We start from the raw sequence: 144,179 nt of genomic DNA on the forward strand, positions 1-144,179 counted from the left end.
CACAGTGCCGCCTTAAGTACAAGAATAGAGACTCTTCTTACAGTCGGAGCTTTGAGCATTCCCTGTGAGACCAGTATTAGTTTCCGATACACCACTGCAGTTTCAATGTATTCCTTGCACCTTCACACTGACGATGAAATACAGAAATCGCATCGAAATTATATACAAAACTCATAACGCCGCCTTAATTACAAGAATAGAGACTCTGTTTTTACAGTCGGTGCTTTGATCTTTTCCTGTGGGACCAGTATTAGTTTCCGATACACCACTGCAGGTTCAATGTATCCTTGGACATACACATTGACGATGAAACACTGAAATTCCATCGGAATTAAATACAAATGGCACATTGCCGCCTTAAGTGCAAGGAGAGTGAGACTTCTTAGAGTCTGTGCTTTGATCCTTTAGTGTGAGACCAGTATTAGTTTCCGATACACCACTGCATGTTCAATGTATTCCTTGGACCTACACATTGACGATGAAATACCGAAATCGCATCGGAATTAAATACAAAATGCACAATGCCGCCTTAAGTACAAGAATAGATACTCTTCTTACAGTCTGTGCTTTGGTCTTTTCCTGTGAGACCAGTATTAGTTTCCGATACACCACGGCAGGTTCAATGTATTCCTTGGACATACACATTGACGATGAAACACTGAAATTACATCGGAATTAAATACAAAAGGCAAAATGCCGCCTTAAGTGCAAGCAGAGCGAGACTTATTAGAGTCTGTGCTTTGATCCTTTCCTGTGAGACCAGTATTAGTTTCCGCTACACCACTGCAGGTTCAATGTATTTCTTGGACCTACACATTGACGATGAAACACCGAAATCGCATCGGAATTAAATACAAAAGGCATAACGCTGCCATAATTACAAGAATAGAGACTCACCTTACAGTCGGTGCTTTGATCTTTTCCTGTGAGACCTGTATTAGATTCCGATACACCACTGCTGGTTCAATGTATTCATTGGACCTTCACATTGACGATGAAACACTTAAATTACATAGGAATTAAATACAAAAGGCACAATGCCGCCTTAAGTGCAAGAAGAGTGAGACTTCTTACAGTAGGTGCTTTGATCTTTTCCTATGAGACCATTATTAGTTTCCGATACACCACTGCAGGTTCAATTTATTCCGTTAACATACACATTGACGATTAAACACTGAAATTACATCGGATTTAAGTAGGAATTCACAATGCCGCGTTAAGTGCAAGAAGAGTGAGACTTCTTAGAATCTGAGCTTTGATCCTTTCCTGTGAGACCAGTATTAGTTTCCGATACACCACTGCACGTTCAATGTATTCCTTGCACCTTCACATTGACGATGAAACACTGATATTACTTCGGATTTAAATACAAAAAGCACTATGCCGCCTTAAGTGCAAGAAGAGTGAGACTTCTTAGAGTCTGTGCTTTTATCCTTTCCTATGAGACCAGTATTAGTTTCCGATAACCCACTGCAGGTTCAATGTATTCCGATTACATACACATTGACGATGAAACACTGAAATTACATCGTAAATAAATACAAAAGGCACAATGCCGCCTTAAGTGCAAGAAGAGTGAGACTTCTTAGAGTCTGTGCTTTGATCCTTTCCTGTGAGACCAGTATTAGTTTCCGATACACCACTGCAAGTTCAATGTATTCCTTGGACATACACATTGACGAGAAAACACTGAAATTACTTTGGAATTAAATACAAAAAGCACAATGTCGCCTTAAGTGCAAGAAGAGTGAGACTTCTTAGGGTCTGTGGTTTGATCCTTTCCTGTGAGACCAGTATTAGCTTCCGATACACCCCTGCACGTTCAATGAATTCCTTGGACCGTCACGTTGACGATGAAACACAGAAATCGCATCGGAATTATATACAAAAGGCACAATGCCACCTTAAGTACAAGAATAGAGACTGTTCTCACAGTCGGTGTTTGGCACATTGGACTCGCATTCAGGAGGACGACGGTTCAATCCCGTCTCCGGCCATCCTGATTTAGGTTTTCCGTGATTTCCCTAAATCGTTTCAGGCAAATGCCGGGATGGTGCCTTTGAAAGGGCACGGTCGATTTCCTTCCCAATCCTTCCCTACCCCGAGCTTGCGCTCCGTCTCTAATGACCTCGTTGTCGACGGGACGTTAAACACTAACCACCACCACCACCATCGGTGTTTGATCCTTTCCTGTGAGACCAGTATTAGTTTCCGATACACCACTGCAGGTTCACTGTGTTCCTTGGACATTCACATTAATGATGAAACACTGAAAATACATAGGAATTAAGTACAAAATGCACAATGCCGCCTTATGTGCAAGAAGAGTTTGACTTCTTAGAGTCTGTGCATTGATCCTTTCCTGTGAGACCAGTATTAGTTTCCGATACACCACTGCACGTTCAATATATTCCTTGGACCTTCACACTGACGATGAAACAATGATATTACTTCGAAATTAAATACAAAAGGCACAATGCCGCCCTAAGTGCAAGAAGAGTGAGACTTCTTAGAGTCTGTGCTTTGATCCTTTCCTATGAGACCAGTATTTCTTTCCGATACACCACTGCAGGTTCAATGTATTTCTTTTACATACACATTGACGATGAAACACTGAAATTACATCGGAATTAAATACAAAAGTCACAATGCCGCCTTAATAGTAAGAAGAGTGAGTCTTCTTAGAGTCTGTGCTTTGATCCATTCCTATGAGACCAGTATTAGTTTCCGATACACCATTGCAGGTTCAATGAATTCCTTGGACATTCACATTGACGATGAAACACTGAAATTACATAGGAATTAATTACAAAAGGCACAATGCCGCCTTAAGTGCAAGAAGAGTGAGACTTCTTAGAGTCTGTGCTTTGATCCTTTCGTATGAGACCAGTATTAGTTTCCGATAACCCACTGCAGGTTCAATGTATTCCGATTACATACACATTGACGATGAAACACTAAAATTACATCGGAATTAAATACAAAAGGCACAATGCCGCCTTAAGTGCAAGAAGAGTGTGATTTCTTAGAGTCTGTGCTTTCATGCTTTCCTATGATACCAGTTTTAGTTTCCGATACACCACTGCAGGTTCAATGTATTCCGTTTACATACTCATTGAAGATGTAACACTGAAATTACATCGGAATTAAATACAAAAGGCACAATGCCGCCTTAAGTGTAAGAAGAGTGAGACTTCTAAGAGTCTGTGCTTTGATCCTGTCCTGTGAGACCAGTATTAGTTTACAATACACATCTGCAGGTTCAATGTATTCCTTGGACATACACATTGACGAGAAAACACTGAAATTACATCAGAATTAAATACAAAAGGCACAATGCTGCCTATAGTGCAAGCAGAGTGAGACTTCTTAGAGTCTGGGGTTTGATACTTTCCAGTGAGGCCAGTATTAGTTTCCGATACACCACTGCAGGTTCAAAGTATTCCTTGGCCCTTCACATTGGCGATGAAACACAGAAATCGCATCGGAATTATATACAAAAGGCACAATGCCGCCTTAAGTACAAGAATAGAGACTCTTCTTACTGTCGGTGCTTTGATCGTTACCTGTGAGAGCAGTATTAGTTTCCGATACACAAGTGCAGGTTCAATGTATTCCTTGGACATTCCCATTGACGATGAAACACTGAAATTACATTGGAATTAAATACAGAAGGCATAATACCGCCTTAAGTGCAAGAAGAGTGAGACTTCTTAGAGTCTGTGCTTTGATCCTGTCCTTCTAGACCAGAATTAGTTTCCGATACACCACTGCAGGTACAATGTATTCCGTTTACAAATACATTGACGATGAAACCCTGAAATTACATCGGAATTAAATACAAAAGGCACAATGCCGCCGTAAGTGCAAGAAGAGTGAGACTCCTTAGAGTCTGTGCTTTGATCCTGTCCTGTGAGACCAGTATTAGTTTCCGATACACCACTGCAGATTCAGTCTATTCCTTGGACCATCACATTGACGATGAAACACAGAAATCGCATCGGAATTAAATACAAAAGGCACAATGCGGCATTAAGTACAAGAATAGAGACTCTTATTACAGTCGGTGCTTTGAGAATTCCCTGTGAGACCAGTATTAGTTTCCGATACACCACTGCAGGTTCAATGTATTCCTTGGACCCTCTCATTGACGATGGAACACAGAAATCGCATCGGAATTAAATACAAATGGCACACTGACACCTTAAGTACAAGTATGGAGACTCTTCTTACAGTCGGTGCTTTGATCCATTCCTGTGAGACCTGTATTAGTTTCCGATACACCACTGCAGTTCAATATATTCCTTGGACATTCACATTGACGATGAAACACTGAAATTACATCGGAATTAAATACAAAAGGCACAATGCCGCCTTAAATGCAAAATGAGTGAGACTTCTTAGAGCCTGTGCTTTGATCCTTTCCTATGACACCAGTATTAGTTTCCGATTCACCACTGCAGGTTCAATGTATTCCTTTTACATACACATTGAAGATGAAACACTGAAATTACACCGGAATTAAATACAAAAGGCACGATGCCGCCTTAAGTGCCAGAAGAGTGAGACTTCTTAGGGTCTGTGTTTTGATCCATTCCAGTGAGACCAGTATTAGTTTCCGATACACCACTGCTGGTTCAATGTATTCCTTTTACATACACATTTACGTTGAAAAACTGAAATTACATAGGAATTAAATACAAAAGGCCAAATGCCGCCTTAAGTGCAAGAAGAGTGAGACTTCATAGGGTCTGTGCTTTGATCCTTTCCTGTGAGACCAGTATTAGTTTCCGATACACCACTGCAGGTTGAATGTATTCCTTGGACATTCACATTGTCGATGAAACACAGAAAACGCATAGGGATTAAATACAAATGGCACAACTCCGCCTTATGTACAAGAATAGAGACTCTTCTTAAAGTCGCTGCTTTGATCCTTTCCTGTGACATCAGTATTAGTTTCCGATACACCAATGCAAGTTCAATGTATTCCTTGGACATTCACACTGACGATGAAACACTGAAATTACATCCGAATTAAATTCTAAAGGCACAAACCGCCTTAAATGCAAGAAGAGTGAGACTTCTTAGAGTCTGTGCTTTGATCCTTTCCTATGAGACCAGTTTTAGTTTCCGATATACCACTGAAGATTCAATGTATTCCTTTTACATACACATTGAGGATGAAACACTGAAATTACATCGCAATTGAATACAAAAGGCACAATGCCGCCTTAAGTGCAAGAAGAGTGGGACTTCTTAGAGTCTGTGCTTTGATCCTTTCCTGTGAGACCAGTATTAGTTTCCGATACACCACTGCAGGTTCAATGTATTCCTCGAACCTTCACATTGACGGTGAAACACAGAAATCGCATCGAAATTAAATACAAAAGCAACAATGCCGCGTTAAGTACAAGAATAGAGACTCTTCTTACAGTAGGTGCTTTGATGCTTTCCTATGACACCAGTATTAGATTCCGATACACCACTGCACGTTCAAGGTATTCCTTTTACATACACATTGACGATGAAACACTGAAATTACATCGGAATTAAATTCAAAAGGCACAATGCCGTCTTAAGTGCAAGAAGAGTGAGACTTCTTAGAGTCTGTGCTTTGATCCTTTCCTGTGAGACCAGTACTAGTTTCCGACACACCACTGGAGGATCAATGTATTCTTTGGACCTTCACATTGACGATGAAACACAGAAATCGCATCGGAATAAAATACAAAAGGTATAATGGCTCCTTAAGTACAAGAATAGAGACTCTTCTTACAGTCGGTGCTTTGATCCTTTCCTGTGAGACCAGTATTAATTTCCGATACAACAATGCAGGTTCAATGTATTCCTTGGACATTCACATTGACGATGTATGACTGAAACTACATCGGAATTAAATACAAAAGGCACAATGCCGCCTTAAATGCAATAAGAGTGAGACTTTTCAGAGTCTGTGCTTTCATCCTTTCCTATGACATCAGTATTAGTTACGAATTCACCACTGCAGGTTCAATGTATTCCTTTTACATACACATTGACGATTAAACACTGAAATTACATCGGAATTTAATACTAAAGGCACAATGCCGCCTTAAGTGCAAGAAGAGTAAGACTTCTTAGAGTCTGTGCTCTGATCCTTTCCTATGACACCAGTATTAGTTTCCGATACACCACTGCAGGTTCAATGTATTCCTTGTACCTTCACATTGACGATGAAACACAAGAATCGCATCGGAATTAAATACAAAAGGCACAATGCCGCCTTAAGTACGAGAATACAGACTCTTCTTACAGTCGGTGCTTTGATCCTTTCCTGTGAGACCAGTATTAAATTCCGATACACCACTGCAGATTCAATGTATTCCTTGGACCTTCACATTGACGATGAAACACAGAAATCGCATCGGAATTAAATACAAAAGGCACAATGCCGCCTTAAGTACGAGAATACAGACTCTTCTTACAGTCGGTGCTTTGATCCTTTCCTGTGAGAACAGTATTAGTTTCCGATACACCACTGCAGGTTCAATGTATTCCTTGGACCTTCACATTGACGATGAAACACAGAAATCGCATCGGAATTAAATACAAAAGGCACAATGCCGCCTTAAGTACAAGAATAGAGACCCTTCTAACAGTCGGTGCTTTGATCCATTCCTGTGAGACAAGTATTAGTTTCGGATACACCATTTCAGTTTCAATGTATTCCTTGGACCTTCACATTGACGATGAAACACAGAAATCGCATCGGAATTAAATACAAAAGGCACAATGCCGCCTTAAGTACCAGAATAGAGACTCTTCTTACAGTCGGTTCTTTGATCCCTTCCTGTGAGACCAGTATTAGTTTCCGATACACTACTGCAGGTTCAATGTTTTGCTTTTACATACACATTGACGATGAAACACTGAAGTAACATCGGAAATAAATATAAAAGGCATTATGCCGCCATAAGTGCAAGAAGAGTGAGACTTCTTAGACTCTGTGCTTTGATCCTTTCCTGTGAGACCAGTATTAGTTTCCGATACACCACTGCAGGTTCAATGTATTCCTTGGACCTTCACATTGACGATGAAACACAGAAATCGCATTGGAATTAAATACAAAAGGCACAATGCCGCCTTAAGTACGAGAATAGAGACTCTTCTTACTGTCGGTGCTTTGATCCGTTCCTGTGAGACCAGTACTAGCTTCCGATACACCACTGCATGTTCAATGTATTCCCTGGCCCTTACATTTACGATGAAACACAGAAATCGCATCGGAATTAAATACAAAAGGCACAATGCCGACTTAAGTATAAGAATAGTGACTCTTCTTACAGTCGGTGTTTTGATCCTCTCCTGTGAGACCAGTATTAGATTCCGATACACCTTTTCCGGTTCAATGTATTCCTTGGACCTTCACATTGACGGTGAAACACAGAAATCGCATCGGAACTAAATAGAAAAGGCACAATGCCGCATTAAGTACAAAAATAGAGTCACATCTTACAGTCGGTGCTTTAATCCCTTCCTGTGAGACCAGTATTAGTTTCCGATACACAACTGCAGGTTCAATGTATTCCCTTTACATACACATTGACGATGAAACTCTGAAATTACATCGGAATTTAATACAAAAGGCATAATGCCGCCTTAAGTGCAAGAAAAGTGAGACTTCTTAGAGTCTGTGTTTTGATCCTTTCCTGTGAGACCAGCATCAGTTTCCGATACACCACTGCAGGTTTAATGTATTCCTTGGACCTTCACATTGACGATGAAACACTGAAATCGCATCGGAATTAAATACAAAAGGCACAATGCCGCCTTAAGAACAAGAATAGAGACTCTTCTTACAGTCGGTGCTTTGATCCTTTCCTATGAGGCCAGTATTAGTTTCCGATACACCACTGCAGGTTCAATGTATTCCTTGGACCTTCACATTGACGATGAAACACTGAAATCGCATCGGAATTAAATACGAAAGGCACAATGCCGCCTTAACTACAAGAATAGAGACTCTTCTTACAGTCCGTGCTTTGATCCTTTCCTATGACACCAGTGTTAGTTTCCGACACACCACTGCAGGTGCAATGTATTCCTTGGACCTTCACGTTGACGATGAAACATAGAAATCGCATCGGAATTAAATACAAAAGGCACAATGCCGCCTTAAGTAAAAGAATAGAGACTCTTCTTACAGTCGGTGCTTTGATCCTTTCCTATGAGACCGGTTTTAGTTTCCGATACACCACCGCAGGTTCAATGTGTTCCTTTTACATACACATTGACGATGAAACACTGAATTTACATCGGAATTAAATACAAAAGGCACAATGCCGCCTTAACTGCAAGAAGAGTGAGACTTCTTAGAATCTGTGCTTTGATCCTTAACTGTGAGACAAGTATTAGTTTCCGATACACCACTGCAGGTTCAATGTATTCCATGGACCTTCACATTGACGATGAAACACAGAAATCACATCGAAGATAAATACAACAGGCACAATGATGCCTTAAGTAAAAGAATAGAGACTCTTCTTATAGTCGGTGCTTTGATCCTTTCCTATGACACTTGTATTAGTTTCCGACACACCACTACAGGTTCAATGTTTTTCTTGGACCTTCACATTGATGATAAAACACAGAAATCGCATCGGAATTAAATACAAAAGGCACAATCCCGCCATAAGTACAAGTATAGAGACTCTTCTTACAGTCGGTGCTTTGATCGTTTCCTGTGAGACCAGTATTTGTTTCCGATACACCACTGCAGGTTCAATGTATTCCTTGGACATACACGTTGACGATGAAACAAAGAAATCGCATCGGAATTAAATACGAAAGGCACAATGCCGCCTTAAGTGCAAGAAGAGTGACACCTCTTCGAGTCTGTGCTTTGATCCTTTCCTGTGAGACCAGTATTAGTTTCCGATACACCACTGCAGGTTCAAAGTATTCCTTGGACCTTCACATTGACGATGAAACACTGAAATCACATCGGAGATAAATACAACAGGCACAATGCCGCCTTAAGTGCAGGAAGAGTAAGACTTCTTAGAGTCTGTGCTTTGATCCTTTCCTGTGAGTCCAGTATTAGTTTCCGATACACCACTACAGGTTCAATGTATTCCTTGGACATACACATTGACGATGAAACACAGAAATCGCATCGGAGTGAGATACAAAAAGCACAATGCCGACTTAAGTGCAAGTAGTGTGAGACTTCTTATAGTCTGTGCTTTGATCCTTTCCTGTGAGACCAGTATTAGTTTCCGATACACGACTGCAGGTTCAATGTATTCCTTGGACATACGCATTGACAAGGAAACACTGAAATTACATCGGAATTAAATACAAAAAGCACAATGCAGCTTAAGTGTAAGAAGAGTGAGACTTCTTAGAGTCTGTGGTTTGATCCTCTCCTGTGCGACCAGTATTAGTTTCCGATACACCACTGCAGGTTCAATGTATTCCTTGAACATACACATTGAGTATGAAACACAGAATTCCCATCGCAATTAAATACAAAAGGCACAATGCCGCCTTAAGTACAAGAATAGGGACTCTTCTTACAGTCGATGCTTTGATCCTTTCCTGTGAGACCAGTATTAGTTTCAGATACACCACTGCAGGTTCAGTGTATTATTGGACATTCACATTGACGATGAAACACAGGAATCGCATCGCAATTAAATACAAATGGCACAATGCCGCATTAAGTGCAAGAAGAGTAAGACTTCTTAGAGTCTGTGCTTTGATCCTTTCCTGTGAGACCAGTATTAGTTTCCGATACACGATTGCAAGTTCAATGTATTCCTTGGACCTTCACATTGACGATGAGACACAGAAATCGCGTCGGAATTAAATACAAAAGGCATAATGCTGCATTATGTATAACAATAGAGACTATTCTTGCAGTCGGTGTTTTGAGCATTTCCCGTGAGACCAGTATTAGTTTCCGATACACCACTGCGGGTTCAACGTATTCCTTCGACCTTCACATTGACGATGAAACACTGAAATCGCATCGGAATGAAATACAAAAGGCACAATGCCGCCTTAACTACAAGAATAGAGACTCTTCTTACAGTCGGTGATTTGATCCTTTCCTATGATACCAGTATTAGTTTCCGACACACCACTGCAGGTTCAATGTATTCCTTGGACCTTCACGTTGACGATGAAACACAGATATCGCTTCGGAATGAAATACAAAAGGCACAATGCCGCCTTAGGTAAAAGAATAAAGACTCTTCTTACAGTCGGTGCTTTGATCCTTTCCTATGAGACCAGTTTTAGTTTCCGATACACCACCGCAGGTTCAATGTATTCCTTTTACATACACATTGACGATGAAACACTGAATTTACATAGGAATTAAATACAAAAGGCACAATGCCGCCTTAAATGCAAGAAGAGTGAGACTTCTTAGGGTCTGTGCTTTGATCCTTAACTGTGAGACCAGTATTAGTTTCCGATACACCACTGCAGGTTCAATGTTTTCCTTGGACCTTCACATTGATGATGAAACACAGAAATCGCATCGGATTTAAATACAACAGGCACAATGCCGCCTTATGTACAAGTATAGAGACTCTTCTTACAGTCGGTGTTTTGATCCTTTCCTGTGAGACCAGTATTTGTTTCCGATACACCACTGCAGGTCTAATGTATTCCTTGGACCTTCACATTGACGATGAAACACAGAAAACGCATCGGAACTAAATACAAATGGCACAGTGCCGCCCTAAGTACAAGAATAGGGACTCTTCTTACAGACGGCGCTTTGATCCTTTCCTATGAGACCAGTTTTAGTTTCCGATACACCACTGCAGGTTGAATGTATTCCTTTTACACACACATTGACGATGAAACAGTGAAATTACATCGGAAATAAATACAAAAGGCACAATACCGCCTTAAGTGCAAGAAGAGTGAGACTTCTTAGGGTCTGTGCTTTGATCCTTAACTGTGAGACCAGTATTAGTTTCCGATACACCACTGCAGGTTCAATGTATTCCTTGGACCTTCACATTGATGATGAAACACAGAAATCGCATCGGAATTAAATACAAAAGGCACAATGCCGCCTTAAGTACAAGTATAGGGACTCTTCTTACAGTCGGTGTTTTGATCCTTTCCTGTGAGACCAGCATTTGTTTCCGATACACCACTGCAGGTCTAATGTATTCCTTGGACCTTCACATTGACGATGAAACACAGAAAACGCATCGGAACTAAATACAAATGGCACAGTGCCGCCCTAAGTACAAGAATAGAGACTCTTCTTACAGACGGCGCTTTGATCCTTTCCTATGAGACCAGTTTTAGTTTCCGATACACCACTGCAGGTTGAATGTATTCCATTTACGCACACATTGACGATGAAACAGTGAAATTACATCGGAAATAAATACAAAAGGCACAATACCGCCTTAAGTGCAAGAAGAGTGAGACTTCTTAGAGTCTGTGCTTTGATCCTTTCCTGTGAGACCAGTATTAGTTTCCGATACACCACTGCAGGTTCAATGTGTTCCTTGGATCTTCACATTGACGATGAAACACAGAAATCGCATCGGAATTAAATACAAAATGCACAATGCCGCCTTAAGTGCAAGAATAGAGACTCTTCTTTCATTCGGTGCTTTGATCCTTTCCTGTGAGACCACTATTAGTTACCGATACACCAGTGCAGGTTCAATGTATTCCTTTTACATACACATTGACGATGAAACACTAAATTTACATCGGAACTAAATACAAAAGGCACAATGCCACCTTAAGTGCAAGAGGAGTAAGACTTCTTAGAGTCTGTGCTTTGATCCTTAACTGTGAGACCAGTATTAGTTCCCGATACACCACTGCAGGTTCAATGTATTCCTTGGACATACACGTTGACGATGATACAAAGAAATCGCATCGGAATTAAATACGAAAGGCACAATGCAGCCTTAAGTGCAAGAAGAGTCACACCTCTTAGAGTCTGTGCTTTGATCCTATCCTGTGAGACCAGTATTAGTTTCCGATACACCACTGCAGGTTCAAAGTATTCCTTGGACCTTCACATTGGCGATGAAACACTGAAATCACATCGGAGCTAAATACAACAGGCACAATGCCGCCCTAAGTGCAAGAAGAGTAAGACTTCTTAGAGTCTGTGCTTTGATCCTTTCCTGTGAGTCCAGTAATAGTTTCCGATACACCACTGCAGGTTCAATGTATTCCTTGGACATACACATTGACGATGAAACACAGAAATCGCATCGGAGTGAGATACAAAAAGCACAATGCCGACTTAAGTGCAAGAAGTGTGAGACTTCTTATAGTCTGTGCTTTGATCCTTTCCTGTGAGACCAGTATTAGTTTCCGATAAACGACTGCAGGTTCAATGTATTCCTTGGACATACGCATTGACAAGGAAACACTGAAATTACATCGGAATTAAATACAAAAAGCACAATGCAGCTTAAGTGTAAGAAGAGTGAGACTTCTTAGAGTCTGTGGTTTGATCCTCTCCTGTGCGACCAGTATTAGTTTCCGATACACCACTGCAGGTTCAATGTATTCCTTGAACATACACATTGAGTATGAAACACAGAATTCCCATCGCAATTAAATACAAAAGGCACAATGCCGCCTTAAGTACAAGAATAGGGACTCTTCTTACAGTCGATGCTTTGATCCCTTCCTGTGAGACCAGTATTAGTTTCAGATACACCACTGCAGGTTCAGTGTATTATTGGACATTCACATTGACGATGAAACACAGGAATCGCATCGCAATTAAATACAAATGGCACAATGCCGCATTAAGTGCAAGAAGAGTAAGACTTCTTAGAGTCTGTGCTTTGATCCTTTCCTGTGAGACCAGTATTAGTTTCCGATACACGATTGCAAGTTCAATGTATTCCTTGGACCTTCACATTGACGATGAGACACAGAAATCGCGTCGGAATTAAATACAAAAGGCACAATGCTGCATTATGTATAACAATAGAGACTATTCTTGCAGTCGGTGTTTTGAGCATTTCCCGTGAGACCAGTATTAGTTTCCGATACACCACTGCGGGTTCAACGTATTCCTTCGACCTTCACATTGACGATGAAACACTGAAATCGCATCGGAATGAAATACAAAAGGCACAATGCCGCCTTAACTACAAGAATAGAGACTCTTCTTACAGTCGGTGATTTGATCCTTTCCTATGATACCAGTATTAGTTTCCGACACACCACTGCAGGTTCAATGTATTCCTTGGACCTTCACGTTGACGATGAAACACAGATATCGCTTCGGAATGAAATACAAAAGGCACAATGCCGCCTTAGGTAAAAGAATAAAGCCTCTTCTTACAGTCGGTGCTTTGATCCTTTCCTATGAGACCAGTTTTAGTTTCCGATACACCACCGCAGGTTCAATGTATTCCTTTTACATACACATTGACGATGAAACACTGAATTTACATAGGAATTAAATACAAAAGGCACAATGCCGCCTTAAATGCAAGAAGAGTGAGACTTCTTAGGGTCTGTGCTTTGATCCTTAACTGTGAGACCAGTATTAGTTCCCGATACACCACTGCAGGTTCAATGTATTCCTTGGACCTTCACATTGATGATGAAACACAGAAATCGCATCGGAATTAAATACAACAGGCACAATGCCGCCTTATGTACAAGTATAGAGACTCTTCTTACAGTCGGTGTTTTGATCCTTTCCTGTGAGACCAGTATTTGTTTCCGATACACCACTGCAGGTCTAATGTATTCCTTGGACCTTCACATTGACGATGAAACACAGAAAACGCATCGGAACTAAATACAAATGGCACAGTGCCGCCCTAAGTACAAGAATAGAGACTCTTCTTACAGACGGCGCTTTGATCCTTTCCTATGAGACCAGTTTTAGTTTCCGATACACCACTGCAGGTTGAATGTATTCCTTTTACACACACATTGACGATGAAACAGTGAAATTACATCGGAAATAAATACAAAAGGCACAATACCGCCTTAAGTGCAAGAAGAGTGAGACTTCTTAGGGTCTGTGCTTTGATCCTTAACTGTGAGACCAGTATTAGTTTCCGATACACCACTGCAGGTTCAATGTATTCCTTGGACCTTCACATTGATGATGAAACACAGAAATCGCATCGGAATTAAATACAAAAGGCACAATGCCGCCTTAAGTACAAGTATAGGGACTCTTCTTACAGTCGGTGTTTTGATCCTTTCCTGTGAGACCAGCATTTGTTTCCGATACACCACTGCAGGTCTAATGTATTCCTTGGACCTTCACATTGACGATGAAACACAGAAAACGCATCGGAACTAAATACAAATGGCACAGTGCCGCCCTAAGTACAAGAATAGAGACTCTTCTTACAGACGGCGCTTTGATCCTTTCCTATGAGACCAGTTTTAGTTTCCGATACACCACTGCAGGTTGAATGTATTCCATTTACGCACACATTGACGATGAAACAGAGAAATTACATCGGAAATAAATACAAAAGGCACAATACCGCCTTAAGTGCAAGAAGAGTGAGACTTCTTGGAGTCTGTGCTTTGATCCTTTCCTGTGAGACCAGTATTAGTTTCCGATACACCACTGCAGGTTCAATGTGTTCCTTGGATCTTCACATTGACGATGAAACACAGATATCGCATCGGAATTAAATACAAAATGCACAATGCCGCCTTAAGTGCAAGAATAGAGACTCTTCTTTCATTCGGTGCTTTGATCCTTTCCTGTGAGACCACTATTAGTTACCGATACACCAGTGCAGGTTCAATGTATTCCTTTTACATACACATTGACGATGAAACACTAAATTTACATCGGAACTAAATACAAAAGGCACAATGCCACCTTAAGTGCAAGAGGAGTAAGACTTCTTAGAGTCTGTGCTTTGATCCTTAACTGTGAGACCAGTATTAGTTCCCGATACACCACTGCAGGTTCAATGTATTCCTTGGACATACACGTTGACGATGATACAAAGAAATCGCATCGGAATTAAATACGAAAGGCACAATGCAGCCTTAAGTGCAAGAAGAGTCACACCTCTTAGAGTCTGTGCTTTGATCCTATCCTGTGAGACCAGTATTAGTTTCCGATACACCACTGCAGGTTCAAAGTATTCCTTGGACCTTCACATTGGCGATGAAACACTGAAATCACATCGGAGCTAAATACAACAGGCACAATGCCGCCTTAAGTGCAAGAAGAGTAAGACTTCTTAGAGTCTGTGCTTTGATCCTTTCCTGTGAGTCCAGTAATAGTTTCCGATACACCACTGCAGGTTCAATGTATTCCTTGGACATACACATTGACGATGAAACACAGAAATCGCATCGGAATGAAATACAAAAGGCACAATGCCGCCTTAAGTAAAGGAGTAGAGACTCTTCTTATAGTCGGTGCTTTGATCCTTTCCTATGACACTTGTTTTAGTTTCCGACACACCACTACAGGTTCAATGTTTTCCTTGGACCTTCACATTGATGATGAAACACAGAAATCGCATCGGAATTAAATACAAAAGGCACAATGCCGCCTTAAGTACAAGTATAGAGACTCTTCTTACAGTCGGTGCTTTGATCCTTTCCTGTGAGACCAGTATTTGTTTCCGATACACCACTGCAGGTCCAATGTATTCCTTGGACCTTCACATTGACGATGAAACACAGAAAACGCATCGGAACTAAATACAAATGGCACAGTGCCGCCTTAAGTACAAGAATAGAGACTCTTCTTACAGACGGCGTTTTGATCCTTTCCTATGAGACCAGTTTTAGTTTCCGATACACCACTGCAGGTTGAATATATTCCTTTTACACACACATTGACGATGAAACAGTGAAATTACATCGGAACTAAATACAAATGGCACAGTGCCGCCTTAAGTACAAGAATAGGGACTCTTCTTACAGTCGGTGCTTTGATCCTTTCCTGTGAGACCAGTATTAGTTTCCGATACACCACTGCAGGTTCAATGTATTATTGGACCTTCACATTGACGATGAAACACCGGAATCGCATCGGAATTAAATACAAGAGGCACAATGCCGCATTAAGTGCAAGAAGAGTAAGACTTCTTAGAGTCTGTGCTTTGATCCTTTCCTGTGAGACCAGTATTAGTTTCCGATACACGATTACAGGTTCAATGTATTCCTTGGACCTTCACATTGACGATGAAACACAGAAATTGCGTCGGAATTAAATACAAAAGGCACAATGCTGCCTTAGGTATAACAATAGAGACTATTCTAACAGTCGGTGTCTTGAGCATTCCCTGTGAGACCAGTATTAGTTTCCGATACACCACTGCAGGTTTAATGTATTCCTTTGACCTTCACGTTGACGATGAAACACAGATATCGCATCGGAATTAAATACAAAAGGCACAATGCCGCCTTAAGTAATAGAATAGAGACTCTTCTTACAGTCGGTGTTTTGATCCTTTCCTATGAGACCAGTTTTAGTTTCCGATACACCACCGCAGGTTCAATGTATTCCTTTTACATACACATTGACGATGAAACACTGAATTTACATCGGAATTAATTACAAAAGGCACAATGCCGCCTTAAGTGCAAGAAGAGTGAGACTTCTTAGGGTCTGTGCTTTGATCCTTAACTGTGAGACCAGTATTAGTTTCCGATACACCACTGCAGGTTCAATGTATTCCTTGGAACATCACATTGACGATGAAACACAGAAATCACATCGGAGATAAATACAACCGGCACAATGATGACTTAAGTGCAGGAAGCGTAAGACTTCTTAGTGTCTCTGCTTTGATCCTTTCCTGTGTGGCCAGTATTAGTTTTCGATACACCACTGCAGGTTCAATGTATCCCTTGGACATTCACATTGACGATGAAACACAGAAATCGCAATTAAATACAAAAGGCACAATGCCGCCTTGAGTAAAAGAATAGAGACTCTTCTTACAGTCGGTGCTTTGATCCTTTCCTATGACACTTGTATTAGTTTCCGACACACCACTGCAGGTTCAATGTTTTCCTTGGTATTCACATTGATGATGAAACGCAGAAATCGAATCGGAATTAAATACAAAAGGCACAATGCCGCATTAAGTGCAAGAAGAGTAAGACTTCTTAGAGTCTGTGCTTTGATTCTTTCCTGTGAGCCCATTATTAGTTTCCGATACACCACTGCAGGTTCAATGTAATCCTTGGAACTTCACATTGACGATGAAACACAGAAATCGCGTCGGAATTAAATACAAAAGGCACAATGCCTCCATAAGTACAAGAATAGAGACTCTTCTTACAGTCGGTGATTTGAGCAATCCCTGTGAGACCAGTATTAGTTTCCGATACAAAACTGCGGGTTCACTGTATTCCTTGGACATACACATTGACGATGAAACACTGAAATTACATCGGAATTTGATACAAAAGGCACAATGCATTCTTAAGCGCAAGAAGAGTGAGACTTCTTAGAGTCTGTGCTTTGATCTTTTCCTGTGAGACCAGTATTAGTTTCCGATACACGATTGCAGGTTCAATGTATTCCTTGGACCTTCACATTGACGATGAATCACAGAAATCGCGTCGGAATTAAAATACAAATGCACAATGCTGTCTTAGGTAAAACAATAGGGACTATTCTTACAGTCGGTGTTTTGAGCATTCCTTGTGAGACCAGTATTAGTTTCTGATACACCACTGCAGGTTCAAAGTATTCCTTGGACATAAACATTGACGATGAAACACTGAAATAAGATCGGAATTAAATACAAAACTCACAATGCCGCCTTAAGTGCATAAAGAGTGAGACTTCTTAGAGTCAGTGCTTTGATTTTTTCCTGTGAGACCAATGTTAGTTTCCGATACACAACCGCAGGTTCAATGTATTCCTTGGACCTTCACATTGACGATGAAACACAGAAATCGCGTCACAATTACATGCAAAAGGCACAACACCGCCTTAAGTACAAGAATAGAGACTCTTCTTAGAGTCGGTGTTTTGAGCAATCCCTGTGAGACCAGTATTAGTCTCCGATACACCACTGCAGGTTCAACGTATTCCTTCGACCTTCACATTGACGATGAAACACTGAAATCGCATCGGAATGAAATACAAAAGGCACAAGGCCGCCTTAACTACAAGAATAGAGACTCTTCTTACAGTCGGTGATTTGATCCTTTCCTATGATACCAGTATTAGTTTCCGACACACCACTGCAGGTTCAATGTATTCCTTGGACCTTCACGTTGACGATGAAACACAGATATCGCATCGGAATTAAATACAAAAGGCACAATGCCGCCTTAGGTAAAAGAATAGAGACTCTTCTTACAGTTGGTGCATTGATCCTTTCCTGTGAGACCAGTATTAGTTTCCGATACACCACTGCAGGTTCAGTGTATTATTGGACATTCACATTGACGATGAAACACAGGAATCGCATCGGAATTAAATACAAAAGGCACAATGCCGCATTAAGTGCAAGAAGAGTAAGACTTCTTAGAGTCTGTGCTTTGATCCTTTCCTGTGAGACCAGTATTAGTTTCCGATACACGATTGCAGGTTCAATGTATTCCTTGGACCTTCACATTGACGATGAGACACAGAAATCGCGTCGGAATTAAATACAAAAGGCACAATGCTGCCTTATGTATAACAATAGAGACTATTCTTACAGTCGGTGTTTTGAGCATTCCCCGTGAGACCAGTATTAGTTTCCGATACACCACTGCAGGTTCAACGTATACCTTCGACCTTCACATTGACGATGAAACACTGAAATCGCATCGGAATGAAATACAAAAGGCACAATGCCGCCTTAAGTAAAGGAATAGAGACTCTTCTTATAGTCGGTGCTTTGATCCTTTCCTATGAGACCAGTTTTAGTTTCCGATACACCAAAGCAGGTTCAATGTATTCCTTTTACATACACATTGACGATGAAACACTGAATTTACATAGGAATTAAATACAAAAGGCACAATGCCGCCTTAAATGCAAGAAGAGTGAGACTTCTTAGGGTCTGTGATTTGATCCTTAACTGTGAGACCAGTATTAGTTTCCGATACACCACTGCAGGTTCAATGTATTCCTTGGACCATCACATTGACGATAAAACACAGAAATCACATCGGAGATAAATACAACAGGCACAATGATGCCTTAAGTGCAAGAAGCGTAAGTCTTCTTAGTGTCTCTGCTTTATCCTTTCCTGTGTGACCAGTATTAGTTTTCGATACACCACTGCAGGTTCAATGTATCCCTTGGACATTCACATTGACGATGAAACACAGAAATCGCATCGGAATGAAATACAAAAGGCACAATGCCGCCTTAAGTAAAGGAGTAGAGACTCTTCTTATAGTCGGTGCTTTGATCCTTTCCTATGACACTTGTTTTAGTTTCCGACACACCACTACAGGTTCAATGTTTTCCTTGGACCTTCACATTGATGATGAAACACAGAAATCGCATCGGAATTAAATACAAAAGGCACAATGCCGCCTTAAGTACAAGTATAGAGACTCTTCTTACAGTCGGTGCTTTGATCCTTTCCTGTGAGACCAGTATTTGTTTCCGATACACCACTGCAGGTCCAATGGATTCCTTGGACCTTCACATTGACGATGAAACACAGAAAACGCATCGGAACTAAATACAAATGGCACAGTGCCGCCTTAAGTACAAGAATAGAGACTCTTCTTACAGACGGCGCTTTGATCCTTTCCTATGAGACCAGTTTTAGTTTCCGATACACCACTGCAGGTTGAATATATTCCTTTTACACACACATTGACGATGAAACAGTGAAATTACATCGGAAATAAATACAAAAGGCACAATACCGCCTTAAGTGCAAGATGAGTGAGACTTCTTAGAGTCTGTGCTTTGATCCTTTCCTGTGAGACCAGTATTAGTTTCCGATACACCACTGCAGGTTCAATGTGTTCCTTGGATCTTCACATTGACGATGAAACACAGAAATCGCATCGGAATTAAATACAAAAGGCACAATGCCGCCTTAAGTGCAAGAATAGAGACTCTTCTTTCATTCGGTGCTTTGATCCTTTCCTGTGAGACCAGTATTAGTTACCGATACACCAGTGCAGGTTCAATGTATTCCTTTTACATACACATTGACGATGAAACAGTGAAATTACATCGGAAATAAATACAAAAGGCACAATACCGCCTTAAGTGCAAGAGGAGTAAGACTTCTTAGAGTCTGTGCTTTGATCCTTAACGGTGAGACCAGTATTAGTTCCCGATACACCACTGCAGGTTCAATGTATTCCTTGGACATACACGTTGACGATGAAACAAAGAAATCGCATCAGAATTAAATACGAAAGGCACAATGCAGCCTTAAGTGCAAGAAGAGTCACACCTTTTAGAGTCTGTGCTTTGATCCTATCCTGTGAGACCAGTATTAGTTTCCGATACACCACTGCAGGTTCAAAGTATTCCTTGGACCTTCACATTGACGATGAAACACTGAAATCACATCGGAGATAAATACAACAGGCACAATGCCGCCTTAAGTGCAAGAAGAGTATGACTTCTTAGAGTCTGTGCTTTGATCCTTTCCTGTGAGTTCAGTATTAGTTTCCGATACACCACTGCAGGTTCAATGTATTCCTTGGACATACACATTGACGATGAAACACAGAAATCGCATCGGAGTGAGATACAAAAAGCACAATGCCGACTTAAGTGCAAGAAGTGTGAGACTTCTTATAGTCTGTGCTTTGATCCTTTCCTGTGAGACCAGTATTAGTTTCCGATACACGACTGCAGGTTCAATGTATTCCTTGGACATACGCATTGACAAGGAAACACTGAAATTACATCGGAATTAAATACAAAAAGCACAATGCAGCTTAAGTGTAAGAAGAGTGAGACTTCTTAGAGTCTGTGGTTTGATCCTCTCCTGTGCGACCAGTATTAGTTTCCGATACACCACTGCAGGTTCAATGTATTCCTTGAACATACACATTGAGTATGAAACACAGAAATCCCATCGCAATTAAATACAAAAGGCACAATGCCGCCTTAAGTACAAGAATTGGGACTCTTCTTACAGTCGGTGCTTTGATCCTTTCCTGTGAGACCAGTATTACTTTCCGATACACCACTGCAGGTTCAATGTATTATTGGACCTTCACATTGACGATGAAACACCGGAATCGCATCGGAATTAAATACAAGAGGCACAATGCCGCATTAAGTGCAAGAAGAGTAAGACTTCTTAGAGTCTGTGCTTTGATTCTCTCCTGTGAGACCAGTATTAGTTTCCGATACACGATTACAGGTTCAATGTATTCCTTGGACCTTCACATTGACGATGAAACACAGAAATTGCGTCGGAATTAAATACAAAAGGCACAATGCTGCCTTAGGTATAACAAAGAGACTATTCTTACAGTCGGTGTCTTGAGCATTCCCTGTGAGACCAGTATTAGTTTCCGATACACCACTGCAGGTTTAATGTATTCCTTTGACCTTCACGTTGACGATGAAACACAGATATCGCATCGGAATTAAATACAAAAGGCACAATGCCGCCTTAAGTAAAAGAATAGAGACTCTTCTTACAGTCGGTGCTTTGATCCTTTCCTATGAGACCAGTTTTAGTTTCCGATACACCACCGCAGGTTCAATGTATTCCTTTTACATACACATTGACGATGAAACACTGAATTTACATCGGAATTAATTACAAAAGGCACAATGCCGCCTTAAGTGCAAGAAGAGTCAGACTTCTTAGGGTCTGTGCTTTGATCCTTAGCTGTGAGACCAGTATTAGTTTCCGATACACCACTGCAGGTTCAATGTATTCCTTGGACCATCACATTGACGATTAAACACAGAAATCACATCGGAGATAAATACAACCGGCACAATGATGACTTAAGTGCAAGAAGCGTAAGACTTCTTAGTGTCTCTGCTTTGATCCTTTCCTGTGTGGCCAGTATTAGTTTTCGATACACCACTGCAGGTTCAATGTATCCCTTGGACATTCACATTGACGATGAAACACAGAAATCGCATCGGAATTAAATACAAAAGGCACAATGCCGCCTTGAGTAAAAGAATAGAGACTCTTCTTACAGTCGGTGCTTTGATCCTTTCCTATGACACTTGTATTAGTTTCCGACACACCACTGCAGGTTCAATGTTTTCCTTGGGCCTTCACATTGATGATGAAACACAGAAATCGAATCGGAATTAAATACAAAAGGCACAATGCCGCATTAAGTGCAAGAAGAGTAAGACTTCTTAGAGTCTGTGCTTTGATCCTTTCCTGTGAGCCCAGTATTAGTTTCCGATACACCACTGCAGGTTCAATGTAATCCTTGGAACTTCACATTGACGATGAAACACAGAAATCGCGTCGGAATTAAATACAAAAGGCACAATGCCTCCATAAGTACAAGAATAGAGACTCTTCTTACAGTCGGTGTTTTGAGCAATCCCTGTGAGACCAGTATTAGTTTCCGATGCACCACTGCAGGTTCAATGTATTCCTTGGACCTTCACATTGACGATGAAACACAGAAATCGCATCGGAATTAAATACAAAAGGCACAATGCCGCCTTAAGTACAAGAATAGAGACTGTTCTTACTGTCGGTGCTTTGATCCTTTCCTGCGAGACCAGTATTTGTTTCCGATACACCACTGCAGGTCTAATGTATTCCTTATACCTTCCCATTGACGATGAAACACATAAATTACATCGGAGATAAATGCAACAGGCACAATGCCGCCTTAAGTGCAAGAAGAGTAAGACTTCTTAGAGTCTGTGCTTTGATCCTTTCCTGTTAGACCAGAATTAAATTCCGATACACCACAGCAGGTTCAATGTATGCCTTGGACATACACATTGACGATAAAACACAGATATCGCATCGGAATTAAATACAAAAGGCACAATGCCGCCTTAAGTAAAAGAATAGAGACTCTTCTTACAGTTGGTGCTTTGATCCTTTCCTATGACACTTGTATTAGTTTTCGATACACCTCTGCAGGTTCAATGTATTCCTTGGACCTTCACATTGACGATGAAACACAGAAATCGCATCGGAATTAAATACAAAAGGCACAATGCCGCCTTAAGTACAAGAATAGAGACTCTTCTTACTGTCGGTGCTTTGATCCTTTCCTGCGAGACCAGTATTTGTTTCCGATACACCACTGCAGGTCTAATGTATTCCTTATACCTTCCCATTGACGATGAAACACAGAAATCGCATCGGAATTAAATACAAAAGGAGCAATGCCGCTTTAAGTTCAAGAATAGAGACTCTTCTTACAGTCGGTGATTTAATAATTTTCCTATGAGACCAGTTTTAGTTGCCGATACACCACTGCAGGTTCAATGTATTCCTTTTACATACACATTGACGATGAAACACTGACATTACATCAGAATTAAATACAAAAGGCACAATGCCGCCTTAAGTGCAAGAAGAGTCAGACTTCTTAGAGTCTGTGCTTTGATCCTTTCCTGTGAGACCAGTATTAGTTTCCGATACACCACTGCTGGTTCAATGAATTCCTTGGACCTTCACATTGACTATGAAACTCACAAATCGCATCGGAATAAAATACAAAAGGCACAATGCCGCCTTAAGTACAAGAATATAGACACTTCTTCCAGTCGGTGCTTAGATCCTTTCCAATGAGACCAGTTTTAGTTTCCGATACACCACCGCAGGTTCAATGTATTCCTTTTACACACACATTGACGATGAAACACTGAAATTACATCGGAATTAAATACAAAAGGCACAATACCGACTTAAGTGCAAGAAGAGTGAGACTTCTTAGAGTCTGTGCTTTGATCCTTTCCTGTGAGACCAGCATTAGTTTCCGATACACCACTGCAGGTTCAATATATTCCTTGGACCTTCACATTGACGGTGATACACAGAAATCGCATCGGATTTAAATACGAAAGGCACAATGCCGCCTTAAGTGCAAGAAGAGTGAAACCTCTTAGAGTCTGTGCTCTGATCCTTTCCTGTGTAGACCAGTAATAGTCTCCGATACACCACTGCAGGTTCAATGTACTCCTTGTACCTTCACATTGACGATGAAACACAGAAATCACATCGGAGATAAATGCAACAGGCACAATGCCGCTTTAAGTGCAAGAAGAGTAAGACTTCTTTGAGTCTGTGCTTTGATCCATTCCTGTTAGACCAGTATTAGTTTCCGATACACCACTGCAGGTTCAATATATTCCTTGGACATACACATTGACGATGAAACACTGAAATTACATCGGAATTAAATACAAAGGGGACAATGCCGGATAAGGTGCAAGAAGAGAGAGACTTCTTAGAGTCTGTGCTTTGATCCTTTCCTGTGAGACCAGTATTAGTTTCCGATACACCACTGCAGGTTCAATGTATTCCTTGGACCTTCACACTGACGATGAAACACAGAAATCGCAACGGAATTAAATACAAAAGGCACAGTGCCACTTTAAGTGCAAGAATAGAGTCTCTTCTTACAGTCGGTGCTTTGATCCTTTCCTATGAGGTCAGTATTAGTTTCCGATACACCACTGCAGGTTTAATGTATTCCTTGGATCTTCACATTGACGATGAAACACAGAAATCGCATCGGAATAAAATACAAAAGGCACAATGCCGCCTTATGTACACGAATATAGACTCTTCTTCCAGTCGGTGCTTAGATCCTTTCCAATGAGACCAGTTTTAGTTTCCGATACACCACCGCAGGTTCAATGTATTCCTTTTACATACACATTGACGATGAAACACTGAATTTACATCGGAATGAAATACAAAATTCACAATGCCGCCTTAAGTGCAAGAAGTCTGAGACTTCTTAGGGTCTGTGCTTTTATCCTTAACTGTGAGACCAGTATTAGTTTCCGATACACCACTGCAGTTCAATATATTCCTTGGACATTCGCATTGACGATGAAACACTGAAATTACATCGGAAATAAATACAAAAGGCACACTGCCGCCTTAAATGCAAGATGAGTGAGACTTCTTAGAGTCTGTGCTTTGATCCTTTCCTATGACACCAGTATTAGTTTCCGATTCACCACTGCAGGTTCAATGTATTCCTTTTACATACACATTGAAGATGAAACACTGAAATTACACCGGAATTAAATACAAAAGGCACAATGCCGCCGTAAATGCAAGATGAGTGAGACTTCTTAGAGTCTGTGCTTTGATCCTTTCCTATGACACCAGTATTAGTTTCCGATTCACCACTGCAGGTTCAATGTATTCCTTTTACATACACATTGACGATGAAACACTGAAATTACACCGGAATTAAATACAAAAGGCACAATGCCGCCTTAAGTTCAAGAAGAGTGAGACTTCTTAGAGTCTGTGTTTTGATCCATTCCAGTGAGACCAGTATTAGTTTCCGATACACCACTGCAGGTTCAGTGTATTCCTTGGACCTTCACATTGTCGATGAAACACAGATATCGCAACGGAATTAAATACTAAAGGCACAATGCCGCCTTAAGTACAAGAATAGAGACTCTTCTTACAGTCGGTGCTTTGATCCATTCCTGTGAGACCAGTATTAGTTTCCGATACACCACTGCAGTTTCAATGTATTCCTTGGAGATTCACATTTACGTTGAAACACGGAAGTTACATCGGAATTAAATTCAAAAGGGACAATGCCGCCTTAAATGCAAGAAGAGTGAGACTTCTTAGAGTCTGTGCTTTGACCCTTTCCTATGAGACCAGTTTTAGTTTCCGATACACCACTGCAGGTTCAATGTATTTCTTTTACATACACATTGACGTTGAAAACTGAAATTACATCGGAATTAATTACAAAACGCGAAATGCCGCCTTAAGTGCAAGATGAGTGAGACTTCATAGAGTCTGTGCTTTGATCCTTTCCTGTGAAACCAGTATTAGTTTCCGATACACCACTGCAGATTCAATGTATTCCTTGGACCTTCACATTGACGATGAAACACAGAAATCGCATCGGAATTAAATACAAAAGGCACAATGCCGCCTTAAGTACGAGAATAGAGACTCTTCTTACAGTCGGTGCTCTGATCCTTTCCTGTGAGAACAGTATTAGTTTCCGATACACCACTGCAGATTCAATGTATTCCTTGGACCTTCACATTGACGATGAAATACAGAAATCGCATCGGAATTAAATACAAAAGGCACAATGCCGCCTTAAGTACGAGAATAGAGATTCTTCTTACTGTCGGTGCTTTGATCCGTTCCTGTGAGACCAGTACTAGCTTCCGATACACCACTGCAGGTTCAATGTATTCCCTGGACCTTCACATTGACGATGAAACACAGAAATCGCATCGGAATTAAATACAAAAGGCACAATGCCGCCTTTAGTACAAGAATAGAGACTCTTCTTACAGTCGGTGCTTTGATCCTTTCCTATGACACTTGTATTAGTTTCCGACACACCACTGCAGGTTCAATGTTTTCCTTGGACCTTCAGATTGATGATGAAACACAGAAATCGCATCGGAATTAAATACAAAAGGCACAATGCCGCCTTAAGTACAAGTATAGAGACTCTTCCTACAGTCGGTGCTTTGATCCTTTCCTGTGAGACCAGTATTAGTTTCCGATACAACACTGCAGGTTCAATGTATTCCTTGGACATTCACATTGACGATGAATGACTGAAATTACATCGGAATTAAATACAAAAGGCACAATGCCGCCTTTAGTACAAGAATAGAGACTCTTCTTACAGTCGGTGCTTTGATCCTTTCCTATGACACTTGTATTAGTTTCCGATACACCACTGCAGGTTCAATATATTCCTTGGACCTTCACATTGACGATGAAACACAGAAATCGCATCGAAATTAAAAACAAAAGGCACAATGCCGACTTAAGTACAAGAATAGAGTTTCTTCTTACAGTCGGTGCTTTGATCCTTTCCTGTGAGACCAGTATTAGTTTCCGATACACCACTGCAGATTCAATGTATTCCTTGGACCTTCACATTGACAATGAAACACAGAAATCGCATCGGAATTAAATACAAAAGGCACAATGCCGCCTTAAGTACGAGAATAGAGACTCTTCTTACAGTCGGTGCTATGATCCTTTCCTGTGAGAACAGTATTAGTTTCCGATACACCACTGCAGGTTCAATGTATTCCTTGGACCTTCACATTGACGATGAAACACAGAAATCGCATCGGAATTAAATACAAAAGGCACAATGCCGCCTTAAGTACAAGAATAGAGACTCTTCTAACAGTCGGTGCTTTGATCCATTCCTGTGAGACCAGTATTAGTTTCAGATACACCATTTCAGGTTCAATGTATTCCTTGGACCTTCCCATTGACGATGAAACACAGAAATCGCATCGGAATTAAATACAAAAGGCACAATGCCGCCTTAAGTACAAGAATAGAGACTCTTCTTACAGTCGGTGCTTTGATCCCTTCCTGTGAGACCAGTATTAGTTTCCGATACACTACTGCAGGGTCAATGTTTTCCTTTTACATACACATTGACAATGAAACACTGAAATTACATCGGAATTAAATACAAAAGGCACTATGCCGCCATAAGTGCAAGAAGAGTGTGACTTCTTAGACTCTGTGCTTTGATCCTTTCCTGTGAGACCAGTATTAGTTTCCGATACACCACTGCAGGTTCAATGTATTCCTTGGACCTTCACATTGACGATGAAACACAGATATCGCATTGGAATTAAATACAAAAGGCACAATGCCGCCTTAAGTACGAGAATAGAGACTCTTCTTACTGTCGGTGCTTTGATCCGTTCCTCTGAGACCAGTACTAGCTTCTGATACACCACTGCAGGTTCAATGTATTCCCTGGACCTTCACATTGACGATGAAACACAGAAATCGCATCGGATTTAAATACAAAAGGCACAATGCCGCCTTAAGTGCAAGAATAGTGACTCTTCTTACAGTCGGTGCTTTGATCCTTTCCTGTGTGACCAGTATTAGATTCCGATACACCATTTCCGGTTCAATGTATTCCTTGGACCTTCACATTGACAATGAAACACAGAAATTGCATCGGAATTAAATAGAAAAGGCACAATGCCGCCTTAAGTACAAGAATAGAGTCACTTCTTACAGTCGGTGCTTTGATCCCTACCTGTGAGACCAGTATTAGTTTCCGATACACAACTGCAGGTTCAATGTATTCCTTTTACATACACATTGACGATGAAACACTGAAATTACATCGGAATTAAATACAAAAGGCACAATGCCGCCTTAAGTGCAAGAAGAGTGAGACTTCTTAGAGTCTGTGCTTTCATCCTTTCCTGTGAGACCAGTATTAGTTTCCGATACACCATTGCAGGCTCAATGTATTCCTTGGACCTTCACATTGACGATGAAACACTGAAAATGCATCGGAATTAAATACAAAAGGCACAATGCCGCCTTAAGTACAAGAATAGAGACTCTTCTTACAGTCGGTGCTTTGATCCTTTCCTATGAGTCCAGTTTTAGTTTCCGATACACCACCGCAGGTTCAATGTATTCCTTTTACATACACATTGACGATGAAACACTGAATTTACATCGGAATTAAATACAAAACGCGCAATGCCGCCTTAAGTGCAAGAAGAGTGAGACTTATTAGGGTCTGTGCTTTGATCCTTAACTGTGAGACCAATTTTAGTTTGTGATACACCACTGCAGGTTCAATGTATTCCTTGGACGTTAACATTGACGATGAAACACAGACAACGCATCGGGACTAAATACAAATGGCACAGTGCCGCCTTAAGTACAAGAATAGAGACTCTTCTTACAGACGGTGCTTTGATCCTTTCCTATGGGACCAGTTATAATATCCGATACACCACTGCAGGTTCAATGTATTCCTTTTACACACAGATTGACGATGAAACTCTGAAATTACATCGGAATTAAATACAAAAGGCACAATACCGCCTTAAGTGCAACAAGAGTGAGACTTCTTAGAGTCTGTGCTTTGATCCTTTCCTGTGAGACCAGTATTAGTTTCCGATACACCACTGCAGGTTCAATGTATTATTTGGACCATCACATTGACGATGAAACACAGAAATCGCATCGGAAATAAATAAAAAAGGCACAATGCCGCCTTAAGTGCAAGAATAGAGACTCTTCTTTCATTCGATGCTTTGATCCTTTCCTGTGAGACCAGTATTAGTTACCGATACACCAGTGCAGGTTCAATGTGTTCCATTTACATACACATTGACGATGAAACACTGAATTTACATCGGAATTAAATACAAAAAGCACAATGCAGCTTAAGTGTAAGAAGAGTGAGACTTCTTAGAGTCTGTGGTTTGATCCTCTCCTGTGCGACCAGTATTAGTTTCCGATACACCACTGCAGGTTCAATGTATTCCTTGAACATACACATAGAGGATGAAACACAGAAATCCCATCGCAAATAAATACAAAAGGCACAATGCCGCTCTTAAGTACAAGAATAGGGACTCTTCTTACAATCGGTGCTTTGATCCTTTCCTGTGAGACCAGTATCAGTTTCCGATACACCATTGCAGGTTCAATGTATTATTGGACCTTCACATTGACGATGAAACACAGGAATCGCATCGGAATTAAATACAAAAGCACAATACCGCCTTAAGTGCAAGAAGAGTGAGACTTCTTAGAGTCTGTGCTTTGATCCTTTCCTGTGAGACCAGTATTAGTTTCCGATACACCACTGCAGGTTCAATGTATTCCTTGGACCATCACATTGACGATGAAACACAGAAATCGCATCGGAATTAAATACAAAAGGCACAATGCCGCCTTAAGTGCAAGAATAGAGACTCTTCTTTCATTCGGTGCTTTGATCCTTTCCTGTGAGACCAGTATTAGTTACCGATACACCAGTGCAGGTCAATGTATTCCTTTTACATACACATTGACGATGAAAGACTGAATTTACATCGGAATTAAATACAAAAGGCACAATGCCGCCTTAAGTGCAAGAGGAGTAAGACTTCTTAGAGTCTGTGCTTTGATCCTTAACTGTGAGACCAGTATTAGTTCCCGATACACCACTGCAGGTTCAATGTATTCCTTGGACATACACGTTGACGATGAAACAAAGAAATCGCATCGGAAATAAATACGAAAAGCACAATGCCGCCTTAAGTGCAAGAAGAGTGACACCTCTTAGAGTCTGTGCTTTGATCCTTTCCTGTGAGACCAGTATTAGTTTCCGATACACGACTGCAGGTTCAATGTATTCCTTGGACATACGCATTGACAAGGAAACACTGAAATTACATCGGAATTAAATACAAAAAGCACAATGCAGCTTAAGTGTAAGAAGAGTGAGACTTCTTAGAGTCTGTGGTTTGATCCTCTCCTGTGCGACCAGTATTAGTTTCCGATACACCACTGCAGGTTCAATGTTTTCCTTGAACATACACATTGAGGATGAACCACAGAAATCCCATCGCAATTAAATACAAAAGGCACAATGCCGCCTTTAGTACAAGAATAGAGACTCTTCTTACAGTCGGTGCTTTGATCCTTTCCTATGACACTTGTATTAGTTTCCGACACACCACTGCAGAGATTGATGATGAAACACAGAAATCGCATCGGAATTAAATACAAAAGGCACAATGCCGCCTTAAGTACAAGTATAGAGACTCCTCTTACAGTCGGTGCTTTGATCCTTTCCTGTGAGACCAGTATTAGTTTCCGATACAACACTGCAGGTTCAATGTATTCCTTGGACATTCACATTGACGATGAATGACTGAAATTACATCGGAATTAAATACAAAAGGCACAATGCCGCCTTAAATGCAAGAAGAGTGAGACTTTTTAGAGTCTGTGCTTTCATCCATTTCTATGACACCAGTATTAGTTACGAATTCACCACTGCAGGTTCAATGTATTCCTTTTACATACACAATGACGATTAAACACTAAAATTACATCGGAATTAAATACTAAAGGCACAATGCCGCCTGAAGTGCAAGAAGAGTAAGACTTCTTAGAGTCTGTGCTCTGATCCTTTCCTATGACACCAGTATTAGTTTCCGATACACCACTGCAGGTTCAATGTATTCCTTGGACCTTCACATTGACGATGAAACACAGAAATCGCATCGAAATTAAAAACAAAAGGCACAATGCCGACTTAAGTACAAGAATAGAGTTTCTTCTTACAGTCGGTGCTTTGATCCTTTCCTGTGAGACCAGTATTAGTTTCCGATACACCACTGCATTTTCAATGTATTCCTTGGACCTTCACATTGACGATGAAACATTCCGATACACCACTGCATTTTCAATGTATTCCTTGGACCTTCACATTGACGATGAAACACAGAAATCGCATCGGAATTAAATACAAAAGGCACAATGCCGCCTTAAGTACGAGAATAGAGACTCTTCTTACAGTCGGTGCTTTGATCCTTTCCTGTGAGAACAGTATTAGTTTCCGATACACCACTGCAGGTTCAATGTATTCCTTGGACCTTCACATTGACGATGAAACACAGAAATCGCATCGGAATTAAATACAAAAGGCACAATGCCGCCTTAAGTACAAGAATAGAGACTCTTCTAATAGTCGGTGCTTTGATCCATTCCTGTGAGACCAGTATTAGTTTCGGATACACCATTTCAGGTTCAATGTATTCCTTGGACCTTCACATTGACGATGAAACACAGAAATCGCATCGGAATTAAATACAAAATGCACAATGCCGCCTTAAGTACAAGAATAGTGACTCTTCTTACAGTCGGTGCTTTGATCCTTTCCTGTGTGACCAGTATTAGATTCCGATACACCATTTCCGGTTCAATGTATTCCTTGGACCTTCACATTGACGATGAAACACAGAAATTGCATCGGAATTAAATAGAAAAGGCACAATGCCGCCTTAAGTACAAGAATAGAGTCACTTCTTACAGTCGGTGCTTTGATCCCTTCCTGTGAGACCAATATTAGTTTCCGATACACAACTGCAGGTTCAATGTATTCCTTTTACATACACATTGACGATGAAACACTGAAAATGCATCGGAATTAAATACAAATGGCACAATGCCGCCTTTAGTACAAGAATAGAGACTCTTCTTGCAGTAGGTGCTTTGATCCTTTCCTGTGAGACCAGTATTAGTTTCCGATACACCACTGTAGGTATAATGTATTCCCTGGACCTTCACATTGACGATGAAACACAGAAATCGCAACGGAATTAAATACAAATGGCACAATGCCGCCTTAAGTAAAAGAATAGAGACTCTTCTTACAGTCGTTGCTTTGATCCTTTCCTATGAGTCCAGTTTTAGTTTCCGATACACCACCGCAGGTTCAATGTCTTCCTTTTACATACACATTGACGATGAAACACTGAATTTACATCGGAATTAAATACAAAACGCGCAATGCCGCCTTAAGTGCAAGAAGAGTGAGACTTCTTAGGGTCTGTGCTTTGATACTTAACTGTGAGACCAGTATTAGATTCCGATACACCACTGCAGGTTCAATGTATTCCTTGGACATTCACATTGACGATGAAACACAGACAACGCATCGGAACTAAATACAAATGGCACAGTGCCGCTTTAAGTACAAGAATAGAGACTCTTCTCACAGACGGTGCTTTGATCCTTTCCTATGAGACCAGTTATAATATCCGATACACCACTGCAGGTTCAATGTATTCCTTTTACACACACATTGACGATGAAACACTGAAATTACATCGGAATTAAATACAAAAGGCACAATACCGCCTTAAGTGCAACAAGAGTGAGACTTCTTAGAGTCTGTGCTTTGATCCTTTCCTGTGAGACCAGTATTAGTTTCCGATACACCACTGCAGGTTCAATGTATTATTTGGACCATCACATTGACGATGAAACACAGAAATCGCATCGGAAATAAATAAAAAAGGCACAATGCCGCCTTAAGTGCAAGAATAGAGACTCTTCTTTCATTCGGTGCTTTGATCCTTTCCTGTGAGACCAGTATTAGTTACCGATACACCAGTGCAGGTTCAATGTGTTCCTTTTACATACACATTGACGATGAAACACTGAATTTACATCGGAATTAAATACAAAAGGCACAATGCCGCCTTAAGTGCAAGAGGAGTAAGACTTCTTAGAGTCTGTGCTTTGATCCTTATCTGTGAGACCAGTATTAGTTCCCGATACACCACTGCAGGTTCAATGTATTCCTTGGACATACACGTTGACGATGAAACAAAGAAATCGCATCGGAATTAAATACGAAAGGCACAATGCCGCCTTAAGTGCAAGAAGAGTGACACCTCTTAGAGTCTGTGCTTTGATCCTTTCCTGTGAGACCAGTATTAGTTTCCGATACACCACTGCAGGTTCAAAGTATTCCTTGGACCTTCACATTGACGATGAAACACTGAAATCGCATCGGAATGAGATACAAAAAGCACAATGCCGACTTAAGTGCAAGAAATGTGTGAGACTTCTTATAGTCTGTGCTTTGATCCTTTCCTGTGAGACCAGTATTAGTTTCCGATACACGACTGCACGTTCAATGTATTCCTTGGACATACGCATTGACAAGGAAACACTGAAATTACATCGGAATTAAATACAAAAAGCACAATGCAGCTTAAGTGTAAGAAGAGTGAGACTTCTTAGAGTCTGTGGTTTGATCCTCTCCTGTGCGACCAGTATTAGTTTCCGATACACCACTGCAGGTTCAATGTTTTCCTTGAACATACACATTGAGGATGAAACACAGAAATCCCATCGCAATTAAATACAAAAGGCACAATGCCGCCTTTAGTACAAGAATAGAGACTCTTCTTACAGTCGGTGCTTTGATCCTTTCCTATGACACTTGTATTAGTTTCCGACACACCACTGCAGAGATTGATGATGAAACACAGAAATCGCATCGGAATTAAATACAAAAGGCACAATGCCGCCTTAAGTACAAGTATAGAGACTCCTCTTACAGTCGGTGCTTTGATCCTTTCCTGTGAGACCAGTATTAGTTTCCGATACAACACTGCAGGTTCAATGTATTCCTTGGACATTCACATTGACGATGAATGACTGAAATTACATCGGAATTAAATACAAAAGGCACAATGCCGCCTTAAATGCAAGAAGAGTGAGACTTTTTAGAGTCTGTGCTTTCATCCATTTCTATGACACCAGTATTAGTTACGAATTCACCACTGCAGGTTCAATGTATTCCTTTTACATACACATTGACGATTAAACACTAAAATTACATCGGAATTAAATACTAAAGGCACAATGCCGCCTGAAGTGCAAGAAGAGTAAGACTTCTTAGAGTCTGTGCTCTGATCCTTTCCTATGACACCAGTATTAGTTTCCGATACACCACTGCAGGTTCAATGTATTCCTTGGACCTTCACATTGACGATGAAACACAGAAATCGCATCGAAATTAAAAACAAAAGGCACAATGCCGACTTAAGTACAAGAATAGAGTTTCTTCTTACAGTCGGTGCTTTGATCCTTTCCTGTGAGACCAGTATTAGTTTCCGATACACCACTGCATTTTCAATGTATTCCTTGGACCTTCACATTGACGATGAAACATTCCGATACACCACTGCATTTTCAATGTATTCCTTGGACCTTCACATTGACGATGAAACACAGAAATCGCATCGGAATTAAATACAAAAGGCACAATGCCGCCTTAAGTACGAGAATAGAGACTCTTCTTACAGTCGGTGCTTTGATCCTTTCCTGTGAGACCAGTATTAGTTTCCGATACACCACTGCAGGTTCAATGTATTATTTGGACCATCACATTGACGATGAAACACAGAAATCGCATCGGAAATAAATAAAAAAGGCACAATGCCGCCTTAAGTGCAAGAATAGAGACTCTTCTTTCATTCGATGCTTTGATCCTTTCCTGTGAGACCAGTATTAGTTACCGATACACCAGTGCAGGTTCAATGTGTTCCATTTACATACACATTGACGATGAAACACTGAATTTACATCGGAATTAAATACAAAAAGCACAATGCAGCTTAAGTGTAAGAAGAGTGAGACTTCTTAGAGTCTGTGGTTTGATCCTCTCCTGTGCGACCAGTATTAGTTTCCGATACACCACTGCAGGTTCAATGTATTCCTTGAACATACACATAGAGGATGAAACACAGAAATCCCATCGCAAATAAATACAAAAGGCACAATGCCGCTCTTAAGTACAAGAATAGGGACTCTTCTTACAATCGGTGCTTTGATCCTTTCCTGTGAGACCAGTATCAGTTTCCGATACACCATTGCAGGTTCAATGTATTATTGGACCTTCACATTGACGATGAAACACAGGAATCGCATCGGAATTAAATACAAAAGCACAATACCGCCTTAAGTGCAAGAAGAGTGAGACTTCTTAGAGTCTGTGCTTTGATCCTTTCCTGTGAGACCAGTATTAGTTTCCGATACACCACTGCAGGTTCAATGTATTCCTTGGACCATCACATTGACGATGAAACACAGAAATCGCATCGGAATTAAATACAAAAGGCACAATGCCGCCTTAAGTGCAAGAATAGAGACTCTTCTTTCATTCGGTGCTTTGATCCTTTCCTGTGAGACCAGTATTAGTTACCGATACACCAGTGCAGGTCAATGTATTCCTTTTACATACACATTGACGATGAAACACTGAATTTACATCGGAATTAAATACAAAAGGCACAATGCCGCCTTAAGTGCAAGAGGAGTAAGACTTCTTAGAGTCTGTGCTTTGATCCTTAACTGTGAGACCAGTATTAGTTCCCGATACACCACTGCAGGTTCAATGTATTCCTTGGACATACACGTTGACGATGAAACAAAGAAATCGCATCGGAAATAAATACGAAAAGCACAATGCCGCCTTAAGTGCAAGAAGAGTGACACCTCTTAGAGTCTGTGCTTTGATCCTTTCCTGTGAGACCAGTATTAGTTTCCGATACACGACTGCAGGTTCAATGTATTCCTTGGACATACGCATTGACAAGGAAACACTGAAATTACATCGGAATTAAATACAAAAAGCACAATGCAGCTTAAGTGTAAGAAGAGTGAGACTTCTTAGAGTCTGTGGTTTGATCCTCTCCTGTGCGACCAGTATTAGTTTCCGATACACCACTGCAGGTTCAATGTTTTCCTTGAACATACACATTGAGGATGAACCACAGAAATCCCATCGCAATTAAATACAAAAGGCACAATGCCGCCTTTAGTACAAGAATAGAGACTCTTCTTACAGTCGGTGCTTTGATCCTTTCCTATGACACTTGTATTAGTTTCCGACACACCACTGCAGAGATTGATGATGAAACACAGAAATCGCATCGGAATTAAATACAAAAGGCACAATGCCGCCTTAAGTACAAGTATAGAGACTCCTCTTACAGTCGGTGCTTTGATCCTTTCCTGTGAGACCAGTATTAGTTTCCGATACAACACTGCAGGTTCAATGTATTCCTTGGACATTCACATTGACGATGAATGACTGAAATTACATCGGAATTAAATACAAAAGGCACAATGCCGCCTTAAATGCAAGAAGAGTGAGACTTTTTAGAGTCTGTGCTTTCATCCATTTCTATGACACCAGTATTAGTTACGAATTCACCACTGCAGGTTCAATGTATTCCTTTTACATACACAATGACGATTAAACACTAAAATTACATCGGAATTAAATACTAAAGGCACAATGCCGCCTGAAGTGCAAGAAGAGTAAGACTTCTTAGAGTCTGTGCTCTGATCCTTTCCTATGACACCAGTATTAGTTTCCGATACACCACTGCAGGTTCAATGTATTCCTTGGACCTTCACATTGACGATGAAACACAGAAATCGCATCGAAATTAAAAACAAAAGGCACAATGCCGACTTAAGTACAAGAATAGAGTTTCTTCTTACAGTCGGTGCTTTGATCCTTTCCTGTGAGACCAGTATTAGTTTCCGATACACCACTGCATTTTCAATGTATTCCTTGGACCTTCACATTGACGATGAAACATTCCGATACACCACTGCATTTTCAATGTATTCCTTGGACCTTCACATTGACGATGAAACACAGAAATCGCATCGGAATTAAATACAAAAGGCACAATGCCGCCTTAAGTACGAGAATAGAGACTCTTCTTACAGTCGGTGCTTTGATCCTTTCCTGTGAGAACAGTATTAGTTTCCGATACACCACTGCAGGTTCAATGTATTCCTTGGACCTTCACATTGACGATGAAACACAGAAATCGCATCGGAATTAAATACAAAAGGCACAATGCCGCCTTAAGTACAAGAATAGAGACTCTTCTAATAGTCGGTGCTTTGATCCATTCCTGTGAGACCAGTATTAGTTTCGGATACACCATTTCAGGTTCAATGTATTCCTTGGACCTTCACATTGACGATGAAACACAGAAATCGCATCGGAATTAAATACAAAATGCACAATGCCGCCTTAAGTACAAGAATAGTGACTCTTCTTACAGTCGGTGCTTTGATCCTTTCCTGTGTGACCAGTATTAGATTCCGATACACCATTTCCGGTTCAATGTATTCCTTGGACCTTCACATTGACGATGAAACACAGAAATTGCATCGGAATTAAATAGAAAAGGCACAATGCCGCCTTAAGTACAAGAATAGAGTCACTTCTTACAGTCGGTGCTTTGATCCCTTCCTGTGAGACCAATATTAGTTTCCGATACACAACTGCAGGTTCAATGTATTCCTTTTACATACACATTGACGATGAAACACTGAAAATGCATCGGAATTAAATACAAATGGCACAATGCCGCCTTTAGTACAAGAATAGAGACTCTTCTTGCAGTAGGTGCTTTGATCCTTTCCTGTGAGACCAGTATTAGTTTCCGATACACCACTGTAGGTATAATGTATTCCCTGGACCTTCACATTGACGATGAAACACAGAAATCGCAACGGAATTAAATACAAATGGCACAATGCCGCCTTAAGTAAAAGAATAGAGACTCTTCTTACAGTCGTTGCTTTGATCCTTTCCTATGAGTCCAGTTTTAGTTTCCGATACACCACCGCAGGTTCAATGTCTTCCTTTTACATACACATTGACGATGAAACACTGAATTTACATCGGAATTAAATACAAAACGCGCAATGCCGCCTTAAGTGCAAGAAGAGTGAGACTTCTTAGGGTCTGTGCTTTGATACTTAACTGTGAGACCAGTATTAGATTCCGATACACCACTGCAGGTTCAATGTATTCCTTGGACATTCACATTGACGATGAAACACAGACAACGCATCGGAACTAAATACAAATGGCACAGTGCCGCTTTAAGTACAAGAATAGAGACTCTTCTCACAGACGGTGCTTTGATCCTTTCCTATGAGACCAGTTATAATATCCGATACACCACTGCAGGTTCAATGTATTCCTTTTACACACACATTGACGATGAAACACTGAAATTACATCGGAATTAAATACAAAAGGCACAATACCGCCTTAAGTGCAACAAGAGTGAGACTTCTTAGAGTCTGTGCTTTGATCCTTTCCTGTGAGACCAGTATTAGTTTCCGATACACCACTGCAGGTTCAATGTATTATTTGGACCATCACATTGACGATGAAACACAGAAATCGCATCGGAAATAAATAAAAAAGGCACAATGCCGCCTTAAGTGCAAGAATAGAGACTCTTCTTTCATTCGGTGCTTTGATCCTTTCCTGTGAGACCAGTATTAGTTACCGATACACCAGTGCAGGTTCAATGTGTTCCTTTTACATACACATTGACGATGAAACACTGAATTTACATCGGAATTAAATACAAAAGGCACAATGCCGCCTTAAGTGCAAGAGGAGTAAGACTTCTTAGAGTCTGTGCTTTGATCCTTATCTGTGAGACCAGTATTAGTTCCCGATACACCACTGCAGGTTCAATGTATTCCTTGGACATACACGTTGACGATGAAACAAAGAAATCGCATCGGAATTAAATACGAAAGGCACAATGCCGCCTTAAGTGCAAGAAGAGTGACACCTCTTAGAGTCTGTGCTTTGATCCTTTCCTGTGAGACCAGTATTAGTTTCCGATACACCACTGCAGGTTCAAAGTATTCCTTGGACCTTCACATTGACGATGAAACACTGAAATCGCATCGGAATGAGATACAAAAAGCACAATGCCGACTTAAGTGCAAGAAGTGTGAGACTTCTTATAGTCTGTGCTTTGATCCTTTCCTGTGAGACCAGTATTAGTTTCCGATACACGACTGCACGTTCAATGTATTCCTTGGACATACGCATTGACAAGGAAACACTGAAATTACATCGGAATTAAATACAAAAAGCACAATGCAGCTTAAGTGTAAGAAGAGTGAGACTTCTTAGAGTCTGTGGTTTGATCCTCTCCTGTGCGACCAGTATTAGTTTCCGATACACCACTGCAGGTTCAATGTTTTCCTTGAACATACACATTGAGGATGAAACACAGAAATCCCATCGCAATTAAATACAAAAGGCACAATGCCGCCTTTAGTACAAGAATAGAGACTCTTCTTACAGTCGGTGCTTTGATCCTTTCCTATGACACTTGTATTAGTTTCCGACACACCACTGCAGAGATTGATGATGAAACACAGAAATCGCATCGGAATTAAATACAATAGGCACAATGCCGCCTTAAGTACAAGTATAGAGACTCCTCTTACAGTCGGTGCTTTGATCCTTTCCTGTGAGACCAGTATTAGTTTCCGATACAACACTGCAGGTTCAATGTATTCCTTGGACATTCACATTGACGATGAATGACTGAAATTACATCGGAATTAAATACAAAAGGCACAATGCCGCCTTAAATGCAAGAAGAGTGAGACTTTTTAGAGTCTGTGCTTTCATCCATTTCTATGACACCAGTATTAGTTACGAATTCACCACTGCAGGTTCAATGTATTCCTTTTACATACACATTGACGATTAAACACTAAAATTACATCGGAATTAAATACTAAAGGCACAATGCCGCCTGAAGTGCAAGAAGAGTAAGACTTCTTAGAGTCTGTGCTCTGATCCTTTCCTATGACACCAGTATTAGTTTCCGATACACCACTGCAGGTTCAATGTATTCCTTGGACCTTCACATTGACGATGAAACACAGAAATCGCATCGAAATTAAAAACAAAAGGCACAATGCCGACTTAAGTACAAGAATAGAGTTTCTTCTTACAGTCGGTGCTTTGATCCTTTCCTGTGAGACCAGTATTAGTTTCCGATACACCACTGCATTTTCAATGTATTCCTTGGACCTTCACATTGACGATGAAACATTCCGATACACCACTGCATTTTCAATGTATTCCTTGGACCTTCACATTGACGATGAAACACAGAAATCGCATCGGAATTAAATACAAAAGGCACAATGCCGCCTTAAGTACGAGAATAGAGACTCTTCTTACAGTCGGTGCTTTGATCCTTTCCTGTGAGAACAGTATTAGTTTCCGATACACCACTGCAGGTTCAATGTATTCCTTGGACCTTCACATTGACGATGAAACACAGAAATCGCATCGGAATTAAATACAAAAGGCACAATGCCGCCTTAAGTACAAGAATAGAGACTCTTCTAATAGTCGGTGCTTTGATCCATTCCTGTGAGACCAGTATTAGTTTCGGATACACCATTTCAGGTTCAATGTATTCCTTGGACCTTCACATTGACGATGAAACACAGAAATCGCATCGGAATTAAATACAAAATGCACAATGCCGCCTTAAGTACAAGAATAGTGACTCTTCTTACAGTCGGTGCTTTGATCCTTTCCTGTGTGACCAGTATTAGATTCCGATACACCATTTCCGGTTCAATGTATTCCTTGGACCTTCACATTGACGATGAAACACAGAAATTGCATCGGAATTAAATAGAAAAGGCACAATGCCGCCTTAAGTACAAGAATAGAGTCACTTCTTACAGTCGGTGCTTTGATCCCTTCCTGTGAGACCAATATTAGTTTCCGATACACAACTGCAGGTTCAATGTATTCCTTTTACATACACATTGACGATGAAACACTGAAAATGCATCGGAATTAAATACAAATGGCACAATGCCGCCTTTAGTACAAGAATAGAGACTCTTCTTGCAGTAGGTGCTTTGATCCTTTCCTGTGAGACCAGTATTAGTTTCCGATACACCACTGTAGGTATAATGTATTCCCTGGACCTTCACATTGACGATGAAACACAGAAATCGCAACGGAATTAAATACAAATGGCACAATGCCGCCTTAAGTAAAAGAATAGAGACTCTTCTTACAGTCGTTGCTTTGATCCTTTCCTATGAGTCCAGTTTTAGTTTCCGATACACCACCGCAGGTTCAATGTCTTCCTTTTACATACACATTGACGATGAAACACTGAATTTACATCAGAATTAAATACAAAACGCGCAATGCCGCCTTAAGTGCAAGAAGAGTGAGACTTCTTAGGGTCTGTGCTTTGATACTTAACTGTGAGACCAGTATTAGATTCCGATACACCACTGCAGGTTCAATGTATTCCTTGGACATTCACATTGACGATGAAACACAGACAACGCATCGGAACTAAATACAAATGGCACAGTGCCGCCTTAAGTACAAGAATAGAGACTCTTCTCACAGACGGTGCTTTGATCCTTTCCTATGAGACCAGTTATAATATCCGATACACCACTGCAGGTTCAATGTATTCCTTTTACATACACATTGACGATGAAACACTGAATTTACATCGGAATTAAATACAAAAGGCACAATGCCGCCTTAAGTGCAAGAGGAGTAAGACTTCTTAGAGTCTGTGCTTTGATCCTTATCTGTGAGACCAGTATTAGTTCCCGATACACCACTGCAGGTTCAATGTATTCCTTGGACATACACGTTGACGATGAAACAAAGAAATCGCATCGGAATTAAATACGAAAGGCACAATGCCGCCTTAAGTGCAAGAAGAGTGACACCTCTTAGAGTCTGTGCTTTGATCCTTTCCTGTGAGACCAGTATTAGTTTCCGATACACCACTGCAGGTTCAAAGTATTCCTTGGACCTTCACATTGACGATGAAACACTGAAATCGCATCGGAATGAGATACAAAAAGCACAATGCCGACTTAAGTGCAAGAAGTGTGAGACTTCTTATAGTCTGTGCTTTGATCCTTTCCTGTGAGACCAGTATTAGTTTCCGATACACGACTGCACGTTCAATGTATTCCTTGGACATACGCATTGACAAGGAAACACTGAAATTACAACGGAATTAAATACAAAAAGCACAATGCAGCTTAAGTGTAAGAAGAGTGAGACTTCTTAGAGTCTGTGGTTTGATCCTCTCCTGTGCGACCAGTATTAGTTTCCGATACACCACTGCAGGTTCAATGTATTCCTTGAACATACACATCGAGGATGAAACACAGAAATCCCATCGCAATTAAATACAAAAGGCACAATGCCGCCTTAAGTACAAGAATAGGGACTCTTCTTACAATCGGTGCTATGATCCTTTCCTGTGAGACCAGTATTAGTTTCCGATACACCACTGCAGGTTCAATGTATTATTGGACCTTCACATTGACGATGAAACACAGGAATCGCATCGGAATTAAATACAAAAGGCACAATGCCGCTTTAAGTGCAAGAAGAGTAAGACTTCTTAGAGTCTGTGCTTTGATCCTTTCCTGTGAGACCAGTATTAGTTTCCGATACACGATTGCAGGTTCAATGTATTCCTTGGACCTTCAAATTGACGATGAAACACAGAAATCGCGTCGGAATTAAATACAAAAGGCACATTGCTGCCTTAGGTATAACGATAGAGACTATTCTTACAGTCGGTGTTTTGAGCATTCCCTCTGAGACCAGTATTAGTTTCCGATACACCACTGCAGGTTCAATGTATTCCTTCAACCTTCACATTGACGATGAAACACAGAAATAACATCGGAGATAAGTACAACAGGCACAATGATGCCTTAAGTGCAAGAATCGTAAGACTTCTTAGTGTCTCTGTTTGATCCTTTCCAGTGAGACCAGTATTAGTTTTCGATACACCACTGCAGGTTCAATGTATCCCTTGGACATTCACATTGATGATGAAACACAGAAATCGCATCGGAATTAAATACAAAAGGCACAATGCCGCCTTAAGTACAAGTATAGAGACTCTTCTTACAGTCGGTGCTTTGATCCTTTCCTGTGAGACCAGTATTTGTTTTCGATACACCACTGCAGGTCTAATGTATTCCTTGGACCTTCACATTGACGATGAAACACAGAAAACGCATCGGAACTAATTACAAATGGCACAGTGCCGCCTTAAGTACAAGAATAGAGACTCTTCTTACAGACGGTGCTTTGATCCTTTCCTATGAGACCAGTTATAGTTTCCGATACACCACTGCAGGTTCAATGTATTCCTTTTACACACACATTGACGATGAAACACTGAAAATACATCGGAATTAAATACAAAAGGCACAATACCGCCTTAAGTGCAAGAAGAGTGAGACTTCTTAGAGTCTGTGCTTTGATCCTTTCCTGTGAGACTAGTATTAGTTTCCGATACACCACTGCAGGGTCAATGTATTCCTTGGACTATCACATTGACGATGAAACACAGAAATCGCATCCGAAATAAATAAAAAAGGCACAATGCCGCCTTAAGTGCAAGAATAGAGACTCTTCTTTCATTCGGTGCTTTGATCCTTTCCTGTGAGACCAGTATTAGTTACCGATACACCAGTGCAGGTCAATGTATTCCTTTTACATACACATTGACGATGAAACACTGAATTTACATCGGAATTAAATACAAAAGGCACAATGCCGCCTTAAGTGCAAGAGGCGTAAGACTTCTTAGAGGCTGTGCTTTGATCCTTAACTGTGAGACCAGTATTAGTTCCCGATACACCACTGCAGGTTCAATGTATTCCTTGGACATACACGTTGACGATGAAACAAACAAATCGCATCGGAATTAAATACGAAAGGCACAATGCCGCCTTAAGTGCAAGAAGAGTGACACCTCTTAGAGTCTGTGCTTTGATCCTTTCCTGTGAGACCAGTATTAGTATCCGATTCACCACTGCAGGCTCAAAGTATTCCTTGGACCTTTACATTGACGATGAAACACTGAAATCACATCGGAGATAAATACAACAGGCACAATGCCGCCTTAAGTGCAAGAAGAGTAAGACTTCTTAGAGTCTGTGCTTTGATCCTTCCCTGTGAGACCAGTATTAGTTTCCGATTCACGACTGCAGGTTCAATGTATTCCTTGGACATACGCATTGACGAGGAAACACTGAAATTACATCGGAATTAAATACAAAAAGCACAATGCAGTTTAAGTGTAAGAAGAGTGAGACTTCTTAGAGTCTGTGGTTTGATCCTCTCCTGTGCGACCAGTATTAGTTTCCGATACACCACTGCAGGTTCAATGTATTCGTTGAACATACACATTGAGGAAGAAACACAGAAATCCCATCGCAATTAAATACAAAAGGCACAATGCCGCCTTAAGTACAAGAATAGGGACTCTTCTTACAGTCGGTGCTTTGATCCTTTCCTGTGAGACCAGTATTAGTTTCCGATACACCACTGCAGGTTCAATGAATTATTGGACCTTCACATTGACGATGAAACACAGGAATCGCATCGGAATTAAATACAAAAGGCACAATGCCGCATTAAGTGCAAGAAGAGTAAGACTTCTTAGAGTATGTGCTTTGATCCTTTCCTGTGAGACCAGTATTAGTTTCCGATACTGGATTGCAGGTTCAATGTATTCCTTGGACCTTCACATTGACGATGAAACCCAGAAATCGCGTCGGAATTAAATACAAAAGGCACATTGCTGCCTTAGGTATAACGATAGAGACTATTCTTATAGTTGGTGTTTTGAGCATTCCCTGTGAGACCAGTATTAGTTTCCGATACACCACTGCAGGTTCAATGTATTCCTTCAACCTTCACATTGACGATGAAACACTGAAATCGCATCGGAATTAAATAGAAAAGGCACAATGCCGCCTTAACTACAAGAATAGAGACTCTTCTTACAGTCGGTGCTTTGATCCTTTCCTATGACACCAGTATTAGTTTCCGACACACCACTGCAGGTTCAATGTATTCCTTGGACCTTCACGTTGACGATGAATCACAGAAATCGCATCGGAATTAAATACAAAAGGCACAATGCCGCCTTAAGTAAAAGAATAGAGACGCTTCTTACAGTCGGTGCTTTGATCCTTTCCTATGAGACCAGTTTTAGTTTCCGATACACCACCGCAGGTTCAATGTATTCCTTTTAAATACACATTGACGATGAAACACTGAATTTACATCGGAATTAAATACAACAGGCACAATGATGCCTTAAGTGCAAGAAGCGTAAGACTTCTTAGTGTCTCTGCTTTGATCCTTTCCTGTGAGACCAGTATTAGTTTTCGATACACCACTGCAGGTTCAATGTATCACTTGGACATTCACATTGACGATGATAGACAGAAATCGCATCGGAATTAAATACAAAAGGCACAATGCCGCCTTAAGTAAAAAATAGAGACTCTTCTTACAGTCGGTGCTTTGATCCTTTCCTATGACACATGTATTAGTTTCCGACACACCACTGCAGGTTCAATGTTTTCCTTGGACCTTCACATTGATGATGAAACACAGAAATCGCATCGGAATTAAATACAAAAGGCACAATGCCGCCTTAAGTACAAGAATAGAGACTCTTCTTACTGTCGGTGCCTTGATCCTTTCCTGTGAGACCAGTATTTGTTTCCGATACACGATTGCAGGTTCAATGTATTCCTTGGTCCTTCACATTGACGATGAAACACAGAAATCGCGTCGGAATTAAATACAAAAGGCACAATGCCGCCTTAAAAAAAAGAATAGACACTCTTCTTACAGTCGGTGCTTTGATCCTTTCCTATGACACCAGTATTAGTTTCCGATACACCACTGCAGGTTCAGTGTATTCCTTGGACCTTCACATTGACGATGAAACACAGAAATCGCATCGGAATTAAATACAAAAGGCACAATGCCGCCTTAAGTACAAGAATAGAGACTCTTCTTACTGTCGGTGCCTTGATCCTTTCCTGTGAGACCAGTATTTGTTTCCGATACACGATTGCAGGTTCAATGTATTCCTTGGTCCTTCACATTGACGATGAAACACAGAAATCGCGTCGGAATTAAATACAAAAAGCACATTGCTGCCTTAGGTATAACGATAGAGACTATTCTTACAGTCAGGGTTTTGAGCATTCCCTGTGAGACCAGTATTAGTTTCCGATACACCACTGCAGGTCTAATGTATTCCTTGGACCATCACATTGACGATGAAACACAGAAAACGCATCGGAACTAATTACAAATGGCCCAGTGCAGCCTTAAGTACAAGAATAGAGACTCTTCTTACAGACGGTGCTTTGATCCTTTCCTATGAGACCAGTTATAGTTTCCGATACACCACTGCGGGTTCAATGTATTCCTTTTACACACACATTGACGATGAAACACTGAATTTACATCGGAATTAAATACAAAAGGCACAATGCCGCCTTAAGTGCAAGAGGAGTAAGACTTCTTAGAGTCTGTGCTTTGATCCTTTCCTGTGAGACCAGTATTAGTTTCCGATACACCACTGCAGGTTCAAAGTATTCCTTGGACCTTCACATTGACGATGAAACACTGAAATCACATCGGAGATAAATACAACAGGCACAATGCCGCCTTAAGTGCAAGAAGACTAAGACTTCTTAGAGTCTGTGGTTTGATCCTCTCCTGTGCGACCAGTATTAGTTTCCGATACATCACTGCAGGTCCAATGTATTCCTTGAACATACACATTGAGGATGAAACACAGAAATCCCATCGCAATTAAATACAAAAGGCACAATGCCGCCTTAAGTACAAGAATAGGGGCACTTCTTACAGTCGGTGCTTTGATCCTTTCCTGTGAGACCAGTATTAGTTTCCGATACACCACTGCAGGTTCAATGTATTATTGGACCTTCACATTGACGATGAAACACAGGAATCGCATCGGAATTAAATACAAAAGGCACAATGCCGCATTAAGTGCAAGAAGAATAAGACTTCTTAGAGTCTGTGCTTTGATCGTTTCCTGTGAGACCAGTATTAGTTTCCGAAACAGGATTGCAGGTTCAATGTATTCCTTGGACCTTCACATTGACGATGAAAAACAGAAATCGCGTCGGAATTAAATACAAAAGGCACATTGCGGCCTTAGGTATAACGATAGAGACTACTCTTACAGTCGGTGTTTTGAGCATTCCCTGTGAGACCGGTATTAGTTTCCGATACACCACTGCAAGTTCAATGTATTCCTTCAACCTTCACATTGACGATGAAACACAGAAATCGCATCGGAATTAAATACAAAAGGCACAATGCCGCCTTAAGTAAAAGAATAGAGACGCTTCTTACAGTCGGTGCTTTGATCCTTTCCTATGAGACCAGTTTTAGTTTCCGATACACCACCGCAGGTTCAATGTATTCCTTTTACATACACATTGACGATGAAACACTGAATTTACATCGGAATTAAATACAAAAGGCACAATGCCGCCTTAAGTGCAAGAAGAGTGAGACTTCTTAGGGTCTGTGCTTTGATCCTTTCCTGTGAGACCAGTATTAGTTTTCGAAACACCACTGGAGGTTTAATGTATCCCTTGGACATTCACATTGACGATGAAACACAGAAATCGCATCGGAATTAAATACAAAAGGCACAATGCCGCCTTAAGTAAAAGAATAGAGACTCTTCTTACAGTCGGTGCTTTGATCCTTTCCTATGACACTTGTATTAGTTTCCGACACACCACTGCAGGTTCAATGTTTTCCTTGGACCTTCACATTGATGATGAAACACAGAAATCGCATCGGAATTTAATACAAAAGGCACAATGCCGCATTAAGTGCAAGAAGAGTAAGACTTCTTAGAGTCTGTGCTTTGATCCTTTCCTGTGAGACCAGTGTTAGTTTCCGATACACGATTGCAGGTTCAATGTATTCCTTGGACCTTCACATTGAAGATGAAACACAGAAATAGCGTCGGAATTAAATACAAAAGGCACAATGCTGCCTTAGGTAAAACAATAGAGACTATTCTTACAGTCGGTGCTTTTGAGCATTCCCTGTGAGACCAGTATTAGTTTCCGATACACCACTGCAGGTTCAATGTATTCCTTGGACATACACATTGACGATGAAATACTGAATATAGATCGGAATTTAATACAAAACTCACAATGCCGCCTTAAGTGCAAGAAGAGTGAGACTTCTTAGAGTCTGTGCTTTGAATTTTTCCTGAGAGACCAGTATTAGTCTCCGATACACAACCGCAGGTTCAATGTATTCCTTGGACCTTCGCATTGACAATGAAACACAGAAATCGCTTCGGAATTAAATACAAAAGGCACAATGCCGCCTTATGTGCAAGAAGGGTGAGACTTCTTAGAGTCTGTGCATTTTTTCATTCCTGTGAGACCAGTATTAGTTTCCGATACACCACTGCAGGTTCAATGTATTCCTTGTACCGTCACATTGACGATGAAACCCAAAAATCGCGTCGCAATTAAATGCAAAAGCACAATGCCGCCTTAAGTACAAGAATAGAGACTCTTCTTACAGTCGGTGTTTTGAGCAATCCCTGTGAGACCAGTATTAGTTTCCGATACACCACTGCCGGTTCAATGTATCCCTTGGACCTTCACATTGACGATGAAACACAGAAATCGCGTCGGAATTAAGTACAAAATGCACAATGCCGACTTAAGTGCAAGAAGAGTGAGACTTCTGATAGTCTGTGCTTTGATCGTTTCCTGTGAGACCAGTATTAGTTTCCGATACACCACTGCAGGTTCAATGTGTTCCTTAGACATACACATCGACAATGAAACACTGACATTACATCGGAATTAAATACAAAAGGCACAATTCGGCCTTAAGTGCAAGAAGAGTGAGACTTCTTAGAGTCTGTGCTTTGAATTTTTCCTGTGAGACCAGTATTAGTTTCCGATAGACCACTGCAGGTTCAATGTATTCCTTGAACATACACATTGACGATGAAACACTGAAATTACATCGGAATTAAATACAATGGGGACAATGCCGCTTTAAGTACAAGAATAGTGACTCTTCTTACAGTCGGTGCTTTGATCCTTTCCAATGAGACCAGTTTGAGTTGCCGATACACCACTGCAGGTTCAATGTATTCCTTGGACCTTCACATTGACGATGAAACACAGAAATCGCATTGGAATTGAATACAAAAGGAACAATGCCGCTTTAAGTACCAGAATAGAGACTCTTCTTACAGTCGGTGAAATAATCCTTTCCTATGAGACCAGATTCAGTTTCCGATAATCCATTGCAGGTTCAATGTATTCCTTGGACAATCACATTGACGATGAAACACAGAAATCGCATCGGAATTAAATACAAAAGGCACAATGCCGCCTTAAGTAAAAGAATAGAGACTCTTCTTACAGTCGGTGCTTTGATCCTTTCCTATGACACCAGTATTAGTTTCCGATACACCACTGCAGGTTCAATGTATTCCTTGGACCTTCACATTGACGATGAAACACTGAAATCGCATCGGAATTAAATAGAAAAGGCACAATGCCGCCTCAAGTACAAGAATAGAGACTCTTCTTACTGTCGGTGCTTTGATCCTTTCCTGTGAGACCAGTATTTGTTTCCGATACACCACTGCAGGACTAATGTATTCCTGGGACCTTCACATTGACGATGAAACACAGAAATCGCATCGGAACTAAATACAAATGGCACAATGCCGCCTTAAGTACAAGAACAGAGACTCTTCTTACACTCGGTGCTTTGATCCTTTCCTATCACACCAGTATTACTTTCCGATACACCACTGCAAGTTCAATGTATTCCTTGGACCTTCACATTGACGATGAAACAGAGAAATCGCATTGGAGTTGAATACAAAAGGAACAATGCCGCTTTAAGTACCAGAATAGAGACTCTTCTTACAGTCGGTGATTTAATCCTTTCCTATGAGACCAGATTCGGTTTCCGATAATCCATTGCAGGTTCAATGTATTCCTCGGACAATCACATTGACGATGAAACACAGAAATCGCATCGGAATTAAATACAAAAGGCACAATGCCGCCTTAAGTAAAAGAATAGAGACTCCTCTTACAGTCGGTGCTTTGATCCTTTCCTATGACACCAGTATTAGTTTCCGATACACCACTGCATTTTCAATGTATTCCTTGGACCTTCACATTGACGATGAAACACTGAAATCGCATCGGAATTAAATAGAAAAGGCACAATGCCGCCTCAAGTACAAGAATAGAGACTCTTCTTACTGTCGGTGCTTTGATCCTTTCCTGTGAGACCAGTATTTGTTTCCGATACACCACTGCAGGACTAATGTATTCCTTGGACCTTCACATTGACGATGAAACACAGAAATCGCATCGGAACTAAATACAAGTGGCACAATGCCGCCTTAAGTACAAGAATAGAGCCTCTTCTTAAAGTCGGTTCATTGCTCCTTTCCTATGAGACCAGTTTTAGTTTCCGCTACACCACTGCAGGTTCAATGTATTCCTTTTACACACACATTGACGATGAAACACTGAAATTATATCGGAATTAAATACAAAAGGCTCAATACCGCCTTAAGTGCAAGAAGAGTGAGTCTTCTTAGAGTCTGTGCTTTGATCCATTCCTGTGAGACCATTATTTGTTTCCGATAGACCATTGCAGGTTCAATATATTCCTTGGACCTTCACATTGACGATGAAACACAGAAATCGCATCGGAATTATATACAAAAGGCACAATGCCGCCTTAAGTACAAGAATAGAGACTCTTCTCTCAGTCGGTGCTTTGATCCTTTCCTGTGAGACCAGTATTAGTTTTCGATACATCACTGCAGGTTCAATGTATTCCTTTTACATACACATTGACGATGAAACACTGAATTTACTTCGGAAATAAATACAAAAGTCACAATGCCGACTAAAGTGCAAGAGGAGTTAGACTTCTTGGGGTCTGTGCTTTGATCCTTAACTGTGAGACCAGTATTAGTTTCCGATACACCACTGCAGGTTCAATGTATTTCTTGGACATACACATTGACGATGAAACACAGATATCGCATCGGAATTAAATACAAAAGGTACAATGCCGACTTAAGTGCCAGAAGAGTGAGACTTCTTATAGTCTGTGCTTTGATCCTTTCCTGTGAGACCAGTACTAGTTGCCGATACACCACTGCAGGTTCAGTGTATTCCTTGGACATACACATTGACAAGGAAACACTGAAATTACATCGGAATTAAATACAAAAGGCACAATGCCGCCTTAAGTGTAAGAAGAGTGAGACTTCTTAGAGTCTGTGGTTTGATCCCCTCCTGTGCGACCAGCATTAGTTTTCGATACACCACTACAGGTTCAATATATTCCTTGGACATTCACATTGACGATGCAACGCAGAAGTCGCATCGGAATTAAATACATAAAGCACAATGCCGCCTTAAGTACAAGAATAGAGACTCTTCTTACAGTCGATGCTTTGAGCATTCCCTGTGAGACCAGTATTAGTTTCCGATACACCACTGCAGGTTCAATGTTTTCCTTGGACATACACATTGACGATGAAACACTGACATTACATCGGAATTAAATACAAAAGGCACAATGCCGCCTTAAGTGCAAGAAGAGTGAGACTTCTTAGAGTCTGTGCTTTGATCCTTTCCTGTAAGACCAGTATTAGTTTCCGATACACCACTGCAGGTTCAATGTATTCCTTGGACATACACATTGACGATCAAACACAGAAATCGCGTCAGAATTAAATAAAAAAGGCACAATGCCTCCATAAGTACAAGAATAGAGACTCTTCTTACAGTCGGTGTTTTGAGCACTCCCTGTGAGACCAGTATTAGTTTGCGATACACCACTGCAGGTTCATTGTATTCCTTGGACCTTCACATTGACGATGAAATTCAGAAATCGCGTCAGAATGAAATACAAAAGGCACAATGCAGCCTTAAGTACAAGAATAGACACTCTTCTTATAGTTATTGTTTTGAGCATTCCCTGTGAGACCAGTAATAGTTTCCGATACACCACTGCAGGTTCAATGTATTCCTTGGACATACACATTGACGATGAAACACAGAAATCGCGTCAGAATTAAATACAAAAGGCCCAATGCCTCCATAAGTACAAGAATAGAGATTCTTCTTACAGTCGGTGTTTTGAGTACTCCCTGTGAGACCAGTATTAGTTTGCGATACACCACTGCAGGTTCAATGCATTCCTTGGACCTTCAGATTGACAATGAAACACAGAAATCGCGTCGGAATTAAATACAAAAGGCACAATGCCTCCATAAGTACAGGAATAGAGACTCTTCTTACAGTCGGTGTTTTGAGCACTCCCTGTGAGACCAGTAATAGTTTGCGATACACCACTGCAGGTTCAATATATTCTTTGGACATACACATTGACGATGAAACACTGAAATTAGATCGGAATTAAATAAAAAAGGCTCAATGCGCCTTAAGTGCAAGAAGAGTGAGACTTCTTAGAGTCTGTGCTTTGATCCTTTCCTGTGAGACCAGGATTAGTTTCCGATACACCACTGCAGGTTCATTGTATTCCTTGGACCTTCAGATTGACGAAGAAACACAGAAATCGCATCGGAATTAAATGCAAAAGGCACAGTGCCGACTTAAGTGCAAGAAGAGTGAGACTCTTATAGTCTGTGCTTTGATCCTTTCCTGTGAGACCAGTATTAGTTTCCGATACACCACTGCAGGTTCAATAAATTCCTTGGACATACACATTGACGATGAAACACTGAAATTAGATCGGAATGAAATAAAAAAGGCTCAATGCGGCCATAAGTGCAAGAAGAGTGAGACTTCTTATAGTCTGTGCTTTGATCCTTTCCTCTGAGACCAGTATTAGTTTGCGATACACCACTGCAGGTTCAATGCATTCCTTTGACCTTCACATTGACGATGAAACACAGAAATCGCGTCGGAATTAAATACAAAAGGCACAATGCCTCCATAAGTACAAGAATAGAAACTCTTCTTACAGTCGGTGTTTTGAGCACTTCCTGTGAGACCAGTATTAGTTTGCGATACACCACTGCAGGTTCAATATACTCCTTGGACATACACATTGACGATGAAACACAGAAATTAGATCGGAATTAAATAAAAAAGGCTCAATGCCGCCTTAAGTGCAAGAAGAGTGACACTTCTTAGAGTCTGTGCTTTGATCCTTTCTTGTGAGACCAGGATTAGTTTCCGATACACCACTGCAGGTTCAATGTATTCCTTGGACCTTCACATTGACGATAAAACACAGAAATCACATCAGAATTAAATACAAAGCGCCCATTGCCGCCTTAGGTGCAGGAAAAGTGAGACTTCTTAGAGTCTGTGCGTTGATCCTTTCCTGTGAGACCAGTATTAGTTTCCGATACACCACTGCAGGTTCAATGTATTCCTTGGACCTTCTCATTGACGATGAAACACAGAGATCACATCGGAGATAAATACAACAGGCACAATGCCGTCTTACGTGCAACAAGAGTGAGACTACTTAGAGTCTGTGCGTTGATCCTTTCCTGTGAGACCAGTATTAGTTTCCGATACACCACTGCAGGTTCAATGTAACCCTTGGACCTTCACATTGACGATGAAACACAGAAATCGCGTCGGAATTAAATACAAAAGGCACAATTCCTCCATAAGTACTAGAATAGAGACTCTTCATACAGTTGGTGTTTTGAGCACTCCCTGTGAGACCAGTAATAGTTTGCGATACACCACTGCAGGTTCAATGTATTACTTGGACATACACATTGACGATTAAACACTGAAATTAGATCGGAATTAAATAAAAAATGCTCAATGGCGCCTTAAGTGCAAGAAGAGTGAGACTTCTTAGAGTCTGTGCTTTGATCCTTTCCTGTGAGACCAGTATTAGTTTCCGATACACCACTGCAGGTTCAATGTATTCCTTGGACGTTCTCATTGACGATGAAACACAGAGATCACATCGGAGATAAATACAACAGGCACAATGCCGTCTTACGTGCAACAAGAGTGAGACTTCTTAGAGTCTGTGCATTGATCCTTTCCTGTGAGACCAGTATTAGTTTCCGATACACCACTGCTGATTCAATGTATTCCTTGGACATACACATTGACGATGAAACACAGAAATCGCATCGGAATTAAATACAAAAGGCACAATGCCGACTTATGTGCAAGAAGAGTGATACTTCTTATAGTCTGTGCTTTGATCCTTTCCTGTGAGACCAGTATTAGTTTACGATACACCACTGCAGGTTCAATGTATTCCTTGGACATACACATTGACGATTAAACACTGAAATTAGATCGGATCAAAATAAAAAATGCTCAATGGCGCCTTAAGTGCAAGAAGAGTGAGACTTCTTAGAGTCTGTGCTTTGATCCTTTCCTATCACACCAGTATTACTTTCCGATACACCACTGCAGGTTCAATGTATTCCTTGGACCTTCACATTGACGATGAAACAATGATATTACTTCGAAATTAAATACAAAAGGCACAATGCCGCCTTAAGTGCAAGAAGAGTGAGACTTCTTAGAGTCTGTGCTTTGATCCTTTCCTATGAGACCAGTATTTCTTTCCGATACACCACTGCAGGTCTAGTGTATTCCTTGGACCTTCACATTGACGATGAAACACAGGAATCGCATCGGAACTAAATACAAGTGGCACAATGCCGCTATAAGCACAAGAATAGAGACTCTTCTTACAGTCGGTGCTTTGCTCCTTTCCTATGAGACCAGTTTTAGTTTCCGCTACACCAATGCAGGTTCAATGTATTCCTTTTACACACACATTGACGATGAAACACTGAAATTACATCGGAATTAAATACAAAAGGCACAATACCGCCTTAAGTGCAAGAAGAGTGTGACTTCTTAGAGTCTGTGCTTTGATCCTTTCCTGTGAGACCAGTATTAGTTTCCGATACACCACTGCTGGTTCAATATATTCCTTGGACCTTCACATAGACGATGAAACACAGAAATCGCAACGGAATTAAATACAAAAGGCACAATGCCGCCTTAAGTACAAGAATAGAGACTCTTCTCTCAGTCGGTGCTTTGATCCTTTCCTGTGAGACCAGTATTAGTTTCCGATACATCACTGCAGGTTCAATGTATTCCTTTTACATACACATTGACGATGAAACACTGAATTTACTTCGGAAATAAATACAAAAGGTACAATGCCGACTAAAGTGCAAAAGGAGTTAGACTTCTTGGAGTCTGTGCTTTGATCCTTAACTGTGAGACCAGTATTAGTTTCCGATACATCACTGCAGGTTCAATGTATTCCTTGGATATACACGTTGACGATGATACACAGAAATAGCATCGGAATTAAATACGAAAGGCACAATGCCGCCTAAAGTGCAAGAAGAGTGACACCTCATTGAGTCTGTGCTTTGATCCTTTCCTGGGAGACCAGTATTAGTTTCCGATACACCACTGCAGGTTCAATGATTTCCTTGGACATACACATTGACGATGAAACACAGATATCGCATCGGAATTAAATACAAAAGGCAAAATGCCGACTTAGGTGCAAGAAGAGTGAGACATCTTATAGTCTGTGCTTTGATTCTTTCCTGTGAGATCAGTATTAGTTTCCGATACACCACTGCATGTTCAATGTATTCCTTGGACACACACATTGACGTTGAAACACAGATATCGCATCGGATTAAATACAAAAGGCACAGTGCCGACTTAAGTCCAAGAAGAGTGAGACTTCTTATAGTCTGTGGTTTGATCCTTTCCTGTGAGACCAGTATTATTTTCCGATACACCACTGCAGGGTCAATGTATTCCTTGGACATACACATTGACTAGGAAACACTGAAATTACATCGGAATTAAATACAAAAGGCACAATGCCGCCTTAAGTGTAAGAAGAGTGAGACTTCGTAGAGTCTGTTGTTTGATCCCCTCCTGTGCGACCAGGATTAGTTTCCGATACACCACTGAAGGTTCAATGTATTCCTTGGACCTTCACATTGACGATGAAACACAGAGAGCGCATCAGAATTAAATACAAAAGGCACAAGGCCGCCTTAAGTACATGAATAGAGACTCTTCTTACATCGGTGCTTGGAGCATTCCCTGTGAGACCAGTATTAGTTTCCGATACACCACTGCAGGTTCAATGTGTCCCTTGGACATACACATTGACGATGAAACACTGACATTACATCGGACTTAAATACAAAAGGCACAATGCTGCCTTAAGTATAAGAATAGAAACTCTTCTTTCAGTCGGTGCTTAGAGCATTCCCTGTGAGACGAGTATTAGATTCCGATACACCACTGCAGGTTCAATGTATTCCTTGGACCTTCAAATTGACCATGATATAGAGAAATCGCATCGGAATCAAATACGAAAGGGACAATGCTGCCTTAAGTGCAAGAAGAGTGAGACTTCTTAGAGTCTGTCTTTGATGCTTTCCTGTGAGACCAGTATTAGTTTCCAATACTACACTGCAGGTTCAATGTATTCCTTGGACCTTCACATAGACGATGAAACACAGAGAGCGCATCAGAATTAAATACAAAAGGCACAAGGCCGCCTTAAGTACATGAATAGAGACTCTTCTTATATCGGTGCTTGGAGCATTCCCTGTGAGACCAGTATTAGTTTCCGATACACAACAGCTGGTTCAATGTATTCCTTGGACATACAAATTGACGATGAAACACTGAAATTACATCGGAATTAAATACAAAAGGCACAATGCATTTTTAAGCGCAAGAAGAGTGAGACTTCTTAGAGTCTGTGATTTTACCTTTTCCTGTGAGACCAGCATTAGTTTCCGATACACCACTGCAGGTTCAATGCACTTCTTGGACCTTCACATTGACGATGATACACAGAAATCGCGTCGTAATGAAATACAAAATGGACAATGCCGCCTTAAGTAGAAGAATAGAGACTCTTCTTACAGTCGGTTTTATGAGCATTCCCTGTGAGACCAGTTTTAGTTTCCGATACACCACTGCTGGTTCAATGTATTCCTTGGACATACACATTGACGATGAAACACAGGAATCGCATCTATATTAAATACAAAAGGCACAATGCCGCCTTAAGTGCAAGAAGTGTGAGACTTCTTAGGGTCTGTGCATTGATCCTTTCCTGTGGGAGCAGTATTAGTTTCCGATACTCAACTGCAGATTCAATGTATTCCTTGGACCTTCACATTGACGATGTAACACAGAAATCGCATCAGAATTAAATACATAAGGCACACTGCCGCCTTAAGTACAAGAATAGAGACTCCTCTTAAACTCGGTGCTTTGAGCATTCCCTGTGAGACCAGTATTAGTTTCCGATACCCTACTGCAGGTTCAGTGTGTTCCTTGGACATACTCATTGACGATGAAACACTGAAATTACATCGAAATGAAATACAAAGGGCACAATGCCGGCATAGGTGCAAGAAGAGAGAGACTTCTTAGAGTCTGTGCATTGATCCTTTCCTGTGAGACCAGTATTAGTTTCCGATACACCACTGCAGGTTCAATGTATTCCTTGGACCTTCACGTTGACGATGAAACACAGAAATCGCGTCGGAATTAAATACAAAAGGCACAATGCCGCCTTAACTATAAGAATAGAGACACTTCTTACAGTTGGTGTTTTGAGCATTCCCTGTGAGACCAGTATTAGTATCCGATACACCACTGCAGGTTCAATGTATTCCTTGGACATACACATTGACGATGAAACAGTGAAATTAGATCGGAATTAAATACAAAAGGCACAATGCCGCCTTAAGTGCAATAAGAGTGAGACTTCCTAGAGTCTGTGCTTTGACCCTTTCCTGTGAGACCAGTATTAGTTTCCAATACTACACTGCAGGTTTAATGTACTCCTTGGACCTTCACATTGACGATGAAACACAGAAAGCGCATCGGAATTAAATACAAAAGGCACAAGGCCGCCTTAAGTACAAGAATAGGGACTCTTCCTACAGTCGGTGCTTTGAGCATTCCCTGTGAGACCATTCTTAGTTTCCGATACACCACTGCTGGTTCAATGTATTCCTTGGACATACACATTGACGATGAAACACTGAAATTACATCGGAATTAAATACCATAGGCACAATGCATTCTTAAGCGCAAGAAGAGTGAGACTTCTTAGAGTTTGTGCTTTCATCTTTTCCTGTGAGACGAGTATTAGTTTCCGATACACCACTGCAGGTTCAATGTACTCCTTGGACCTTCACATCTACGATGAAACACAGAAATCGCGCCTTAATGAAATACAAAATGGACAATGCCGCCTTAAGTACAAGAATAGAGACTCTTCTTACAGTCGGTGATTTGAGCATTCCCTGTGAGACCAGTATTAGCTTCCGATACACCACTGCTGGTTCAATGTATTCCTTGTACCTTCACATGGACGATGGAACGCAGAAATCGCTTCGGAATTAAATACAAAAGGCACAATGCCGCCTTAAGTGCAAGAAGAGTGAGACTTCTTAGAGTCTGTGCATTGATCCTTTCTTGTGAGACCAGTATTAGTTTCCGATACACCACTGCAGGTTCAATGTATTCCTTGGACATACACATTGACGATGAAACAGTGAAATTAGATCGGAATTAAATACAAAAGGCACAATGCCGCCTTAAGTGCAATAAGAGTGAGACTTCTTACAGTCTGTGCTTTGACCCTTTCCTGTGAGACCAGTATTAGTTACCAATACTACACTGCAGGTTTAATGTACTCCTTGGACCTTCACATTGACGATGAAACACAGAAAGCGCATCGGAATTAAATACCAAAGGCACAAGGCCGCCTTAAGTACAAGAATATAGACTGTTCCTACAGTCGGTGCTTTGAGCATTCCCTGTGAGACCATTCTTAGTTTCCGATACACCACTGCTGGTTCAATGTATTCCTTGGACATAAACATTGACGATGAAACACTGAAATTAGATCGGAATTAAATACAGAACTCACAACGCCGCCTTATGTGCAAGAAGAGTAAGACTTCTTAGAGTCTGTGCCTTGATTTTTTCCTGTGAGACCAGTATTAGTTTCCGATATACAACTGCAGGCTCAATGTATTGCTTGGACCTTCACATTGACGATGAAACACAGATATCGCATCGGAATTAAATACAAAAGGCACAATGCTGCCTTAAGTATAAGGTTAGAGACTCTTCTTACAGTCGGTGTTTTGAGCAATCCCTGTGAGACCAGTAATAGTTTCCGATACACCACTGCAGGTGCAATGTATTCCTTGGACCTTCACATTGCCGATGAAACTGAGAAATCGCGTCGGAATTAAATACAAAAGGCACAATGCAGCCTTAACTACAAGAGTAGAGACTGTTCTTACAGTCGGTGTTTTGAGCATTCCCTATGAGATCAGTATTAGTTTCCGACACACCACTGCAGGTTCAATGTATTCCTTTTACACACACATTGACGATGAAACACTGAAATTACATCGGAATTAAATACAAAAGGCACAATACCGCCTTAAGTGCAAGAAGAGTGTGACTTCTTAGAGTCTGTGCTTTGATCCTTTCCTGTGAGACCAGTATTAGTTTCCGATACACCACTGCTGGTTCAATATATTCCTTGGACCTTCACATAGACGATGAAACACAGAAATCGCAACGGAATTAAATACAAAAGGCACAATGCCGCCTTAAGTACAAGAATAGAGACTCTTCTCTCAGTCGGTGCTTTGATCCTTTCCTGTGAGACCAGTATTAGTTTCCGATACATCACTGCAGGTTCAATGTATTCCTTTTACATACACATTGACGATGAAACACTGAATTTACTTCGGAAATAAATACAAAAGGTACAATGCCGACTAAAGTGCAAGCGGAGTTAGACTTCTTGGAGTCTGTGCTTTGATCCTTAACTGTGAGACCAGTATTAGTTTCCGATACATCACTGCAGGTTCAATGTATTCCTTGGATATACACGTTGACGATGATACACAGAAATAGCATCGGAATTAAATACGAAAGGCACAATGCCGCCTAAAGTGCAAGAAGAGTGACACCTCATTGAGTCTGTGCTTTGATCCTTTCCTGGGAGACCAGTATTAGTTTCCGATACACCACTGCAGGTTCAATGAATTCCTTGGACATACACATTGACGATGAAACACAGATATCGCATCGGAATTAAATACAAAAGGCAAAATGCCGACTTAAGTGCAAGAAGAGTGAGACATCTTATAGTCTGTGCTTTGATTCTTTCCTGTGAGATCAGTATTAGTTTCCGATATACCACTGCAGGTTCAATGTATTCCTTGGACATACACATTGACGTTGAAACACAGATATCGCATCGGATTAAATACAAAAGTCACAATGCCGACTTAAGTGCAAGAAGAGTGAGACTTCTTATAGTCTGTGCTTTGATCCTTTCCTGTGAGACCAGTATTATTGTCCGATACACCACTGCAGGGTCAATGTATTCCTTGGACATACACATTGACAAGGAAACACTGAAATTACATCGGAATTAAATACAAAAGGCACAATGCCGCCTTAAGTGTAAGAAGAGTGAGACTTCGTAGAGTCTGTTGTTTGATCCCCTCCCGTGCGACCAGGATTAGTTTCCGATACACCCCCATGAACCATGGACCTTGCCGTTGGTGGGAAGGCTTGCGTGCCTCAGCGATACAGATAGCCGTACCGTAGGTGCAACCACAACGGAGGGGTATCTGTTGAGAGGCCAGACAAACGTGTGGTTCCTGAAGAGGGGCAGCAGCCTTTTCAGTAGTTGCAAGGGCAACAGTCTGGATGATTGACTGATCTGGCCTTGTAACAATAACCAAAACGGCCTTGCTGTGCTGGTACTGCGAACGGCTGAAAGCAAGGGGAAACTACAGCCGTAACTTTTCCCGAGGGCATGCAGCTTTACTGTATGATTACATGATGATGGCGTCCTCTTGGGTAAAATATTCCGGAGGTAAAATAGTCCCCCATTCGGATCTCCGGGCGGGGACTACTCAAGAGGATGTCGTTATCAGGAGAAAGAAAACTGGCGTTCTACGGATCGGAGCGTGGAATGTCAGATCCCTTAATCGGGCAGGTAGGTTAGAAAATTTAAAAAGGGAAATGGATAGGTTGAAGTTAGATATAGTGGGAATTAGTGAAGTTCGGTGGCAGGAGGAACAAGACTTCTGGTCAGGTGACTACAGGGTTATAAACACAAAATCAAATAGGGGTAATGCAGGAGTAGGTTTAATAATGAATAGGAAAATAGGAATGCGGGTAAGCTACTACAAACAGCATAGTGAACGCATTATTGTGGCCAAGATAGATACGAAGCCCACACCTACTACAGTAGTACAAGTTTATATGCCAACTAGCTCTGCAGATGACGAAGAAATTGAAGAAATGTATGATGAAATAAAAGAAATTATTCAGATTGTGAAGGGAGACGAAAATTTAATAGTCATGGGTGACTGGAATTCGAGTGTAGGAAAAGGGAGAGAAGGAAACATAGTAGGTGAATATGGATTGGGCGACAGAAATGAAAGAGGAAGCCGCCTGGTAGAATTTTGCACAGAGCACAACATAATCATAACTAACACTTGGTTTAAGAATCATGAAAGAAGGTTGTATACATGGAAGAACCCTGGAGATACTAAAAGGTATCAGATAGATTATATAATGGTAAGACAGAGATTTAGGAACCAGGTTTTAAATTGTAAGACATTTCCAGGGGCAGATGTGGACTCTGACCACAATCTATTGGTTATGACCTGTAGATTAAAACTGAAGAAACTGCAAAAAGGTGGGAATTTAAGGAGATGGGACCTGGATAAACTGAAAGAACCAGAGGTTGTACAGAGATTCAGGGAGAGCATAAGGGAGCAATTGACAGGAATGGGGGAAATAAATACAGTAGAAAAAGAATGGGTAGCTTTGAGGGATGAAGTAGTGAAGGCAGCAGAGGATCAAGTAGGTAAAAAGACGAGGGCTAGTAGAAATCCTTGGGTAACAGAAGAAATATTGAATTTAATTGATGAAAGGAGAAAATATAAAAATGCAGTAAGTGAAACAGGCAAAAAGGAATACAAACGTCTCAAAAATGAGATCGACAGGAAGTGCAAAATGGCTAAACAGGGATGGCTAGAGGACAAATGTAAGGATGTAGAGGCCTATCTCACTAGGGGTAAGATAGATACCGCCTACAGGAAAATTAAAGAGACCTTTGGAGATAAGAGAACGACTTGCATGAATATCAAGAGCTCAGATGGAAACCCAGTTCTAAGCAAAGAAGGGAAAGCAGAAAGGTGGAAGGAGTATATAGAGGGTCTATACAAGGGCGATGTACTTGAGGACAATATTATGGAAATGGAAGAGGATGTAGATGAAGATGAAATGGGAGATACGATACTGCGTGAAGAGTTTGACAGAGCACTGAAAGACCTGAGTCGAAACAAGGCCCCCGGAGTAGACAATATTCCATTGGAACTACTGACGGCCGTGGGAGAGCGAGTCCTGACAAAACTCTACCATCTGGTGAGCAAGATGTATGAAACAGGCGAAATACCCTCAGACTTCAAGAAGAATATAATAATTCCAATCCCGAAGAAAGCAGGTGTTGACAGATGTGAAAATTACCGAACTATCAGCTTAATAAGTCACAGCTGCAAAATACTAACACGAATTCTTTACAGACGAATGGAAAAACTAGTAGAAGCCAACCTCGGGGAAGATCAGTTTGGATTCCGTAGAAACACTGGAACACGTGAGGCAATACTGACCTTACGACTTATCTTAGAAGAAAGATTAAGGAAAGGCAAACCTACGTTTCTAGCATTTGTAGACTTAGAGAAAGCTTTTGACAATGTTGACTGGAATACTCTCTTTCAAATTCTGAAGGTGGCAGGGGTAAAATACACGGAGCGAAAGGCTATTTACAATTTGTACAGAAACCAGATGGCAGTTATAAGAGTCGAGGGACATGAAAGGGAAGCAGTGGTTGGGAAGGGAGTAAGACAGGGTTGTAGCCTCTCCCCGATGTTGTTCAATCTGTATATTGAGCAAGCAGTAAAGGAAACAAAAGAAAAATTCGGGGTAGGTATTAAAATTCATGGAGAAGAAATAAAAACTTTGAGGTTCGCCGATGACATTGTAATTCTGTCAGAGACAGCAAAGGACTTGGAAGAGCAGTTGAATGGAATGGACAGTGTCTTGAAAGGAGGATATAAGATGAACATCAACAAAAGCAAAACAAGGATAATGGAATGTAGTCAAATTAAGTCGGGTGATGCTGAGGGAATTAGATTAGGAAATGAGGCACTTAAAGTAGTAAAGGAGTTCTGCTATTTGGGGAGCAAAATAACTGATGATGGCCGAAGTAGAGAGGATGTAAAATGTAGGCTGGCAATGGCAAGGAAAGCGTTTCTGAAGAAGAGAAATTTGTTAACATCCAGTATTGATTTAAGTGTCAGGAAGTCATTTCTGAAAGTATTCGTATGGAGTGTAGCCATGTATGGAAGTGAAACATGGACGATAAATAGTTTGGACAAGAAGAGAATAGAAGCTTTCGAAATGTGGTGCTACAGAAGAATGCTGAAGATTAGATGGGTAGATCACATAACTAATGAGGAAGTATTGAATAGGATTGGGGAGAAGAGAAGTTTGTGGCACAACTTGACCAGAAGAAGGGATCGGTTGGTAGGACATGTTCTGAGGCATCAAGGGATCACCAATTTAGTATTGGAGGGCAGCGTGGAGGGTAAAAATCGTAGAGGGAGACCAAGAGATGAATACACTAAGCAGATTCAGAAGGATGTAGGTTGCAGTAGGTACTGGGAGATGAAAAAGCTTGCACAGGATAGAGTAGCATGGAGAGCTGCATCAAACCAGTCTCAGGACTGAAGTCCACAACAACAACAACAACACCACTGCAGGTTCAATGTATTCCTTGGACCTTCACATTGACGATGTAACACAGAAATCGCATCGGAATTAAATACATAAAGCACAATGCCGCCTTAAGTACAAGAATAGAGACTCTTCTTACAGTCGGTGCTTTGAGCATTCCCTGTGAGACCAGTATTAGTTTCCGATACACCACTGCAGGTTCAATGTGTTCCTTGGACATACACATTGACGATGAAACACTGACATTACATCGGACTTAAATACAAAAGGCACAATGCTGCCTTAAGTATAAGAATAGAAACTCTTCTTTCAGTCGGTGCTTAGAGCATTCCCTGTGAGACGAGTATTAGATTCCGATACACCACTGCAGGTTCAATGTATTCCTTGGACCTTCAAATTGACCATGATATAGAGAAATCGCATCGGAATTAAATACGAAAGGGACAATGCTGCCTTAAGTGCAAGAAGAGTGAGACTTCTTAGAGTCTGTCCTTTGATGCTTTCCTGTGAGACCAGTATAAGTTTCCAATACTACACTGCAGGTTCAATGTATTCCTTGGACCTTCACATAGACGATGAAACACTGAGAGCGCATCAGAATTAAATACAAAAGGCACAAGGCCGCCTTAAGTACATGAATAGAGACTCTTCTTACATCGGTGCTTGGAGCATTCCCTGTGAGACCAGTATTAGTTTCCGATACACAACTGCTGGTTCAATGTATTCCTTGGACATACAAATTGACGATGAAACACTGAAATTACATCGGAATTAAATACAAAAGGCACAATGCATTTTTAAGCGCAAGAAGAGTGAGACTTCTTAGAGTCTGTGATTTTACCTTTTTCCTGTGAGACCAGTATTAGTTTCCGATACACCACTGCAGGTTCAATGCACTTCTTGGACCTTCACATTGACGATGATACACAGAAATCGCGTCGTAATGAAATACAAAACGGACAATGCCGCCTTAAGTAGAAGAATAGAGACTCTTCTTACAGTCGGTTTTATGAGCATTCCCTGTGAGACCAGTTTTAGTTTCCGATACACCACTGCTGGTTCAATGTATTCCTTGGACATACACATTGACGATGAAACACAGGAATCGCATCTATATTAAATACAAAAGGCACAATGCCACCTTAAGTGCAAGAAGTGTGAGACTTCTTAGGGTCTGTGCATTGATCCATTCCTGTGGGAGCAGTATTAGTTTCCGATACTCAACTGCAGATTCAATGTATTCCTTGGACCTTCACATTGACGATGTAACACAGAAATCGCATCAGAATTAAATACATAAGGCACATTGCCGCCTTAAGTACAAGAATAGAGACTCCTCTTAAACTCGGTGCTTTGAGCATTCCCTGTGAGACCAGTATTAGTTTCCGATACCCTACTGCAGGTTCAGTGTGTTCCTTGGACATACACATTGACGATGAAACACTGAAATTACATCGAAATGAAATACAAAGGGCACAATGCCGGCATAGGTGCAAGAAGAAAGAGACTTCTTAGAGTCTGTGCATTGATCCTTTCCTGTGAGACCAGTATTAGTTTCCGATACACCACTGCAGGTTCAATGTATTCCTCGGACCTTCACGTTGACGATGAAACACAGAAATCGCGTCGGAATTAAATACAAAAGGCACAATGCCGCCTTAACTATAAGAATAGAGACACTTCTTACAGTTGGTGTTTTGAGCATTCCCTGTGAGACCAGTATTAGTATCCGATACACCACTGCAGGTTCAATGTATTCCTTGGACATACACATTGACGATGAAACAGTGAAATTAGATCGGAATTAAATACAAAAGGCACAATGCCGCCTTAAGTGCAATAAGAGTGAGACTTCCTAGAGTCTGTGCTTTGACCCTTTCCTGTGAGACCAGTATTAGTTTCCAATACTACACTGCAGGTTTAATGTACTCCTTGGACCTTCACATTGACGATGAAACACAGAAAGCGCATCGGAATTAAATACAAAAGGCACAAGGCCGCCTTAAGTACAAGAATAGGGACTCTTCCTACAGTCGGTGCTTTGAGCATTCCCTGTGAGACCATTCTTAGTTTCCGATACACCACTGCTGGTTCAATGTATTCCTTGGACATACACATTGACGATGAAACACTGAAATTACATCGGAATTAAATACCATAGGCACAATGCATTCTTAAGCGCAAGAAGAGTGAGACTTCTTAGAGTCTGTGCTTTCATCTTTTCCTGTGAGACGAGTATTAGTTTCCGATACACCACTGCAGGTTCAATGTACTCCTTGGACCTTCACATCGACGATGAAACACAGAAATCGCGCCTTAATGAAATACAAAATGGACAATGCCGCCTTAAGTACAAGAATAGAGACTCTTCTTACAGTCGGTGATTTGAGCATTCCCTGTGAGACCAGTATTAGCTTCCGATACACCACTGCTGGTTCAATGTATTCCTTGTACCTTCACATGGACGATGGAACGCAGAAATCGCTTCGGAATTAAATACAAAAGGCACAATGCCGCCTTAAGTGCAAGAAGAGTGAGACTTCTTAGAGTCTGTGCATTGATCCTTTCTTGTGAGACCAGTATTAGTTTCCGATACACCACTGCAGGTTCAATGTATTCCTTGGACATACACATTGACGATGAAACAGTGAAATTAGATCGGAATTAAATACAAAAGGCACAATGCCGCCTTAAGTGCAACAAGAGTGAGACTTCTTACAGTCTGTGCTTTGACCCTTTCCTGTGAGACCAGTATTAGTTACCAATACTACACTGCAGGTTTAATGTACTCCTTGGACCTTCACATTGACGATGAAACACAGAAAGCGCATCGGAATTAAATACCAAAGGCACAAGGCCGCCTTAAGTACAAGAATATAGACTCTTCCTACAGTCGGTGCTTTGAGCATTCCCTGTGAGACCATTCTTAGTTTCCGATACACCACTGCTGGTTCAATGTATTCCTTGGACATACACATTGACGATGAAACACTGAAATTAGATCGGAATTAAATACAAAACTCACAACGCCGCCTTATGTGCAAGAAGAGTGAGACTTCTTAGAGTCTGTGCCTTGATTTTTTCCTGTGAGACCAGTATTAGTTTCCGATATACAACTGCAGGCTCAATGTATTGCTTGGACCTTCACATTGACGATGAAACACAGATATCGCATCGGAATTAAATACAAAAGGCACAATGCTGCCTTAAGTATAAGATTAGAGACTCTTCTTACAGTCGGTGTTTTGAGCAATCCCTGTGAGACCAGTAATAGTTTCCGATACACCACTGCAGGTGCAATGTATTCCTTGGACCTTCACATTGACGATGAAACACAGAAATCGTGTCAGAATTAAATCCAAAAGGCACAATGGCGCCTTAAGCAAAAGAATAGAGACTCTTCTTTTAGTCGGTGCTTAGAGCATTCCCTGTGAGACCAGTATTAGATTCCGATATACCACTGCAAGTTCAATGTATTCCCTGGACCTTCACATTGCCGATGAAACTGAGAAATCGCGTCGGAATTAAATACAAAAGGCACAATGCAGCCTTAACTACAAGAGTAGAGACCGTTCTTACAGTCGGTGTTTTGAGCATTCCCTATGAGATCAGTATTAGTTTCCGACACACCACTGCAGGTTCAATGTATTCCTTGTACATACACATTGACGATGAAACACTGAAATTAGATCGGAATTAAATACAAAAGGCACAATGCCGCCTTAAGTGCAAGAAGAGTGAGACTTCTTACAGTCTGTGCTTTGATCCTTTCCTGTGAGACCAGTAATAGTTTCCGATACACCACTGCAGGTTCAATGTATTCCTTGGACCTTCACATTGACGATGAAACACAGAAATCACATCGGAGATAAATACAACAGGCACAATGCCGCCATAAGTGCAAGAAGAGTGAGACTTCTTATAGTCCATGCTTTGATCCTTTCCTGTGAGACCAGTATTAGTTTCCGATACACCACTGCAGGTTCAATGTATTCCTTGGACATACACATTGACGATGAAACCATGAAATTAGATCGGAATTAAATAAAAAAGGCTCAATGCCGACTTAAGTGCAAGAAGAGTGAGACTTTTTATAGTCGATGCTTTGATCCTTTCCTGTGAGACCAGTATTAGTTTCCGATACACCACTGCAATTTCAATGTAATCCTTGGATCTTCACATTGACGATGACACTCAAAAATCGCGTCAGAATAAAATTCAAAAGGCACAATGCCTCCATAAGTACTAGAATAGAGACTCTTCTTACAGTCGGTGTTTTGAGCACTCCCTGTGAGGCCAGTATTAGTTTGCGATACACCACTGCAGGTTCAATGCATTCCTTGGACCTTTAGATTGACGATGAAATACAGAAATCGCATCGGAATTAAATACAAAAGGCACAATGCCGACATAAGTGCAAGAAGAGTGAGACTTCCTATAGTCTGTGCTTTGATCCTTTCCTGTGAGACCAGTATTAGTTTCCGATACACCACTGCAGGTTCAATGTATTCCTTGGACATACACATTGACGATGAAACACTGAAATTAGATCGGAATGAAATAAAAAACGCTCAGTGCCGCCATAAGTGCAAGAAGAGTGAGACTTCTTATAGTCTGTGCTTTGATCCTCTCCTGTGAGACCAGTATTAGTTTCCGATACACCACTGCAATTTCAATGTAATCCTTGGACCTTCACATTGACGATGAAACACAGAAATCGCGTCGGAATTAAATACAAAAGGCACAATGCCTCCATTAGAACAAGAATAGAGACTCTTCTTACAGTCGGTGCTTTGAGCACTCCCTGTGAGACCGGTAATAGTTAGCGATACACCACTGCAGGTTCAATATATTCCTTGGACATCCACATTGACGATGAAACACTGAAATTAGATCGGAATTAAATAAAAAAGGGTCAATGCCGCCTTAAGTGCAAGAAGAGTGAGACTTCTTAGAGTCTGGGCTTTGATCCTTTCCTGTGAGACAAGTATTAGTTTCCGATACACCACTGCAGGTTCAATGTATTCCTTGGACCTTCACATTGACGATGAAACACAGAAATCACATCGGAGATAAATACAACAGGCACAATGCCGCCATAAGTGCAAGAAGAGTGAGACTTCTTAGAGTCTGTGCATTAATCTTTTCCTGTGAGACCGATACACCACTGCAGGTTCAATGTATTCCTTGGACCTTCACATTGACGATGAAACACAGAAATCACATCGGAGATAAATACAACAGGCACAATGCCGCTTTAAGTGCAAGAAGAGTGAGATTTCTTAGAGCCTGTGCATTGATCCTTTCCTGTGAGACCAGTATTAGTTTCTGATACACCACTGCAGGTTCAATGCATTCCTTGGACCTTCACATTGACGATGAAACACAGAAATCACATCGGAGATAAATACAACAGGCACAATGCTGCCTTAAGTGCAGCAAGAGTGAGACTTCTTAGAGTCTGTGCATTGATCCTTTCGTGTGAGACCAGTATTAGTTTCCGATACACCACTGCAGGTTCAATGTAATCCTTGGACCTTCACATTGACGATGAAACACAGAAATCGCATCGGAATTAAATACAAAAGGCACAATGCCTCCATAAGTACAAGAATAGAGACTCTTCTTACAGTCGGTGTTTTGGGCACTCCCTGGGAGACAAGTAATAGTTTGCGATACACCACTGCAGGTTCAATGTATTCCTTGGACATCCACATTGACGATGAAATACTGAAATTTGATCGGAATTAAATAAAAAATTCTCAATGCCGCCTTAAGTGAAAGATGAGTGAGACTTCTTAGAGTCTGTGCTTTGTTCCTTTCCTGTGGGACCAGTATTAGTTTCCGATACACCACTGCAGGTTCAATGTATTAATTGGCCCTTCACATTGACGATGAAACACAGAAATCACATCGGAGATAAATACAACAGGCACAATGCCGCCATAAGTGCAAGAAGAGTGAGACTTCTTAGAGTCTGTGCATTGATCCTTTCCTGTGAGACCAGTATTAGTTTCCGATACACCACTGCAGGTTCAATGTATTCCTTGGACCTTCGCATTGACGATGAAACACAGAAATCGCATCGCAATTAAATACAAAAGGCACAACGCCTCCATAAGAACAAGAATAGAGACTCTTCTTACAGTCGGGGTTTTGATCACTCCCTGTGAGACCAGTATTAGTTTGCGATACACCACTGCAGGTTCAATGTATTCCTTGGACATACTCATTGACGATGAAACACTGAAATAAGATCGGAATTAAATAAAAAAGGCTCAATGCCGCCTTAAGTGCAAGAAGAGTGAGACTTGTTAGAGTCTGTGCTTTGATCCTTTCCTGTGAGACCAGTATTAGTTTCCGATACACCACTGCAGGTTCAATGTATTCCTTGGACCTTCACATTGACGATGAAACACAGAAATCGCATCGGAATTAAATACAAAAGGCACAATGCCTCCTTAAGTACAAGAATAGAGACTCTTCTTACAGTCGGTGTTTTGAGCACTCCCTGTGAGACCAGTATTAGTTTGCGATACACCCCTGCAGGTTCAATGTATTCCTTGGACATACACATTGACGATGAAACACTGAAATTAGGTCGGAATTAAATAAAAAGGGCTCAATGCCGCCTTAAGTGCAAGAAGGGTGAGACTTCTTAGAGTCTGAGCTTTGATCCTTTCCTGTGAGACCAGTATTAGTTTCCGATAAACCACTGAAGGTTCAATGTAATCCTTGAACCTTCACAATGACGATGAAACACAGAAATCGCATCGGAATTAAATACAAAATGCACAATGCCTCCATAAGTACAAGAATAGAGACTCTTCTTACAGTCGGTGTTTTGAGCACTCCCTGTGAGACCAGTATTAGTTTGCGATACACCACTGCAGGTTCAACGTATTCCTTGGACATACTCATTGACGATGAAACACTGAAATTAGATCGGAATTAAATAAAAAAAGGCTCAATGTCGCCTTAAGTGCAAGAAGAGTGAGTCTTCATAGAGTCTGTGCTTTGATTCTTTCCTGTCAGACCAGTATCAGTTTCCGATACACCACTGCTGATTCAATGTATTCCTTGGACATACACATTGACGATGAAACACAGAAATCGCATCGGAATTAAATACAAAAGGCACAATGCCGACTTAAGTGCAAGAAGAGTGAGACTTCTTATAGTCTATGCTTTGATCCTTTCCTGTGAGACCAGTATTAGCTTCCGATACAACACTGCAGGTTCAATGTATTCCTTGGACATACACATTGACGATGAAACACTGAAATTAGATCGGAATGAAATAAAAAAGGCTCAATGCCGCCATAAGTGCAAGAAGAGTGAGACTTCTTATAGTCTGTGTTTTGATCCTTTCCTGTGAGACCAGTATTAGTTTCCGATACACCACTGCAATTTCAATGTAATCCTTGGACCTTCACATTGACGATGAAACACAGAAATCGCGTCGGAATTAAATACATAAGGCACAATGCAACCATAAGTACAAGAATAGAGAGTCTTCTTACAGTCGGTGTTTTGAGCACTCCCTGTGGGACCAGTAATTGTTTGCGATACACCACTGCAGGTTCAATATATTCCTTGGACATACACATTGACGATGAAACACTGAAATTAGATGGGAATTAAATAAAAAAGGCTCAATGCTGCCTTAAGTGCAAGAAGAGTGAGACTTCTTGGAGTCTGTGCTCTGATCTTTTCCTGTGAGACCAGGATTAGTTTCCGATATACCACGGCAGGTTCAATGTATTCCTTGGCACTTCAGATTGACGATGAAACACAGAAATCGCAACGGAATTAAATACAAAAGGCACAATGCCGACTTAAGTGCATGAAGAGTGAGACTTCTTATAGTCTGTGCTTTGATCCTTTCCTGTGAGACCAGTATTAGTTTCCGATACACCACTGCAGGTTGAATGTATTCCTTGGACATACACATTGACGATGAAACACTGAAATTAGATCGGAATGATATATAAAAGGCTCAATGCCGCCATGAGTGCAAGAAGAGTGAGACTTCGTATAGTCTGTGCTTTGATCCTTTCCTGTGAGACCAGTATTAGTTTCCGATACACCACTGCAATTTCAATGTAATCCTTGGACCTTCACATTGACGATGAAACACAGAAATCGCGTCGGAATTAAATACAAAAAGCACAATGCCTCCATAAGTACAAGAACAGACACTCTTCTTACAGTCGATGTTTTGAGCACTCCCTGTGAGACCAGTAATAGTTTCCGATACACCACTGCAGGTTCAATGTAATGCTTGGACCTTCACATTGACGATGAAACACAGAAATCGCATCGGAATTAAATACAAATGGCACAATGCCGACTTAAGTGCAAGAAGAGTGAGGCTTCTTATAGTCTGTGCTTTGATCCTTTCCTGTGAGACCAGTATTAGTTTCTGATACACCACTGCAGGTTCAATGTATTCCTTGGACCTTCACATTGACGATGAAACACAGAAATCACATCGGAGATAAATACAACAGGCACAATGCTGCCTTAAGTGCAGCAAGAGTGAGACTTCTTAGAGTCTGTGCATTGATCCTTTCCTGTGAGACCAGTATTAGTTTCCGATACACCACTGCTGGTTCAATGTATTCCTTGGACATACACATTGTCGATGAAACACAGAAATCGCATCGGAATTAAATACAAATGGCACAATGCCGACTTAAGTGCAAGAAGAGTGAGGCTTCTTATAGTCTGTGCTTTGATCCTTTCCTGTGAGACCAGTATTAGCTTCCGATACACCACTGCAGGTTCAATGTAATCCTTGGACCTTCACATTGACGACGAAACACAGAAATCGCGTCGGAATTAAATACAAAAGGCACAATGCCTCCATAAGTACAAGAATAGAGACTCTTCTTGCAATCGGTGTTTTGAGGTTCAATGTATTCCTTGGACATACACATTGACGATGAAACACTGAAATTAGATCGGAAGTAAATAAAAAAGGCTCAATGCCGCCTTAAGTGCAAGAAGAGTGAGACTTCTTGGAGTCTGTGATTTGATCCTTTCATGTGAGACCAGTATTAGTTTCCGATACACTACTGCAGGTTCAATGTATTCCTTGTACCCTCACATTGACGATGAAACACAGAAATCACATCGGAGATAAATACAACAGGCACAATGCCGCCATTAGTGCAAGAAGAGTGAGACTTCTTAGAGTCTGTGCATTGATCCTTTCCTGTGAGACCAGTGTTAGTTTCCGATACACCACTGCAGGTTCAATGTATTCCTTGGACCTTCACATTGACGATGAAACACAGAAATCAGATCGGAATTAAATACAAAAAGCACAATGCCTCCATAAGTACAAGAATGCAGACTCTTCTTACAGTCGGTGTTTTATGCACTCCCTGTAAGGCCAGTATTAGTTTGCGATACACCACTGCAATTCCAATGTGTTCCTTGGACATACACATTGACTATGAAACACTGAAATTAGATCGGAATTTAATAAAAAAGGCTCAATGCCGCCTTAAGTGCAAGAAGAGTGACTCTTCTTACAGTCGGTGTTTTGAGCCTCACTGTGAGACCAGTATTAGTTTGCGATACACCACTGCAGGTTCAATATATTCCTTGGACACACACATTGACGATGAAACACTGAAATTAGATCGGAATTAAATAAAAAAGGCTCAAGCCGCCTTAAGTGCAAGAAGAGTGAGACTTCTTAGAGTCTGTGTATTGATCTTTTCCTGTGAGACCAGTATTAGTTTCCGAAACACCACTGCTTTTTCAATGTATTCCTTGGACATACACATTGACGAGAAACACAGAAATCGCATCGGAATTAAATACAAAAGGCACAATGCCGACTTAAGTTCAAGAAGAGTGAGACTTCTTATAGTCTGTGCTTTGATCCTTTCCTGTGAGACCAGTATTAGTTCCCGATACACCACTGCAGGTTCAATGTAATCCTTGGACCTTCACATTGACGATGAAACACAGATATCGCGTCGGATTTAAATACAAAAGGCACAATGCCTCCATAAGTACAAGAATAGAGACTCTTCTTACAGTCCGTGTTTTGAGCACCCCTTTTAAACCAGTAATAGTTTGGGATACACCACTGCAGGTTCAATGTATTCCTTGGACATACACATTGACGATGAAACACTGAAATTAGATCGGAATTAAACAAAAAAGGCTCAATGCCGGCTTAAGTGCAAGAAGAGTGAGACTTCTTAGAGTCTGTGATTTGATCCTTTCCTGTGAGACCAGTACTAGTTTCCGATACACCACTGCAGGTACTATGTATTCCTTGGACCTTCACGTTGACGATGAAACACAGAAATCGCATCGGAATTAAATACAAAAGTCACAATGCCTCCATAAGAACAAGAATAGAGACTCTTCTTACAGTCGGTGCTTTGAGCACTCCCTGTGAGACCAGTAATAGTTAGCGATACACCACTGCAGGTTCAATATATTCCTTGGACATCAACAGTGGCGATGAAACACTGAAATTAGATCGGAATTAAATAATAAAGGGTCAATGCCGCCTTAATTGCAAGAAGAGTGAGACTTCTTAGAGTCTGGGCTTTGATCCTTTCCTGTGAGACAAGTATTAGTTTCCGATACACCACTGCAGGTTCAATGTATTCCTTGGCCCTTCACATTGACGATGAAACACAGAAATCACATCGGAGATAAATACAACAGGCACAATGCCGCCATAAGTGCAAGAAGAGTGAGACTTCTTAGAGTCTGTGCATTAATCTTTTCCTGTGAGACCAGTATTAGTTTCCGATACACCACTGCAGGTTCAATGTATTCCTTGCCCTTCACATTGACGATGAAACACAGAAATCACATCGGAGATAAATACAACAGGCACAATGCCGCCTTAAGTGCAAGAAGAGTGAGACTTCTTAGAGTCTGTGCATTGATCCTTTCCTGTGAGACCAGTATTAGTTTCCGATACACCACTGCAGGTTCAATGTAATCCTTGGACCTTCACATTGACGATGAAACACAGAAATCGCATCGGAATTAAATACAAAAGGCACAATGCCTGCATAAGTACAAGAATAGAGACTCTTCTTACAGTCGGTGTTTTGGGCACTCCCTGGGAGACAAGTAATAGTTTGCGATACACCACTGCAGGTTCAATGTATTCCTTGGACATCCACATTGACGATGAAATACTGAAATTAGATCGGAATTAAATAAAAAATTCTCAATGCCGCCTTAAGTGCAAGAAGAGTGAGACTTCTTAGAGTCTGTGCTTTGATCCTTTCCTGTGAGACCAGTATTAGTTTCCGATACATTACTGCAGGTACAATGTATTCCTTGGACCTTCACATTGACGATGAAACACAGAAATCGCATCGGAATTAAATACAAAAGGCACAATGCCTCCTTAAGTTCAAGAATAGAGACTCTTCTTACAGTCGGTGTTTTGAGCACTCCCTGTGAGACCAGTATTAGTTTGCGATACACCCCTGCAGGTTCAATGTATTCCTTGGACATACACATTGACGATGAAACACTGAAATTAGGTCGGAATTAAATAAAATAGGCTCAATGCCGCCTTACGTGCAAGAACAGTGAGACTTCTTAGAGTCTGTGCTTTGATCCTTTCCTGTGAGACCAGTATTAGTTTCCGATACACCACTGAAGGTTCAATGTATTCCTTGAACCTTCACAATGACGATGAAACACAGAAATCGCATCGGAATTAAATACAAAATGCACAGTGCCTCCATAAGTACAAGAATAGAGACTCTTCTTACAGTCGGTGTTTGAGCACTCCCTGTGAGACCAGTATTAGTTTGCGATACACCACTGCAGGTTCAATGTATTCCTTGGACATACTCATTGACGATGAAACACTGAAATTAGATCGGAATTAAATAAAAAAAGGCTCAATGTCGCCTTAAGTGCAAGAAGAGTGAGTCTTCATAGAGTCTGTGCTTTGATTCTTTCCTGTCAGTCCAGTATCAGTTTCCGATACACCACTGCTGATTCAATGTATTCCTTGGACATACACATTGACGATGAAACACAGAAATCGCATCGGAATTAAATACAAAAGGCACAATGCCGACTTAAGTGCAAGAAGAGTGAGACTTCTTATAGTCTATGCTTTGATCCTTTCCTGTGAGACCAGTATTAGCTTCCGATACAACACTGCAGGTTCAATGTATTCCTTGGACATACACATTGACGATGAAACACTGAAATTAGATCGGAATGATATATAAAAGGCTCAATGCCGCCATAAGTGCAAGAAGAGTGAGACTTCGTATAGTCTGTGCGTTGATCCTTTCCTGTGAGACCAGTATTAGTTTCCGATACACCCCTGCAATTTCAATGTAATCCTTGGACCTTCACATTGACGACGAAACACAGAAATCGCGTCGGAATTAAATACAAAAGGCACAATGCCTCCATAAGTACAAGAATAGAGACTCTTCTTGCAATCGGTGTTTTGAGGTTCAATGTATTCCTTGGACATACACATTGACGATGAAACACTGAAATTAGATCGGAATTAAATAAAAAAGGCTCAATGCCGCCTTAAGTGCAAGAAGAGTGAGACTTCTTAGAGTCTGTGATTTGATCCTTTCCTGTGAGACCAGTATTAGTTTCCGATACACTACTGCAGGTTCAATGTATTCCTTGTACCCTCACATTGACGATGAAACACAGAAATCACATCGGAGATAAATACAACAGGTACAATGCCGCCATTAGTGCAAGAAGAGTGAGACTTCTTAGAGTCTGTGCATTGATCCTTTCCTGTGAGACCAGTGTTAGTTCCCGATACACCACTGCAGGTTCAATGTATTCCTTGGACCTTCACATTGACGATGAAACACAGAAATCAGATCGGAATTAAATACAAAAAGCACAATGCCTCCATAAGTACAAGAATGGAGACTCTTCTTACAGTCGGTGTTTTATGCACTCCCTGTAAGGCCAGTATTAGTTTGCGATACACCACTGCAGGTCCAATGTGTTCCTTGGACATACACATTGACTATGAAACACTGAAATTAGATCGGAATTTAATAAAAAAGGCTCAATCCCGCCTTAAGTGCAAGAAGAGTGACTCTTCTTACAGTCGGTGTTTTGAGCGCTCACTGTGAGACCAGTATTAGTTTGCGATACACCACTGCAGGTTCAATATATTCCTTGGACACACACATTGACGATGAAACGCAGAAATTAGATCGGAATTAAATAAAAAAGGCTCAAGCCGCCTTAAGTGCAAGAAGAGTGAGACTTCTTAGAGTCTGTGTATTGATCTTTTCCTGTGAGACCAGTATTAGTTTCCGAAACACCACTGCTGGTTCAATGTATTCCTTGGACATACACATTGACGAGAAACACAGAAATCGCATCGGAATTAAATACAAAAGGCACAATGCCGACTTAAGTTCAAGAAGAGTGAGACTTCTTATAGTCTGTGCTTTGATCCTTTCCTGTGAGACCAGTATTAGTTCCCGATACACCACTGCAGGTTCAATGTAATCCTTGGACCTTCACATTGACGATGAAACACAGATATCGCGCCGGAATTAAATACAAAAGGCACAATGCCTCCATAAGTACAAGAATAGAGACTCTTCTTACAGTCCGTGTTTTGAGCACCCCTTTTAAACCAGTAATAGTTTGCGATACACCACTGCAGGTTCAATGTAATCCTTGGACATACACATTGACGATGAAACACTGAAATTAGATCGGAATTAAACAAAAAAGGCTCAATGCCGGCTTAAGTGCAAGAAGAGTGAGACTTCTTAGAGTCTGTGATTTGATCCTTTCCTGTGAGACCAGTACTAGTTTCCGATACACCACTGCAGGTACTATGTATTCCTTGGACCTTCACGTTGACGATGAAACACAGAAATCGCATCGGAATAAAATACAAAAGGCACAATGCCGCCTTAAGTGCAAGAAGAATGACACTTCTTAGAGTCTGTGCTTTGATCCTTTCCTGTGAGACCAGTATTAGTTTCCGATACACCACTGCTGGTTCAATGTATTCCTTGGACATACACATTGACGATGAAACACAGAAATCGCATCGGAATTAAATACAAAAGACACAATGCCAATTTAAGTGCAAGAAGAGTGAGACTTCTTATAGTCTGTGCTTTGATCCTTTCCTGTGAGACCAGTATTTGTTTCCGATACACCACTGCAGGTTCAATGTAATCCTTGGACCTTCACATTGACGATGAAACACAGAAATCGCGTCGGAATTAAATACAAAAGGCACAATGCCTCCATAAGTACAAGAATAGAGACTCTTCTTGCAGTCGGTTTTTTGAGGTTCAATGTATTCCTTGGACATACACATTGACGTTGAATCACTGAAATTAGATCGGAATTAAATAAAAAAGGCTCAATGTCGCCTTAAGTGCAAGAAGAGTGAGACTTCTTAGGGTCTGTGCATTGATCCTTTCCTGTGCGACCAGTATCAGTTTCCGATACACCACTGCTGGTTCAATGTATTCCTTGGACATACACATTGACGATGAAACACAGAAATCGCATCGGAATTAAATACAAATGGCACAATGCCGACTTAAGTGCAAGAAGAGTGAGACTTCTTATAGTTTCTGCTTTGATCCTTTCCTGTGAGACCAGTATCAGTTTCCAATACACCACTGCAGGTTCAATGTAATTTTTGGACCTTCACATTGACGATGAAACACAGAATTCGCGTCGGAATTAAATACAAATGGCACAATGTCTCCATAAGTACAAGAATAGAGACGCTTCTTACAGTCGGTGTTTTGAGCACTCCCTGTGAGACCAGTATTAGTTTGCGATACACCACTGCAGGTTCAATGTATTCCTTGGACTTTCACATTGACGATGAAACACAGAAATCACATCGGAGATAATACAACAGGCACAATGCCGCCATAAGTGCAAGAAGAGTGAGACTTCTTATAGTCTGTGCATTGATCCTTTCCTGTGGGACCAGTATTAGATTCCGATACACCACTGCAGGTTCAATGTATTCCTTGGACCTTCACATTGACGGTGAAACACAGAAATCGCATCGGAATTAAATACAAAAGGCACAATGCCTCCATAAGTACAAGAATAGAGACGCTTCTTACAGTCGGTGTTTTGAGCACTCCCTGTGAGACCAGTATTAGTTTGCGATACACCACTGCAGGTTCAATGTATTCCTTGGACATACACATTGACGATGAAACACTGAAATTAGATCGGAATTAAATAAAAAAGGCTCAATGCCGCCTTAAGTGCTAGAAGAGTAAGACTTCTTAGAGTCTGTGCTTTGATCCTTTCCTGTGAGACCAGTATTAGTTTCCGATACCCCACTGCAGGTTCAATGTATTCCTTGGACTTTCACATTGACGATGAAACACAGAAATCACATCGGAGATAATACAACAGGCACAATGCCGCCATAAGTGCAAGAAGAGTGAGACTTCTTATAGTCTGTGCATTGATCCTTTCCTGTGAGACCAGTATTAGATTCCGATACACCACTGCAGGTTCAATGTATTCCTTGGACCTTCACATTGACGATGAAACACAGAAATCGCATCGTAATTAAATACAAAAGGCACAATGCCTCCATAAGTACAAGAATAGAGACACTTCTTACAGTCGGTGTTTTGAGCACTCCCTGTGAGACCAGTAATAGTTTGCGATACACCACTGCAGGTTCAATATATTCCTTGGACATACACATTGACGATGAAACACTGAAATTAGATCGGAATTAAATAAAAAAGGCTCAATGTCGCCTTAAGTGCAAGAAGAGTGAGACTTCTTAGAGTCTGTGCTTTGATCCTTTCCTGTGAGAACAGTATTAGTTTCCGATACACCACTGCAGGTTCAATGTATTCCTTGGACCTTCACATTGACGATGAAACACAGAAATCACATCGGAGATAAATACAACAGGCACAATTCCGCCATTAATGCAAGAAGAGTGAGACTTCTTAGAGTCTGTGCATTGATCCTTTCCTGTGAGACCAGTGTTCGTTTCCGATACACCACTGCAAGTTCAATGTATTCCTTGGACCTTCACATTGACGATGAAACACAGAAATCGCATCGGAATTAAATACAAAAGGCACAATGCCTCCATAAGTACAAGAATGGAGACTCTTCTTACAGTCGGTGTTTTATGCACTCCCTGTAAGACCAGTATTAGTTTGCGGTACACCACTGCAGGTTCAATGTGTTCCTTGGACATACACATTAACTATGAAACACTGAAATTAGATCGGAATTAAATAAAAAAGGCTCAATGCCGCCGTAAGTGCAAGAAGAGTGACTCTTCTTACAGTCGGTGTTTTGAGCACTCCCTGTGAGACCAGTATTAATTTGCGATACACCACTGCAGGTTCAATATATTCCTTGGACACACACATTGACGATGAAACACTGACATTAGATCGGAATTAAATAAAAAAGTCTCAAGCCGCCTTAAGTGCATGAAGAGTGAGACTTCTTATAGTCTGTGCATTGATCCTTTCCTGTGAGACCCGTATTAGTTTCCGATACACCACTGCTGGTTCAATGTATTCCTTGGACATACACATTGACGAGAAACACAGAAATCGCATCGGAATTAAATACAAAAGGCACAATGCCGACTTAAGTGCAAGAAGAGTGAGCCTTGTTATAGTCTGTGCTTTGATCCTTTCCTGTGAGACCAGTATTACTTCCCAATACACCACTGCAGGTTCAATGTAATCCTTGGACCTTCACAGTGACGATGAAACACAGGAATCGCGTCGGAATTAAATACAAAAGGCACAATGCCTCCATAAGTACAAGAATAGAGACTCTTCTTACAGTCGGTGTTTTGAGCACCCCTTTTAAACCAGTAATAGTTTGCGATACACCACTGCAGGTTCAATGTATTCCTTGGACATACACATTGACGATGAAACACTGAAATTAGTTCGGAATTAAACAAAAAAGGATCAATGCCGCCTAATGTGCAAGAAGAGTGAGACTTCTTAGAGTCTGTGCTTTGATCCTTTCCTGTGAGACCAGTACTAGTTGCCGATACACCACTGCAAGTACTATGTATTCCTTGGACTTTCACGTTGATGATGAAACACAGAAATCACATCGGAATTAAATACAAAAGGCACAAAGCCGCCTTAAGTGCATGAAGAATGACACTTCTTTGAGTCTGTGCTTTGATCCTTTCCTGTGAGACCAGTATTAGTTTCCGATACACCACTGCAGGTTCAATGTATTCCTTGGACCTTCACATTGACGATGAGACACAGAAATCACATCGGAGATAAATACAACAGAAACAATGCCGATATAAGTGCAAGAAGAGTGAGACTTCTTAGAGTCTGTGCATTGATCCTTTCCTGTGAGACCAGTATTAGTTTCCGATACACCACTGCAAGTTCAATGTATTCCTTGGACCTTCACATTGTCAATGAAACACAGAAATCACATCGGAGATAAATACAACAGGCACAATGATGCCTTAAGTGCAACAAGAGTGGGACTTCTTAGAGTCTGTGCATTGATCCTTTCCTGTGAGACCGGTATCAGTTTCCGATACACCACTGCTGGTTCAATGTATTCCTTGGACATACAATTTGACGATGAAACACAGAAATCGCATCGGAATTAAATACAAATGGCACAATGCCGACTTAAGTGCAAGAAGAGTGAGACTTCTTATAGTCTGTGCTTTGATCCTTTCCTGTGAGACCAGTATTAGTTTTCGATACACCACTGCAGGTTCAATGTAATTCTTGGACCTTCACATTGACGATGAAACACAGAAATCGCGTCGGAATTAAATACAAATGGCACAATGCCTCCATAAGTACAAGAATAGAGACGCTTCTTACAGTCGGTGTTTTGAGCACTCCCTGTGAGACCAGTATTAGTTTGCGATACACCACTGCCGGTTCAATGTATTCCTTGGACATACACATTGACGATGAAACACTGAAATTAGATCGGAATTAAATAAAAAAGGCTCAATGCCACCTTAAGTGCAAGAAGAGTGAGACTTCTTAGAGTCTGTGCTTTGATCCTTTCCTGTGAGACCAGTATTAGTTTCCGATACCCCACTGCAGGTTCAATGTATTCCTTGGACCTTCACATTGACGATGAAACACAGAAATCACATCGGAGATAGAACAACAGGCACAATGCCGCCATAAGTGCAAGAAGAGTGAGACTTCTTATAGTCTGTGCATTGATCCTTTCCTGTGAGACCAGTATTAGATTCCGATACACCACTGCAGGTTCAATGTATTCCTTGGACCTTCACATTGACGATGAAACACAGAAATCACATCGGAGATAATACAACAGGCACAATGCCGCCATAAGTGCAAGAAGAGTGAGACTTCTTATAGTCTGTGCATTGATCCTTTCCTGTGAGACCAGTATTAGATTCCGATACACCACTGCAGGTTCAATGTATTCCTTGGACCTTCACATTGACGATGAAACACAGAAATCGCATCGGAATTAAATACAAAAGGCACAATGCCTCCATAAGTACAAGAATAGAGACACTTCTCACAGTCGGTGTTTTGAGCACACCCTGTGAGACCAGTAATAGTTTGCGATACACCACTGCAGGTTCAATATATTCCTTGGACATACACATTGACGATGAAACACTGAAATTAGATCGGAATTAAATAGAAAAGGCTCAATGCCGCCTTAAGTGCAAGAAGAGTGAGACTTCTTAGAGTCTGTGCTTTGATCCTTTCCTGTGACACCATTATTAGTTTCCGATACACCACTGCAGGTTCAATGTATTCCTTGGACCTTCACATTGACGATGAAACACAGAAATCACATCGGAGATAAATACAACAGGCACAATGCCTCCATAAGTACAAGAATAGAGACTCTTCTTACAGTCGGTGTTTTGAGCACTCCCTGTGAGACCAGTATTAGTTTGCGATACAGCACTGAAGGTTCAATGTATTCCTTGGACATACACATTGACGATGAAACACTGAAATTAGATTGGAATTAAATAAAAAATGCTCAATGCCGCCTTAAGTGCAAGAAGAGTGAGACTTCTTAGAGTCTGTGCTTTGATCCTTTCCTGTGAGACCAGTATTAGTTTCCGATACACCACTGCAGGTTCAATGTATTCCTTGGACCTTCACATTGACGATGAAACACAGAAATCGCATCGGGATTAAATACAAAAGGCACAATGCCTCCATAAGTACAAGAATAGAGACTCTTCTTACAGTCAGTGTTTTGAGCACTCCCTGTGAGACCAGTATTAGTTTGCGATACACCACTGCAGGTTCAATGTATTCCTTGGACCTTCACATTGACGATGAAACACAGAAATCGCATCGGAATTAAATACAAAAGGCACAATGCCGCCTTAAGTGCAAGAAGAATGACACTTCTTTGAGTCTGTGCTTTGATCCTTTCCTGTGAGACCAGTATTAGTTTCCGATACACCACTGCAGGTTCAATGTATTCCTTGGACCTTCACATTGACGATGAAACACAGAAATCACATCGGAGATAAATACAACAGAAACAATGCCGCCATAAGTGCAAGAAGAGTGAGACTTTTTAGAGTCTGTGCATTGATCCTTTCCTGTGAGACCAGTATTAGTTTCCGATACACCACTGCAAGGTCAATGTATTCCTTGGACCTTCACATTGTCGATGAAACACAGAAATCACATCGGAGATAAATACAACAGGCACAATGCTGCCTTAAGTGCAACAAGAGTGAGACTTCTGAGAGTCTGTGCATTGATCCTTTCCTGTGAGACCAGTATTAGTTTCCGATACACCACTGCAGGTTCAATGTATTCCTCGGACCTTCACATTGACGATGAAACACAGAAATCGCATCGGAATTAAATACAAAAGGCACAATGCCTCCATAAGTACAAGAATAGAGACTCTTCTTACAGTCGGTGTTTTGAGCACTCCCTGTGAGACCAGTATTAGTTTGCGATACACCACTGCAGGTTCAATGTATTCCTTGGACATACACATTGACGATGAAACACTGAAATTAGATCTGAATTAAATAAAAAAGGCTCAATGCCGGCTTAAGTGCAAGAAGAGTGAGACTTCTTAGCGTCTGTGCTTTGATCCTTTCCTGTGAGACCAGTATTAGTTTCCGATACCCCACTGCAGGTTCAATGTATTCCTTGGACCTTGACATTGACGATGAAACACAGAAATTACATCGGAGATAATACAACAGGCACAATGCCGCCATAAGTGCAAGAAGAGTGACACTTCTTACAGTCTGTGCATTGATCCTTTCCTGTGAGACCAGTATTAGTTTCCGATACACCACTGCAGGTTCAATGTATTCCTTGGACCTTCACATTGACGATGAAACACAGAAATCGCATCGAAATTAAATACAAAAGGCACAATGCCTCCATAAGTACAAGAATAGAAACTCATCTTACAGACGGTGTTTTGAGCACTCCCTGTGAGACCAGTATTAGTTTGCGATACACCACTGCAGGTTCAATGTATTCCTTGGACATACACATTGACGATGAAACACTGAAATTAGATTGGAATTAAATAAAAAATGCTCAATGCCGCCTTAAGTGCAAGAAGAGTGAGACTTCTTAGAGTCTGTGCTTTGATCCTTTCCTGTGAGAGCAGTATTAGTTTCCGATACACCACTGCAGGTTCAATGTATTCCTTGGACCTTCACATTGACGATGAAACACAGAAATCGCATCCGGATTAAATACAAAAGGCACAATGCCTCCATAAGTACAAGAATAGAGACTCTTCTTACAGTCAGTGTTTTGAGCACTCCCTGTGAGACCAGTATTAGTTTGCGATACACCACTGCAGGTTCAATGTATTCCTTGGACATACACATTGACGATGAAACACAGAAATCGCATCGGAATTAAATACAAAAGGCACAATGCCTCCATAAGTACAAGAATAGAGACGCTTCTTACAGTCGGTGTTATGAGCACTCCCTGTGAGACCAGTATTAGTTTGCGATACACCACTGCAGGTTCAATGTATTCCTTGGACATACACATTGACGATGAAACACTGAAATTAGATCTGAATTAAATAAAAAAGGCTCAATGCCGCCTTAAGTGCAAGAAGAGTGAGACTTCTTAGCGTCTGTGTTTGATCCTTTCCTGTGAGACCAGTATTAGTTTCCGATACGCCACTGCAGGTTCAATGTATTCTTTGGACCTTGACATTGACGATGAAACACAGAAATCACATCGGAGATAATACAACAGTCACAATGCCGCCATAAGTGCAAGAAGAGTGAGACTTCTTATAGTCTGTGCATCGATCCTTTCCTGTGAGACCAGTATTAGTTTCCGATACACCACTGCAGGTTCAATGTAGTCCTTGGACGTTCACATTGACGATGAAACACAGAAATCGCATCGGAATTAAATACAAAAGGCAAAATGCCTCCATAAGTACAAGAATAGAGACTCTTCTCACAGTCGGTGTTTTGAGCACTCCCTGCGAGACCAGTATTAGTTTGCGATACACCACTGCAGGTTCAATGTATTCCTTGGACATACACATTGACGATGAAACACTGAAATTAGATTGGAATTAAATAAAAAATGCTCAATGCCGCCTTAAGTGCAAGAAGAGTGAGACTTCTTAGAGTCTGTGCTTTGATCCTTTCCTGTGAGACCAGTATTAGTTTCCGATACACCACTGCAGGTTCAATGTATTCATTGGACCTTCACATTGACGATGAAACACAGAAATCGCATCGGAATTAAATACAAAAGGCACAATGCCTCCATAAGTACAAGAATAGAGACGCTTCTTACAGTCGGTGTTTTGAGCACTCCCTGTGAGACCAGTATTAGTTTGCGATACGCCACTGCAGGTTCAATGTATTCCTTGGACATACACATTGACGATGAAACACTGAAATTAGATCTGAATTAAATAAAAAAGGCTCAATGCCGCCTTAAGTGCAAGAAGAGTGAGACTTCTTAGCGTCTGTGCTTTGATCCTTTCCTGTGAGACCAGTATTAGTTTCCGATACCCCACTGCAGGTTCAATGTATTCCTTGGACCTTGACATTGACGATGAAACACAGAAATCACATCGGAGATAATACAACAGGCACAATGCCGCCATAAGTGCAAGAAGAGTGAGACTTCTTATTGTCTGTGCATTGATCCTTTCCTGTGAGACCAGTATTAGTTTCCGATACACCACTGCAGGTTCAATTTATTCCTTGGACCTTCACATTGACGATGAAACACAGAAATCGCATCGGAATTAAATACAAAAGGCAAATGCCTCCATAAGTACAAGAATAGAGACTCTTCTTACAGTCGGTGTTTTGAGCACTCCCTGTGAGACCAGTATTAGTTTGCGATTCACCACTGCAGGTTCAATGTATTCCTTGGACATTCACATTGACGATGAAACACTGAAATTAGATTGGAATTAAATAAAAAATGCTCAATGCCGCCTTAAGTGCAAGAAGAGTGAGACTTCTTAGTCTGTGCTTTGATCCTTTCCTGTGAGACCAGTATTAGTTTCCGATACACCACTGCAGGTTCAATGTATTCCTGGACCTTCACATTGACGATGAAACACAGAAATCGCATCGGAATTAAATACAAAAGGCACAATGCCTCCATAAGTACAAGAATAGAGACGCTTCTTACAGTCGGTGTTTTGACCACTCCCTGTGAGACCAGTATTAGTTTGCGATACGCCACTGCAGGTTCAATGTATTCCTTGGACATACACATTGACGATGAAACACTGAAATTAGATCTGAATTAAATAAAAAAGGCTCAATGCCGCCTTAAGTGCAAGAAGAGTGAGACTTCTTAGCGTCTGTGCTTTGATCCTTTCCTGTGAGACCAGTATTAGTTTCCGATACCCCACTGCAGGTTCAATGTATTCCTTGGACCTTCACATTGACGATGAAACACAGAAACCACATCGGAGATAATACAACATGCACAATGCCGCCATAAGTGCAAGAAGAGTGAGACTTCTTAGAGTCTGTAAATTGATCCCTTCCTGTGAGACCAGTATTAGTTTCCGATACACCACTGCAGGTTCAATTTATTCCTTGGACCTTCACATTGACGATGAAACACAGAAATCGCATCGGAATTAAATACAAAAGGCACAATGCCTCCATAAGTACAAGAATAGAGACTCTTCTTACAGTCGGTGTTTTGAGCACTCCCTGTGAGACCAGTATTAATTTGCGATACACCACTGCAGGTTCAATGTATTCCTGGGACATACACATTGACGATGAAAACCTGAAATTAGATCGGAATTAAATAAAAAAGGCTCAATGCTGCCTTAAGTGCTAGAAGGGTGAGACTTCTTAGAGTCTGTGCTTTGATCCTTTCCTGTGAGACCAGTATTAGTTTTCGATACACCACTGCAGGTTCAATGTATTCCTTGGACCTTCACATTGACGATGAAACACCGAAATCGCATCGGAACTAAATACAACAGGCACAATGCCTCCATAAGTACAAGAATAGAGACTCTTCTTACAGTCGGTGTTTTGAGCACTCCCTGTGAGACCAGTATTAGTTTGCGATACACCACTGCAGGTTCAATGTATTCCTTGGACATACACATTGATAATGAAACACTGAAATTTGATAGGAATTCAATAAAAAATGCTCAATGCCGCTTTAAGTACAACAAGAGTGAGACTTCTTAGAGTCTGTGCTTTGATCCTTTCCTGTGAGACCAGTATTAGTTTCCGATACACCACTGCAGGTTCAATGTATTCCTGGACCTTCACATTGACGATGAAACACAGAAATCGCATCGGAATTAAATACAAAAGGCACAATGCCTCCATAAGTACAAGAATAGAGACGCTTCTTACAGTCGGTGTTTTGAGCACTCCCTGTGAGACCAGTATTAGTTTGCGATACGCCACTGCAGGTTCAATGTATTCCTTGGACCTTCACATTGACGATGAAACACAGAAATCGCATCGGAATTAAATACAAAAGGCACAATGCCTCCATAAGTACAAGTATAGAGACTCTTCTTACAGTCGGTGTTTTGATCACTCCCTGTGAGACCAATATTAGTTTGCGATACACCACTGCAGGTTCAATGTATTCCATGGACATACACATTGACGATGAAACACTGAAATTAGATCGGAATTAAATAAAAAAGGCTCAATGCCGCCTTAAGTGCAAGAAGAGTGAGACTTCTTAGAGTCTGTGCATTGATCCATTCCTGTGAGATCAGTATTAGTTTCCGATACACCACTGCAGGTTCTATGTATTCCTTGGACCTTCACATTGACGATGAAACATAGAAATCGCATCGGAATTAAATACAAAAGGCACAATGCCTCGATAAGTACAAGAATAGAGACTCGTCTTACAGTCGGTGTTTTGAGCACTCCCTGAGAGACCAGTATTAGTTTGCGATACACCACTGCAGGTTCAATGTATTCCTTGGACATACACATTGACGATGAAACACTGAAATTAGATCGGAATTAAATAAAAAATGCTCAATGCCGCCTTAAGTGCAAGAACAGTGAGACTTCTTAGAGTCTGTGCTTTGATCCTTTCCTGTGAGACCAGTATTAGTTTCCGATACACCACTGCAGGTTCAATGTATTCCTTGGACCTTCACATTGACGATGAAACACAGAAATCGCATCGGAATTAAATACAAAAGGCACAATGCCTCCATAAGTACAAGTATAGAGACTCTTCTTACAGTCGGTGTTTTGATCACTTCCTGTGAGACCAATATTAGTTTGCGATACACCACTGCAGGTTCAATGTATTCCATGGACATACACATTGACGATGAAACACTGAAATTAGATCGGAATTAAATAAAAAAGGCTCAATGCCGCCTTAAGTGCAAGAAGAGTGAGACTTCTTAGAGTCTGTGCTTTGATCCTTTCCTGTAAGACCAGTATTAGTTTCCGATACACCACTGCTGGTTCAATGTATTCCTTGGACCTTCACATTGACGATGAAACACAGAAATGGCATCGGAATTAAATACAAAAGGCACAATGCCTCCATAAGTACAAGAAAAGAGACTCTTCTTACAGTCGGTGTTTTGAGCACTCCCTGTGAGACCAGTATTAGTTTGCGATACACTACTGCAGGTTCAATGTATTCCTTGGAAATACACATTGACGATGAAACACTGAAATTAGATCGGAATTAAATAAAAAAGGCTCAATGCCGCCTTAAGTGCAAGAAGAGTGAGATTTCTTAGAGTCTGTGCTTTGATCCTTTCCTGTGAGACCAGTATTAGTTTCCGATACACCACTGCAGGTTCAATGTATTCCTTGGACCTTCACATTGACGATGAAACATAGAAATCGCATTGGAATTAAGTACAAAAGGCACAATGCCTCCCTAAGTACAAGAGTAGAGACTCTTCTTACAGTCGGTGTTTTGAGCACTCCCTGTGAGACCAATATTAGTTTGCGATACACCACTGCAGGTTCAATGTATTCCTTGGACATACACATTGACGATGAATCACTGAAATTAGATCGGAATTAAATAAAAAAGGCTCAATGCCGCCATAAGTGCAAGAAGAGTGAGACTTCTTAGAGTCTGTGCTTTGATCCTTTCCTGTGAGACCAGTATTGGTTTGCGATACACCACAGCAGGTTCAATGTATTCCTTGGACCTTCACATTGACGATGAAACACAGAAATCGCGTCGGAATTAAATACAAAAGGCACAATGCCGCCTTAAGTGCAATAAGAGTGAGACTTCTTAGAGTCTGTGCATTGATCCATTCCTGTGAGATCAGTATTAGTTTCCGATACACCACTGCAGGTTCTATGTATTCCTTGGACCTTCACATTGACGATGAAACATAGAAATCGCATCGGAATTAAATACAAAAGGCACAATGCCTCCATAAGTACAAGAATAGAGACTCTTCTTATAGTCGGTGTTTTGAGCACTCCCTGTGAGACCAGTATTAGTTTGCGATACACCACTGCAGGTTCAATGTATTCCTTGGAAATACACATTGACGATGAAACACTGAAATTAGATCGGAATTAAATAAAAAAGGCTCAATGCCGCCAAAGGTGCAAGAAGAGTGAGACTTCTTATAGTCTGCGCTTTGATCCATTCCTGTGAGACCAGTATTAGTTTCCGATACACCACTGCAGGTTCTATATATTCCTTGGACCTTCACATTGACGATGAAACACAGAAATCGCATCGGAATTAAATACAAAAGGCACAATGCCTCCATAAGTACAAGAATGGGGACTCTTCTGACAGTCGGTGTTTTGAGCACTCCCTGTGAGACCAGTATTAGTTTGTGATACACCACTGCAGGTTCAATGTATTCCTAGGACATACACATTGACGATGAAACACTGAAATTAGATCGGAATTAAATAAAAAAGGCCCAATGACGCATTAGGTGCAAGAAGAGTGAGACTTCTTAGAGTCTGTGCTTTGATCCTTTCTGTGAGACCTGTATTAGTTTCCGATACACCACTGCAGGTTCAATGTATTCCTTGGACCTTCACATTGACGATGAAACACAGAAATCGCATCGGAATTAAATACAAAAGGCACAATGCCGCCTTAAGTGCAAGAAGAGTGAGACTTCTTAGAGTCTGTGCATTGATCCTTTCCTGTGAGACCAGTATTAGTTTCCGATACACCACTGCAGGTTCTATGTATTCCTTGGACCTTCACATTGACGATGAAACACAGAAATCGCATCGGAATCAAATACAAAAGGCACAATGCCTCCATAAGTACAAGAATAGAGACTCTTCTTACAGTCGGGGTTTTGGGCACTCCCTGTGAGACCAGTATTAGTTTGCGATACACCACTACATGTTCAATGTATTCCATGGACATACACATTGACGATGAAACACCGAAATTAGATCGGAATTAAATAAAAAAGGCTCAATGCCGCCTTCAGTGCAAGAAGAGTGAGACTTCTTAGAGTCTGTGCTTTGATTCTTTCCTGTGAGGCCAGTATTAGTTTCCGATACACCACTGCAGGTTCTATGTATTCCTTGGACCTTCACATTGACGATGAAACACAGAAATCGCATCGGAATTAAATACAAAAGGCACAATGCCTCCATAAGTACAAGAATAGAGACCCTTCTTACAGTCGGGGTTTTGAGCACTCCCTGTGAGACCAGTATTAGTATGCGATACACCACTGCAGGTTCAATGTATTCCTTGGAAATACAAATTGACGATGAAACACTGAAATTAGATCGGAATTAAATAAAAAAGGCACAATGCCGCCTTAAGTACAAGAATAGAGGCTCTTCTTACAGTCGGGCTCTTGAGCACTCCCTGTGAGACCAGTATTGGTTTGCCATACACCACTGCAGGTTCAATGTATTCCTTGGACATACACATTGACGATTAAACACTGAAATTAGATCGGAATTAAATAAAACATGCTCAATGCCGCCTTAAGTGCAAGAAGAGTGAGACTTCTCAGAGTCTGTGCATTGATCCTTTCCTGTGAGACCAGTATTAGTTTCCGATACACCACGGCAGGTTCAATGTATTCCTTGGACATTCACATTGACGATGAAACACAGAAATCACATCGGAGATAAATACAACAGGCACAATGCCGCCATAAGTGCAAGAAGAGTGAGACTTCTTAGAGTCTGTGCATTGATCCCTTCCTGTGAGACCAGTATTAGTTTCCGATACACCACTGCAAGTTCTATGTATTCCTTGGTCCTTCACATTGACGATGAAACACAGAAATCGCATCGGAATTAAATACAAAAGGCTCAATGCCTCCATAAGTACAAGAATAGAGACTCTTCTTACAGTCGGTGTTTTGAGCACTCCCTGTGAGACCAGTATTAGTTTGCGATACACCACTGCAGGTTCAATGTATTCCTTGGACATACACATTGACGATGAAACACTGTAATTAGATCGCAATTAAATAAAAAAGACTCAATGCCGCCTTAAGTGCAAGAAGAGTGAGACTTCTTATAGTCTGTGCTTTGATCATTTCCTGTGAGACCAGTATTAGTTTCCGATACACCACTGCAATATCAATGTATTCCTTGGACCTTCACATTGACGATGAAACATAGAAATCGCATTGGAATTAAGTACAAAAGGCACAATGCCTTCCTAAGTACAAGAGTAGAGACTCTTCTTACAGTCGGTGTTTTGAGCACTCCCTGTGAGACCAATATTAGTTTGCGATACACCACTGCAGGTTCAATGTATTCCTTGGACATACACATTGACGATGAATCACTGAAATTAGATCGGAATTAAATAAAAAAGGCTCAATGCCGCCATAAGTGCAAGAAGAGTGAGACTTCTTAGAGTCTGTGCTTTGATCCTTTCCTGTGAGACCAGTATTGGTTTGCGATACACCACAGCAGGTTCAATGTATTCCTTGGACCTTCACATTGACGATGAAACACAGAAATCGCGTCGGAATTAAATACAAAAGGCACAATGCCGCCTTAAGTGCAATAAGAGTGAGACTTCTTAGAGTCTGTGCATTGATCCATTCCTGTGAGATCAGTATTAGTTTCCGATACACCACTGCAGGTTCTATGTATTCCTTGGACATTCACATTGACGATGAAACATAGAAATCGCATCGGAATTAAATACAATAGGCACAATGCCTCCATAAGTACAAGAATAGAGACTCTTCTTATAGTCGGTGTTTTGAGCACTCCCTGTGAGACCAGTATTAGTTTGCGATACACCACTGCAGGTTCAATGTATTCCTTGGAAATACACATTGACGATGAAACACTGAAATTAGATCGGAATTAAATAAAAAAGGCTCAATGCCGCCAAAGGTGCAAGAAGAGTGAGACTTCTTATAGTCTGTGCTTTGATCCATTCCTGTGAGACCAGTATTAGTTTCCGATACACCACTGCAGGTTCTATATATTCCTTGGACCTTCACATTGACGATGAAACACAGAAATCGCATCGGAATTAAATACAAAAGGCACAATGCCTCCATAAGTACAAGAATGGGGACTCTTCTGACAGTCGGTGTTTTGAGCACTCCCTGTGAGACCAGTATTAGTTTGTGATACACCACTGCAGGTTCAATGTATTCCTAGGACATACACATTGACGATGAAACACTGAAATTAGATCGGAATTAAATAAAAAAGGCCCAATGACGCATTAGGTGCAAGAAGAGTGAGACTTCTTAGAGTCTGTGCTTTGATCCTTTCTGTGAGACCTGTATTAGTTTCCGATACACCACTGCAGGTTCAATGTATTCCTTGGACCTTCACATTGACGATGAAACACAGAAATCGCATCGGAATTAAATACAAAAGGCACAATGCCGCCTTAAGTGCAAGAAGAGTGAGACTTCTTAGAGTCTGTGCATTGATCCTTTCCTGTGAGACCAGTATTAGTTTCCGATACACCACTGCAGGTTCTATGTATTCCTTGGACCTTCACATTGACGATGAAACACAGAAATCGCATCGGAATCAAATACAAAAGGCACAATGCCTCCATAAGTACAAGAATAGAGACTCTTCTTACAGTCGGGGTTTTGGGCACTCCCTGTGAGACCAGTATTAGTTTGCGATACACCACTACATGTTCAATGTATTCCATGGACATACACATTGACGATGAAACACCGAAATTAGATCGGAATTAAATAAAAAAGGCTCAATGCCGCCTTCAGTGCAAGAAGAGTGAGACTTCTTAGAGTCTGTGCTTTGATTCTTTCCTGTGAGGCCAGTATTAGTTTCCGATACACCACTGCAGGTTCTATGTATTCCTTGGACCTTCACATTGACGATGAAACACAGAAATCGCATCGGAATTAAATACAAAAGGCACAATGCCTCCATAAGTACAAGAATAGAGACCCTTCTTACAGTCGGGGTTTTGAGCACTCCCTGTGAGACCAGTATTAGTATGCGATACACCACTGCAGGTTCAATGTATTCCTTGGAAATACAAATTGACGATGAAACACTGAAATTAGATCGGAATTAAATAAAAAAGGCCCAATGACGCATTAGGTGCAAGAAGAGTGAGACTTCTTAGAGTCTGTGCTTTGATCCTTTCTGTGAGACCTGTATTAGTTTCCGATACACCACTGCAGGTTCAATGTATTCCTTGGACCTTCACATTGACGATGAAACACAGAAATCGCATCGGAATTAAATACAAAAGGCACAATGCCGCCTTAAGTGCAAGAAGAGTGAGACTTCTTAGAGTCTGTGCATTGATCCTTTCCTGTGAGACCAGTATTAGTTTCCGATACACCACTGCAGGTTCTATGTATTCCTTGGACCTTCACATTGACGATGAAACACAGAAATCGCATCGGAATTAAATACAAAAGGCACAATGCCTCCATAAGTACAAGAATAGAGACTCTTCTTACAGTCGGTGTTTTGAGCACTCCCTGTGAGACCAGTATTAATTTGCGATACACCACTGCAGGTTCAATGTATTCCAGGGACATACACATTGACGATGAAAACCTGAAATTAGATCGGAATTAAATAAAAAAGGCTCAATGCTGCCTTAAGTGCTAGAAGGGTGAGACTTCTTAGAGTCTGTGCTTTGATCCTTTCCTGTGAGACCAGTATTAGTTTTCGATACACCACTGCAGGTTCAATGTATTCCTTGGACCTTCACATTGACGATGAAACACCGAAATCGCATCGGAACTAAATACAACAGGCACAATGCCTCCATAAGTACAAGAATAGAGACTCTTCTTACAGTCGGTGTTTTGAGCACTCCCTGTGAGACCAGTATTAGTTTGCGATACACCACTGCAGGTTCAATGTATTCCTTGGACATACACATTGATAATGAAACACTGAAATTTGATAGGAATTCAATAAAAAATGCTCAATGCCGCTTTAAGTACAACAAGAGTGAGACTTCTTAGAGTCTGTGCTTTGATCCTTTCCTGTGAGACCAGTATTAGTTTCCGATACACCACTGCAGGTTCAATGTATTCCTGGACCTTCACATTGACGATGAAACACAGAAATCGCATCGGAATTAAATACAAAAGGCACAATGCCTCCATAAGTACAAGAATAGAGACGCTTCTTACAGTCGGTGTTTTGAGCACTCCCTGTGAGACCAGTATTAGTTTGCGATACGCCACTGCAGGTTCAATGTATTCCTTGGACCTTCACATTGACGATGAAACACAGAAATCGCATCGGAATTAAATACAAAAGGCACAATGCCTCCATAAGTACAAGTATAGAGACTCTTCTTACAGTCGGTGTTTTGATCACTCCCTGTGAGACCAATATTAGTTTGCGATACACCACTGCAGGTTCAATGTATTCCATGGACATACACATTGACGATGAAACACTGAAATTAGATCGGAATTAAATAAAAAAGGCTCAATGCCGCCTTAAGTGCAAGAAGAGTGAGACTTCTTAGAGTCTGTGCATTGATCCATTCCTGTGAGATCAGTATTAGTTTCCGATACACCACTGCAGGTTCTATGTATTCCTTGGACCTTCACATTGACGATGAAACATAGAAATCGCATCGGAATTAAATACAAAAGGCACAATGCCTCGATAAGTACAAGAATAGAGACTCGTCTTACAGTCGGTGTTTTGAGCACTCCCTGAGAGACCAGTATTAGTTTGCGATACACCACTGCAGGTTCAATGTATTCCTTGGACATACACATTGACGATGAAACACTGAAATTAGATCGGAATTAAATAAAAAATGCTCAATGCCGCCTTAAGTGCAAGAACAGTGAGACTTCTTAGAGTCTGTGCTTTGATCCTTTCCTGTGAGACCAGTATTAGTTTCCGATACACCACTGCAGGTTCAATGTATTCCTTGGACCTTCACATTGACGATGAAACACAGAAATCGCATCGGAATTAAATACAAAAGGCACAATGCCTCCATAAGTACAAGTATAGAGACTCTTCTTACAGTCGGTGTTTTGATCACTTCCTGTGAGACCAATATTAGTTTGCGATACACCACTGCAGGTTCAATGTATTCCATGGACATACACATTGACGATGAAACACTGAAATTAGATCGGAATTAAATAAAAAAGGCTCAATGCCGCCTTAAGTGCAAGAAGAGTGAGACTTCTTAGAGTCTGTGCTTTGATCCTTTCCTGTAAGACCAGTATTAGTTTCCGATACACCACTGCTGGTTCAATGTATTCCTTGGACCTTCACATTGACGATGAAACACAGAAATGGCATCGGAATTAAATACAAAAGGCACAATGCCTCCATAAGTACAAGAAAAGAGACTCTTCTTACAGTCGGTGTTTTGAGCACTCCCTGTGAGACCAGTATTAGTTTGCGATACACTACTGCAGGTTCAATGTATTCCTTGGAAATACACATTGACGATGAAACACTGAAATTAGATCGGAATTAAATAAAAAAGGCTCAATGCCGCCTTAAGTGCAAGAAGAGTGAGATTTCTTAGAGTCTGTGCTTTGATCCTTTCCTGTGAGACCAGTATTAGTTTCCGATACACCACTGCAGGTTCAATGTATTCCTTGGACCTTCACATTGACGATGAAACATAGAAATCGCATTGGAATTAAGTACAAAAGGCACAATGCCTCCCTAAGTACAAGAGTAGAGACTCTTCTTACAGTCGGTGTTTTGAGCACTCCCTGTGAGACCAATATTAGTTTGCGATACACCACTGCAGGTTCAATGTATTCCTTGGACATACACATTGACGATGAATCACTGAAATTAGATCGGAATTAAATAAAAAAGGCTCAATGCCGCCATAAGTGCAAGAAGAGTGAGACTTCTTAGAGTCTGTGCTTTGATCCTTTCCTGTGAGACCAGTATTGGTTTGCGATACACCACAGCAGGTTCAATGTATTCCTTGGACCTTCACATTGACGATGAAACACAGAAATCGCGTCGGAATTAAATACAAAAGGCACAATGCCGCCTTAAGTGCAATAAGAGTGAGACTTCTTAGAGTCTGTGCATTGATCCATTCCTGTGAGATCAGTATTAGTTTCCGATACACCACTGCAGGTTCTATGTATTCCTTGGACCTTCACATTGACGATGAAACATAGAAATCGCATCGGAATTAAATACAAAAGGCACAATGCCTCCATAAGTACAAGAATAGAGACTCTTCTTATAGTCGGTGTTTTGAGCACTCCCTGTGAGACCAGTATTAGTTTGCGATACACCACTGCAGGTTCAATGTATTCCTTGGAAATACACATTGACGATGAAACACTGAAATTAGATCGGAATTAAATAAAAAAGGCTCAATGCCGCCAAAGGTGCAAGAAGAGTGAGACTTCTTATAGTCTGTGCTTTGATCCATTCCTGTGAGACCAGTATTAGTTTCCGATACACCACTGCAGGTTCTATATATTCCTTGGACCTTCACATTGACGATGAAACACAGAAATCGCATCGGAATTAAATACAAAAGGCACAATGCCTCCATAAGTACAAGAATGGGGACTCTTCTGACAGTCGGTGTTTTGAGCACTCCCTGTGAGACCAGTATTAGTTTGTGATACACCACTGCAGGTTCAATGTATTCCTAGGACATACACATTGACGATGAAACACTGAAATTAGATCGGAATTAAATAAAAAAGGCCCAATGACGCATTAGGTGCAAGAAGAGTGAGACTTCTTAGAGTCTGTGCTTTGATCCTTTCTGTGAGACCTGTATTAGTTTCCGATACACCACTGCAGGTTCAATGTATTCCTTGGACCTTCACATTGACGATGAAACACAGAAATCGCATCGGAATTAAATACAAAAGGCACAATGCCGCCTTAAGTGCAAGAAGAGTGAGACTTCTTAGAGTCTGTGCATTGATCCTTTCCTGTGAGACCAGTATTAGTTTCCGATACACCACTGCAGGTTCTATGTATTCCTTGGACCTTCACATTGACGATGAAACACAGAAATCGCATCGGAATCAAATACAAAAGGCACAATGCCTCCATAAGTACAAGAATAGAGACTCTTCTTACAGTCGGGGTTTTGGGCACTCCCTGTGAGACCAGTATTAGTTTGCGATACACCACTACATGTTCAATGTATTCCATGGACATACACATTGACGATGAAACACCGAAATTAGATCGGAATTAAATAAAAAAGGCTCAATGCCGCCTTCAGTGCAAGAAGAGTGAGACTTCTTAGAGTCTGTGCTTTGATTCTTTCCTGTGAGGCCAGTATTAGTTTCCGATACACCACTGCAGGTTCTATGTATTCCTTGGACCTTCACATTGACGATGAAACACAGAAATCGCATCGGAATTAAATACAAAAGGCACAATGCCTCCATAAGTACAAGAATAGAGACCCTTCTTACAGTCGGGGTTTTGAGCACTCCCTGTGAGACCAGTATTAGTATGCGATACACCACTGCAGGTTCAATGTATTCCTTGGAAATACAAATTGACGATGAAACACTGAAATTAGATCGGAATTAAATAAAAAAGGCACAATGCCGCCTTAAGTACAAGAATAGAGGCTCTTCTTACAGTCGGGCTCTTGAGCACTCCCTGTGAGACCAGTATTGGTTTGCCATACACCACTGCAGGTTCAATGTATTCCTTGGACATACACATTGACGATTAAACACTGAAATTAGATCGGAATTAAATAAAACATGCTCAATGCCGCCTTAAGTGCAAGAAGAGTGAGACTTCTCAGAGTCTGTGCATTGATCCTTTCCTGTGAGACCAGTATTAGTTTCCGATACACCACGGCAGGTTCAATGTATTCCTTGGTCCTTCACATTGACGATGAAACACAGAAATCGCATCGGAATTAAATACAAAAGGCTCAATGCCTCCATAAGTACAAGAATAGAGACTCTTCTTACAGTCGGTGTTTTGAGCACTCCCTGTGAGACCAGTATTAGTTTGCGATACACCACTGCAGGTTCAATGTATTCTTTGGACATACACATTGACGATGAAACACTGTAATTAGATCGCAATTAAATAAAAAAGACTCAATGCCGCCTTAAGTGCAAGAAGAGTGAGACTTCTTATAGTCTGTGCTTTGATCATTTCCTGTGAGACCAGTATTAGTTTCCGATACACCACTGCAATATCAATGTATTCCTTGGACCTTCACATTAACGATGAAACACAGATATCGCATCAGAATTAAATACAAAAGGCACAATGCCTCCATAAGTACAAGATTAGAGACTCTTCTTACAGTCGGTGTTTTGAGCACTCCCTGTGAGACCAGTATTAGTTTGCGATACACCACTGCAGGTTCAATGTATTCCTTGGACATACACATTGACGATGAAACACTGAAATTAGATCGGAATTAAATAAAAAAGGCTCAATGCCGCCTTAAGTGCAAGAAGAGTGAGACTTCTTAGAGTCTGTGCATTGATCCTTTCCTGTGAGACCAGTATTAGTTTCCGATACACCACTGCAGGTTCTATGTATTCCTTGGACCTTCACATTGACGATGAAGCACAGAAATCGCATCGGAATTAAATACAAATGGCACAATGCCTCCATAAGTAGAAGAATAGAGACTCTTCTTACAGTCGTGGGTTTTGAGCACTCCCTGTGAGACCAGTATTAGTTTGCGATACACCACTGCATGTTCAATGTATTCCGTGGACATACACATTGACGATGAAACACCGAAATTAGATCGGAATTAAATAAAAAAGGCTCAATGCCGCCTTCAGTGCAAGAAGAGTGAGACTTCTTAGAGTCTGTGCTTTGATTCTTTCCTGTGAGACCAGTATTAGTTTCCGATACACCACTGCAGGTTCTATGTATTCCTTGGACCTTCACATTGACGATGAAACACAGAAATCGCATCGGAATTAAATACAAAAGGCACAATGCCTCCATAAGTACAAGAATAGAGACTCTTCTTACAGTCGGGGTTTTGAGCACTCCCTGTGAGACCAGTATTAGTTTGCGATACACCACTGCAGGTTCAATGTATTCCTTGGAAATACAAATTGACGATGAAACACTGAAATTAGATCGGAATTAAATAAAAAAGGCACAATGCCGCCTTAAGTACAAGAATAGAGGCTCTTCTTACAGTCGGGCTCTTGAGCACTCCCTGTGAGACCAGTATTAGTTTGCCATACACCACTGCAGGTTCAATGTATTCCTTGGACATACACATTGACGATTAAACACTGAAATTAGATCGGAATTAAATAAAACATGCTCAATGCCGCCTTAAGTGCAAGAAGAGTGAGACTTCTCAGAGTCTGTGCATTGATCCTTTCCTGTGAGACCAGTATTAGTTTCCGATACACCACGGCAGGTTCAATGTATTCCTTGGACATTCACATTGACGATGAAACACAGAAATCACATCGGAGATAAATACAACAGGCACAATGCCGCCATAAGTGCAAGAAGAGTGAGACTTCTTAGAGTCTGTGCATTGATCCCTTCCTGTGAGACCAGTATTAGTTTCCGATACACCACTGCAGGTTCTATGTATTCCTTGGTCCTTCACATTGACGATGAAACACAGAAATCGCATCGGAATTAAATACAAAAGGCTCAATGCCTCCATAAGTACAAGAATAGAGACTCTTCTTACAGTCGGTGTTTTGAGCACTCCCTGTGAGACCAGTATTAGTTTGCGATACACCACTGCAGGTTCAATGTATTCCTTGGACATACACATTGACGATGAAACACTGTAATTAGATCGCAATTAAATAAAAAAGACTCAATGCCGCCTTAAGTGCAAGAAGAGTGAGACTTCTTATAGTCTGTGCTTTGATCATTTCCTGTGAGACCAGTATTAGTTTCCGATACACCACTGCAATATCTATGTATTCCTTGGACCTTCACATTAACGATGAAACACAGATATCGCATCAGAATTAAATACAAAAGGCACAATGCCTCCATAAGTACAAGATTAGAGACTCTTCTTACAGTCGGTGTTTTGAGCACTCCCTGTGAGACCAGTATTAGTTTGCGATACACCACTGCAGGTTCAATGTATTCCTTGGACATACACATTGACGATGAAACACTGAAATTAGATCGGAATTAAATAAAAAAGGCTCAATGCCGCCTTAAGTGCAAGAAGAGTGAGACTTCTTAGAGTCTGTGCATTGATCCTTTCCTGTGAGACCAGTATTAGTTTCCGATACACCACTGCAGGTTCTATGTATTCCTTGGACCTTCACATTGACGATGAAGCACAGAAATCGCATCGGAATTAAATACAAATGGCACAATGCCTCCATAAGTAGAAGAATAGAGACTCTTCTTACAGTCGTGGGTTTTGAGCACTCCCTGTGAGACCAGTATTAGTTTGCGATACACCACTGCATGTTCAATGTATTCCATGGACATACACATTGACGATGAAACACCGAAATTAGATCGGAATTAAATAAAAAAGGCTCAATGCCGCCTTCAGTGCAAGAAGAGTGACACTTCTTAGAGTCTGTGCTTTGATTCTTTCCTGTGAGACCAGTATTAGTTTCCGATACACCACTGCAGGTTCTATGTATTCCTTGGACCTTCACATTGACGATGAAACACAGAAATCGCATCGGAATTAAATACAAAAGGCACAATGCCTCCATAAGTACAAGAATAGAGACTCTTCTTACAGTCGGGGTTTTGAGCACTCCCTGTGAGACCAGTATTAGTTTGCGATACACCACTGCAGGTTCAATGTATTCCTTGGAAATACAAATTGACGATGAAACACTGAAATTAGATCGGAATTAAATAAAAAAGTCACAATGCCGCCTTAAGTACAAGAATAGAGACTCTTCTTACAGTCGGGCTTTGGAGCACTCCCTGTGAGACCAGTATTAGTTTGCCATACACCACTGCAGGTTCAATGTATTCCTTGGACATACACATTGACGATTAAACACTGAAATTAGATCGGAATTAAATAAAAAATGCTCAATGCCGCCTTAAGTGCAAGAAGAGTGAGACTTCTCAGAGTCTGTGCATTGATCCTTTCCTGTGAGACCAGTATTAGTTTCCGATACACCACTGCAGGTTCTATGTACTCCTTGGAACTTCACATTGACGTTGAAACACAAAAGTCCCATCGGAATTAAATACAAAAGGCACAATGCCGCCATAAGTGCGAGGAGAGTGAGACTTCTTAGAGTCTGTGCATTGATCCTTTCCTGTGAGTCCTGTATTAGTTTCCGATACACCACTGCAGGTTCTATGTATTCCTTGGACCTTCACATTGACGTTGAAGCACAGAAATCGCATCGGAATTAAATACAAAATGCACAATGCCGAATTAAGTGCAGTAAGAGTGAGACTTCTTAGAGTCTTTGCATTGATCCTTTCCTGTGAGACCAGTATTAGTTTCCGATACACCACTGCAGGTTCTATGTATTCCTGGGACCTTCACATTGACGATGAAACATAGAAATCGCATCGGAATTAAATACAAAAGGCACAACGCCTCCATAAGTACAAGAATAGAGACTCTTCTCACAGTCGGTGTTTTGAGCACTCCCTGTGAGACCAGTATTAGTTTGCGATACACCTCAGGAGGTTCAGTTCATTCCTTGGACCTTCACATTGACGATGAAACACAGAAATCGCATCGGAATTAAATACAAAAGGCACAATACCGCCTTAAGTACAAGAATGGAGACTCTTCTTACAGTCGGTGCTTTGAGCATTCCTGTGAGACCAGTAATAGTATCCGGTACACCGCTGCAGGTTCAATCTATTCCTTGGACATACACATTTACGTTGAAACACTGAAATTACATCGGAATTAAATGCAAAAGGCACAATGCCGCCTTAAGTAAAAGAATAGAAACTCACTTACAGTCGGTGCTTTGAGCATTCCCTGTGAGACCAGTATTAGTTTCCGATACACCACTGCAGGTTCAATGTATTCCTTGGACATTCACATTGACGATGAAACACAGAAATCACATCGGAAATAAATACAACAGGCACAATGCCGCCATAAGTGCAAGAAGAGTGAGACTTCTTAGAGTCTGTGCATTGATCCTTTCCTGTGAGACCAGTATTAGTTTCCGATACACCACTGCAGGTTCTATGTATTCCTTGGACCTTCACATTGACGATGAAACACAGAAATCGCATCGGAATTAAATACAAAAGGCACAATGCCTCCATAAGTACAAGAATAGAGACTCTTCTTACAGTCGGGGTTTTGAGCACTCCCTGTGAGACCAGTATTAGTTTGCGATACACCACTGCATGTTCAATGTATTCCATGGACATACACATTGACGATGAAACACTGTAATTAGATCGCAATTAAATAAAAAAGACTCAATGCCGCCTTAAGTGCAAGAAGAGTGAGACTTCTTATAGTCTGTGCTTTGATCCTTTCCTGTGAGACCAGTATTAGTTTCCGATATACCACTGCAGGTTCAATGTATTCCTTGGACCTTCACATTGACGATGAAACACAGAAATCGCATCGGAATTAAATACAAAAGGCACAATGCCGCCTTAAGTGCAAGAAGAGTGAGACTTCTTAGAGTCTGTGCATTGATCCTTTCCTGTGAGACCAGTATTAGTTTCCGATACACCACTGCAGGTTCTATGTATTCCTTGGACCTTCACATTGACGATGAAACACAGAAGTCGCATCGGAATTAAATACAAAAGGCACAATGCCTCCATAAGTACAAGAATAGAGACTCTTCTTACAGTCGGGGTTTTGAGCACTCCCTGTGAGACCAGCATTAGTTTGCGATACACCACTGCATGTTCAATGTATTCCATGGACATACACATTGACGATGAAACACCGAAATTAGATCGGAATTAAATAAAAAAGGCTCAATGCCGCCTTCAGTGCAAGAAGAGTGAGACTTCTTAGAGTCTGTGCTTTGATTCTTTCCTGTGAGACCAGTATTAGTTTCCGATACACCACTGCAGGTTCTATGTATTCCTTGGACCTTCACATTGACGATGAAACACAGAAATCGCATCGGAATTAAATACAAAAGGCACAATGCCTCCATAAGTACAAGAATAGAGACTCTTCTTACAGTCGGGGTTTTGAGCACTCCCTGTGAGACCAGTATTAGTTTGCGATACACCACTGCAGGTTCAATGTATTCCTTGGAAATACAAATTGACGATGAAACACTGAAATTAGATCGGAATTAAATGAAAAAGTCACAATGCCGCCTTAAGTACAAGAATAGAGACTCTTCTTACAGTCGGGCTTTTGAGCACTCCCTGTGAGACCAGTATTAGTTTGCCATACACCACTGCAGGTTCAATGTATTCCTTGGACATACACATTGACGATTAAACACTGAAATTAGATCGGAATTAAATAAAAAATGCTCAATGCCGCCTTAAGTGCAAGAAGAGTGAGACTTCTCAGAGTCTGTGCATTGATCCTTTCCTGTGAGACCAGTATTAGTTTCCGATACACCACTGCAGGTTCTATGTACTCCTTGGAACTTCGCATTGACGTTGAAACACAAAAGTCCCATCGGAATTAAATACAAAAGGCACAATGCCGCCATAAGTGCGAGAAGAGTGAGACTTCTTACAGTCTGTGCATTGATCCTTTCCTGTGAGACCTGTACTAGTTTCCGATACACCACTGCAGTTTCTATGTATTCCTTGGACCTTCACATTGACGTTGAAACACAGAAATCGCATCGGAATTAAATACAAAAGGCACAATGCCGCCTTAAGTGCAATAAGAGTGAGACTTCTTAGAGTCTTAGCATTGATCCTTTCCTGTGAGACCAGTATTAGTTTCCGATACACCACTGCAGGTTCTATGTATTCCTTGGACCTTCACATTGACGATGAAACATAGAAATCGCATCGGAATTAAATACAAAAGGCACAATGCCTCCATAAGTACAAGAATAGAGACTCTTCTTACAGTCGGTGCTTTGAGCATTCCCTGTGAGACCAGTAATAGTATCCGGTACACCGCTGCAGGTTCAATCTATTCCTTGGACATACACATTTACGATGAAACACTGAAATTACATCGGAATTAAATGCAAAAGGCACAATGCCGCCTTAAGTACAAGAATAGAGACTCACTTACAGTCGGTGCTTTGAGCATTCCCTGTGAGACCAGTATTAGCTTCCGATACACCACTGCAGATTCAATGTATTCCTTGGACATTCACATTGACGATGAAACACAGAAATCACATCGGAGATAAATACAACAGGCACAATGCCGCCATAAGTGCAAGAAGAGTGAGACTTCTTAGAGTCTGTGCATTGATCCCTTCCTGTGAGACCAGTATTAGTTTCCGATACACCACTGCAGGTTCTATGTATTCCTTGGTCCTTCACATTGACGATGAAACACAGAAATCGCATCGGAATTAAATACAAAAGGCTCAATGCCTCCATAAGTACAAGAATAGAGACTCTTCTTACAGTCGGTGTTTTGAGCACTCCCTGTGAGACCAGTATTAGTTTGCGATACACCACTGCAGGTTCAATGTATTCCTTGGACATACACATTGACGATGAAACACTGTAATTAGATCGCAATTAAATAAAAAAGACTCAATGCCGCCTTAAGTGCAAGAAGAGTGAGACTTCTTATAGTCTGTGCTTTGATCATTTCCTGTGAGACCAGTATTAGTTTCCGATACACCACTGCAATATCAATGTATTCCTTGGACCTTCACATTAACGATGAAACACAGATATCGCATCGGAATTAAATACAAAAGGCACAATGCCTCCATAAGTACAAGATTAGAGACTCTTCTTACAGTCGGTGTTTTGAGCACTCCCTGTGAGACCAGTATTAGTTTGCGATACACCACTGCAGGTTCAATGTATTCCTTGGACATACACATTGACGATGAAACACTGAAATTAGATCGGAATTAAATAAAAAAGGCTCAATGCCGCCTTAAGTGCAAGAAGAGTGAGACTTCTTAGAGTCTGTGCATTGATCCTTTCCTGTGAGACCAGTATTAGTTTCCGATACACCACTGCAGGTTCAATGTATTCCTTGGACCTTCACATTGACGATGAAACACAGAAATCGCATCGGAATTAAATACAAAAGGCACAATGCCGCCTTAAGTGCAAGAAGAGTGAGACTTCTTAGAGTCTGTGCATTGATCCTTTCCTGTGAGACCAGTATTAGTTTCCGATACACCACTGCAGGTTCTATGTATTCCTTGGACCTTCACATTGACGATGAAACACAGAAATCGCATCGGAATTAAATACAAAAGGCACAATGCCTCCATAAGTACAAGAATAGAGACTCTTCTTACAGTCGTGGGTTTTGAGCACTCCCTGTGAGACCAGTATTAGTTTGCGATACACCACTGCATGTTCAATGTATTCCATGGACATACACATTGACGATGAAACACCGAAATTAGATCGGAATTAAATAAAAAAGGCTCAATGCCGCCTTCAGTGCAAGAAGAGTGAGACTTCTTAGAGTCTGTGCTTTGATTCTTTCCTGTGAGACCAGTATTAGTTTCCGATACACCACTGCAGGTTCAATGTATTTCTTGGACCTTCACATTGACGATGAAACACAGAAATCGCATCGGAATTAAATACAAAAGGCACAATGCCTCCATAAGTACAAGTATAGAGACTCTTCTTACAGTCGGTGTTTTGATCACTCCCTGTGAGACCAATATTAGTTTGCGATACACCACTGCAGGTTCAATGTATTCCATGGACATACACATTGACGATGAAACACTGAAATTAGATCGGAATTAAATAAAAAAGGCTCAATGCCGCCTTAAGTGCAAGAAGAGTGAGACTTCTTAGAGTCTGTGCATTGATCCATTCCTGTGAGATCAGTATTAGTTTCCGATACACCACTGCAGGTTCTATGTATTCCTTGGACCTTCACATTGACGATGAAACATAGAAATCGCATCGGAATTAAATACAAAAGGCACAATGCCTCGATAAGTACAAGAATAGAGACTCGTCTTACAGTCGGTGTTTTGAGCACTCCCTGAGAGACCAGTATTAGTTTGCGATACACCACTGCAGGTTCAATGTATTCCTTGGACATACACATTGACGATGAAACACTGAAATTAGATCGGAATTAAATAAAAAATGCTCAATGCCGCCTTAAGTGCAAGAACAGTGAGACTTCTTAGAGTCTGTGATTTGATCCTTTCCTGTGAGACCAGTATTAGTTTCCGATACACCACTGCAGGTTCAATGTATTCCTTGGACCTTCACATTGACGATGAAACACAGAAATCGCATCGGAATTAAATACAAAAGGCACAATGCCTCCATAAGTACAAGTATAGAGACTCTTCTTACAGTCGGTGTTTTGATCACTTCCTGTGAGACCAATATTAGTTTGCGATACACCACTGCAGGTTCAATGTATTCCATGGACATACACATTGACGATGAAACACTGAAATTAGATCGGAATTAAATAAAAAAGGCTCAATGCCGCCTTAAGTGCAAGAAGAGTGAGACTTCTTAGAGTCTGTGCTTTGATCCTTTCCTGTAAGACCAGTATTAGTTTCCGATACACCACTGCTGGTTCAATGTATTCCTTGGACCTTCACATTGACGATGAAACACAGAAATGGCATCGGAATTAAATACAAAAGGCACAATGCCTCCATAAGTACGAGAAAAGAGACTCTTCTTACAGTCGGTGTTTTGAGCACTCCCTGTGAGACCAGTATTAGTTTGCGATACACTACTGCAGGTTCAATGTATTCCTTGGAAATACACATTGACGATGAAACACTGAAATTAGATCGGAATTAAATAAAAAAGGCTCAATGCCGCCTTAAGTGCAAGAAGAGTGAGATTTCTTAGAGTCTGTGCTTTGATCCTTTCCTGTGAGACCAGTATTAGTTTCCGATACACCACTGCAGGTTCAATGTATTCCTTGGACCTTCACATTGACGATGAAACATAGAAATCGCATTGGAATTAAATACAAAAGGCACAATGCCTCCCTAAGTACAAGAGTAGAGACTCTTCTTACAGTCGGTGTTTTGAGCACTCCCTGTGAGACCAATATTAGTTTGCGATACACCACTGCAGGTTCAATGTATTCCTTGGACATACACATTGACGATGAATCACTGAAATTAGATCGGAATTAAATAAAAAAGGCTCAATGCCGCCATAAGTGCAAGAAGAGTGAGACTTCTTAGAGTCTGTGCTTTGATCCTTTCCTGTGAGACCAGTATTGGTTTCCGATACACCACAGCAGGTTCAATGTATTCCTTGGACCTTCACATTGACGATGAAACACAGAAATCGCGTCGGAATTAAATACAAAAGGCACAATGCCGCCTTAAGTGCAATAAGAGTGAGACTTCTTAGAGTCTGTGCATTGATCCATTCCTGTGAGATCAGTATTAGTTTCCGATACACCACTGCAGGTTCTATGTATTCCTTGGACCTTCACATTGACGATGAAACATAGAAATCGCATCGGAATTAAATACAAAAGGCACAATGCCTCCATAAGTACAAGAATAGAGACTCTTCTTATAGTCGGTGTTTTGAGCACTCCCTGTGAGACCAGTATTAGTTTGCGATACACCACTGCAGGTTCAATGTATTCCTTGGAAATACACATTGACGATGAAACACTGAAATTAGATCGGAATTAAATAAAAAAGGCTCAATGCCGCCAAAGGTGCAAGAAGAGTGAGACTTCTTATAGTCTGTGCTTTGATCCATTCCTGTGAGACCAGTATTAGTTTCCGATACACCACTGCAGGTTCTATATATTCCTTGGACCTTCACATTGACGATGAAACACAGAAATCGCATCGGAATTAAATACAAAAGGCACAATGCCTCCATAAGTACAAGAATGGGGACTCTTCTGACAGTCGGTGTTTTGAGCACTCCCTGTGAGACCAGTATTAGTTTGCGATACACCACTGCAGGTTCAATGTATTCCTAGGACATACACATTGACGATGAAACACTGAAATTAGATCGGAATTAAATAAAAAAGGCCCAATGACGCATTAGGTGCAAGAAGAGGGAGACTTCTTAGAGTCTGTGCTTTGATCCTTTCTGTGAGACCTGTATTAGTTTTCGATACACCACTGCAGGTTCAATGTATTCCTTGGACCTTCACATTGACGATGAAACGCAGAAATCGCATCGGAATTAAATACAAAAGGCACAATGCCGCCTTAAGTGCAAGAAGAGTGAGACTTCTTAGAGTCTGTGCATTGATCCTTTCCTGTGAGACCAGTATTAGTTTCCGATACACCACTGCAGGTTCTATGTATTCCTTGGACCTTCACATTGACGATTAAACACAGAAATCGCATCGGAATCAAATACTAAAGGCACAATGCCTCCATAAGTACAAGAATAGAGACTCTTCTTACAGTCGGGGTTTTGGGCACTCCCTGTGAGACTAGTATTAGTTTGCGATACACCACTACATGTTCAATGTATTCCATGGACATACACATTGACGATGAAACACCGAAATTAGATCGGAATTAAATAAAAAAGGCTCAATGCCGCCTTCAGTGCAAGAAGAGTGAGACTTCTTAGAGTCTGTGCTTTGATTCTTTCCTGTGAGGCCAGTATTAGTTTCCGATACACCACTGCAGGTTCTATGTATTCCTTGGACCTTCACATTGACGATGAAACACAGAAATCGCATCGGAATTAAATACAAAAGGCACAATGCCTCCATAAGTACAAGAATAGAGACCCTTCTTACAGTCGGGGTTTTGAGCACTCCCTGTGAGACCAGTATTAGTATGCGATACACCACTACAGGTTCAATGTATTCCTTGGAAATACAAATTGACGATGAAACACTGAAATTAGATCGGAATTAAATAAAAAAGGCACAATGCCGCCTTAAGTACAAGAATAGAGGCTCTTCTTACAGTCGGGCTCTTGAGCACTCCCTGTGAGACCAGTATTAGTTTGCCATACACCACTGCAGGTTCAATGTATTCCTTGGACATACACATTGACGATTAAACACTGAAATTAGATCGGAATTAAATAAAACATGCTCAATGCCGCCTTAAGTGCAAGAAGAGTGAGACTTCTCAGAGTCTGTGCATTGATCCTTTCCTGTGAGACCAGTATTAGTTTCCGATACACCACGGCAGGTTCAATGTATTCCTTGGACATTCACATTGACGATGAAACACAGAAATCACATCGGAGATAAATACAACAGGCACAATGCCGCCATAAGTGCAAGAAGAGTGAGACTTCTTAGAGTCTGTGCATTGATCCCTTCCTGTGAGACCAGTATTAGTTTCCGATACACCACTGCAGGTTCTATGTATTCCTTGGTCCTTCACATTGACGATGAAACACAGAAATCGCATCGGAATTAAATACAAAAGGCTCAATGCCTCCATAAGTACAAGAATAGAGACTCTTCTTACAGTCGGTGTTTTGAGCACTCCCTGTGAGACCAGTATTAGTTTGCGATACACCACTGCAGGTTCAATGTATTCCTTGGACATACACATTGACGATGAAACACTGTAATTAGATCGCAATTAAATAAAAAAGACTCAATGCCGCCTTAAGTGCAAGAAGAGTGAGACTTCTTATAGTCTGTGCTTTGATCATTTCCTGTGAGACCAGTATTAGTTTCCGATACACCACTGCAATATCAATGTATTCCTTGGACCTACACATTAACGATGAAACACAGATATCGCATCAGAATTAAATACAAAAGGCACAATGCCTCCATAAGTACAAGATTAGAGACTCTTCTTACAGTCGGTGTTTTGAGCACTCCCTGTGAGACCAGTATTAGTTTGCGATACACCACTGCAGGTTCAATGTATTCCTTGGACATACACATTGACGATGAAACACTGAAATTAGATCGGAATTAAATAAAAAAGGCTCAATGCCGCCTTAAGTGCAAGAAGAGTGAGACTTCTTAGAGTCTGTGCATTGATCCTTTCCTGTGAGACCAGTATTAGTTTCCGATACACCACTGCAGGTTCTATGTATTCCTTGGACCTTCACATTGACGATGAAGCACAGAAATCGCATCGGAATTAAATACAAATGGCACAATGCCTCCATAAGTAGAAGAATAGAGACTCTTCTTACAGTCGTGGGTTTTGAGCACTCCCTGTGAGACCAGTATTAGTTTGCGATACACCACTGCATGTTCAATGTATTCCTTGGAAATACACATTGACGATGAAACACTGAAATTAGATCGGAATTAAATAAAAAAGGCTCAATGCCGCCAAAGGTGCAAGAAGAGTGAGACTTCTTATAGTCTGTGCTTTGATCCATTCCTGTGAGACCAGTATTAGTTTCCGATACACCACTGCAGGTTCTATATATTCCTTGGACCTTCACATTGACGATGAAACACAGAAATCGCATCGGAATTAAATACAAAAGGCACAATGCCTCCATAAGTACAAGAATGGGGACTCTTCTGACAGTCGGTGTTTTGAGCACTCCCTGTGAGACCAGTATTAGTTTGCGATACACCACTGCAGGTTCAATGTATTCCTAGGACATACACATTGACGATGAAACACTGAAATTAGATCGGAATTAAATAAAAAAGGCCCAATGACGCATTAGGTGCAAGAAGAGTGAGACTTCTTAGAGTCTGTGCTTTGATCCTTTCTGTGAGACCTGTATTAGTTTTCGATACACCACTGCAGGTTCAATGTATTCCTTGGACCTTCACATTGACGATGAAACACAGAAATCGCATCGGAATTAAATACAAAAGGCACAATGCCGCCTTAAGTGCAAGAAGAGTGAGACTTCTTAGAGTCTGTGCATTGATCCTTTCCTGTGAGACCAGTATTAGTTTCCGATACACCACTGCAGGTTCTATGTATTCCTTGGACCTTCACATTGACGATTAAACACAGAAATCGCATCGGAATCAAATACTAAAGGCACAATGCCTCCATAAGTACAAGAATAGAGACTCTTCTTACAGTCGGGGTTTTGGGCACTCCCTGTGAGACCAGTATTAGTTTGCGATACACCACTACATGTTCAATGTATTCCATGGACATACACATTGACGATGAAACACCGAAATTAGATCGGAATTAAATAAAAAAGGCTCAATGCCGCCTTCAGTGCAAGAAGAGTGAGACTTCTTAGAGTCTGTGCTTTGATTCTTTCCTGTGAGGCCAGTATTAGTTTCCGATACACCACTGCAGGTTCTATGTATTCCTTGGACCTTCACATTGACGATGAAACACAGAAATCGCATCGGAATTAAATACAAAAGGCACAATGCCTCCATAAGTACAAGAATAGAGACCCTTCTTACAGTCGGGGTTTTGAGCACTCCCTGTGAGACCAGTATTAGTATGCGATACACCACTACAGGTTCAATGTATTACTTGGAAATACAAATTGACGATGAAACACTGAAATTAGATCGGAATTAAATAAAAAAGGCACAATGCCGCCTTAAGTACAAGAATAGAGGCTCTTCTTACAGTCGGGCACTTGAGCACTCCCTGTGAGACCAGTATTAGTTTGCCATACACCACTGCAGGTTCAATGTATTCCTTGGACATACACATTGACGATTAAACACTGAAATTAGATCGGAATTAAATAAAACATGCTCAATGCCGCCTTAAGTGCAAGAAGAGTGAGACTTCTCAGAGTCTGTGCATTGATCCTTTCCTGTGAGACCAGTATTAGTTTCCGATACACCACGGCAGGTTCAATGTATTCCTTGGACATTCACATTGACGATGAAACACAGAAATCACATCGGAGATAAATACAACAGGCACAATGCCGCCATAAGTGCAAGAAGAGTGAGACTTCTTAGAGTCTGTGCATTGATCCCTTCCTGTGAGACCAGTATTAGTTTCCGATACACCACTGCAGGTTCTATGTATTCCTTGGTCCTTCACATTGACGATGAAACACAGAAATCGCATCGGAATTAAATACAAAAGGCTCAATGCCTCCATAAGTACAAGAATAGAGACTCTTCTTACAGTCGGTGTTTTGAGCACTCCCTGTGAGACCAGTATTAGTTTGCGATACACCACTGCAGGTTCAATGTATTCCTTGGACGTACACATTGACGATGAAACACTGTAATTAGATCGCAATTAAATAAAAAAGACCCAATGCCGCCTTAAGTGCAAGAAGAGTGAGACTTCTTATAGTCTGTGCTTTGATCATTTCCTGTGAGACCAGTATTAGTTTCCGATACACCACTGCAATATCAATGTATTCCTTGGACCTTCACATTAACGATGAAACACAGATATCGCATCAGAATTAAATACAAAAGGCACAATGCCTCCATAAGTACAAGATTAGAGACTCTTCTTACAGTCGGTGTTTTGAGCACTCCCTGTGAGACCAGTATTAGTTTGCGATACACCACTGCAGGTTCAATGTATTCCTTGGACATACACATTGACGATGAAACACTGAAATTAGATCGGAATTAAATAAAAAAGGCTCAATGCCGCCTTAAGTGCAAGAAGAGTGAGACTTCTTAGAGTCTGTGCATTGATCCTTTCCTGTGAGACCAGTATTAGTTTCCGATACACCACTGCAGGTTCTATGTATTCCTTGGACCTTCACATTGACGATGAAGCACAGAAATCGCATCGGAATTAAATACAAATGGCACAATGCCTCCATAAGTAGAAGAATAGAGACTCTTCTTACAGTCGTGGGTTTTGAGCACTCCCTGTGAGACCAGTATTAGTTTGCGATACACCACTGCATGTTCAATGTATTCCATGGACATACACATTGACGATGAAACACCGAAATTAGATCGGAATTAAATAAAAAAGGCTCAATGCCGCCTTCAGTGCAAGAAGAGTGAGACTTCTTAGAGTCTGTGCTTTGATTCTTTCCTGTGAGACCAGTATTAGTTTCCGATACACCACTGCAGGTTCTATGTATTCCTTGGACCTTCACATTGACGATGAAACACAGAAATCGCATCGGAATTAAATACAAAAGGCACAATGCCTCCATAAGTACAAGAATAGAGACTCTTCTTACAGTCGGGGTTTTGAGCACTCCCTGTGAGACCAGTATTAGTTTGCGATACACCACTGCAGGTTCAATGTATTCCTTGGATATACAAATTGACGATGAAACACTGAAATTAGATCGGAATTAAATAAAAAAGTCACAATGCCGCCTTAAGTACAAGAATAGAGACTCTTCTTACAGTCGGGCTTTTGAGCACTCCCCGTGAGACCAGTATTAGTTTGCCATACACCACTGCAGGTTCAATGTATTCCTTGGACATACACATTGACGATTAAACACTGAAATTAGATCGGAATTAAATAAGAAATGCTCAATGCCGCCTTAAGTGCAAGAAGAGTGAGACTTCTCAGAGTCTGTGCATTGATCCTTTCCTGTGAGACCAGTATTAGTTTCCGATACACCACTGCAGGTACTATGTACTCCTTGGAACTTCACATTGACGTTGAAACACAAAAGTCCCATCGGAATTAAATACAAAGGGCACAATGCCGCCATAAGTGCGAGAAGAGTGAGACTTCTTAGAGTCTGTGCATTGATCCTTTCCTGTGAGTCCTGTATTAGTTTCCGATACACCACTGCAGGTTCTATGTATTCCTTGGACCTTCACATTGACGTTGAAACACAGAAATCGCATCGGAATTAAATACAAAAGGCACAATGCCGCCTTAAGTGCAATAAGAGTGAGACTTCTTAGAGTCTTTGCATTGATCCTTTCCTGTGAGACCAGTATTAGTTTCCGATACACCACTGCAGGTTCTATGTATTCCTGGGACCTTCACATTGACGATGAAACATAGAAATCGCATCGGAATTAAATACAAAAGGCACAACGCCTCCATAAGTACAAGAATAGAGACTCTTCTCACAGTCGGTGTTTTGAGCACTCCCTGTGAGACCAGTATTAGTTTGCGATACACCTCAGGAGGTTCAGTTCATTCCTTGGACCTTCACATTGACGATGAAACACAGAAATCGCATCGGAATTAAATACAAAAGGCACAATACCGCCTTAAGTACAAGAATGGAGACTCTTCTTACAGTCGGTGCTTTGAGCATTCCCTGTGAGACCAGTAATAGTATCCGGTACACCGCTGCAGGTTCAATCTATTCCTTGGACATACACATTTACGTTGAAACACTGAAATTACATCGGAATTAAATGCAAAAGGCACAATGCCGCCTTAAGTAAAAGAATAGAAACTCACTTACAGTCGGTGCTTTGAGCATTCCCTGTGAGACCAGTATTAGTTTCCGATACACCACTGCAGGTTCAATGTATTCCTTGGACATTCACATTGACGATGAAACACAGAAATCACATCGGAAATAAATACAACAGGCACAATGCCGCCATAAGTGCAAGAAGAGTGAGACTTCTTAGAGTCTGTGCATTGATCCTTTCCTGTGAGACCAGTATTAGTTTCCGATACACCACTGCAGGTTCTATGTATTCCTTGGACCTTCACATTGACGATGAAACACAGAAATCGCATCGGAATTAAATACAAAAGGCACAATGCCTCCATAAGTACAAGAATAGAGACTCTTCTTACAGTCGGGGTTTTGAGCACTCCCTGTGAGACCAGTATTAGTTTGCGATACACCACTGCATGTTCAATGTATTCCATGGACAAACACATTGACGATGAAACACTGTAATTAGATCGCAATTAAATAAAAAAGACTCAATGCCGCCTTAAGTGCAAGAAGAGTGAGACTTCTTATAGTCTGTGCTTTGATCCTTTCCTGTGAGACCAGTATTAGTTTCCGATATACCACTGCAGGTTCAATGTATTCCTTGGACCTTCACATTGACGATGAAACACAGAAATCGCATCGGAATTAAATACAAAAGGCACAATGCCGCCTTAAGTGCAAGAAGAGTGAGACTTCTTAGAGTCTGTGCATTGATCCTTTCCTGTGAGACCAGTATTAGTTTCCGATACACCACTGCAGGTTCTATGTATTCCTTGGACCTTCACATTGACGATGAAACACAGAAGTCGCATCGGAATTAAATACAAAAGGCACAATGCCTCCATAAGTACAAGAATAGAGACTCTTCTTACAGTCGGGGTTTTGAGCACTCCCTGTGAGACCAGTATTAGTTTGCGATACACCACTGCATGTTCAATGTATTCCATGGACATACACATTGACGATGAAACACCGAAATTAGATCGGAATTAAATAAAAAAGGCTCAATGCCGCCTTCAGTGCAAGAAGAGTGAGACTTCTTAGAGTCTGTGCTTTGATTCTTTCCTGTGAGACCAGTATTAGTTTCCGATACACCACTGCAGGTTCTATGTATTCCTTGGACCTTCACATTGACGATGAAACACAGAAATCGCATCGGAATTAAATACAAAAGGCACAATGCCTCCATAAGTACAAGAATAGAGACTCTTCTTACAGTCGGGGTTTTGAGCACTCCCTGTGAGACCAGTATTAGTTTGCGATACACCACTGCAGGTTCAATGTATTCCTTGGAAATACAAATTGACGATGAAACACTGAAATTAGATCGGAATTAAATGAAAAAGTCACAATGCCGCCTTAAGTACAAGAATAGAGACTCTTCTTACAGTCGGGCTTTTGAGCACTCCCTGTGAGACCAGTATTAGTTTGCCATACACCACTGCAGGTTCAATGTATTCCTTGGACATACACATTGACGATTAAACACTGAAATTAGATCGGAATTAAATAAAAAATGCTCAATGCCGCCTTAAGTGCAGGAAGAGTGAGACTTCTCAGAGTCTGTGCATTGATCCTTTCCTGTGAGACCAGTATTAGTTTCCGATACACCACTGCAGGTTCTATGTACTCCTTGGAACTTCGCATTGACGTTGAAACACAAAAGTCCCATCGGAATTAAATACAAAAGGCACAATGCCGCCATAAGTGCGAGAAGAGTGAGACTTCTTACAGTCTGTGCATTGATCCTTTCCTGTGAGACCTGTACTAGTTTCCGATACACCACTGCAGTTTCTATGTATTCCTTGGACCTTCACATTGACGTTGAAACACAGAAATCGCATCGGAATTAAATACAAAAGGCACAATGCCGCCTTAAGTGCAATAAGAGTGAGACTTCTTAGAGTCTTTGCATTGATCCTTTCCTGTGAGACCAGTATTAGTTTCCGATACACCACTGCAGGTTCTATGTATTCCTTGGACCTTCACATTGACGATGAAACATAGAAATCGCATCGGAATTAAATACAAAAGGCACAATGCCTCCATAAGTACAAGAATAGAGACTCTTCTTACAGTCGGTGCTTTGAGCATTCCCTGTGAGACCAGTAATAGTATCCGGTACACCGCTGCAGGTTCAATCTATTCCTTGGACATACACATTTACGATGAAACACTGAAATTACATCGGAATTAAATGCAAAAGGCACAATGCCGCCTTAAGTACAAGAATAGAGACTCACTTACAGTCGGTGCTTTGAGCATTCCCTGTGAGACCAGTATTAGCTTCCGATACACCACTGCAGGTTCAATGTATTCCTTGGACATTCACATTGACGATGAAACACAGAAATCACATCGGAGATAAATACAACAGGCACAATGCCGCCATAAGTGCAAGAAGAGTGAGACTTCTTAGAGTCTGTGCATTGATCCCTTCCTGTGAGACCAGTATTAGTTTCCGATACACCACTGCAGGTTCTATGTATTCCTTGGTCCTTCACATTGACGATGAAACACAGAAATCGCATCGGAATTAAATACAAAAGGCTCAATGCCTCCATAAGTACAAGAATAGAGACTCTTCTTACAGTCGGTGTTTTGAGCACTCCCTGTGAGACCAGTATTAGTTTGCGATACACCACTGCAGGTTCAATGTATTCCTTGGACATACACATTGACGATGAAACACTGTAATTAGATCGCAATTAAATAAAAAAGACTCAATGCCGCCTTAAGTGCAAGAAGAGTGAGACTTCTTATAGTCTGTGCTTTGATCATTTCCTGTGAGACCAGTATTAGTTTCCGATACACCACTGCAATATCAATGTATTCCTTGGACCTTCACATTAACGATGAAACACAGATATCGCATCGGAATTAAATACAAAAGGCACAATGCCTCCATAAGTACAAGATTAGAGACTCTTCTTACAGTCGGTGTTTTGAGCACTCCCTGTGAGACCAGTATTAGTTTGCGATACACCACTGCAGGTTCAATGTATTCCTTGGACATACACATTGACGATGAAACACTGAAATTAGATCGGAATTAAATAAAAAAGGCTCAATGCCGCCTTAAGTGCAAGAAGAGTGAGACTTCTTAGAGTCTGTGCATTGATCCTTTCCTGTGAGACCAGTATTAGTTTCCGATACACCACTGCAGGTTCAATGTATTCCTTGGACCTTCACATTGACGATGAAACACAGAAATCGCATCGGAATTAAATACAAAAGGCACAATGCCGCCTTAAGTGCAAGAAGAGTGAGACTTCTTAGAGTCTGTGCATTGATCCTTTCCTGTGAGACCAGTATTAGTTTCCGATACACCACTGCAGGTTCTATGTATTCCTTGGACCTTCACATTGACGATGAAACACAGAAATCGCATCGGAATTAAATACAAAAGGCACAATGCCTCCATAAGTACAAGAATAGAGACTCTTCTTACAGTCGTGGGTTTTGAGCACTCCCTGTGAGACCAGTATTAGTTTGCGATACACCACTGCATGTTCAATGTATTCCATGGACATACACATTGACGATGAAACACCGAAATTAGATCGGAATTAAATAAAAAAGGCTCAATGCCGCCTTCAGTGCAAGAAGAGTGAGACTTCTTAGAGTCTGTGCTTTGATTCTTTCCTGTGAGACCAGTATTAGTTTCCGATACACCACTGCAGGTTCTATGTATTCCTTGGACCTTCACATTGACGATGAAACACAGAACTCGCATCGGAATTAAATACAAAAGGCACAATGCCTCCATAAGTACAAGAATAGAGACTCTTCTTACAGTCGGGGTTTTGAGCACTCCCTGTGAGACCAGTATTAGTTTGCGATACACCACTGCAGGTTCAATGTATTCCTTGGAAATACAAATTGACGATGAAACACTGAAATTAGATCGGAATTAAATAAAAAAGTCACAATGCCGCCTTAAGTACAAGAATAGAGTCTCTTCTTACAGTCGGGCTTTTGAGCACTCCCTGTGAGACCAGTATTAGTTTGCCATACACCACTGCAGGTTCAATGTATTCCTTGGACATACACATTGACGATTAAACACTGAAATTAGATCGGAATTAAATAAAAAATGCTCAATGCCGCCTTAAGTGCAAGAAGAGTGAGACTTCTCAGAGTCTGTGCATTGATCCTTTCCTGTGAGACCAGTATTAGTTTCCGATACACCACTGCAGGTTCTATGTACTCCTTGGAACTTCACATTGACGTTGAAACACAAAAGTCCCATCGGAATTAAGTACAAAAGGCACAATGCCGATATAAGTGCGAGAAGAGTGAGACTTCTTAGAGTCTGTGCATTGATCCTTTCCTGTGAGACCTGTATTAGTTTCCGATACACCACTGCAGGTTCTATGTATTCCTTGGACCTTCACATTGACGTTGAAACACAGAAATCGCATCGGAATTAAATACAAAAGGCACAATGCCGCCTTAAGTGCAATAAGAGTGAGACTTCTTAGAGTCTTTGCATTGATCCTTTCCTGTGAGACCAGTATTAGTTTCCGATACACCACTGCAGGTTCTATGTATTCCTTGGACCTTCACATTGACGATGAAACATAGAAATCGCATCGGAATTAAATACAAAAGGCACAATGCCTCCATAAGTACAAGAATAGAGACTCTTCTCACAGTCGGTGTTTTGAGCACTCCCTGTGAGACCAGTATTAGTTTGCGATACACCTCAGGAGGTTCAGTTCATTCCTCGGACCTTCACATTGACGATGAAACACAGAAATCGCATCGGAATTAAATACAAACGGCACAATGCCGCCTTAAGTACAAGAATGGAGACTCTTCTTACCGTCGGTGCTTTGAGCATGCCCTGTGAGACCAGTAATAGTATCCGGTACACCGCTGCAGGTTCAATCTATTCCTTGGACATACACATTTACGATGAAACACTGAAATTACATCGGAATTAAATGCAAAAGGCACAATGCCGCCTTAAGTACAAGAATAGAGACTCACTTACAGTCGGTGCTTTGAGCATTCCCTGTGAGACCAGTATTAGTTTCCGATACACCACTGCAGGTTCAATGTATTCCTTGGACATTCACATTGACGATGAAACACAGAAATCACATCGGAGATAAATACAACAGGCACAATGCCGCCATAAGTGCAAGAAGAGTGAGACTTCTTAGAGTCTGTGCATTGATCCTTTCCTGTGAGACCAGTATTAGTTTCCGATACACCACTGCAGGTTCTATGTATTCCTTGGACCTTCACATTGACGATGAAACACAGAAATCGCATCGGAATTAAAAACAAAAGGCTCAATGCCTCCATAAGTACAAGAATAGAGACTCTTCTTACAGTCGGTGTTTTGAGCACTCCCTGTGAGACCAGTATTAGTTTGCGATACACCACTGCAGGTTCAATGTATTCCTTGGACATACACATTGACGATGAAACACTGTAATTAGATCGCAATTAAATAAAAAAGACTCAATGCCGCCTTAAGTGCAAGAAGAGTGAGACTTCTTATAGTCTGTGCTTTGATCCTTTCCTGTGAGACCAGTGTTAGTTTCCGATACACCACTGCAATATCAATGTATTCCTTGGACCTTCACATTAACGATGAAACACAGATATCTCATCGGAATTAAATACAAAAGGCACAATGCCTCCATAAGTACAAGATTAGAGACTCTTCTTACAGTCGGTGTTTTGAGCACTCCCTGTGAGACCAGTATTAGTTTGCGATACACCACTGCAGGTTCAATGTATTCCTTGGACATACACATTGACGATGAAACACTGAAATTAGATCGGAATTAAATAAAAAAGGCTCAATGCCGCCTTAAGTGCAAGAAGAGTGAGACTTCTTAGAGTCTGTGCATTGATCCTTTCCTGTGAGACCAGTATTAGTTTCCGATACACCACTGCAGGTTCAATGTATTCCTTGGACCTTCACATTGACGATGAAACACAGAAATCGCATCGGAATTAAATACAAAAGGCACAATGCCGCCTTAAGTGCAAGAGGAGTGAGACTTCTTAGAGTCTGTGCATTGATCCTTTCCTGTGAGACCAGTATTAGTTTCCGATACACCACTGCAGGTTCTATGTATTCCTTGGACCTTCACATTGACGATGAAACATAGAAATCGCATCGGAATTAAATACAAAAGGCACAATGCCTCCATAAGTACAAGAATAGAGACTCTTCTCACAGTCGGTGTTTTGAGCACTCCCTGTGAGACCAGTATTAGTTTGCGATACACCTCAGGAGGTTCAGTTCATTCCTCGGACCTTCACATTGACGATGAAACACAGAAATCGCATCGGAATTAAATACAAACGGCACAATGCCGCCTTAAGTACAAGAATGGAGACTCTTCTTACCGTCGGTGCTTTGAGCATGCCCTGTGAGACCAGTAATAGTATCCGGTACACCGCTGCAGGTTCAATCTATTCCTTGGACATACACATTTACGATGAAACACTGAAATTACATCGGAATTAAATGCAAAAGGCACAATGCCGCCTTAAGTACAAGAATAGAGACTCACTTACAGTCGGTGCTTTGAGCATTCCCTGTGAGACCAGTATTAGTTTCCGATACACCACTGCAGGTTCAATGTATTCCTTGGACATTCACATTGACGATGAAACACAGAAATCACATCGGAGATAAATACAACAGGCACAATGCCGCCATAAGTGCAAGAAGAGTGAGACTTCTTAGAGTCTGTGCATTGATCCTTTCCTGTGAGACCAGTATTAGTTTCCGATACACCACTGCAGGTTCTATGTATTCCTTGGACCTTCACATTGACGATGAAACACAGAAATCGCATCGGAATTAAATACAAAAGGCTCAATGCCTCCATAAGTACAAGAATAGAGACTCTTCTTACAGTCGGTGTTTTGAGCACTCCCTGTGAGACCAGTATTAGTTTGCGATACACCACTGCAGGTTCAATGTATTCCTTGGACATACACATTGACGATGAAACACTGTAGTTAGATCGCAATTAAATAAAAAAGACTCAATGCCGCCTTAAGTGCAAGAAGAGTGAGACTTCTTATAGTCTGTGCTTTGATCCTTTCCTGTGAGACCAGTGTTAGTTTCCGATACACCACTGCAATATCAATGTATTCCTTGGACCTTCACATTAACGATGAAACACAGATATCTCATCGGAATTAAATACAAAAGGCACAATGCCTCCATAAGTACAAGATTAGAGACTCTTCTTACAGTCGGTGTTTTGAGCACTCCCTGTGAGACCAGTATTAGTTTGCGATACACCACTGCAGGTTCAATGTATTCCTTGGACACACACATTGACGATGAAACACTGAAATTAGATCGGAATTAAATAAAAAAGGCTCAATGCCGCCTTAAGTGCAAGAAGAGTGAGACTTCTTAGAGTCTGTGCATTGATCCTTTCCTGTGAGACCAGTATTAGTTTCCGATACACCACTGCAGGTTCAATGTATTCCTTGGACCTTCACATTGACGATGAAACACAGAAATCGCATCGGAATTAAATACAAAAGGCACAATGCCGCCTTAAGTGCAAGAGGAGTGAGACTTCTTAGAGTCTGTGCATTGATCCTTTCCTGTGAGACCAGTATTAGTTTCCGATACACCACTGCAGGTTCTATGTATTCCTTGGACCTTCACATTGACGATGAAACACAGAAATCGCATCGGAATTAAATACAAAAGGCACAATGCCTCCATAAGTACAAGAATAGAGACTCTTCTTACAGTCGGTGTTTTGAGCACTCCCTGTGAGACCAGTATTAGTTTGCGATACACCACTGCATGTTCAATGTATTCCATGGACATACACATTGACGATGAAACACCGAAATTTGATCGGAATTAAATAAAAAAGGCTCAATGCCGCCTTCAGTGCAAGAAGAGTGAGACTTCTTAGAGTCTGTGCTTTGATTCTTTCCTGTGAGACCAGTATTAGTTTCCGATACACCACTGCAGGTTCAATGTATTCCTTGGACCTTCACATTGACGATGAAACACAGAAATCGCATCGGAATTAAATACAAAAGGCACAATGCCTCCATAAGTACAAGAATAGAGACTCTTCTTACAGTCGGGGTTTTGAGCACTCCCTGTGAGACCAGTATTAGTTTGCGATACACCACTGCAGGTTCAATGTATTCCTTGGAAATACAAATTGACGATGAAACACTGAAATTAGATCGGAATTAAATAAAAAAGTCACAATGCCGCCTTAAGTACAAGAATAGAGACTCTTCTTACAGTCGGGCTTTTGAGCACTCCCTGTGAGACCAGTATTAGTTTGCCATACACCACTGCAGGTTCAATGTATTCCTTGGACATACACATTGACGATTAAACACTGAAATTAGATCGGAATTAAATAAAAAATGCTCAATGCCGCCTTAAGTGCAAGAAGAGTGAGACTTCTCAGAGTCTGTGCATTGATCCTTTCCTGTGAGACCAGTATTAGTTTCCGATACACCACTGCAGGTTCTATGTACTCCTTGGAACTTCACATTGACGTTGAAACACAAAAGTCCCATCGGAATTAAATACAAAAGGCACAATGCCGCCATATGTGTGAGAAGAGTGAGACTTCTTAGAGTCTGTGCATTGATCCTTTCCTGTGAGACCTGTATTAGTTTCCGATACACCACTGCAGGTTCTATGTATTCCTTGGACCTTCACATTGACGTTGAAACACAGAAATCGCATCGGAATTAAATACAAAAGGCTCAATGCCTCCATAAGTACAAGAAAAGAGACTCTTCTTACAGTCGGTGTTATGAGCACTCCCTGTGAGACCAGTATTAGTTTGCGATACACCACTGCAGGTTCAATGTATTCCTTGGACATACACATTGACGATGAAACACTGTAATTAGACCGCAATTAAATAAAAAAGACTCAATGCCGCCTTAAGTGCAAGAAGAGTGAGACTTCTTATAGTCTGTGCTTTGATCCTTTCCCGTGAGACCAGTATTAGTTTCCGATACACCACTGCAATATAAATGTATTCCTTGGACCTTCACATTAACGATGAAACACAGATATCTCATCGGAATTAAATACAAAAGGCACAATGCCTCCATAAGTACAAGATTAGAGACTCTTCTTACAGTCGGTGTTTTGAGCACTCCCTGTGAGACCAGTATTAGTTTGCGATACACCACTGCAGGTTCAATGTATTCCTTGGACATACACATTGACGATGAGACACTGGATTTAAATCGGAATTAAATAAAAAAGGCTCAATGCCGCCTTAAGTGCAAGAAGAGTGAGACTTCTTAGAGTCTGTGCATTGATCCTTTCCTGTGAGACCAGTATTAGTTTCCGATACACCACTGCAGGTTCTATGTATTCCTTGGACCTTCACATTGACGATGAAACACAGAAATCGCATCGGAATTAAATACATAAGGCACAATGCCTCCATAAGTACAAGAATAGAGACTCTTCTTACAGTCGGGGTTTTGAGCACTCCCTGTGAGACCAGTATTAGTTTGCGATACACCACTGCATGTTCAATGTATTCCATGGACATACACATTGACGATGAAACACCGAAATTAGATCGGAATTAAATAAAAAAGGCTCAATGCCGCCTTCAGTGCAAGAAGAGTGAGACTTCTTAGAGTCTGTGCTTTGATTCTTTCCTGTGAGACCAGTATTAGTTTCCGATACACCACTGCAGGTTCTATGTATTCCTTGGACCTTCACATTGACGATGAAACACAGAAATCACATCGGAATTTAATACAAAAGGCACAATGCCGCCTTAAGTGCAAGAGGAGTGAGACTTCTTAGAGTCTGTGCATTGATCCTTTCCTGTGAGACCAGTATTAGTTTCCGATACACCACTGCAGGTTCTATGTATTCCTTGGACCTTCACATTGACGATGAAACATAGAAATCGCATCGGAATTAAATACAAAAGGCACAATGCCTCCATAAGTACAAGAATAGAGACTCTTCTCACAGTCGGTGTTTTGAGCACTCCCTGTGAGACCAGTATTAGTTTGCGATACACCTCAGGAGGTTCAGTTCATTCCTCGGACCTTCACATTGACGATGAAACACAGAAATCGCATCGGAATTAAATACAAACGGCACAATGCCGCCTTAAGTACAAGAATGGAGACTCTTCTTACCGTCGGTGCTTTGAGCATGCCCTGTGAGACCAGTAATAGTATCCGGTACACCGCTGCAGGTTCAATCTATTCCTTGGACATACACATTTACGATGAAACACTGAAATTACATCGGAATTAAATGCAAAAGGCACAATGCCGCCTTAAGTACAAGAATAGAGACTCACTTACAGTCGGTGCTTTGAGCATTCCCTGTGAGACCAGTATTAGTTTCCGATACACCACTGCAGGTTCAATGTATTCCTTGGACATTCACATTGACGATGAAACACAGAAATCACATCGGAGATAAATACAACAGGCACAATGCCGCCATAAGTGCAAGAAGAGTGAGACTTCTTAGAGTCTGTGCATTGATCCTTTCCTGTGAGACCAGTATTAGTTTCCGATACACCACTGCAGGTTCTATGTATTCCTTGGACCTTCACATTGACGATGAAACACAGAAATCGCATCGGAATTAAATACAAAAGGCTCAATGGCTCCATAAGTACAAGAATAGAGACTCTTCTTACAGTCGGTGTTTTGAGCACTCCCTGTGAGACCAGTATTAGTTTGCGATACACCACTGCAGGTTCAATGTATTCCTTGGACATACACATTGACGATGAAACACTGTAATTAGATCGCAATTAAATAAAAAAGACTCAATGCCGCCTTAAGTGCAAGAAGAGTGAGACTTCTTATAGTCTGTGCTTTGATCCTTTCCTGTGAGACCAGTGTTAGTTTCCGATACACCACTGCAATATCAATGTATTCCTTGGACCTTCACATTAACGATGAAACACAGATATCTCATCGGAATTAAATACAAAAGGCACAATGCCTCCATAAGTACAAGATTAGAGACTCTTCTTACAGTCGGTGTTTTGAGCACTCCCTGTGAGACCAGTATTAGTTTGCGATACACCACTGCAGGTTCAATGTATTCCTTGGACATACACATTGACGATGAAACACTGAAATTAGATCGGAATTAAATAAAAAAGGCTCAATGCCGCCTTAAGTGCAAGAAGAGTGAGACTTCTTAGAGTCTGTGCATTGATCCTTTCCTGTGAGACCAGTATTAGTTTCCGATACACCACTGCAGGTTCAATGTATTCCTTGGACCTTCACATTGACGATGAAACACAGAAATCGCATCGGAATTAAATACAAAAGGCACAATGCCGCCTTAAGTGCAAGAGGAGTGAGACTTCTTAGAGTCTGTGCATTGATCCTTTCCTGTGAGTCCAGTATTAGTTTCCGATACACCACTGCAGGTTCTATGTATTCCTTGGACCTTCACATTGACGATGAAACACAGAAATCGCATCGGAATTAAATACAAAAGGCACAATGCCTCCATAAGTACAAGAATAGAGACTCTTCTTACAGTCGGTGTTTTGAGCACTCCCTGTGAGACCAGTATTAGTTTGCGATACACCACTGCATGTTCAATGTATTCCATGGACATACACATTGACGATGAAACACCGAAATTTGATCGGAATTAAATAAAAAAGGCTCAATGCCGCCTTCAGTGCAAGAAGAGTGAGACTTCTTAGAGTCTGTGCTTTGATTCTTTCCTGTGAGACCAGTATTAGTTTCCGATACACCACTGCAGGTTCAATGTATTCCTTGGACCTTCACATTGACGATGAAACACAGAAATCGCATCGGAATTAAATACAAAAGGCACAATGCCTCCATAAGTACAAGAATAGAGACTCTTCTTACAGTCGGGGTTTTGAGCACTCCCTGTGAGACCAGTATTAGTTTGCGATACACCACTGCAGGTTCAATGTATTCCTTGGAAATACAAATTGACGATGAAACACTGAAATTAGATCGGAATTAAATAAAAAAGTCACAATGCCGCCTTAAGTACAAGAATAGAGACTCTTCTTACAGTCGGGCTTTTGAGCACTCCCTGTGAGACCAGTATTAGTTTGCCATACACCACTGCAGGTTCAATGTATTCCTTGGACATACACATTGACGATTAAACACTGAAATTAGATCGGAATTAAATAAAAAATGCTCAATGCCGCCTTAAGTGCAAGAAGAGTGAGACTTCTCAGAGTCTGTGCATTGATCCTTTCCTGTGAGACCAGTATTAGTTTCCGATACACCACTGCAGGTTCTATGTACTCCTTGGAACTTCACATTGACGTTGAAACACAAAAGTCCCATCGGAATTAAATACAAAAGGCACAATGCCGCCATATGTGTGAGAAGAGTGAGACTTCTTAGAGTCTGTGCATTGATCCTTTCCTGTGAGACCTGTATTAGTTTCCGATACACCACTGCAGGTTCTATGTATTCCTTGGACCTTCACATTGACGTTGAAACACAGAAATCGCATCGGAATTAAATACAAAAGGCTCAATGCCTCCATAAGTACAAGAAAAGAGACTCTTCTTACAGTCGGTGTTATGAGCACTCCCTGTGAGACCAGTATTAGTTTGCGATACACCACTGCAGGTTCAATGTATTCCTTGGACATACACATTGACGATGAAACACTGTAATTAGACCGCAATTAAATAAAAAAGACTCAATGCCGCCTTAAGTGCAAGAAGAGTGAGACTTCTTATAGTCTGTGCTTTGATCCTTTCCCGTGAGACCAGTATTAGTTTCCGATACACCACTGCAATATAAATGTATTCCTTGGACCTTCACATTAACGATGAAACACAGATATCTCATCGGAATTAAATACAAAAGGCACAATGCCTCCATAAGTACAAGATTAGAGACTCTTCTTACAGTCGGTGTTTTGAGCACTCCCTGTGAGACCAGTATTAGTTTGCGATACACCACTGCAGGTTCAATGTATTCCTTGGACATACACATTGACGATGAGACACTGGATTTAAATCGGAATTAAATAAAAAAGGCTCAATGCCGCCTTAAGTGCAAGAAGAGTGAGACTTCTTAGAGTCTGTGCATTGATCCTTTCCTGTGAGACCAGTATTAGTTTCCGATACACCACTGCAGGTTCAATGTATTCCTTGGACCTTCACATTGACGATGAAACACAGAAATCGCATCGGAATTAAATACAAAAATCACAATGCCGCCTTAAGTGCAAGAAGAGTGAGACTTCTTAGAGTCTGTGCATTGATCCTTTCCTGTGAGACCAGTATTAGTTTCCGATACACCACTGCAGGTTCTATGTATTCCTTGGACCTTCACATTGACGATGAAACACAGAAATCGCATCGGAATTAAATACATAAGGCACAATGCCTCCATAAGTACAAGAATAGAGACTCTTCTTACAGTCGGGGTTTTGAGCACTCCCTGTGAGACCAGTATTAGTTTGCGATACACCACTGCATGTTCAATGTATTCCATGGACATACACATTGACGATGAAACACCGAAATTAGATCGGAATTAAATAAAAAAGGCTCAATGCCGCCTTCAGTGCAAGAAGAGTGAGACTTCTTAGAGTCTGTGCTTTGATTCTTTCCTGTGAGACCAGTATTAGTTTCCGATACACCACTGCAGGTTCTATGTATTCCTTGGACCTTCACATTGACGATGAAACACAGAAATCACATCGGAATTTAATACAAAAGGCACAATGCCTCCATAAGTACAAGAATAGAGACTCTTCTTACAGTCGGGGTTTTGAGCACTCCCTGTGTGACCAGTATTAGTTTGCGATACACCACTGCAGGTTCAATGTATTCCTTGGAAATACAAATTGACGATGAAACACTGAAATTAGATCGGAATTAAATAAAAAAGTCACAATGCCGCCTTAAGTACAAGAATAAAGACTCTCCTTACAGTCGGGCTTTTGAGCACTCCCAGTGAGACCAGTATTAGTTTGCCATACACCACTGCAGGTTCAATGTATTCCTTGGACATACACATTGACGATTAAACACTGAAATTAGATCGGAATTAAATAAAAAATGCTCAATGCCGCCTTAAGTGCAAGAAGAGTGAGACTTCTCAGAGTCTGTGCATTGATCCTTTCCTGTGAGACCAGTATTAGTTTCCGATACACCACTGCAGGTTCTATGTACTCCTTGGAACTTCACATTGACGTTGAAACACAAAAGTCCCATCGGAATTAAATACAAAAGGCACAATGCGCCATAAGTGCGAGAAGAGTGAGACTTCTTAGAGTCTGTGCATTGATCCTTTCCTGTGAGACCTGTATTAGTTTCCGATACACCACTGCAGGTTCCATGTATTCCTTGGACCTTCACATTGACGTTGAAACACAGAAATCGCATCGGAATTAAATACAAAAGGCACAATGCCGCCTTAAGTGCAATAAGAGTGAGACTTCTTAGAGTCTTTGCATTGATCCTTTCCTGTGAGACCAGTATTAGTTTCCGATACACCACTGCAGGTTCTATGTATTCCTTGGACCTTCACATTGACGATGAAACATAGAAATCGCATCGGAATTAAATACAAAAGGCACAATGCCTCCATAAGTGCAAGAATAGAGACTCTTCTCACGGTCGGTGTTTTGAGCACTCCCTGTGAGACCAGTATTAGTTTGCGAAACACCTCAGGAGGTTCAGTTCATTCCTTGGACCTTCACATTGACGATGAAACACAGAAATCGCATCGGAATTAAATACAAAAGGCACAATGCCGCCTTAAGTACAAGAATGGAGACTCTTCTTACAGTCGGTGCTTTGAGCATTCCCTGTGAGACCAGTAATAGTATCCGGTACACCGCTGCAGGTTCAATCTATTCCTTGGACATACACATTTACGATGAAACACTGAAATTACATCGGAATTAAATGCAAAAGGCACAATGCCGCCTTAAGTACAAGAATAGAAACTCACTTACAGTCGGTGCTTTGAGCATTCCCTGTGAGACCAGTATTAGTTTCCGATACACCACTGCAGGTTCAATGTATTCCTTTGACATTCACATTGACGATGAAACACAGAAATCACATCGGAGATAAATACAACAGGCACAATGCCGCCATAAGTGCAAGAAGAGTGAGACTTCTTAGAGTCTGTGCATTGATCCTTTCCTGTGAGACCAGTATTAGTTTCCGATACACCACTGCAGGTTCTATGTATTCCTTGGACCTTCACATTGACGATGAAACACAGAAATCGCATCGGAATTAAATACAAAAGGCACAATGCCTCCATAAGTACAAGAATAGAGACTCTTCTTACAGTCGGTGTTTTGAGCACTCCCTGTGAGACCAGTATTAGTTTGCGATACACCACTGCAGGTTCAATGTATTCCTTGGACATACACATTGACGATGAAACACTGTAATTAGATCGCAATTAAATAAAAAAGACTCAATGCCGCCTTAAGTGCAAGAAGAGTGAGACTTCTTATAGTCTGTGCTTTGATCCTTTCCTGTGAGACCAGTATTAGTTTCCGATACACCACTGCAATATCAATGTATTCCTTGGACCTTCACTTTAACGATGAAACACAGATATCTCATCGGAATTAAATACAAAAGGCACAATGCCCCCATAAGTACAAGATTAGAGACTCTTCTTACAGTCGGTGTTTTGAGCACTCCCTGTGAGACCAGTATTAGTTTGCGATACACCACTGCAGGTTCAATGTATTCCTTGGACATACACATTGACGATGAAACACTGAAATTAGATCGGAATTAAATAAAAAAGGCTCAATGCCGCCTTAAGTGCAAGAAGAGTGAGACTTCTTAGAGTCTGTGCATTGATCCTTTCCTGTGAGACCAGTATTAGTTTCCGATACACCACTGCAGGTTCAATGTATTCCTTGGACCTTCACATTGACGATGAAACACAGAAATCGCATCGGAATTAAATACAAAAGGCACAATGCCGCCTTAAGTGCAAGAGGAGTGAGACTTCTTAGAGTCTGTGCATTGATCCTTTCCTGTGAGTCCAGTATTAGTTTCCGATACACCACTGCAGGTTCTATGTATTCCTTGGACCTTCACATTGACGATGAAACACAGAAATCGCATCGGAATTAAATACAAAAGGCACAATGCCTCCATAAGTACAAGAATAGAGACTCTTCTTACAGTCGGTGTTTTGAGCACTCCCTGTGAGACCAGTATTAGTTTGCGATACACCACTGCATGTTCAATGTATTCCATGGACATACACATTGACGATGAAACACCGAAATTTGATCGGAATTAAATAAAAAAGGCTCAATGCCGCCTTCAGTGCAAGAAGAGTGAGACTTCTTAGAGTCTGTGCTTTGATTCTTTCCTGTGAGACCAGTATTAGTTTCCGATACACCACTGCAGGTTCAATGTATTCCTTGGACCTTCACATTGACGATGAAACACAGAAATCGCATCGGAATTAAATACAAAAGGCACAATGCCTCCATAAGTACAAGAATAGAGACTCTTCTTACAGTCGGGGTTTTGAGCACTCCCTGTGAGACCAGTATTAGTTTGCGATACACCACTGCAGGTTCAATGTATTCCTTGGAAATACAAATTGACGATGAAACACTGAAATTAGATCGGAATTAAATAAAAAAGTCACAATGCCGCCTTAAGTACAAGAATAGAGACTCTTCTTACAGTCGGGCTTTTGAGCACTCCCTGTGAGACCAGTATTAGTTTGCCATACACCACTGCAGGTTCAATGTATTCCTTGGACATACACATTGACGATTAAACACTGAAATTAGATCGGAATTAAATAAAAAATGCTCAATGCCGCCTTAAGTGCAAGAAGAGTGAGACTTCTCAGAGTCTGTGCATTGATCCTTTCCTGTGAGACCAGTATTAGTTTCCGATACACCACTGCAGGTTCTATGTACTCCTTGGAACTTCACATTGACGTTGAAACACAAAAGTCCCATCGGAATTAAATACAAAAGGCACAATGCCGCCATATGTGTGAGAAGAGTGAGACTTCTTAGAGTCTGTGCATTGATCCTTTCCTGTGAGACCTGTATTAGTTTCCGATACACCACTGCAGGTTCTATGTATTCCTTGGACCTTCACATTGACGTTGAAACACAGAAATCGCATCGGAATTAAATACAAAAGGCTCAATGCCTCCATAAGTACAAGAAAAGAGACTCTTCTTACAGTCGGTGTTATGAGCACTCCCTGTGAGACCAGTATTAGTTTGCGATACACCACTGCAGGTTCAATTTATTCCTTGGACATACACATTGACGATGAAACACTGTAATTAGACCGCAATTAAATAAAAAAGACTCAATGCCGCCTTAAGTGCAAGAAGAGTGAGACTTCTTATAGTCTGTGCTTTGATCCTTTCCCGTGAGACCAGTATTAGTTTCCGATACACCACTGCAATATAAATGTATTCCTTGGACCTTCACATTAACGATGAAACACAGATATCTCATCGGAATTAAATACAAAAGGCACAATGCCTCCATAAGTACAAGATTAGAGACTCTTCTTACAGTCGGTGTTATGAGCACTCCCTGTGAGACCAGTATTAGTTTGCGATACACCACTGCAGGTTCAATGTATTCCTTGGACATACACATTGACGATGAGACACTGGATTTAAATCGGAATTAAATAAAAAAGGCTCAATGCCGCCTTAAGTGCAAGAAGAGTGAGACTTCTTAGAGTCTGTGCATTGATCCTTTCCTGTGAGACCAGTATTAGTTTCCGATACACCACTGCAGGTTCAATGTATTCCTTGGACCTTCACATTGACGATGAAACACAGAAATCGCATCGGAATTAAATACAAAAATCACAATGCCGCCTTAAGTGCAAGAAGAGTGAGACTTCTTAGAGTCTGTGCATTGATCCTTTCCTGTGAGACCAGTATTAGTTTCCGATACACCACTGCAGGTTCTATGTATTCCTTGGACCTTCACATTGACGATGAAACACAGAAATCGCATCGGAATTAAATACATAAGGCACAATGCCTCCATAAGTACAAGAATAGAGACTCTTCTTACAGTCGGGGTTTTGAGCACTCCCTGTGAGACCAGTATTAGTTTGCGATACACCACTGCATGTTCAATGTATTCCATGGACATACACATTGACGATGAAACACCGAAATTAGATCGGAATTAAATAAAAAAGGCTCAATGCCGCCTTCAGTGCAAGAAGAGTGAGACTTCTTAGAGTCTGTGCTTTGATTCTTTCCTGTGAGACCAGTATTAGTTTCCGATACACCACTGCAGGTTCTATGTATTCCTTGGACCTTCACATTGACGATGAAACACAGAAATCACATCGGAATTTAATACAAAAGGCACAATGCCTCCATAAGTACAAGAATAGAGACTCTTCTTACAGTCGGGGTTTTGAGCACTCCCTGTGTGACCAGTATTAGTTTGCGATACACCACTGCAGGTTCAATGTATTCCTTGGAAATACAAATTGACGATGAAACACTGAAATTAGATCGGAATTAAATAAAAAAGTCACAATGCCGCCTTAAGTACAAGAATAAAGACTCTCCTTACAGTCGGGCTTTTGAGCACTCCCAGTGAGACCAGTATTAGTTTGCCATACACCACTGCAGGTTCAATGTATTCCTTGGACATACACATTGACGATTAAACACTGAAATTAGATCGGAATTAAATAAAAAATGCTCAATGCCGCCTTAAGTGCAAGAAGAGTGAGACTTCTCAGAGTCTGTGCATTGATCCTTTCCTGTGAGACCAGTATTAGTTTCCGATACACCACTGCAGGTTCTATGTACTCCTTGGAACTTCACATTGACGTTGAAACACAAAAGTCCCATCGGAATTAAATACAAAAGGCACAATGCGCCATAAGTGCGAGAAGAGTGAGACTTCTTAGAGTCTGTGCATTGATCCTTTCCTGTGAGACCTGTATTAGTTTCCGATACACCACTGCAGGTTCCATGTATTCCTTGGACCTTCACATTGACGTTGAAACACAGAAATCGCATCGGAATTAAATACAAAAGGCACAATGCCGCCTTAAGTGCAATAAGAGTGAGACTTCTTAGAGTCTTTGCATTGATCCTTTCCTGTGAGACCAGTATTAGTTTCCGATACACCACTGCAGGTTCTATGTATTCCTTGGACCTTCACATTGACGATGAAACATAGAAATCGCATCGGAATTAAATACAAAAGGCACAATGCCTCCATAAGTGCAAGAATAGAGACTCTTCTCACGGTCGGTGTTTTGAGCACTCCCTGTGAGACCAGTATTAGTTTGCGAAACACCTCAGGAGGTTCAGTTCATTCCTTGGACCTTCACATTGACGATGAAACACAGAAATCGCATCGGAATTAAATACAAAAGGCACAATGCCGCCTTAAGTACAAGAATGGAGACTCTTCTTACAGTCGGTGCTTTGAGCATTCCCTGTGAGACCAGTAATAGTATCCGGTACACCGCTGCAGGTTCAATCTATTCCTTGGACATACACATTTACGATGAAACACTGAAATTACATCGGAATTAAATGCAAAAGGCACAATGCCGCCTTAAGTACAAGAATAGAAACTCACTTACAGTCGGTGCTTTGAGCATTCCCTGTGAGACCAGTATTAGTTTCCGATACACCACTGCAGGTTCAATGTATTCCTTTGACATTCACATTGACGATGAAACACAGAAATCACATCGGAGATAAATACAACAGGCACAATGCCGCCATAAGTGCAAGAAGAGTGAGACTTCTTAGAGTCTGTGCATTGATCCTTTCCTGTGAGACCAGTATTAGTTTCCGATACACCACTGCAGGTTCTATGTATTCCTTGGACCTTCACATTGACGATGAAACACAGAAATCGCATCGGAATTAAATACAAAAGGCACAATGCCTCCATAAGTACAAGAATAGAGACTCTTCTTACAGTCGGTGTTTTGAGCACTCCCTGTGAGACCAGTATTAGTTTGCGATACACCACTGCAGGTTCAATGTATTCCTTGGACATACACATTGACGATGAAACACTGTAATTAGATCGCAATTAAATAAAAAAGACTCAATGCCGCCTTAAGTGCAAGAAGAGTGAGACTTCTTATAGTCTGTGCTTTGATCCTTTCCTGTGAGACCAGTATTAGTTTCCGATACACCACTGCAATATCAATGTATTCCTTGGACCTTCACTTTAACGATGAAACACAGATATCTCATCGGAATTAAATACAAAAGGCACAATGCCCCCATAAGTACAAGATTAGAGACTCTTCTTACAGTCGGTGTTTTGAGCACTCCCTGTGAGACCAGTATTAGTTTGCGATACACCACTGCAGGTTCAATGTATTCCTTGGACATACACATTGACGATGAAACACTGAAATTAGATCGGAATTAAATAAAAAAGGCTCAATGCCGCCTTAAGTGCAAGAAGAGTGAGACTTCTTAGAGTCTGTGCATTGATCCTTTCCTGTGAGACCAGTATTAGTTTCCGATACACCACTGCAGGTTCAATGTATTCCTTGGACCTTCACATTGACGATGAAACACAGAAATCACATCAGGGATAAATACAACAGGCACAATGCCGCCATAAGTGCAATAAGAGTGAGACTTCTTTGAGTCTGTGCATTGATCCTCTCCTGTGAGACCAGTATTAGTTTCCGATACACCACTGCAGGTTCTATGTATTCCATGGACCTTCACATTGACGATGAAACATAGAAATCGCATGTGAATTAAATACAAAAGGCACAATGACTCCATAAGTACAAGAATAGAGACTCTTCTTACAGTTGGTGTTTGAGCACTCCCTGTGAGACCAGTATTAGTTTGCGATACACCACTGCAGGTTCAATGTATTCCTTGGAAATACACATTGACGATGAAACGCCGAAATTAGATCGGAATTAAATAAAAAAGGCACAATGCCGCCTTAAGTACAAGAGTAGAGACTCTTCTTACAGTCGGGGTTTTGAGCACTCCCTGTGAGACCAGTATTAGTTTGCCATACACCACTGCAGGTTCAATGTTTTCCTTGGACATACACATTGACGATTAAACGCTGAAATTAGATCGGAATTCAATAAAAAATGCTCAATGCCGCCTTAAGTGCAAGAAGAGTGAGACTTCTCTGAGTCTGTGCATTGATCCTTTCCTGTGAGACCAGTATTAGTTTCCGATACACCACTGCAGGTTCTATGTATTCCTTGGAACTTCACATTGACGTTGAAACACAGAAGTCGCATCGGAATTAAATACAAAAGGCACAATGCCGCCATAAGTGCAAGAAGAGTGAGACTTCTTAGAGTCTGTGCATTGATCCTTTCCTGTGAGACCTGTATTAGTTTCCGATACACCACTGCAGGTTCTATGTATTCCTTGGACCTTCACATTGACGATGAAACATAGAAATCGCATCGGAATTAAATACAAAAGGCACAATGCCTCCATAAGTACAAGAATAGAGACTCTTCTCACGGTCGGTGTTTTGAGCACTCCCTGTGAGACCAGTATTAGTTTGCGAAACACCTCAGGAGGTTCAGTTCATTCCTTGGACCTTCACATTGACGATGAAACACAGAAATCGCATCGGAATTAAATACAAAAGGCACAATGCCGCCTTAAGTACAAGAATGGAGACTCTTCTTACAGTCGGTGCTTTGAGCATTCCCTGTGAGACCAGTAATAGTATCCGGTACACCGCTGCAGGTTCAATCTATTCCTTGGACATACACATTTACGATGAAACACTGAAATTACATCGGAATTAAATGCAAAAGGCACAATGCCGCCTTAAGTACAAGAATAGAAACTCACTTACAGTCGGTGCTTTGAGCATTCCCTGTGAGACCAGTATTAGTTTCCGATACACTACTGCAGGTTCAATGTATTCCTTGGACATTCACATTGACGATGAAACACAGAAATCACATCGGAGATAAATACAACAGGCACAATGCCGCCATAAGTGCAAGAAGAGTGAGACTTCTTAGAGTCTGTGCATTGATCCTTTCCTGTGAGACCAGTATTAGTTTCCGATACACCACTGCAGGTTCTATGTATTCCTTGGACCGTCACATTGACGATGAAACACAGAAATCGCATCGGAATTAAATACAAAAGGCACAATGCCTCCATAAGTACAAGAATAGAGACTCTTCTTACAGTCGGTGTTTTGAGCACTCCCTGTGAGACCAGTATTAGTTTGCGATACACCACTGCAGGTTCAATGTATTGCTTGGACATACACATTGACGATGAAACACTGTAATTAGATCGCAATTAAATAAAAAAGACTCAATGCCGCCTTAAGTGCAAGAAGAGTGAGACTTCTTATAGTCTGTGCTTTGATCCTTTCCTGTGAGACCAGTATTAGTTTCCGATACACCACTGCAATATCAATGTATTCCTTGGACCTTCACATTAACGATGAAACACAGATATCTCATCGGAATTAAATACAAAAGGCACAATGCCTCCATAAGTACAAGATCAGAGACTCTTCTTACAGTCGGTGTTTTGAGCACTCCCTGTGAGACCAGTATTAGTTTGCGATACACCACTGCAGGTTCAATGTATTCCTTGGACATACACATTGACGATGAAACACTGAAATTAGATCGGAATTAAATAAAAAAGGCTCAATGCCGCCTTAAGTGCAAGAAGAGTGAGACTTCTTAGAGTCTGTGCATTGATCCTTTCCTGTGAGACCAGTATTAGTTTCCGATACACCACTGCAGGTTCAATGTATTCCTTGGACCTTCACATTGACGATGAAACACAGAAATCACATCAGGGATAAATACAACAGGCACAATGCCGCCATAAGTGCAATAAGAGTGAGACTTCTTTGAGTCTGTGCATTGATCCTCTCCTGTGAGACCAGTATTAGTTTCCGATACACCACTGCAGGTTCTATGTATTCCATGGACCTTCACATTGACGATGAAACATAGAAATCGCATGGGATTTAAATACAAAAGGCACAATGCCTCCATAAGTACAAGAATAGAGACTCTTCTTACAGTTGGTGTTTGAGCACTCCCTGTGAGACCAGTATTAGTTTGCGATACACCACTGCAGGTTCAATGAATTCCTTGGAAATACACATTGACGATGAAACGCTGAAATTAGATCGGAATTAAATAAAAAAGGCACAATGCCGCCTTAAGTACAAGAATAGAGACTCTTCTTACAGTCGGGGTTTTGAGCACTCCCTGTGAGACCAGTATTAGTTTGCCATACACCACTGCAGGTTCAATGTTTTCCTTGGACATACACATTGACGATTAAACGCTGAAATTAGATCGGAATTCAATAAAAAATGCTCAATGCCGCCTTAAGTGCAAGAAGAGTGAGACTTCTCTGAGTCTGTGCATTGATCCTTTCCTGTGAGACCAGTATTAGTTTCCGATACACCACTGCAGGTTCTATGTATTCCTTGGAACTTCACATTGACGTTGAAACACAGAAGTCGCATCGGAATTAAATACAAAAGGCACAATGCCGCCATAAGTGCAAGAAGAGTGAGACTTCTTAGAGTCTGTGCATTGATCCTTTCCTGTGAGACCTGTATTAGTTTCCGATACACCACTGCAGGTTCTATGTATTACTTGGACCTTCACATTGACGTTGAAACAAAGAAATTGCATCGGAATTAAATACAAAAGGCACAATGCCGCCTTAAGTGCAATAAGAGTGAGACTTCTTAGAGTCTGTGCATTGATCCTTTCCTGTGAGACCAGTATTAGTTTCCGATACACCACTGCAGGTTCTATGTATTCCTTGGACCTTCACATTGACGATGAAACATAGAAATCGCATCGGAATTAAATACAAAAGGCACAATGCCTCCATAAGTACAAGAATAGAGACTCTTCTTACAGTCGGTGTTTTGAGCACTCCGTGTGAGACCAGTATTAGTTTGCGATACACCTCAGGAGGAGCAGTTCATTCCTTGGACCTTCACATTGACGATGAAACACAGAAATCGCATCGGAATTAAATACAATAGGCACAATGCCGCCTTACGTACAAGAATGGAGACTCTTCTTACAGTCGGTGCTTTGAGCATTCCCTGTGAGACCAGTAATAGTATCCGATACACCGCTGCAGGTTCAATCTATTCCTTGGACATACACATTGACGATGAAACACTGAAATTACATCGGAATTAAATGCAAATGGCACAATGCCGCCTTAAGTGCAATAAGAGTGAGACTTCTTTGAGTCTGTGCATTGATCCTTTCCTGTGAGACCAGTATTAGTTTCCGATACACCACTGCAGTTTCTATGTATTCCATGGACCTTCACACTGACGATGAAACATAGAAATCGCATCGGAATTAAATACAAAAGGCACAATGCCTCCATAAGTACAAGAATAGAGACTCTTCTTACAGTCGGTGTTTGAGCACTCCCTGTGAGACCAGTATTAGTTTGCGATACACCACTGCAGGTTCAATGTATTCCTTGGACATACACATTGACGATGAAACACTGTAATTAGATCGCAATTAAATAAAAAAGACTCAATGCCGCCTTAAGTGCAAGAAGAGTGAGACTTCTTATAGTCTGTGCTTTGATCCTTTCCTGTGAGACCAGTATTAGTTTCCGATACACCACTGCAATATCAATGTATTCCTTGGACCTTCACATTAACGATGAAACACAGATATCGCATCGGAATTAAATACAAAAGGCACAATGCCTCCATAAGTACAAGATTAGAGACTCTTCTTACAGCCGGTGTTTTGAGCACTCCCTGTGAGACCAGTATTAGTTTGCGATACACCACTGCAGGTTCAATGTATTCCTTGGACATACACATTGACGATGAAACACTGAAATTAGATCGGAATTAAATAAAAAAGGCTCAATGCCGCCTTAAGTGCAAGAAGAGTGAGACTTCTTAGAGTCTGTGCATTGATCCTTTCCTGTGAGACCAGTATTAGTTTCCGATACACCACTGCAGGTTCAATGTATTCCTTGGACCTCCACATTGACGATGAAACACAGAAATCACATCAGGGATAAATACAACAGGCACAATGCCGCCATAAGTGCAAGAAGAGTGAGACTTCTTAGAGTCTGTGCATTGATCCTTTCCTGTGAGACCAGTATTAGTTTCCGATACACCACTGCGGGTTCTATGTATTCCTTGGACCTTCACATTGACGTTGAAACACAGAAATCGCATCGGAATCAAATACAAAAGGCACAATGCCGCCTTAAGTGCAATAAGAGTGAGACTTCTTTGAGTCTGTGCATTGATCCTTTCCTGTGAGACCAGTATTAGTTTCCGATACACCACTGCAGGTTCTATGTACTCCATGGACCTTTACATTGACGATGAAACATAGAAATCGCATCGGAATTAAATACAAAAGGCACAATGCCTCCATAAGTACAAGAATAGAGACTCTTCTTACAGTCGGTGTTTGAGCACCTCCTGTGAGACCAGTATTAGTTTGCGATACACCACTGCAGGTTCAATGTATTCCTTGGAAATACACATTGACGATGAAACACTGAAATTAGATCGGAGTTAAATAAAAAAAGGACAATGCCGCCTTAAGCACAAGAATAGAGACTCTTCTTACAGTCGGGGTTTTGAGCACTCCCTGTGAGACCAGTATTAGTTTGCCATACACCACTGCAGGTTCAATGTATTCCTTGGACGTACACATTGACGACTAAACACTGAAATTAGATCGGAATTCAATAAAAAATGCTCAATGCCGCCTTAAGTGCAAGAAGAGTGAGACTTCTCTGAGTCTGTGCATTGATCCTTTCCTGTGAGACCAGTATTAGTTTCCGATACACCACTGCAGGTTCTATGTATTCCTTGGAACTTCACATTGACGTTGAAACACAGAAGTCGCATCGGAATTAAATACAAAAGGCACAATGCCGCCATAAGTGCAAGAAGAGTGAGACTTCTTAGAGTCTGTGCATTGATCCTTTCCTGTGAGACCTGTATTAGTTTCCGATACACCACTGCAGGTTCTATGTATTCCTTGGACCTTCACATTGACGTTGAAACACAGAAATCGCGTCGGAATTAAATACAAAAGGCACAATGCCGCCTTAAGTGCAATAAGAGTGAGACTTCTTAGAGTCTGTGCATTGATCCTTTCCTGTGAGACCAGTATTAGTTTCCGATACACCACTGCAGGTTCTATGTATTCCTTGGACCTTCACATTGACGATGAAACATAGAAATCGCATCGGAATTAAACACAAAAGGCCCAATGCCTCCATAAGTACAAGAATAGAGACTCTTCTTACAGTCGGTGTTTTGAGCACTCCGTGTGAGACCAGTATTAGTTTGCGATACACCTCAGGAGGTGCAGTTCATTCCTTGGACCTTCACATTGACGATGAAACACAGAAATCGCATCGGAATTAAATACAATAGGCACAATGCCGCCTTAAGTACAAGAATGGAGACTCTTCTTACAGTCGGTGCTTTGAGCATTCCCTGTGAGACCAGTAATAGTATCCGATAAACCGCTGCAGGTTCAATCTATTCCTTGGACATACACATTGACGATGAAACACTGAAATTACATCGGAATTAAATGCAAAAGGCACAATGCCGCCTTCAGTACAAGAATAGAGACTCTTCTTACAGTCGGTGCTTTGAGCATTCCCTGTGAGACCAGTATTAGTTTCCGATACACCACTGCAGGTTCAATGTATTCCTTTGACATTCACATTGACGATGAAACACAGAAATCACATCGGAGATAAATACAACAGGCACAATGCCGACATGGGTGCAAGAAGAGTGAGACTTCTTAGAGTGTGTGCATTGATCCTTTCCTGTGAGACCAGTATTAGTTTCCGATACACCACTGCAGGTTCTATGTATTCCTTGGACCTTCACATTGACGATGAAACACAGAAATCGCATCGGAATTAAATACAAAAGGCACAATGCCTCAATAAATACAAGAATAGAGACTCTTCTTACAGTCGGTGTTTTGAGCACTCCCTGTGAGACCAGTATTAGTTTGCGATACACCACTGCAGGTTCATTGTATTCCTTAGACATACACATTGACGATGAAACACTGAAATTAGATCGCAATTAAATAAAAAAGACTCAATGCCGCCTTAAGTGCAAGAAGAGTGCGACTTCTTATAGTCTGTGCTTTGATCCTTTCCTGTGAGACCAGTATTAGTTTCCGATACACCACTGCAATATCAATGTATTCTTTGGACCTTCACATTGACGATGAAACACAGATATCGCATCGGAATTAAATACAAAAGGCACAATGCCTCCATAAGTACAAGATTAGAGACTCTTCTTACAGTCGGTGTTTTGAGCACTCCCTGTGAGACCAGTATTAGTTTGCGATACACCACTGCAGGTTCAATGTATTCGTTGGACATACACATTGACGATGAAACACTGAAATTAGATCGGAATTAAATACAAAAGGCACAATGCCGCCTTAAGTACAAGAATAGAGGCTCTTCCTACAGTCGGTGCTTTGAGCATACCCTGTGAGACCAGCATTAGTTTCCGCTACACCTCTGCAGGATCAATGTATTCCCTGGACCTTCACATTGACGATGAAACGCAGAAATCGCATCGGAATTAAATACAAAAGGCACAATGCCGCCTTAAGTACAAGAATAGAGACTCTTCTTACAGTCGGTGCTTTGAGCACTCCCTGTGAGACCAGTATTAGTTTGCTATACACCACTTATAAAATAAATAAAATAAATAATAAAAAAATATGTTGTTATTTTGAATATGTTGATTATTCTATCTGTATGATGGTGATTGATTATTCGTTATCAGACGCTTGACAATGGCTTTTTCGTAAAGGCAATGTTACTCGTAGTTGACCGTGAAACAAAACTGAATAATCGGACTTCGTAATTAAATCGTTTCCAAAGACTGCTGCGGAAGGTGCGGACTCATAATTTGCCAGCCATGCCAATACGTCGTACAGAGGTGATTGTATACTAAACATAAAAAAGTTACACAGTTAGTTAAATCAGATATATTCAATGAATAAGCCTACAGTTCATAATCCTACTTACTTTTATAAATATAAATTCTTTACAGAATCGAGTGCCTAGTGTGGTTGCAACTCGCAGTATTCTTCTATAACATGAAATATGGCGGTGTGCTAGACAATAAAATAAAATACGTGCTACTCGCACCACTTCAACCAGAGCTCTCCCTTTCTTAATCAAACATAAGAGTAACGTAATTGTGCTTTTGTTTTATCAGCGACACAGCGCTGCAGTTGTGTGCCATAGGCTTTATTTATTTGTCACTGATTATTTATTTAATTAATATTTCGCGTTTCCGAGGAAACTCACGCTCGGCATGCAAATGTGCCTTTATATTGCCCCCTGAATTGCGAGGCGAAAGGACACACCTGCAGGCGAGCAATTCACCTAAAGGCACAAGAAAATCTAAGTTATCTACAACTATTTACATGACATACATTACACATTATACATATTATATACAAAATTTAAATGACGCGGGTGCGCCGTAAAAGTTCTTATGTTGGCAGATAGAGTGCGCGCTTGCGCAGAAGCGTCTGTGTAACTGCGGCACTGCCGTTATATCGTACAGTTAGATCACGCGGCACAGTATTGCAGATCATATTGTTCGTGTGCGCGCGTTTTTCAGTCGTTGCACAAAGAAAATATTCAACCAAGATTACATATGAAGACTACATTCTATGACAGGTAACTTAGTTTTAAATTTACAATATTTGTTATAACACAATACAACTTAGATTGTTGAATGTTCTTAGTTACATAGTATTGTTTTGAAATACTTCAAAGAAAAATGTCCGTATATTTCAGGTGCGTTGACCTATACACAT

Source organism: Schistocerca americana, unplaced genomic scaffold (assembly GCF_021461395.2).
Source record: "Schistocerca americana isolate TAMUIC-IGC-003095 unplaced genomic scaffold, iqSchAmer2.1 HiC_scaffold_13, whole genome shotgun sequence".
Taxonomy (NCBI): Eukaryota; Metazoa; Arthropoda; class Insecta; order Orthoptera; family Acrididae; genus Schistocerca; species Schistocerca americana.